Raw genomic sequence first — 128113 nt, forward strand, 5'->3', positions numbered from 1 at the left:
GCAGTTGAAGAGTTTGAGTGACATCATCTAGGAGTCAACATCCAAATGTTGAGATCTGCATGATGCCAGATATTACCAAACACGGTGGAGAGGCAATCTAGTGGCTGCTGAAGTAGAAGAGGAGAGTTCTGAGATGCAGCCATAAGGTTAAGGACCCGAATTTTCGCTTACATTTTGTATTTAATCTTATGTTTAAAGACTATTCCCAACCTTCAGTTTTATCACCAGAAAACATTAAAACATTTCCACTAACTATAATCCTTTGAGTAAAGCTTTTATTTCAGGAGAAAAGGCTTTCTCACAAGCTTGTTAATTAGAGGCTCACAGCTTCTCCTTGTAAACCAGAAGTCAACACCAATACCAGATGTGATGATGTTGGGGTGTGTGTGTGTGTGTGTGTGTGTGTGTGTGTGTGTGTGTGTGTAAATCAAAATGCTAACAAAGAAAGGTGTATAAGAGAATAATTTTATATTTAAAAGCCATGGTGCTTAAAGAGCCTAGAATAATATTTCTATCAAAATGGAAAACTGGGTACCTTGAATAATTCTGAAATAAAAAAAACTAACACAATGAATAAAACAATAAAAGACAAAAAATTTAAAACACTTTAAAAGCTGTGATGATTTAAAGAACAACATATAAAAGAAGCAGGAACCTTTATGTCTTAGTTTTATTTCCTGTTGATGTGATAAAAAAACAGCCTAACAGAAGCAACTTAAAGAATGAAGTGTTTATTGAGCTTACAGTTCTGGGGGACAGGCCATCACAACAGAGAAGCACCATGGGGAATTCCACTCTTACACAGTTCAGGATCCCCTGCCTAGGGAACTGTGCTGCTCACAGTGGACCCAGTCAACTAACAAGCAAGCCTGCCTGTCTCTTCGCAGTCAGGTCCAACACCCAAGACCATTCTGATTGATACCGTCTCACTGAGACGCCCTCCCAGGTGACTCTACATGATGTCACAATGCCACTAGACTAGCCATCTGTGGCTGGAAAAGTATGTAGAGAGCAGTTTTCACGTGGCATGTCTCTGCCAAGCCTGGAGACCAGGTGCTTCCTTTCAACGACTACACAGATGAGGAAGGCAAAACTCCCAGGGCCGCTAAAGTCAAACGCTTACGGGAGTCCAGTGTCAAGGGCAGCACCGAGGGCTGCACCTGGAGTGAGATGTAAACAAGCAGCTGGGGCCTCCAGAAGGCTTGAGGATGCCAACACAGGTCCTTTCTTGATGATGATTAGAATTGTAGATGGAAAATTTTTTAAATGAAATACAAGCGACCATAAAGGACGATCTTACAAAGTTCAGAGTCAATGTGACTTCCTGCAATGATGAACTGTCTTCTGGTACTGAGAGCCAAATAAACCCTTTGTTCCTTAAGTTGCCTTTGTTGGAGTATTTTCTCATAGTAACAGGAAGCGGAACCATGATACACACACACACACACACACACACACACACACACACACAATTAAATACCAGATTAGACACATATGAAGAGAAAATTAGTAATCTTGATGGTTGACAAAAGTAAATTAAATAAAAATACCACACAGAAATACAAAGTGATACAAAAAATTAAAGATGTATTTTCATTATTCTCCTCTCCCCCCCCTTCTCTCCGGCTCTCTCTCCCTCTCTCACTCTCTTTCTCTCTCTCATATGTGTGTATGCATGTGCCCATGGAAGTCAAAAGTCATTGGATCCCCTGTAGCTGGAATCACAGGCAGTCATAGCCCAGCAGATGTGAGTGCTGGGAGCCAAACCCTGGTCCTCTGAAAGGGCAGTACACACCATTAACCACTGATCCATCTCTCCAGCCCCAATGTAAAATTTTAAGAACAGTTAAGGAGCATGGGGGAGAAAATGTGAGAACATAAGAAAGCACAGCATTGAATGCATTGTGGTAGTCATGGAGAACATTCCAGAAGTGATAGGAAAGCATCACCTTACAAATCCAAGAAGCTCAATAAACCCTAAACAAAATGAACAGTTTAAGATATTAATACCAATGCACAAGAGCATGAAATTTCAGGACTTCAACAGCAAAGTCTGAAAGTCCCCTAGAGAAAAGACAGATCATGTCCCAATGAGTGGCAGTTTAACTGATGACTGCCATCTCAGTAGCAACAGCGGAATCCATAAAACAATAGGGCAAAATGCCTAATGTGCTGAGAACAAGCGAGAGACATTCAAAACTGTCACCCTGGAGTTCTATGCTGATAAAACCATCCTTTAAGAACAATAGTGAGATATAGACAATGTCAATCAAGAACTGAGAAAAGTTGAGTCACCAGAAGATCCCCACTAAAGAGAATAATCAAACAAATATTCAAGTGGAAGAAAAGCCGTCCTCCACGGTAAGTCTGAGAGACGGGGGATGGTGAGGAGAAACAGATTAACACATGGAAGTAGCCTAGCACACGCTGCTCACAACCCCAACAGCCACAGTAGTATCTGATTTGAGTCCAAGGAAGCAGGCAGAAGTACAATCCAGGATGACAAAAACAGGTTAGTTGCAAGAAGTTAATGGCATTGAAGCATTCTGAAAACCTTGTATTGTCTAATTAGGCAGGAGGATTAACATGCCGACTGACTGTAACATGCTAAAATAAGTTGCTAAAGAAATAGACAGAGATGGTATAGCTTTTTCCAAGCGTGTTGAGAGGGAAATCATAATAATAAGAGAAAAGATATTAGACATGGGGGTTGTTGGGCATTATACAAAGTGAAGTGAGCCATTAGCCCATCACAAAATGGCAAATACTAAGGTCTAGGAAAAGGACTCAGAGATTGAGTGAGTTTGCTCTGCAGTCCTAAGCACCCATTTGAGGCAGGCATGTCATGCAAGCCTGTCTGTAGCTCCAGACAGGAGAGGGGACAGAGACGGGAGGATCACAGAGGATTGCTGCCTTCCAGCCTAGCCAAGAAAACTTGAGGTCCAGGTTCAAGGGGAGACATATCTCTAAGGAATAGACAAAGATTGATACAGGAGGGTACTCGACGCCCTCTTCTGGCCTCTGAGTGTATGTGCAGGTGCATGTACCCACACATGCTTGTATACACTCAGAGAGAGAGAGAGAGAGAGAGAGAGAGAGAGAAAGAGAGAGAGAGAGAGAGATTGAGAGAGAGAGACTGTGGTTCTGTAGATAGAAAGTGGTGGAATGGTGGTGATTGGCAGAGGATGTGCAGAATTAAGAGTGGGAAGTTGTTTAGTGGTTACAAAGTTTCCATACTGGAAGATGCAAACATGGTAATTAGTCTCACAGCCATGTGTGTTCAGTTTACACTCAGATCTCATTCTTAAAAATGATTAAGATGATGTGGCTATGGACCTCCACTGCCAACTTGGTGGCATTTGGAATCACATGGGAAACACACCTCCAAGCTTGTCTGGGGTAGTGTTTCCAGAGACAAGCACCATATAATAAGAGAGCAGAAAATATGTAAGGGTAAATAGTTGAACAACCCAATTATAAACGACAGTATAAATTTTACTCAAAATTTAAATCCTTAGGTTGTAGATGTAGCTCCGAGGTAAAGAGATTGTCTGTCATGCACAGAGTCCTGGGTTTGAACCTCAGTGCCACAGACAAATAAATAATATTAAATAAAAATCCAGTTATGCACTTGTCCTACAATACAATTAAAATAGAAGAAAATAGAAATGTGGAGATCCACACAGTTTCTATGAGGGCTGTTCCTTGGGATTCACCCCATAAAATCTGCAAGTCATGTTTTATTTTAAAGATTTATTTACTCTGTGTGTGTATATACATGCATGTGTGCACACATGTTGAGAGGAGGAGATTCGCTTGCTTTCTAACGCTCAGATGCAGCCCCCCCCTCACTCTCTCAGTGGTGACTGAACAATTCTGCTCTTCTCTAACCCTCCGGAAGACGCCCACAGTGGCCAGCATCCTTTACCAGGAACTCAGTTTCCAAGACTACCGTTGATCTGACTTGATTCCTGGTTTTCTCTCTTGTCTTCCTAATGCAGGAAGTCCTAATGTGAGCCATTATGTATTTACAGGCCTCCTCTGAGGGGGGCCTCTCATCTGGTATGTTTTTCTTCAGGAATGTCACTTCCTGACCCATTGGGCAGATTCTGAAAGTAACTGTCCTCCTTTGACCTATAACTACATTTCTAGGAAATCCCTCAGAAAGCTGGATGTGGCCTGAAGCTGGCTCCAATGTGACCTTAGTTCTGGGAGCTGGGAGAGGCTGAGTGGCTGCCACAGTGGCCAGCACAGTAGCAGGAGGGGGTAGTCTAAAGAGATACTGGGCCCCACCTTTTAGCCATCAGACTATTGAAACAAATTGGAATTTCTCCTGGAATCCCATGCTGTGGGGAGGAAAAGGCTGAAGCTTTGTGCCAGGCAGAGGCGGGGCCTGTGCCCCAGGAAGAGATGGCATCCAGTTTTGACAATGTCAAGAGACAGACTGGAGCCCAGTGGTGATGAGTGGGGCCAGGGCTGCTCAGCTATGCCACCTCTTGCCTGATATCTAAACCTGAACCTCACACCAGGACCCCACGATGAACCTGAGGGTCACTGGTCTCTTGGTGCCTCTTCCCAATGTGCCCACATTGGGTATATCTCCTCATTCTGCTTTTCAGAGTCAGTTGTTTACTTAACTGGCTTATTGGGCCAAGAAGATGCTCAGTCAGTGAAATATCTTCTGTACAAGCATGAGGACCTGGGTTTGAATCCCCAAGACCCACATAAGAAGCTAGATGCAGGCTAGAGAGATGGCTCAGGGGTTAAGAGCACTGGCTGCTCTTCCAGAGGTCCTGAGTTCAATTCCCAGCAACCACATGGTGGCTCACAAACATCTGTAATGACATCTGGTGCCCTCATCTGGCCTACAGGGATACATGCAGGCAGAACACTGTATATGTAATAAATAAATCTTTAAATAAAAATTAAAAAAAGAAAGCTAGATGCAGTAACAGGGGTCTGTAACCCCAGCCCTGGGAAAGAGGGAGACAGACCCCTGGAGTTCACCGGCCAGCTAGTCTAGCTGAATCAATGAGGCCTGGGTTCAGTGAGAGATTCTGCTTCAAAACATGAAATGGAGAGCAATAAAGACACCTCTAGCCTCCACACAGAGACACAGGTGAACACTCACCTATCTGCACATGTACACACAAACACACACACACACACACACCACCACCACCACCACCACCACCACCACCACCACCACCACCACACCACACCATTCTGAGCCCTTCAAATCTGAGTGTTGTGAATGGAGTGGTGGCTACTCAGTGTCCCCACACCTGGACACCCCATGCCACAGAATTCCTGGAACTTTTAATGGGTGTGCAGTCTTTGTTTGCACAGAGTAAGGAAAATTGCCTTCCTCTCCAACAAAGTGCACATCTTCCTGGATCCTGAAGGCACCATTTCTTTTCTTAATGGTTTAATGGGCCCTGAGTAAACAGTAGGTGAACCCCTGACTTAAATGGGAAAGTCTGAGCTTGTATAATACAACCCTGCAGTGCTTAATAAGGTGGGGTGGGAGCTGCTGTAAAGCCTCTACTTCCACAGGAACCCAGAGGGATGAAAGCAACCTGCAGCCTTTCCATTGAAACAGGTTTACAGAAAGGTTTGTTTATTAAAGGGAGAAAATGTCTCTGAGAGCAGGGAATCAGCGCTAACGATGAACAGACACAGTGGCGAGGCAGTATGGAGTCACTTGAAATGTATGCTGCCACACAACAGTGAAGGGACAGTTGAGAAGCAGGATGAGATCTGGAGAAGGCACCCAGGGCGGAAGTGCCCACACCCAGGCCAGGACTCAGGCAGTCCTGTGGCCTTGACTATCAACATTTGGTCTGAGGGGAATCCATCCAGGCAGGATAGTCACCGGCACTTAGACAGAGCTGCCCCACATGCCACACACACTCCAAACACTTTTTTTCTCCTCTTCCTCCTTTTTTTTTCCTTCCTCTCCTCTGTCTCTGTCTGTGTCTATCTCTGAGCCAAGGATGACCTTCAACCCTGCCAGTTTATACAGTGCTGGAGGGATGGAACCGGGGGCCTGCGTGTTCTACTGAGCCACACACCCACCCACTCTAAGCACCATTGATGAGTTACTTCAATTAGTTGTCATGATAATCTCACAGAAATCTGGCTTCTCTTGGAACATGAGAAAATCTGTGTTGGACATCAATGAAACATGTCAGCCCTGGGGATGACCAGATGGAACAGACTCTAGAAGAACCCACGAGCTACATTACTCACTTTTATAGTTTATTTCATTTATGGTGCCTGAGTGTGTGGCTTTGAGGCCCTTACATCAGATGGCCTCAGTAATTTCTCCTCCACCCCAGTGAGCTGGCATTCTCTTTGTTTAATTCCACCTTTCCCAAAGTGGTTAAATCACCAAAGTTAAACCTTGGGCAAAGGTACCAGGCCTTAGGATCCCTCAGCCAAGGACTCAGAGGAAGCAGGGCACTGGGGGCTGAGACAGGGTGCTCAATGCACACCCTGTGGGGTGGAGTTGCCAAGGACACTGGGCCCTTGCAGCATGCTCTCCCAAACTGTGTCAGGCACTTGGGTCTCACAGAAGTGATTTATTTGACCTCTCCATCCCTGTTACCTCATCTAAATGTTTGTTAGGAGATAGGGTCTCAAAGCCCAGGTTGCCCTCCAACTTGCTAGGTAGCTATAACTTGACTTTAACTTGACCCTCCTGCCTCTACCTCCCAAGTGAGGGATTACAGACTGCACCACAGACCTCGTACTACCGATCTGAAATTTAAAATTGCTCCTGCCTTGTGGGGAGGTTGTGAAGGGCCGAGTAGAGATTTCTTTGGGTTGTTTATGACAGTCGAGTTTCTGGTCTTAAACTTTTGGCCCTGGTGACAGTTTTTCCCTCCCATGAAGAGAAGACAAAACCCATTCTGCCTGAGCTAGCCACTGTGGCGTTCTCCACAGGGAGTCCGAAGGAAGTTACTTGGTGACAAAGTCCTGCACCACAGGCCTCAGTTCTGTGCTTTCCCACATGTTCTGTTCTAAACCCGTCTCTGGGTATGGGAAGGATCAGTTCATCGATTTGTTCCCAAGAGAACCAGCTAAAGTGAAGTCCTGCTGATGGCGTCTCTAATTCTCTTCAGCCCATTGCTTTGGAAAGGTGTCCATGTCAGTCACCTTCCCCAACTCTCCATGCCCTCTCTCACACCCCACATCAACTACAGGTTCTCTGAGGAGGGGGCTAAAATGTCTTGGATGGAGATTCAAAAGGGATGTTTGTTGGGGCCATGGAGTTTCTCAGAAGAATTATTAGTGCCATAGACAGACAGACAACATGGCAGGGCCGTGAGGAGAGGAAATGAAGGCCCCTGTTGCAGAAGTAGGGTCTCTCTCTTCTTATGCTTTTCTGAGGATGGAGGAGGTCTGACAGCACAAGCCTGCAGCCAGGCAAGTGGCAGGGAAGGGGGTTGGGAGCTGGATGTGTGGCCACCAATTCCCCCTGACGTAAACTCACGTCCCCAGGCCCACAGGGAGGGTCTTGTGGGGGCCTGTGTCGTCTCTGAGAGGAAGGGGCTGTGTGAGTAGCAGCAGACAGGGGTCTCAGGGCAGTCTTGCCCCTGGCCAGCAGGGCCTTTTCAAGCTTTGTCCTTCAATGGCAAGCCCTCCAATGAAACGCCCCATCTGCCTGCAGAGCAGCATGCTGAGAACTGCCTGTCTGCTATCCCAGGGACCCCCTTCCCTAGCACATTCTTTCCCAAACTCATCCTTAAGGAGAAATCTTGTTCACCTGGGGCCAAGCCCCATACCTGTTTGACTTCACAAGCATCAGAACATCTCACCATCCCACCCTTTCCCTGCCTGCAGCCCACACCCAGGGAGCTGGTACACAATTCAGCCTTGCCATTTTATTTCCATGAGGGACTGGGTACCAAAATCTCAAAAGAATAAGAGCACAGTGTTAAACCAAGCACAGGTCCCTTCCAAGTGTGTGTCCTGTGTGACTCACAACATACGCACATACCCTTACCCTGCCTGCCTGTGACTTCCCTTGAGTCCATAGCCTTATATTAGCTAATACTCTTCCAGTTAGTTCCAGCCATGTATCCCTCCAGCCCTCGTCTGGACCACACAAGTCTGTGAAAGAGAAACACTCTGTTGTCTTCATTCAGTCCCTCGCTCACTCTCTAGGCCTGCTTTTGCCCATCTTCCCACTTCCTGGGCCAAGTGCATAGCCTGTGGTCTCATCTACATCTCCAGTTGTCCCATGCCTCCACTCTCTGGCAACAGTGGCATCTTACAGCTCACATCAGCTCCCCTGAAGTCCGACTTTCTTCTAGTTTCTGGCGGTCTTCACAAACACCTCTTCCCTCTGTCCCTTACTCCACCTCCTCACCTTCAAAGCCCCCCTCCATTGCTCCCTCCATTACCTCAAGCCCCTGTTCAGCAGAGTCAGCCTGAAGCTCGGGAGTCCTCCCCTCTGACCCGCAGCACAGTCCTGTTCAGAGGTTTATGGGGTGACTGCATTCTAAAGCCCATTGGTATGTGGTGTAAGGTATTTAAACGTTTATTTTTATTGCAACTGTGATTTTATAAAATGAGAAAATACAGATTTGGATGGACTAAGTGGCAGGCCCAAGGCCACATAGTTACTTAGTGGCAAAGCCAAGGTGGGATTCCAACTTTTACTAACCCATATTATAATTGTGTGTGTGTGTGTGTGTGTGTGTGTGTGTGTGTGTGTGTGTGTGTGTAATATGTATAAGGTAATTATAGACTGATGAAGTCATGGGGACAATAAGAACAGGCATAAAGGAATAAGACAATATAGCAGCTTTTTAAGAAAACATCACAAAAAAACAAAAAAAAATATCATTGAGGACTGGATGCAGCTCAGTCCATAGGGTTCTTGCCTGGCATGCACAAAGCCATAGGTTCAAGCCTCAACACCATACAAACTGTGTGTGATGGCACATGCCTGTAATCTAACACTAAGGAGGTAGAGGAAAGAGGGTCAGAAACTCAATGTCATCCTTGCCTACATAGTGAGTTCCAGGGCAGCCTGAGGATATATGAGACCACGTCCCCTTCCACCCCACTAACCTCACCCCCCAAATAAAAATTTGCCTGCATGTTCTTTGGCACCACTGAGAGGAGGAGGCCTGTGTCCCCTCCCTGAGCTGTGTCTGGTCCTCTCAGGATGCTCACCAGGCAGAAGAGCTGACAGTGTACCCTTGAGCCTGTCATGCTGCTGAGAGCACGTCCTAGTGCACTGGTCAGCAGGCTGAAGATCCAGCTGAGACTATGAGCTACGGAGAGCAAGCAGCCAGGTGGGTTTTAACTTAGCCCTTTGCCTATACACTTTTCCCAACTCCAGCTCCCAGAAGCAGCCCTGGAGGAGAGTTCAGTCATCTCCACCCCAGTTCTGCTTGAAAATCTGCCCCACACACAGAGTCTGTGAGTGTAATAAAATGGTTCCTTAAAGACAATGAGTTAAGGGTGATTTGTTATACAGCGACAGTAACTTGTGACTTCCTCATGCGGTCAGTTGCTGGGATTCCCTCAGCAGGTGATGAAAAGGTGCTGTTTGGGGAGGACCATGCTCAGAGAAAAGAGACATGAGGCCAAGCCCTCTTCATCCATCCTCTCCATCCAGAGCTGGTTTCTGCATGTGGGTATGCCAGAACTGAACTCTACTGAATTTAACTTCTCAACTTCTGCCCCTCCTCTCTAAAGGAAGAGTTAGGGGGTGATTTCTACTCGCTGGATCTTTGGGAGATTTCAGGAAAGCAAAGGTGCGAATGTGTTCAGGATGGTTGTGAAGCGCTTACTGCTCCCCGCCTGCCTTGCCTTGGCAGATCCACCCCAGCTCTGTCAAAAACATCCTCCCAGCCCAAGCCATTAGCTCCCAGCCTCCCCTGCTGCCTCCGCAGTTCGCACCTTTCCAATAAAAGCATCGCCTCTTGATTACAGAAGAATGCTCCACCCTAATTGACTTCCAGGCATTAAAGTTTTACCGAGATGATCTCAGAGGCACCCCTGGGGAGCAGGGGAGAGTGCCAAGCAGCACTGCTGCCCGTGGGGCCCTGGTGCTGCCAGAGTGCGTCCAAAACCATGGACCTACATTTTGGAAGAGCACTTTCTAGGGAGCCAACAGAAAACTCATAGGAAGGCAAGTGTTCTCTCTCCTGCCCTAAGTACTGGAGTGGAGGACCTCCGAGGTCTTGGATCCCTCTTGTATCTCACTGACCTGTGCTGTTGGGGCAGAGCCCAACCGAGACAGAATGGCTGATTTGCTGACCACAATGGACATGGATACAGTGGAGTGAAGGCACAGTATCTGACCCCAAAAAGGCAGCAAATACAAAATACGAGTCCTCTAAGACAAGCAGGTGCTCAGCGGGATGAACCGGCCAGAGCCAGGCCTTGGGCTCAGATGTGTACAGGGTGTGTGAGCTCTGTGTTGTTCCATACAGAAGGAGCTGGGGGTCCTGCTGTACTAAATCAAAGGACCATGCTCCAGACTTGAAAGATCAGATTCATCCCTCCCCTCCTCCTCCTCCCTCCTCTCAGAGCTTCCACCTCACACCTCACAAAAAGAGCTGAAGATAATTTTTGGTATCATGTTATTTGCAGTTTTTTGTATGTGTACACCCCCTCATCACTCTCTCCGTCCAGCCCCTAACCCCCACCAGAGATTAAACCCAGGACCTCACTCATACTAACCATATGGTCTACACCACTAAGCTACATGCCCAGCTACAACCTGATAACCTGATTCCTTTTAAATTTTAAAGAGCAAAATTATCCTCATGGCTGCCATATCCTGTCAAAGTGTTTCTGTACCTTTAATTTCAATCCCTTTTTATTGCATTTCTTTAGTATGTGTTTGTGCATATACATACGTGCACTCACATATGTGCCTGTGGAGGTCAGAGGACAACTTGTGGGAGTCGGTTCTCTCCTTCCACCATGTAGTACTGAGGTTTGGACTCAGGTCATCAGGCTTTGCCCACCAAACCACCTCACCAGCCCAACTTCAACCCTTTGAAACATTTTATTGTACTGATTCATTTATTTGTGTGTGTATGTTGTGTTTGTGTGTGGGCATGCATAACACACCATGGGTGTGGAGATCACAGGACAACTTGCAGGAACTGGTTCTCTCCTTCCACCTCATGGGTCCCAGGAATCTAACTTAGGTCTTCAGTCATGGTACAAAACACCTTTACACATGAGCCATCTCCCTGGCCCCTTAATCCTTTTGTTATTTTGTTTGGTTTGGGGATTGCTTTTGTTCATTTGTTTGTTGAGACAGGGTCTCATGTACCCCAGACTGGACTCCATTCTCTACATAGCTGAGAATGACTTTGAACTCCTGATCCTCCTACCTTTACCTCCCAAGTGCTGGGATTATGGGCATATACTACCGTCCGCAGTCAAATCTCAAACCTTACAGCATATCCCTGGGAGTAGCATGGTTGCTCTGTTCCCTATTGGGAATCAATGCACAGACTGGGTGGGTAACTTACCAAACACCCCATCTCCCAGCTGGGCCTTTTCTCTCAGTACTTGAGGACAAGCAGGGTCTCACTGGCAGCTTTCCTGCTCCCACCCTGCCCTGTCCACAGTCAGCCTCTGGCTGGGTCACTCTGGGGCCTTCCTGAGCCCTCCTCTGTCCCTGCCACTCACACTCACCAGCTCTGTAACTGAGTCAGCTCCATCCCTGAGTCTCAGGAGCTGTGGCCCCAGTGTGGACTCAGCAAGCCCTGGGACACTGGTCTCTCTGTGTCCCAGGGAGAAGAGGGAAGGGAAATTTTATCCCTCTATGCTCTGCTCTGTTTCACAAAGGTGTGGGGTTAGGGATTTTGAAGCCAAATTTATAATCTCCACCATACACACAACATGCCCAGGGCACTTCCACGCCTCGTGGGCCCTAAAAGCCCAATGGAGAAGATTTAAGGCTTAAAGGAAGTCTATTTGATGATAAAATGGGTCCTGGAGAAAAGTTCACTTAAAGCAAATCTACTTAAATGGAATTGACATTTTATAATAAGCAGTGAGAATGAGGGGTCGGATGGAGACTTAATCTTAAAAAAACTGAAACTTATGATCCTTGATTTATTTTACATTTAACTGTATTTTTATTTTAATTACATCTGGGGACAGTTTTTTAAGAATAGAAAGATAAATCGAGACTTGTTTGGGGTTTACTTTTTTGAGAAAAAGACAAACATAACATGGCTGACCATAGGGCCGGAGGGACGGTACAACCGTTAAAAGACCGCCCTGCTCTTGCAGAACCTGGAGTTTGATCCCCAATGCCCATGTCAGGTAACTCACAACCACCTGTAACTCCAGCTCTAAGGGATCTGATAGCCCCTTCCAGCCTATACTGATGCCTGCATTCACATGCGCATACCCACATAGAGGCATACACATACACACATAATTAAAAATAAAATAATTTTAAAAGATAGCGAACTATGACACGCTTATTTGATCTTCACAGCCAGATGTTTTTAAGATTTATTTTTATTATATGTGTATGGATATTTGAGTGTGTGTATATATATGTGTGTGTTCCACATGCATGCAGTGCCTATAGGAGCCAGAGGGCACTGGCTCCCCTGGAACTGGAGTTACTGAAGGTTGTGAGCTGCCATGTGGGTGTTGGGACCATCCTGAGCAGCTTCCCCAGCTTCCCTCAGCTTTTAAAGAATTTTAAAGAAGGCAAATTCTGCAAAATGGTCCAGGGCTTCTCCAGGACCCCTCCCCTTCTGAAGCGTCCTTTACGTCGCCTGCTGCCTGACTTTCTTCAGTTGTAAGCAGACATTTTGCCAGCCCCTCGTTTCCTTGGGGACTTTCTAATAATTACCGCATCATCCCTGAGCCATCATTCTCATGTCCCTTGGGGAAGCCTGCATCTGTTGTCACACGGCGATTTCACTTTGCAGTTGGTTGGCATAGTGACCACAGTGCTGGGCGAGAACAGCCATGAGAAGCCACAGAGAGCTGTGAGTGAAGTCAGCTGTGCAAAGATCTGTGCAAAGAGGGTGAAGATTTCACGTGGGCTGACCCCTGCTTCCTGACTTGTAATTATGGGTAGTCTGATAATAAATGTCCAATACTGAGGTTTCCCTGGACTCGGAAACAGGAATTAGCATTGCAAGTTCTAGGTGAAAGGGCTCCGCGAGGAGACGTTTGAAGATGGGCTTGCTACAGGAAGGCCTTCTGCTCTGGACCCTGTGATGCTGCCCTTCAGGCAGAGCCTGGGGGGGAAGCCCTGGAGCCGTGTCCCCCACGCAGAGCTAGAACACAGAGAACGTAAAGCAATGCCACACTTTGCTTTGTGCTGCTGCCATCTCTGAACAGAACACTCTTTACCAACTTGGTGTTACCGTGACTCACTCTAGAGAGCGACAGCTCTGCTACCTGGCCATCGATAGGGTGTAGGCTTTGTAAGAGCTAAGAAAGCTTCAAATCCCTTCCTCACACTGACCTTGAACTCCCTGTGTAGCTGAAGATAAACTTAAATTTATCCTTCCTTTACCTCCTCAAGTAATGAGATTACAGATGTGGGCCCTCAAGCCTGGTTTATGCAGGGCTGGGATCAAATCTAGGGCTTCATGCATGCTAGGCAAACACTCTACCAACTGAGCTGCACCCTCAGCCCCACTTCCTACTGCTTTATTTCATGAATACGGGTGTTTTGCCTGCATGTATGTTGTGAACCATGTGTGTGCCTGACCCCTGTGGGAAGCCAGGAGAGAATATAAGGTCCCCTGGAACTGGAATTAGATGATTCTGCCAGGTAGCTGCCATGTAGGTCCTGGGAACTGAACCCATTTTAGAGCAGCAAGTGCTCCTAACACTTGGCCAACTCACTCTTCCCTCACAATTCAAATAAAACTCTTCTTCAAAATCAAAGTCAAGCTGGACATGACTTACATGTGCCTTTAATCCCAGCACTCAGGAGGCAGAGTTGGGAAGATCTCTGCCAGCCTGGTCTACATAGTTCCAAGCCAGCCAAGGCTACACAGTGAAACCCTGTCTCAAAAAGAAAAAAAAAAAAATCAAGATCAAATGTCCTATCTAGAAGGACATCTTCAGCACCCTCAAAGCTGTCCTCAATTTTTGTGTGTCCCTCTGAGTCAAATGTTATCGATTATGTCCCAACACTACACCTTTAAACATCCAATGGTCCATTTTCCCTCTAGACAACAGAGTCCAGGTCTGACTATCAGGACTTATTCTTAGCATATGTCCTTACTGCCTACTTCACTGAGGGTGCTGACTTAACACTCACAGGATGGACAGGTGCAGGGCTGCACACAGGTGCAGGGGTGCACACAGGTGCTGGGTACACACAAGTGCAGGATGTACAAAGGTGCAGAGTGCACACAGGTGTAGAGGTGCACACAGGTGTAGGGGTGCACACACGTGCAGGGTGTACACAGGTGCAGGGTGTACACAGGTGCAGGGTGCACACAGGTGCAAGGTGCACACAGGTACAGGATGTACACAGGTGCAGGGTGCACACAGGTGCAGGGTGTACACAGGTACAGGATGTACATAGGTGCAGGGTGCACACAGGTGCAGGGTGTACACAGGTACAGCATGTACACAGGTGCAGGGTGCACATAGGTGTAAGGGTGCACACAGGTGTAAGGGTGCACACAGGTGCAGGGTACCCACAGGTATAGGATGCACATAGGTGCAGAAGAGTGCATACCTGTAACTCTGGCACTTAGGCTAAGACAGGAGGTTTACAAATTCAAAGCTAGCCTGGGCTACATATCAAGATCCTGTTTCTAAAATAATGAACAAGCACCATGACATGCCAAAGGGTCCTTGATTTATTAAAGTTATGTCAGCCTTCTGAACTCAATTTTTTAATGAGGTAAAAGCCACACAACATAAAATTTAGCATTTTAATCACTTTAAAATATACAATTCTCTATATTGTATTTAATGGCTTTTAATGTTTTTAAAGTGTCACACAGCATTATCACTCCATTAGTCCAAAACGTTTTTCACTTGAAAAGGAAACAGTATACTTATACAGTCAACCTTTGTCTCCTCAACTCCCAGCTCTTGGCAGCAATGAAATTTGTTTGTCTCTATGGATTCTCTCTCTTTTAAAGTGGTAGCATTTTTAAATTGTTTAATGTTTCTTTGTTTATTGAGTGTGTATGCATGTGCACATGTGTGCATCATAGTGCACAGCACTTGGGAGTTGGTTCTCTGCTTCCATCACATGGGGCCTGTGGCTCACACTCAAGTGTCAGGCTTGATAGCCAGTGCCTTAACCCACTGAGCAACCTCATCAGCCCTTTGATGTTCTCATTCTAGATATCTCTCATAAATTAGACCACACATTACATAGCCTTTTACATCTGACTGCGTACATCTGCTGTGTCCATTCACTAACTACTTGATGGCCATCTGAGTTGTTTCTTCCCTTTAGTAGAGTAGGTAATACTGAACTCTAGTGGACAAGTTTTCGTGAACACATGCTTGTTTTCTTTAGATAATATGTCTAGAAATGAAATAGTTGTGGTATTTGATAATCCTAGTGTCTTAGTTAGGATTTCTACTGCTGAGATGAAACACCATGACCAAAAAGCAAGTTGGGGAGGAAAGGGTTTATTTGGCTTATACTTCCATATTGCTCACTGTTCATCATGAAAGGATGTCAGGATAAGAACTGATGTGGTGATATATCATGTATCAAATAAAGCTTGCCTGGGGATCAGAGGACAGAACCAGCCACTAGATTAAACATAGAGGCCGGGCAGTGGTGGCACACACCTTTCATCCTAGCACTCTGGGGGTGGGGGGAGTGGTGCACGCCTTTAATCCCAGCTCTCGGGAGGCAGAGGCAGGTGGATCTCTGTGAATTCAAGGACAGCCTGGGATACAGAGTGAGTTCCAGGAAAGGTGCCAAAGCTACACGGAGAAAGCCTGCCTCGAAAAACAAAAAAACAAACAAACAAACAAACAAACAAAACTAAGTCTCCCACGTGGTCTCCGTTTTCTTTTTGTTATGAGAAATTTCTATATGGTGTGTGTGTGTGTGTGTGTGTGTGTGTGTGTGTGTGTGTGTATACATGCACATTTGTGCCATGATATGCATGTGGAGACGACAGGACAACTTGGAGGAGTCAGTTCTCTCCTTCTATCGTGTGATACCCCAGTATCAAACTCAGCTTGTCAGGCCTGGCATCAGGTGTCTGCACCTGCTGAGCCATTTGCTGGTACCGCTTTTGTGTATGAGTGTTTTGCCTATGGGTATGTATATGTACCACGTGTATGTGTGGTACCTGCAGAGGTCAGAAGAGGGCATTGGATCTCCTAGAAATTTGTTTAGGATTGTCAAAAACAAGCTATTTATTTAGCACATCTATTACTTCCCCTGTAGAAATAAGAACAGAATCCGGAGGATGGATTAGAATAAAGTAGGCTGGGAATGTAGCCTGGTGACAGAACACCAGTCTCACTTGTACAGTCCTGGTTTCTAACCCCAACACTACACAAAAAAAGTGATGGTAAGAGATCCCACTATGGGAGGCTTGGGGGTGGCTCAGCGGACACACAACACTGGAGGGGCGTGGCTCAGCGGACACACAACACTGGAGGGGCGTGGCTCAGCGGACACACAACACTGGAGGGGCGTGGCTCGGTGGACACACAACACTGGAGGGGCGTGGCTCGGTGGACACACAACACTGGAGGGGCGTGGCTCGGTGGACACACAACACTGGAGGGGCGTGGCTCGGTGGACACACAACACTGGAGGGGCGTGGCTCAGCAGACACAATACTGGAGGGGCGTGGCTCGGTGGACACACAACACTGGAGGGGTGTGGCTCGGTGGGCACTTGGGGCTGGTGGGTGTGGCTCAGTGGTTATATGGGGATGAGAGGGGGTGGCTCAGTGGACACGGGGCTGGGGAGGTGGCTCAGTAGTTAAGACCACTTGCTACTTTTGCAGAAGACCAAGTTCAGTTCCCAGCACCCATTTCAGATGGTTCACAACCACCTTAACTCCAGCTCCAAGGGATTCCATGCACTGTTCTGGGCCTCTGAGAACACTCACATCAGCATATATCCCTTCCCATATGTACATATATAATTAAAACTTTGTGGGGGGTGAGACAACATTTTTTAGGAGAGCCATAGCACCTTAATTTTTCATGCAGACTGCCATCACAGGGAAGCTGAGATTTCCGATTTTGTTTGACAGATGGGAGGTGGTAATGCATGTCTTTCATGCGGTGAGAGAGCGCGCATGAGCGCTGAAGAACAGAGGTGGGATGCTTGGGCGGGTGTGTGGTTCAGAGTGAAAAACGAAAAGGCTGCTTGCTGCTCATGTGAGAACTCGCATCCCACAGGAAGCGGGACAGCAGAGCTGGCAGAGTGACCAGCCCTCCCAGCTCTGGCTCTTGTCCCCTGACTAAGCATGGCCCTCGGTCTCAGCTTCCTGTGGGACAGGAGAACTATACTTGCCATCACTAAGATTATCACTAGGTCCAAAATTTACTTCGAATTCAACCAATCATACTCTAGACAGCAAAGGCAGGTTAAGCCGATCCACACAGAGAAACATTTTCACCTTTAAAATATAAATGAATGCATTTGGGGAAAGGAGAACATGCCTAACTGGGGCTTTGAGACATAGGAATTAAATAAAACAGCATCCCATTGCTGAATAAAATCAGTGTGCCGAGTAGGTTTCTGCACACTGTGGCGTCCCTCGTCCGAGCTCCTTCCCTGCCTTCTGCGTCCCACTTGATGCTGTGTTCCTTGCCCATCTCTGTGTGGGTCACTGTGCTTAAGTAATGAGCTACGGCGCTCCTCACTTACTTTCTCTTTGGCTCATTTCTATAGTTCCTCCTGCAATTATGTTGCTTTACGGAGGATGGCTAAAAATGTACCTGCAGCGAGAACTTGTAAATGCAAGATAAATGCTTGATGAGCTGCAATTAGGAGTTCCCGAAAATAAATACCAGGTGAAGGTTGGCACTGCACATCAGAGAGCACGAGAAGAGGTGAGGGGCACTCTCCTTCTTTTTTAACAAAGGACCAAAATGAAGGAAATTCATCAGTAATATCGCCACTTAGAGATAACTGCCTTTAATAGATGACATCATTAACAGAGGCTACTGGCCCTCTACCTTGGCAGACAGATCAACTGAAGTGTCCCAGAAAGCATTTCAAAGGTGCAGGGCACACAAATCTTCCGGTGTATAGGATTTGTGTTTCAACACTACAGTGGTCTTACACACACATACACACACACACACACACACACACACACACAATGTGATTCTGATTAAGTAAATCTTCATTTGATCTTACAGGAACTCCAATAGGTAGTTTGTAACATATAACTCACCTTGAGACAAGGAAAGGGCTTTTCCTCCATTTCAGCCAGTCATTGGTCATGGGCTGCCAAGGTCAGGAAGGCAAACAATACTTTCCAGGTCTTAGTGGTCAGGGCATCTTCAGCTGTTCAAGGGCAAACCCCAGATCAAGATGAAGTATGGGGTGCAGCCGGGAGCACCTGCTTCAGCCTGGAGCACCTGCCTTAGCTCAGGGTCTGGACACTAAGGCATTAGAAAGTACCTGGCCCCTGTACTCTTTGTTGTAGTAGGTAGCCATTCCAGCCTTGGCATGGAAGTTCCAAGCCCCACTGAGGCTTCAGTAATGGTCATGCCTACAAGGTGGGGCTGAGAGAGGACGCTGAAGACCCAGGATCCAAAGGAGAGGGATCTCTTGGCGCCCAGACCCTGGACGATGAAAGCAGACCGAGCAGAGTTCTCCAGAGAACACCGCCGGACTGCGCCATAACTTTGCCAGACCCTGCAACCTACCTATCTCTTTATTTGTAAGTTACTTAACGTGAGACACAATTGCTCCTGGAGGCACCAATTTGATCCTGAGAGAATGTTGGACTTCTAAGACATTTCCATTTGGAAATTTGTCTTCTTGGCACAAAATGGCCTACTGGGCAAAGAACTGCCCTTGCCTCAACTGCTGACAGTACGAATGCTGTCCTTTCTGGACAAGCGGGACACAAGGAAAGCGACCACTGTACTCTGCCAAGACAGGGTCAGATGGTCTTTCAGAATTCCTGCTTCTGAAAATGATCTGTCAGATACTCCAGGCCTGTAGCCAATTTGAATGCACCAACGATGCTGAGAAACATTAGGTGACTGTCCAGGCTGCCAGCGGTCTCTGTCTACTCTTGCAAGACTCCAGAAAGTTGCTTGCATCTCAGGTATTATTATATTCCTTCTCAGGTCTTTGATGAGGTTGAAGACTAGCAGTTATAGTTACAACTTAATATATATGTAATATCTTAGATAGAATATAATAAGTATTAGACTCAGGTTCTTTAGGATAGGACACCTTTTGGAATGATCTTTGTAACATGCCACCTACCCACGCTCTAGACTTCCCTGGATTTTAGTATGTGTTTCTTGCTTGATATTGTTTGCATTGATTGTAGTTCCATCTTATCTAGGTCATTATCCCTCATTACTCCTGGACAATATTTGATAACCATTTCTTTGTATATAGTCTTGTATTAGGTTAGAACCTTCTTATTTAGACAAAAGGGGGAGATGTAGTGGATAGCCATTCCAGCCTTGGCCTGGAAATTCCAACCCCCATTGAGGCTTTGGTAATAGTCACACCTACAAGGTGGGGCTGAGAGAGGATGCTGAAGACTCAGGATCCAAAGGAGGGATCTCTTGGTGCCCAGACTCTGGACGATGGAGGTAGACCAAGCAGAGTTCTTCAGAGAACACCACCAGACTGCGCCATACCTTTGCCAGACCCTACAACCTACGTATCCCTTCGTTTGTAAGTTACGCCACAAAATAAACCTCCCTTTCAACTATGTGTGATGACCTTAATAATTTCACCAATACTTTGCTCCTTGTATAAATCCAAATCCAGACCTGCCTTCTGCTGCAGGATCCATCCATATTCTGCCCACTCTGTGGGGTAATGGAGCTAACTCATTCCAGCCTTTGTTATGTCTGAAATAGGTTTCTGAATGCAAAGCAAGAGCTCTACCCCTGAGCCACATCCACCGGGCTGAAGTTTTTGCACCCCCCACCTCCACTTAAATGTTGCATTCATACATCAACATGAGGGCTTTGGAGAAGCAATTAGGAAATGAGGGAGAAGTCATTATGAATGGGATTAGTGTCCTTAAAAACACAGTGGAGGGGCTGGAGAGAGGATTCGGCTGTTAAGAATGGGTACTGTTCTCTTAGGGAACCTGAGTTCAGGTACCAGAACCCACATCAATGGATCACAACCACCTGTAACTCCAACTCCAGGGGGTCTTTGGAAGGAACTACAACCTATGCATGTGTTAAAGTAATTAAATAGAAGCACACGAGAGCTTGCTTCTTCTCTCCCTGCCATCCTCCTTGAGTGATGACACAGTGAGATCTGAAAACTTGGAAGCAGGTGTTCCTCAGACTCCAGATCTGAGGAGGAATTCCGTTTGAGTCTTGCTTTATTCAGAAGGCCGCCATCTGAGAAGGAGCTGTGCCAACTGCTCTTCTCCTCGCTGGGAGGAAACACCTGGCTAAAGTGACCTAAGAAAAGGCGCTTATTTGGGCTCACGGTTTGGGGGTACAGTCCATTGAGGCTGGGAAGGCACAGCAGGGCGCTAGTCACCATGCAAATGCGGTCAGGAAGCGGAGAGGTGAGTGCTGGTACTTGTTCATCCTTTCATTTTTGTTCACTCTGCACACATTTAGGGTGGCTCTTTCTACCTCAGGAAACCCAGTCTAGAAACTTCCTTGAAGACATACACCAAGACGTGTCTCCTGGGTGAGACCAGATCCCACCACAGGAACAATCAGAACTAACGACCACAGCGCAGACGACCAAGCGAGAAGTCTGCCGTCTGTCTCATCTCCAGGCAGCAGATCGCACAGGGAGCAGAAACGAAGGCGCTGGTCATCCCCAAGGTTAGCCCTGCCCCTCTGGTCAGGAGGTCAGCCTTGATTTTCATCTTGGCAGCGTTCAGAAGTCTAGTGAATGCTGAGTCATCCCATGTGCGATACTTTTATGCCATCCCAAGGCAACTATCTTGTCATTTGAATTATTTCAAATAAGGTATTTGAAAGCTGGGGGCCATAGCAGGCACCTGTACTCCTACAGTAAGATGGGGGGCTGAGATTGTGGTGGGATTGTGTTCCCCAAAATATTGTGCACCCTAATAAATTTATCTGGGGTCAGAGAACAGACAGCCACTAGATACAGAGCCAAAAATGGTGGCTAGAAAATGGGTCAGAGCAAGCCATAGCAGAAGCTGGGCAGTGGTGGTGCACGCCTGTAATCCTAGCACTTGGGAGGCAGAGCTAGGCGGAGCTCTGGGTGTTCAAGGACACAGCCAGCATGGAGACACAAGCCTTTAATCCCAGAAATCGAACCTTTAATCCCAGGGAGTGACAGCAGAAAGAGAAAAATTATATAAGGCGTGAAGACCAGAAACTAGCAGCATTTGGCGGGTTAAGCATTCAGCCTTTGGAGCAGCACAGTTCAGCTGAGACCCATTCGGATGAGGACCCAGAGGTTTCCAGTCTGAGGAAACAGGATCAGCTGAGGAACTGTCAAGGTGAGAAAGCTGCGGCTTGTTCTGCTTCTCTGATCTTCCAGCATTCACCCCAATACCTGGCTCAGGTTTGTTTTATTAATAAGACCATTTAAGAGTCCTGCTACATCTGGTGCCCAATGTTCGTGGTACGAATTCATAAAAAAGCCTCTTGCCTGTGGCCTTGTGGGCCCCAGCTTAGACCCAAGCTACACTCAGCCAGTTGTGGTAGCACCCACTGGTAGAATTTATTGAAGGAGGCAGAAGCAGGAGGATCCCGAGTTTGAGGCCCCTCCTAGGAGGCTTGCTAAGGAGAAGCTTCAGCTGGAGCCCAGACACAAATGGTGGCAGTGGTACCATGGAGGCAGCGGCTGCTGCTCCAAGTTGCAGGCTGCTTCTCATCGTGTTGGTGACTGTGGTAATGCTGCTACCTGGGACAAAGGGTTTACTGCTGCTTGTTCAGAGAAGAATTGCCAGGACCATTGTGTTACAAGAAAACATTGGCAAAGGTCAGTTTGGAAAAGTTTGGCAAGACAAATGGTGGGGAGAAATTGCTGTGAAGATTTTCTCTTCTAGGGAAGAATACTCATGGTTCTGAGAGACAGACATTTATCAGACTGTGATTGCTCCAAACCACAGAGGAGACAAAAAAAAAGTCTTCAGGGGACCATGACCATGCCTAACAGCGACTTTGAAATCTTCAAAATAGTGTTTTGATCGTTCAATGGCTTATGGATAATTGTTATTGTTTATGATGGTTGGTTAAAAGTTGTTAATTGTTAATGATCAGGACAAAAGCTGAACAAGATTATATTCAGAAGTTTTGTTTAAAAAAAAGAAAAAGAAAGAATATAGATATGAGGTAGATATGAATCTACTCTGAGAAAAAAGATAAAAATAGAATGGGTAGATCACTAAATCTACTGTAAAAAGAAAAAGGGGAGATACAAAAATGACAAAAGGCTGGAGAGATGGCTCAGCGGTTAAGAGCACTGGCTGTTCTTCCAGAGGTCCTGAGTTCAATTCCCAGCAACCACATGGTGGCTCACAGCCATCTGTAATGAGATCTGGCACCCTCTTCTAGCATGTAGACAGAACACTGTATATGTAATAAATAAATAAATCTTCAAAAAAATGACAAAAGGTAGACTACTGAATCTATTATGAAAAGAAAAAAATAGAATATAGATATGATAAGATAAAAAGGTCAATTATTGAATCTACATTTTAAAAGGAACTAATTGTTTTAAATAAGATAAGTAATGAAAATTTTTTGTCTGAGTTTATCAGATGTTACTGGACTGGACATTGTTAATATATATAATGGAGTTTTTATCTGAATTTGTCAAATGTTAATGGACTAGACATTGTTAATGTAATTCTTGACTGTATATATTGTATATACTTATTGGATATAGTTTTTCTTGTATTAGTTATAAGCTTTAATTTTAGACAAAAAAGGGGGGAATGTGGTGGTATTGTGTTCCCCAAAATATTGTGCACCCAAATAAACTTATCTGGGGTCAGAGACAGAACAGCCACAATATTAAATGTAGAAGATAGGCAGTGGTAGCACACTCCTTTAATCCTAGCATTCCAAGGGCAGAAATCCATCTGTTCAAGGATACAGCCAAGCAAGGTGACTCACGCCTTTAACCCCAGGGAGTGAGGGCAGAAAGTAGAAAGATATATAAGGCGTGAAGGTCAGAAACTAGAAGCTTTTGGCTGGTTAAGCATTCAGGCTTTTGAGCAACAGTTCAGCTGAGAGCCATCCAGTCTGAGGGAACAGGACCATATGAGGAACTGTTGAGGTGAGAAAGCTGTGGCTTACTCTGCTTCTCTGATCTTCCAGTGTTCACCCCAATACCTGGCTCAGGTTTGTTTTATTAATAAGACCATTTAAGATTCCTGCTACATTTATCACTGTTTTTTGGTTTGGTTTGGTTTTTCGAGACAAGGTTTCTCTGTGTAGCCCTGGCTGTCCTGGAACTCAGTTTGTAGACCAGGATGGCCTGGAACTCACAGAGATCCTATTGCCTCCACATCCCGTGTGTTGGGATCAAAGGTGTGCACCACCACACTGCACGGCTTTTTCACTTGTTTTAAGAAATTATGGTATGCCTCCATATGGTTGTGTGTGTGTGTGTGTGTGTGTGTGTGTGTGTGCGCGCGCGCGCACACTTGGCTCTTTCTGGAGGATCTTGAATGTGCAAAGTACTAGTTTCTACCAAATGTGTGAAGTGTTCATCATTATTTCTTCAGCTTTCTCACATAGGGTCTTGCTACATACCCCAGGCCGACCTGGAACTTGCCATCCTCCTGCCTCAGCACTGCATCTTCAACTTTGTTTGTTTGTTTGGTTGGTTGGTTTTTCGAGACAAGGTTTCTCTGTGTAGCTTTGTGCCTTTCCTGGATCTCTCTGTAGACCAGCCTGGCCTCGAACTCACAGAGATCCACCTGGCTCTGCCTCTCAAGTGCTGGGATTAAAGGCATGTGCCACCACCTCCCGGCATCTTCAACTTTTTTTAAAGATTAATTTATTTTTAATTATGTATATGTTCAGGGGAGGTGTGGGTATGTTCCTGTGAGTATACTGTCTGTGGAGGCTGGAAGAGGGTCTTGGATCCTCTGAGTTACAGGTGATTGTGGACCACCCTAAGTGGATACTGGGAACTGAATTTGGGTCCTCTGCAAGAGCAGCCAAGTGTTCTAACCGCTGGGCCATCTCTCCAGCCCCTTCAAATGTTTTCTTATGTCTCTTCCACTCTTCCCTTCCCTTGGGAGCTCCTGCTGTGCTGTCCTCTTATGGAATATTTGTTTAGCCAGACAAAGATGTGTTACATTTGTTTATGCTGCATTTGTTTAATGCATAAGAATGAATGTTTAACTATGTAAAGATGTGTTACATTTGTTTGTTTATGCTGCATTTGTTTAACTACATAAGAATGAATGTTTAACTATGTAAAGATGTGTTACATTTGTTTATGCTGCATTTGTTTAACTACATAAGAATGAATGTTTAACTATGTAAAGATGTGTTACATTTGTTTCACCTTGCCTAAGGCACCTGATTGGTTTAATAAGAGCTGAACAGCCAATGGCTAGGCAGGAGAGGGATAAGTGAGGCTGGTTGCTGTGTTGGCTGGCTCACTTCTCACCCTCTAGAATTGAAATCCACACAACTGTTCACTTACCAAGCTTAAGATGGTCTTGCCAAAGACCTACCTTATTATATTTGGAGTCAGAGGTCATGGATTCCTGGGGGAGAAGAGATAGAAGAGCACAGATTATTTTTTAAGAAATCCTTTGTCTTTTCCCCCATACTCTGACATTATTGAGCCTACCAAATGATCTAGAATCAGTTCTCAGGAGAATTTTCTTCCTTAATCTGCACATGGGATCTGTTTTATACTGACTTGAGATTGCATCTCAAGCTGAGCATGACACTGTCAATCTGACAGGGTCTAGACTCATTAAAAGATGGATGTCTAGGCATGTCTGTGAAGGACAGTCCAACTTTGGTTAACTTGGATGGAAAGACCCCCCCACCCCCCGAATGTGGGCTTGCTCGGGTCCTAAACAAGAGAGAAGAGAAAGCCAGCTGTGTTCTGATTGCAGAGCCAGTGTGGTGAACTATGCCCTCAGGCTTCTGCACCGACTTATCTGCCAGGATGGACTGTATCCCTCAAACTGAGAACCATCCTTCCATCCTCCAGTTGCTTTTCTCAGATTTGGGGGCTTTGGTTTTGAGACAGGGTCTCTCCATGTAGCCCTGGCTGTCCCAGAACTCTGTATGTAGACAATGCTGGCCTCAAACTCACAGACCTCTGCCTGATTCCTCCCAACTGCTGAGATCAAAGGCATATACCACCACTCCCAGGTCCGGTCAGGTATTTAACTAGGAGAAAAACAGCCAATCCTACTTCTGCCTCTGGTTAAAGTGAGAGAGAAGACAGCCCATCCATCCATTCCCTCAGCTGCACTAACGATGCATGTGACAGGAGCACCAGCTCTCTGCATCCTTATGGTCCCATCAGTCATCCCTTTAATCTGTCCCCATCATTTTTCCCAACAATGCTTTCCCTGTATTAACTGTACATACAGCAGGTGGATGAATTGCTAGAAAAATTGCTAAGTCACGTTCCTGGGTGATTATATTGATTTACCCTCACACTCTGAGTGTATAAACGATGGCTTCCCCATATCACCTAAACACAGCATCTCATTAAACTTTCAGATCTCTTCTGAGCTGTAGGAGGAAAGTGGTGTTCCCTTAAATACCTATTTTCTTCACTATGAATGAGATTAAGGACATTGCCATACAAATTCAACCATTTCTTTTCCTGTAAGGCTCCTTCCTATTCGTGCCCTTTGCTTTTTTTCCCCCTATTGTGTTTTGGTATATCCTGTGTTAGTTCATAATCATTCTTTGTATTAAAGAAACTGGTTCTTTGTCGTGTGTGTTGAAAATGTATTTTACCAGAGTGGTCTAGGGCAACCAAAGGAGGCTAAAGCATGGCTCAGTAGGTTCAGGACATAGCTCCAGGAGCTTAGAACTTGACCTCTTACAACCCCTCCTCCTTGCACAAGGACCCAGACCTCACCTTCTCATTCACAGCAGTTTAGCAATGAAGACCTAATTGGCTAGCAGGAGAAAAAAGGATGCATTGGATTGTTGCCATGGAAACTGCCCCTCCCACTGCATTTACCATTCAAAGGCTTCTCTGGGCATTCATGTACAACAAATTAGTGATGAGAGATTTCCAGGCTTGTGGGCCTGATTTTGAATGCAGTTTGAAGGTGCTTAGAGGCATAAAGAATGCCTGTGGTTTGTGCTGGGAGATTACTAGGAACAGAACAGTGTTCGACTCCGGCTTCAGCAGAAGGATGATTTGTTGAGAAATTAGAATGTCTCAGCTCTGCTTGTAATTTTCCTTCCTTCCTCCCTCAGCTTCCACTGATGGTTGTCAATCCACAGAGCTTGCTGGTCTCAGGGACAGTTTACGTTGGCTCTCCCAAGGATCAGTTCTCGTCTGGACATTAGTGAAAGCCAAGACCACTCAACTCCCTTTAGAGGCCAGGGGAGGAGTTAGAGAGGTTCTGCAGGAAATGAAAACCATGAGCATCACAGAAAGTATCCAGGCTGATGATGATGCTCTTAGGGCTAGCTTAGGGGCTCTAGATTCCCAGTGCTGATAATGGCCCACTCCAGAAGTAAGAAAAAAACACTCGTCTGTCACTTCCAAGGGACCATATTTCTGAGACACTGGGTTCTAAACACTGTGATTTCAGGATTTTTGGTGCCCCCTCCCCAGTATGATCCTGAGATTGGCATGTGACCTTATGATAATTGCCATAGCCACAGGTATATTGACTGAGGAGGAATTCCCCATCGTTTTGATCACATGGGAGCCCAAAAGTATACTTAGTTTGATTTTTTAAAATGCATCTGGATGTTTGGGGCTGATGCAGCACATGTGTGGAGGTCAGAGGACAACTTGAAGGAATTACTTCTCTCCTTCCACTATGTGGGTTCCAGAGATTGAGCTCAGGCCATCAGCCTTGACAACAATCACCGTTACCTGCTAAGCCATCTTGACGGCCCAGAATTAACCTGATATGGCATCTACTTGGACACATTCAAGTCTGTGGGTAGAATTTGCACCCACTACATGTTCAAGAGCCTCAGCCCATTCAAGTCCTTTGTAAAAACCACACGCCAAAAAGACATTTGTGGCACAGTTATTACATTGTTTTCCTTTTGTTCACGTGGTAAATTATCAAGTCACCCCTCGTAGGCATGGTGACTAGTTGCAAGGCTCCCCTGGGGACCAAAATTCTGGGATGCTCAAGGCTCTTATATAAAACAGTGTGGAATCTCCATGGAATATCTGCACAAGCTCCCACATACTCTAAACCATCTCCAGGAGTAAAATGTAAATGCTACGTAAAACTGATTGAAAGAATAATGGTAAAAGAGAAACTGTATGTTTGGCAAAGGTGCAATCTTTTTCAAACACAGTTACTCTGAGGGGATTAAATCCATACATATGGGACCCACTGACCTTACAAACACCCAAATTGTGCTTTATTTTCATTTAGCTTGTCTTCATAATAAATTATTCCATTTTTATGGAAGAAAATCCATTTCTTGCAGAGGTACTTTGATTGTGACTTTTCATCTAGGGGGAATCAATCATTCCAAAGTCTGTCACAGCCAGTGACTTCCAAATCAGGGGCAGCATGAGCGGCTCTCTACTGCCCTCCAGTGGGAGAGCTGACTGAGCAGTTCTAGACTAGGAAATGGTTTTTTCTATTAATACTGCCACATAGAGTGATACCAACCCCAAGGTCGGGGAGGCTGTGTTCTTCTTGGCATGTTCAGAAATAAACTAACTACTGAACACTGTGGCTCCTTTTCACTTGGAAGGGAAATTTCAAGACAGCATTTAAAGCAGGTCTCTCTGACAAGATGAAAACATCATACAATTTTTACCATCAACATCTCCAGAATCTCCTTAGACTTTCTGTGGGAGAACACAGAGATTGCAGGGAATGGGGCACTGTATTTACCAAGTGTGTAAAATAAAAACAATCTAAAAGATGTATCATAAAATGTGGTATTGTGTTCCCAAAAATCTTGTGCAGGCTAATAAACTTATCTGGGGTCAAAGAACAGGACAGCCACAATATTAAACATGAGGATAGGCAGTGGTAGCACACGCCTTTAATCCTAGCATTTCAGAGACAGAAATCCCTCTGGATCTCTGAGTTCAAGGCCACATTAGAAACAGCCAAGCACAGTGACACACGCCTTTAATCCCAGGGAGTGATAGCAGAAAGTAGAAAGATTATATAAGGCGTGAAGATCAGAAACTAAGCATTTAGTTGGTTAAGTATTTTGGCTGGTTAAGCTTTAAGGCTTTGGAGCAGCACAGTTCAGCTGAGACCCTTTCTGGATGAGGACTCAGAGGCTTCCAGTCTGAGGAAACAAGACCAGCTGAGGAACTGGCGAGGTGAGGAAGCTGTGGCTTGTTCTGTTTCTCTGATCTTCCAGCGTTCACCCCAATAACTGGCCTCAGGTTTGATCTTATTAATAAGACTCTTTAAGATTCCTGCTACATCAGAAGGATGGAGAGGTGGCTCAGTGATTAATAGCTTTTGCTGTTCTTGCAGAGAACCAGAGTTCAGTTCCCAGCACCCATGCCAGGCAGCTCACAATTGCCTGTAACTCCACCTCCAGGGGATCAGGCACTGTGATGGTTTAAATAAGAATGGCCTCATAGACCATATATTTGAATACTTAGTTATGAACGACACTATTTGGGAAGAATTAGGAGGCGTGGCCTTGTCAGAGGAAGTGTGTCACTGGGGGTGGGCTTTGGAGTTTCAAATGCTCAAGCCGGGTCCAGTGGCTGTCTCTTCCTGCTGCCTGCAGACCTAGATATGGAACTCTCAGCTCCTTCTCCAGCATCATGTCTGCCTGTGCGCCTCCATGTCTCCCCCACCCCACGGATTAAACCTCTGAAACTTTAAGCAAGCCCAATAAAATACTTCCTCTCATAAGAATTGCCTTGGTCACGGTGTCTCTTCACAATGATAAAACACTTGAGTAGGACAGGTGTCTTCTACTGGCATTCTTGGACACCCACACACACGTGCATTCACTAAATAAGTTAAATTAAGACAGTATCACAGCTGGGCAGTGGTGGCGCACGCCTTTAATCCCAGCACTCGGGAGGCAGAGCCAGGCGGATCTCTGTGAGTTCGAGGCCAGCCTGGGCTACCAAGTGAGTTCCAGGAAAGGTGCAAAGCTGCACAGAGAAACCCTGCCTCAGAAAAAAAAAAAAAAGACAGTCTCACAAATGTGTCCTTTATGTTGTGTTAAGTTTTTGAACAGAAGTTGAACTGCTGAAGCTTCCAAAAACGCAAGTCAATAAAAATTGCAGTGGGTGTGAATTTTATTTCACAAACTCTGATGTCTCAAGTTTGGGTTGATACTACACTACTGAAATTGCTTATATCATCTTGCTTGGCCTGTATGTTGCTCTTTAGTGGAAATCTTACAGCCTATCATACATCACTGTACCTTACTTCTTACTGGAAGATCATGTTATAAGGAGCTCAGCTTTTTGGTTTCTCTATGAATCTGATACATAGCCAGGATGGGCCTCTAGTAAACAATTTGACTAAAAATCCATCAGTATTAGTCACTTTTCTGTTGTGATGAAACAGTATGACCAAAAGCAACTTAGGGAATTTACTTTGGTGTATGGTTCCAGAGGAGCAAGACGGCATCATGGCGGGGAGGGCATGGTAACAAGTGACAGGTCTGGGAGCAAGAGCAATCACATCAGGGAGCAGAGAGCAACTAGAAATGGGGCGAGACTAGGAACTGTGAAAGCCCACCCCCAGTGATGTACAGCCTTCGTCAAGGCCACCTCACCTCCACTAACAGTACCATCAACTCCAATACCTGAGGCTATGGAGGACATTTCTCATTCCAACCACCACAGCATTTTTAATTTTTTTGCCTTTTGTATGTGTATAGATATTTTGCCTGCCTGTATGCTTTGTCTGTGAACCACATATGTGCAGTGGCTGAGAAGGCCAGAAGAGGGTGTTGGATCCCCTATGACTGGAGTTACAGACAGTTGTGAGCCATCATGTGGGTGCTAGGAACTAAACCCAGGTCCTCTGGAAAAGCAGCCCGTGCTCTTAACCTCTGAGCCATCTCTCCAGCTCCACACCACACCATTTTTAAATACCCAAATAATATATAAACCACCAATAGAAAGTGGTTGCTATAAAACAAGGTTCTGCATAATTTTGGTTTTTTATCTTATTATGTATTTATTTATTATGATACTAGGGTTGGAACCTGGGCCTCATGCATACTCAAGCATTTTACCACTGAGCTACATCACCAGCCCAATTTCATTTTAAGAGGTGGTAATTTTTATTGCACACTTACTACATGTCAAGCTTATGCTAAACACTATATGACTATTTTAATAGAATATCTTTTATTTACCCTTAGACAATTTCATATGTGTAAACAATACACCTTGATCATATGCACCACCAACTCACCTCTTCCATTCCCCCAAGGAACCCCATCTCCTCCCTCCCACTGCCCCCAGGAACCTCAATGTCCTTCCCCAATTCCTCTAGGTACCCTCAGTACCTTGTCTCACCTCCATGTCCTCTCCTTTGTGTGTTAGTAGCCGGCGAGTTCATTTAGTGCTGCCTGTTGGGATGTTGACCGATCTTGTGCAGATAACTGTATCTACAGTAAGTTCATGGTGCAGTGGCCATGTCATATCCAAAAGACAGCATTTCAAAGTCTCTACCCTGTTCTCCAACTCTTTAGTTCTTTCCACCCTTTTTCAGAGCTGTTCCCTGAGCCTTGGAGTGTGTGGTGGTGGTGGTAGGGTGATGTAGATATCTCTTTAGGGCTGAGCACTTAACAATCACTTATGCTCAGCACTTTGAGTCTGTATTAACTGCTGTTCACTACAAAAAGAGGCGCCTCTGGCCATGGCTGAGGACAGTACTAATTTATCGCCATAAACATAAACATCTAGAAAGAAGTCTAACATGTAGTTTAGGAAAACAACAATAGCAGGTTCCTCCCTAGGGCCATGACCTCCTGAGCCATGGGATTTACAGGACCAGGCCTGAATCCCAAAGTAGTTGGTTACCTTCATACCTGTCATGCCACGACTATGCCAGTAGACACATCTTGCCTGGTAGGGTTGTCTGCAGGGTCCATTTATACCATGGATTCTTTTTCTTCCCTAGCAGCCTGCATAGCACCTTCCGCCACTATGAACGGTAGTCATCAGGAGGAGGTTTTCAGGTCAGTTCCCCTTTGATGTCTCTATGTCCAGCTACCAAAGTGTACAGTGTCTTCAGCAATAGTGTCTTACTGCTTACTTTTGGTGGGCAACCAAGAACAACAGCTGTAGGTAGAAGGTTCTGCCCTGGAAGCCGCTCCCAAGTAACCACACAGAGGTTTAATAGTAATTACAAATGCCCAGCCAATAGTTCAGGCTTGTTACTATCTAACTCTTACATTAAAATTAACCCATATTTCTTATCTATGCTTTGCCACATAGCTCATTGCTTGTTATCTCATTTTCTACACATCCTGCTTTCTCTGTATCTGCTGACATCTCCCTGACTCAACCCTTCTTCTTCCCAGCATTCTCTGTTTAGCTCCCTCCTAACCTTATCCTGTCCATCTATTGGCCAGACAGCTTCTTTATTAAACCAATCAAAGCCACACAGTGTAAAAGAATATTCCACAAACAGCAACAACCTGTATTGTTTAGAAACGGGGCCTCTAGGGCTTTCCCAACAATAAGTCATAGGAAGCTATCCCATGCCTGGCATTGAAATTTGCATTTAATAACCCATGTCTTCTGGAAGAATAGCTGTCCATCCATGCAGGGTATATATATTCAAAATTCTATTTTATATATGTATTTTCTTTTTAAGACTTACTTCTCTTTTATGTGTATGAGTTTTTGCCTGCATGTGGGGATATGCCACTTGGATGCAGTACCTGTGAAGGCCAGAAGACAGCCTTTGAAATTGGAGTTATGGCCACTCATGAGCTCCTATGTGGATGCTCTAAATCAAACTCAGGTCCTCTGCAAGAACAGCAGTTGCTCTTAATTTCTCAGCCCTCTCTCCAGACTCTTTGTATTTTTTAAATTAGCTTACAAAGGTAGTGGGTTTCCATAGGGGTTATAATACTTTGGTCATGTTTCCTGACCAAGGTGATCATTTAAAATGATTGTCAATACCAGGGTCAATGCTAACATTTTCTTGCTTAACTTCCTAAGATCCATATTACAGCCATAGTGGCCCAAGTCTGTAATTCTAGCATTTGAGAGTCTGGGGCAAAATCCTGAGGGGTAGCTGGTAAGATAGCTCACTGGGTAAAGATGCCTGCTGCCAAGCCTGAGTTAGACCCTCAAGATCCACATTGCGTAAGGAGAGAACTGACTCCCCCAAATTGTCTTCTGACCTCCGAATGAGTTTGAGGTTAACCTGGTCCACATAGCACATTCTAGGCCAGCAAGGGTTACACAGCAAGAAAAAAATAAATAACAGCAACAACAACAGAAAAGTTTGTTTATTTTTTATTTTTTTAAGCTACAAATATGGAGTTGGAGACATGTCTCAGAGGTTAAGTGCACTGGCTGCTCTTGCAGTGGACTTGAGTTCGACTCCCAGAACCCACAAGATGGCTTACTAACAACTGTAACTCCGGGTCCTGGGATCTGACGCCCTCTTCTGACCTCCGCGGGTACTGCACACACATAGTGTACATACATTCAGGCAAAACACAAATACACAATCAAATTTAAATTTAAAAATCTATACATAATAAAGCTGGGGTAGGCCTCTCTTCTTCATGCTGGCGTCTGGGGTGGCTCTGCCTCCATTAGCCTTACGGTCCGCACTTGACTTTTTCTCATTTGGCGCTTTCCCTCGCAACCGGCAGGGAAAGCCTACGCCCTACCTACCTTCTGCCCAACCAGGGCAACAGGGCGGGACATCCGCCGGCGCCCAGACTCTCCCGGAAGTGACGTCGGAGTGTCAACATGCAAGATGGCGGCCCATCACCGGCAGAACACAGCCGGGCGGAGGAAAGTGCAGGTATGGCGGCCCGGCTCTGCAGCCCTGGCGACGCTGCCGTCAGGTCGGGTTCCCCCGCGGGCGGGTGGATGCCTCGGGCCTTGACCGGCGGGGTTCGACAGCCGGAGGATGGCGGGGCGGGGCGCAGCAGCGCGAGGGGTGGGGCCGCGGCGCCAACGGCCTGAGGCGGTGGCAGGCGGACTGGGCGCGCGGGCCTCACGAGCGGTCGCGGGGAACCGCCGTCCAGGGGAACCGCCGTCCCGGGGCACCGGGCTGCTGCGGCGCCATGGGTCTACTGCCCGCTCACCTGCCTCTGCTCTCGGCCTCTTTCCTCCGGAGCGGCCGAGACCGGGCGGCGGAGGCCACGCGGCGCCCGCGGGTGGGTGAGCCCCGGGAGCGAGGGGCCTTGCGGGGGCGTGGCGGGGCCGGGCCGCACGTGGGAACCCTGCGCTGGAGGAAATGACAGTTTCCCCCTCCTTTGCCGCAGGCTTTGCCTTCCCCTCCACCATCCTCACTGTGCGTCTTCCAGTCTTACTCCTTAGTCCTTGTCTCGTAGAGTCGGAATAGCGGGTGATGAGTTAGTTAACCCACACCGTGGGTGCTTTGGGTTCCCCTAAATCACTTTGGTTTGATGTACGTTTGAGTTCTGCTTGCTGCCTTTTGGGTTGGGGATGGAGCTCATTTTGGCAGTGCTTCCTGCCCTGAGCAAGGTCACCCCCCTGCACGGCATAGAACCAGGTCTGGTGGTACCTGCCTGTACTCCTAGGACCTAGCACAAGTATGGGCGAGGGTGGGGAAGGTTGAGCGAAAGAGGATCTGAAATGCAAGGTCATTCTCCAGTACCTAACAAGTTTGTGGTCAGTCTGAGCTACAGGAGACCCTGGCTCAAAAAAATGTTATCTGCTACTTTTTATCTTAAAGGATGGGAGGATTTCTTTTAAAGCCCTGTTATAGGTGTTTGCCTGCAGGTATATTGTATTCAGCTTGGAAAGGTGCATTGAGTCATTCATTAGACATGTACTGAGTGGCCCCAAAGAGAGGAAGAGATTGAAAGGGTTTAGCAGTCACTGACACTCCACAGATTGACCTTTGTGTTCAAAAGTGAAGACCAGAGGACAGTAACCCCAGCATAATGTTACAAAGCTGTGAAATTATCTGAATAAGTGTCCTCTTTATATTACTGATCTCACTGATCAGTGTTCCTGTGTACTCTCTAGATAAGTGTTTAATGTTAAATGTTTAATGTTAAACTTATTAAAATTGGACTGGGGAGATGGCTCGGGCTGGTAAAGGGCCTGGAGCACAAACATGATCTAAATTATGTCCCCACTTAAAATTTTCTATTCCTTCACTTAAAAATGTTGGTTGGCACTTGTAATCTCAACTCCAGGGAGGTTGAAACTGGAGAATCCCTGAAGATGATGGCTAGCTAGTCTTCCTGATCAGGAAGCTGCAGGTTCGGTGAAGAGAGAGGTGGAGAGTGAGCAATCAAGGAAGACATCCAAGTCAAGCTCCAACCTCCACACTCATATACATACATGTGTCTGTATGTGTGTGTACACATGTGTGCGCACACACACACACACAAATTTAGCCGGGCGGTGGTGGCCTGTAATCCCAGCACTGGGGAGGCAGAGGCAGGCGGACCTCTGTGAGTTCAAGGCTAGCCTGGTCTACAGAGCTAGTCTAGGACAGGCTCCAAAGCTACAGAGAAACCCAGTCTCGAAAAACAAACAAAAAAATTTAAAGAATAAGTGAGATTACAAGAATCTACAGTCCCTTAGCTTTCCCTGAATAGGTGTTGTTTTTCTTTTAAAGGGCATTCGTGATGGGATTGAAGTAACCCCAGCTTCCAGGCCAGGCGGTGAGAATGCCGTTTCCAACTAAGTTGTAACTTAGTCATGCTCTGCACACTAGGATGGTGGCTCTTAATAGAGTAAGGATTAGCAGTTCTCTCAGTGGGGGCAAAGGGTTAAAAGACAAGGGCTGTTGAGATGGCTTGGAGGGTAAGACTTGAATTTGATTCCTAGGACCCAAATGGTAGAATGTGAGATCTAACTCCATGCAATCCTTTGACCTCCAAAGGTGCTTTGTGGCACCACCATCTTACATATATACAAGGCAAAGTGTAGAGCACTCACCTACCTTGCACAAGGCCCTTGAGTTCAGTCCCTAGAATCTTAAAAAAACAAAAAAGTTAAGACAATATAGGGTGATAGTGGTGGAGGGGAGTGGAGGGGAGAATGACCCACGGCAGATTCAAAAACAGTTTAGATGGGCTGGATGGAGGCTGATGCACATAGGGAGGAGGTAATTCCACTCTTAACGGTCAGAGAGTAAAGCTAGAGTTGGTGTTCAGCAGCAAGCAAAGTGTACCTAGACACTGTTTCCTATCAAGAGTGACATTAGCCTGCTGAAGAGAAAGTGGATATTGTCCGGTAGGAACAGAAGCAGTGCTAGAAGTGGCAGAGTCTGATTTCACCTCATTGTGCAGAGAAGTGGGTGCATGCATGCTCTGTGCAAGAAGAACCCACAAATAGTACAAAACTATAAAAAATTTTCTGGTTGTCCTTTACTATCTCAAGACAGCAACTGTAAGAGTTGTCCTGTGTCACTGTACTAGGGCTTCTCATCCTGCTCACTCTTCACACTTTGGGTAGCTCAGTCCTCCCTAAAGGAGGTAAGGATCCTGTTCTTTACGTTGTTCAGGCTCCCCTGACTTCCACCCACTAGACAGAATTGTACCTCTCCAGTTGTGACAACTGGAGTCTCCAGTTTCCTTTAAGGGCATAACTGACACTGGTTGAAAGCCATGCATGTGCTTTCCCAGTTTGCTGCCTGACATGTGACTTTTGACTTCCAGCAGAGCCATAGCATTTACTGCTTTGTGTCTGGCTTTGCCAAAACCTAAAAGCAGCTCCTTTAGTCCACAGTGCCTTACTTTAAAAAATGTGTTCTGCCCTTTCCTAGTAGTACACTCTCTTAATCCCCAAGGAAGCAGAGGCAGGCCTGATCTACATACCGCATTCTAGGTCACCTAGGGCTATGTTGTGAGACATATATGTCTGTAATCTGTCTCTACTTATCTGAGTATTTGTTTTAGGAATATTGTTATTGTGGGAAACCATAAATATCCATCTTTGGAAATCTCAATGTATGTAGTTGTGAAACAGAATATGATATATTCATGTAGTGGGTTACTTTGCAATTATCAAAAAGTAAACTGGAGGCTGGGAAGATTGTGTAGTTGGTAAAATGCATGCTGCATGAGGATCAGTGTGCAGATCATCAGTACCCACCCACATAAAAAGCCAGTTGTGGTGGCATGTGCCAAAATCTTAAGATGGAGAAGGCAAGAACAGGAAGAGCACTGGAGCTTGCTGGCCATCTGGTCTTGAGGAATTAATAAATTCCAGCTTCTGTGAGAGACCATGCCTCTGTAGCTGGATGTTTCTCGGTCCCGCCTGGCCCCAAGGTCCCACAGCCATTTATAAAATAATCACCCAGAGGCTTATATTAATTTCAAACTGTATGGCCTATGGCTTCAGCTTCTAGCTAGCTAGCTCTTTCATCTTAAATTAACCCATTCCTATTCATCTGTGTGTTGCCATGTGGTCATGGCATTACTGGTCTGCTGGCATCTTGTTATTTCTTTGGCTGAGGCTGGCATCTCTCCCGACTCCACCCTTCTCTGTATCTCTGCTTAGATTTCCCATCTGACTGTAAGCTTTCTTGCCATAGGCCAAAACAGTTTTATTTATTATCCAATGGGAGCCACGCATATTCGCATACAGAAAGACATCCCACAGCATGCCTCAGATACAAATGAAATGAAGAGTTAACAAAACAGAAAGCGCTAACACTTGACCTCTCTCAGTCTTCCATGCACATTCACACGCATGCACGCACTCACATTCAATATGCTAGGTCCATATAATCAGAACAGAAGATATCCAGAAATAAGAGCAGCAAGTCAATATATGTTCCCATTTCCATAAAGGAAGATAGTGGCTTTATTGGAAGGTGTGTTGTACGTGGTGGTGCATGCCTTTGAATCCCACCACTCAGAAGACAGAAACAGGCAGATCTCCAGCCTGGTCTACAGAGTGAGTTCCAGGACAGCCAGGGCTACACAGAGAAACGTGGTCTGGGTAAAATAGGACATGGGGTACATTTACTGTAAAGATAGGCACCTCTGGGGCTGGACAGATGGCTCACCAGTTAAGAGCACTGGCATTCTTGTAGAGGATCTGGATTTAATTCCCAGCATCCACATGGTGGCTCACAACCATCTGTAGCTCCAGGTCCAGGGATCTGATACCCTGTCCTGGCCTCTTCAGCACACATGGTGCACATACGTACACTTGGACACATACACATAAAGTAATGTGAATCTTTTTTTTAATATGCCCCTGTATATACTTCTGTATATTTGTTGTTGCTACTGTGTTTTCAGAGGGTTTTTTTGGTTGGTCTTCTGGGTTTTGTTTCAGCTGAGGATCGAACCCAGGGCCTTACGCTTGCTAGGCAAGCGCTCTACCACTGAGGTAAATCCCCAGTCCCCCCCCTTTTTTTTTGAGGCAAGGTCCCAACCGTGTAGTCCTGCCTAGCCTCCAGCTGGTGATCTTCCTGTCTCAGCCTCCTGAGTGCTAAGATTACAGGCATTACCACTTGACTATTTTCAATCACTTTACATGCATTTTTATGTTTATGCTTATAAATTATAAAAAAATAAAACCTTCCATTTTGGGGGAAATGAATATATTTTGCTTTTTGACTGTGTCTTGGATGAGAAGATAGTAACCTAGAATTCCAAAGTCAAGTTACAGACAGGCTTTGGGATTATATTATTAAATAGCCAGTGGAGAAGGCCCACATACAGTGCTTAACAAGTTCAGATGTTATGTGAGTACAAGTGGGAATTGGTTTTGGATCTTGGGCTTTGCTGTGTTGTAACCATTTAGCTCTGCTCCATAACCATTGGCTCTGCCCTTCCATCTCAAAGCCAGCCCTGGAGAGTCTGTACATGAACAGGGATGACTGTACTCCAACCAGCCTAGTTCACAGGAATTAGCTTTAGGCTGGATTTGTCCTTGGTTTAAAAGAAGGCAGACTAGAATGTGTCCTGGGGTGGGAGGGGAGAATAAACATGTCTCTGTGTATGTGAATGTAGACACAGGTGTGCCATAGCACGTGTGTAAGATCAGAATAACCTCTGGTATCCTTACTCACTTTCCACCTTGTTTAAGACAGTTGTTCACCAGTGCATGTGCTGTCTAGCTGCCCATGAATGTCCTGGTCCTCTCCTGTCTCCACCTTCCATGGTACTATATAAGTACTGGAATTCTAGATGTGTGCTATTCAGCCTGATGTTCATGGTTTCTAGGCATTCCACCTCATTCTTACGCTTGTGTGGTGAGCAAAGCCACTTACTCACTGAGCCATTTTTCCAACCCTAAAATACTTTTTAAAAGTCAGCCAAAGCTGGGCGGTGGTGGTGCATGCCTTTAATCCCGGCTCTTGGGAGGCAGAGCAGGTGGATCTCTGAGTTTGAGGCCAGTCTGGGCTACAGAATGAGTTCCAGGAAAGGTATAAAGCTACACAGAGAAACCTTGTCTTGAAAAACAAAAATAAACAAAAATGTCAGCTGAGTTAGAGTTACAAACAGAAAGTCATAATTTATGGGACTAGACAGAGGAACAATTATGGGATAGTGGTTATACTCGGCCAGTTTTTCCTGGACTGCACTAAAGTAACCAGCTTTCTGAAAATTACTCAGGAGCTGTGTGCTCTTATTAACAGGTTATTGTGATGATAAAATAAGAGTTGTATTGTCTAAGGATGGAGTATGTAAATCAGGAACTTTGTAGGGTGTGATAATGTTCTCTTTGTAAGGGTTTATATTGCACAGGTGTATTGAAGTGTCAAATATCTATGGCATGGTTCACTGTAAATTTTATCTTAATAAGTTGTACATAAACAACTAAACAGTGACACACAGGCCTAAATATTTCAAGGAAAGTATCGTTGATGTGCTGCCTGTTTTGAAAGATGTGAGAGGATAAGATGAATCAGATGGATGGATGGACTCAATAAAGCAAATGGAGACAGTGTTAACTGAAGTGTATGTGTAGTGAGTATGTACTGTTTAATTGTAGAATTCTTTCAAATGGTAAATAGGCTCTAAAGATTAAAACCTGATCATGGAATAGCTGGGCGGTGGTGGTGCAGGCCTTTGAACGGGAGCAGAGGCAGGCAGATCTCTGTGAGTTCCAGGACAGGCACCAAAACTACACAGAGAAACCCTATCTCAAACAAACAAACAAACAAATAAACTGATCATGGTAAGCAGTAGAAGAAACAGAAGTTGTGATAGTGGTTTGAAATGGGGTCTCTGTTAGGATTCTGCCCCCACTCCAGCTGCCTGACCGCCCAGTTCAGGAGTTAAGCAAGGAGTCTTGCGTCATACATCATCAGTGCATGCTGATGATTACATGTGCCTATCGTGGTCACGCAATCAGCGCATGTGTGTTGTAGCTCTGTAAGCCTGCCTGCGCATGTTCACAGGAGTCTTTAAAAAGCTGAACACAGACTCCTGCCCTTCCCTTCTCTGTTCTATCTCTCTCACACACACACACACACACACACACACTCTCTCTCTCTCTCTCTCTCTCTCTCTCTCTCTCTCTTTCCCTCTCTCTGCACTTGCTTTTCTCCAGGCCTGGTTCTTTTGTCATCCTCTCCCCGCCCCCAAAGCTCTGATACTGGGTTTTGTAGTGGCTTGTGCCTCATGTGGAAACCAGCGCCACTTACCGTTTTTAAATTTCCCTATGTAGGCCTGGCTGGCCTGATTTGCAGAGAGCTGCCTGCCTCTGCCTCTGCCTCTGCCTCCATGTGCTGGGATTAAGGCTTTTTGTGCTGGTCAAAGAAGCTGTTTGAGAAGGTGACTTGAAAGGCTTTGGAGGAAAGGAAGTGACACAGCCACTAAGCTATCTGGACGGAGGACATTCCAAAGAGAATATCCAGTGGAAATGTCCTGAGGGAGGAATGAAGGCCTGTGGGTGGATCAGTAAAGAGGCCTGGGGTTAGGGACAGAGGAGTAGAAGACCAGTCAGAGAAGTGGTTGCAGGCAGATAGAGAGGCCCTTTAGTAAACTGTGAGTGAGGTGAGGAGCAGTAAGTGGTGGGTTCTGAACAAAGGAACAGCATGACAAACACACACAGCAGCCCCTTCATCCTCATTGGTGTCCCACTGTGTCTGTGCTTTGAGTCAGCCGCAGTTAGAAAAGAATAGTAAGTCGGAGTTTCAGAGATGAGTAATCCACAGACTGTAAACTCTTGAGGAGTAGAGCAGCCACCATCTCAGAAGAGAGGAGTCCAGGAAATGTAGAGCTTGTTTTGGGACCTGCTGTCATTTGGTGTCTTTCAGGTACCCAAGTAGAAATGAAGTAGTGCTCAGCCTTGAAGATTCAGAGGGAGTTGCCCAGGGAGTTCCCTTTGTGAGGCTAGAATGCTTTAGGGTGGGCAGCTTGGAGGAGTTGGTTCTTTCCTTCCACCATGTAGGTCCAGGGGATGGAACTCAGGTCATGAGATTTGGTTGGCACTGAGTGCCTCCACCCACTCAGCCATCTCACTAGTCCTCCACATCCCTCTTCTTTTGTTTGGGTTGTTTTTGTTTTCCTTTTTTGAAAAGGTCTCTGTATATACCCTGGCTGTCTTGGAATTCACTATGTAGACTAAGCTGGCTAAGAACTTACAGAGGATCCTCTGGCTTCTGCCTCCCAAGTGCTGGGATTAAAGACATGTGCCACCCTACCCAGTCCTCTCTTGTTTGTTTGGTTTTGTTTTCTGTAAGATGCCCATAGCCCTTTTTAATATGAAAATTGTTCTGTTGCTGTGGTAGGCAGAATGGGCTGCCCCCAGAAATGCTGGTGCTCTTATCCTTGGGACTGGTACATCTGTCCTGATGTAAGGGACTTTGTGGATGTGATTAGGTTACAAGTCTTAAAATGGGGGCATTACCAGTGAACCCTCAGAAGCAGAGGGCTCCATTGCAGGCAAAGACCCTGGAGAAAGCATGAGAGGAAGACAGGCAACTGTTAGCAGCCAAGCTGCCTGACCTGGCTGCCTGGCAGCTAATGAAACACAGACCACAGGCTGCAGTCACAAGGAACTGGATTGGCCTTGGTGACAGCTGCAGCAGGAATCTTAGCAGGTCCTATTAATAAAATCAAACCTGGAGCCAGGTATCGGGGTGAATGCTGGATGATCAGAGAAGCAGAACAAGCCACAGCCACCTCCCTCACCTTGCCAATTCCTCAGCTGATCCTGTTTCCTCAGACTGGAAGCTTCTGAGTCCTCATCCAAAATGGATCTCAGCTGAACTGCTTCTTGAAAGCCTGAATGCTTAACCAGCTAAAAGCTTCTAGTTTCTGGTTCTCACGCCTTATATACCTTTCTGCTTTCTGTCATCACTCCCTGGGATTAAAGGCATGAGTCACCATGCTTGGCTGATTCCTTGAACACACAGAGATCCAGGTAGATCTCTGCCTCTGGAATGCTAGGATTAAAGGCGTGTGCTACCACTGCCTATCCTCTATGTTTAATATTGTGGCCCAGAGAACACAATATTTCGGGGAACACAATACCACCACAGATAGCTTTAATGTAATTGGCCCCCATAATCTCATAGGGAGTGGCACTATTAGGAGGTGTGGCTTTGTTGGAGGAAGTGTGTCACTGGGTATGGGCTTTGAGGATTCCTATGCTCAGGACACCACTTAGTGGGTCACTTGACTTCCTGTTGCCCGCAAGATGGAGCACTCTCAGCTCCAGCTCCATGTCTGTCTGCACGCTGCCATGCTCCCCACCGTGATGATAATGGACTGAACCTCTGAACTGGAAGGGAGCTACCCCAATTAAATGTTTTCCTCTCCACGGTCATGGTGTCTCTTCACAGCAGTGGAAACCCTAACTAAGGCAGAAAGCAACATCAATGAGTTTGGAAACATGCTCCCTCCTAGTCTCTACTAAAGAGTGCAAACCTGAGAGACCCTTCGCAGGGGTGCTTTGAAGCCCAGCCCGGACTTTGACCTTTAGGAAGGGAAGAGTGTCATGTTTTAAGCCATTACATTTGTGTCATTTGTAAGTCGTAACGGAAACCCTGTCTGTTTCCTTGAAGTCAGAGATGGTGGTGATGGGAGGAAACTGGCTAAGGAAAGCCGTTATTTCATGTGGGGACAGAAACAACATTCTAGGTGGTCAGAAAGCGGCTTCTCTGGGGGTCTCTGCAGTAACTGTCAGTGATCCCAGGGATATTTAGGTTTTAGATGCTGAGGCAGATGATGGAAGGTCTCCCACGTAACTGCTGGAGTGATGAGTCAGGCAGTGCTCACTGTGTGGCATGGTGTTGGGGCTGCCCTGTTATTTTTCCCCTGTCCTAGTCCCTGTAATTGGCCCTTACTAAAGATCTGGCTTCCTGTTGCCTTGCAAAGCTCACCTGGTGCCCTGCCTCATTTTTCGGACAGTGAGAATGGTCAGGTGTGACTTCTCACTCTGCCTTCAGTATCACAGTGACGTCGTAGTGAAGGGACTGTTCACTCAGAGGCTGCTGGCTGCAGCGTGATCACTAACCTCTTGCCTGCTAAGGTTTGCCCAGGCCATGTCTCTCTTGGCCAGCTGTTACTTCCAGTTGAAAGACCCCCCGGAGAGGTCTCCCCTCAGGAGAGACCCCCGGCTCAAGGAGCACGCAGCGACCACGGATCAGATGCAACAGCACGAGGTTTATTTAAACACAGGTACCTGGGGCAACCAAGTCTCTCGGAAAACTTGCGCGCCTCTGGGTTGGTAAGATGGGTTTTTATAGCAAGAAGCGCGGGAAAGCATTAGTCAAAGGGTTCTGATTGGATAATTTAAACAAGGCGCGAATGGTTACAAAGCTCTGATTGGACAATTCAAGTGAGGCGCGAATAGTCAAAGGGTTCTAATTGGACAAAGCTCTGTCAAAGTGAGGCGCGAATAGTCAAAGGGTTCTAATTGGACAAAGCTCTGATTGGACAATTCAAAGTGAGGCGCGAATAGTCAAAGGGTTCTAATTGGACAAAGCTCTGATTGGACAATTCAAAGTGAGGCGCGAATAGTCAAAGGGTTCTAATTGGACAAAGCTCTGTCAAAGTGAGGCGCGAATATATGAGCATAAATCAAATGGGGCGTGAACTCAGGCTCAGGGCGGTTTGTGGGTTTTTCCCTTGGTAACCAGATATGTGTGTTGGCTCAACCCCTATCTAGAATTCCAGCTGCTCTGGCCCTCCCGCACTGACGCCAGGCAGTCTGCCCCTGACATCCTGCTTATCTATCGGCTATCTGGGCTGCGGTGGGGCCATTCTATTTCCTGGAACTGTCTTTTGTTCCCTTATAAGCCTTGCAAACATAGCATTACTATAGGGGTGCCGGGGGGTCTTTCACAGTTAAGCTCTTCTCCTAGAACCACCATACCAAGAGGACTTCTGTGCTGTCCCCAGAATCTTCCACGTTTAAATTGTACTGGCAGCTGGTGCTAATTACTTAATAGTTGTTTAGAGTATTAGATCTCAGGCCTGGGGAAGTGGCTCAGCAGTTAAGCACATACTGTTCTTGCAGAAGGCTCCATTTTGGTTCCTAGCACCAATGCCAGGCAGTTCACAACCACCTAGAATTCCAGCTTCCAGCACCCTCTTCTGACCTCCATGGGCAGTGCACTCACACATGCACAAATGCATATATATACCCATAGTTAAAATAAAAGTCATGAATTAAGTTCTGTTGTTTTTTTTTTTTTTTTCTGTCTTTCTGCATCTAGACATCATGTGTGGTAGTGGTGGGAGTGTCTTTTTTTTTTTTTTAGATTTATTTATTTATTATATATACAGTGTTCTGCCTGCATTTAAGCCTACAGGCCAGAAGAAGGCACCAGATCTCACTACAGATAGTTATGAGCCACCATATGGTTGCTGGGAATTGAACTCAGGACCTTTGGAAGAGCAGCCAGTGCTCTTAACTGCTGAGCCATCTCTCTAGCCCATGTGGTCTTTTTCTTACAATCACAGTGAATTTATTGGGATGGTTCCCACTGGTCTTGATTCGGGTGTTTTGTTGCTGCTTCCTCCTGAGGCCTTGCTTCTCCTCCTGAGGATGCTCCTGCTGAGGCCTTGCTTCCTTGGAAGTCAGTAATGGAGGCCAACACATAAGACTAGCATTTGTGCATGGCTAAAGCCTGTGGGGGTTTTCTGTTGTCCTGGACATCTCACGATAGGAATTAGGGCTCTGCTCCAGGCTCGTATTTTATTCTTCTCTTCTGGAGAGGGATAAGGGCACATTTTTGAAGGCAGGTTGTCGCTGCTGGACTTAAACAAAATTTTAATGTGAAATGTCTTAAGAACCTATAACTGGACCAGACTAGCCTCAAACTCACAGAGATCCGCCTGCCTCTGCCTCCCAAGAGCTGTTATTAAAGGCGTGCGCCGCCGCCGCCACCACTACCACTGCCCGGCTAGAGTAAATTTTTTTTTTTTTTTTTTTTTTTAATTTAAGCTGAGGATCAAACCCGGGGCCTTGTGCTTGCTAGGCAGGCGCTCTACCACTGAGCTAAATCCCCAACCCTAGAGTAAATTTTTTAAATACTTGTTATTAATACTGTGCTGGAGGAGATGGCATGCCTTGGCACATGTAGAGGTCAGAGGACAACTTTGTGGAGTCGGTTCTCTCCTTCCACCTTGACATAGATCTCAAGGATCAGATTCAGGTTGCCAGGTTTGTGACCAGCACCTTTACCTGATGAGCCATTTTGCCAGCCCAGTGTATGATAATGTAACCATTCATTATTAAAGATACTGTTTCTGTTTTTCATCATACTGTAGTTTATTGAAAAATACAAAGGTAGGAGCAGGGGGTGGTAGCACACACTTAGAGTACTAGCACTTGAGAAACTGAGGCAGGAGGATTGGGAGTTCAAGGCCATCTGAGCTATGTAGAAAGTTCCCTGAGCTTTGAAACTCTGTCTCGGCAAAACAAAATAAATAATAGTATTATAAAATAGTAAAGGAGGTCCTTTCAAAAGTAAACAGAAAGATGACACAGATTGCATAAAAGACAGGGATTAGTTAGAAAGTTCTATTGTCCACGATGGATAGTCAGGAAGGAACAGAGGAAGCAGACAGCAGTATCCACACAAGGTGTCTACAGGCAGGGATCACCACACTTTCTAGATTGAAAGGACTTTCTAAATATACAGCTAAGCCAGTGAGTGGTCAAAGGACAGAATCCAGAAATGTCACAATATGAGAAGGTCCTAAAAGCTTAGGGGATGGCCTGGAGTAAGGAAAGGTGTCCAGGAGAGAACACAAATGAGGCATCTTTAAAGAGACGGATGGCGTGGAGTTGGTGGTAACAGTGGGTGCTGGAGGCTTTGTACACAAACATCCACCTTTGTTTATCTTTATCATGCTTGAGACAGAATCCGGCGCCTTGCACATGCCAGGCAATTCTCAGCCCTCGTATCTAAACTTCTTCATCTGCTTCAGGTGTAAGGGCAGAGAAGAGACCTTCCCAGTCGTGCAAGGGCCTTGTCACCTGGTGTATCTGTTCACACTTCAGCCCCACTAAGGACTGAGGAGGAGGGCGGTGCCATTGGGGCTTGAAGCAATGAGAGCTCTGGCCCAGAACAGCAGGGAAGGCAGGCAGCAGGGGCGGAAGCTGTTCCATCTGCTCTGTAGGCTTTGGGGGAAGCCTGCTCTGGTGTTCTCTCACCCCGGGCTTTATGTGCACTGCACACACCATTGGAGAAGGACTTGCTGAGAGAGAGCATTCAGTGTACCAGCCAATTCACAGTCTTCTCAGAATGGGACTGCAGGTCTTCTCCTGGTGTCTGTCAGCCAGCAAGAGGCAAACCAGAAGGGGTGGGGGGAGCTTCCTCTTCCCATGTTTCCTCCATTTCCTGATGGACTGCCCTGCCTCAGGGGTACTGGCTATATTCCAGTGTACATGGCTGAAAGGTTGATGAGAATGGATTAGACAAATAGAGGCAGACCTGCTTATTCTGAGCTGGGTTGTCAGTGATGCCCTTTAGTCTCCATGGAGAAGATGAAAACAAACTGTTGGCTTAAAGGTAGTTTGGTATTGGAACTAGCCACTAGTAGGCTCCACCTCACCGTGGCCTGGCTTTTGTTGGCGTCCACCAGGTTTCCTATGTTATTCGAGATGAAGTGGAGAAGTACAATCGGAATGGAGTCAATGCCCTGCAGCTGGACCCAGCGCTCAACAGACTCTTCACAGCGGGGCGAGACTCCATCATAAGAATATGGAGTGTCAATCAGCACAAGGTGAGGCGGGAAGTCATCGCATTTGGGTTACCTCAGATCTTTGGACCAGTGGCTTTTTGTCTGATGGGCTCCTTTCTTCAGTTCTAACTTTTATCTCTGAGCACTGAGCTTCATAACATAAAGTCATAACATAAAGATGTTATCCCCAGAGTTCTGTGAGCCTGTGAGAAAATGCCTCCATTAATACAGGGGCTTCATAAGTTACTTTGCCTTAAGAGTCCCCTGCCACAAAGGAGCAAAAAGATTTGCCTGGTGGGGAATGAACACTTTCCACAGAATTTTGGTTTAATTGTGAGTCTGAAAAGACTCTTGATAATGATGCTGAAAATAGAACAACAAAATGTTGAATTATGTACTTTTACAAATACTTAATGTCTTTCTAAAAAGTGAGTAAGGTCCCTACAACATTCTAGGGTCTTAGTGGCCCACGTGGTGGGTGTGAGACTGAAGGCCGCTCTCTCCTTCCACTCTTTAGGGCTGCCAGAGGCTTCATTGTTTCTTATGCAGTGTTGAGCATCAAGTCGTGGGCCTTGTGCATGCTGGACAAGCACCCCACCACCTCTAAGTTACACCCCAGCTTCAAAAGCCTCTTTCTTAAGCAGTGAGGAGCACGTAAATGCATGCTTATCAAGAAACTGTCCATAATTAAACCAGAATCCTGTGGAAAGTGCTCATTTCCCACCAGCCAAATAAGGAAGATCTGCAGCCAGATGGGAGGGAGCTCTGGGATTTGTTTGAATGTTGCTTTGTGAATGACATAGGACATGATACTGGGGAGAAAAAGGAGCATTTATTGAGCTCTTAACTATGTGTCTTGGCCCATCATATTTACCAAAATCTTTAGCCCCCAAAATCCCTGTCAAGGCAGCTGTTAGCATGCGAGAACCCTGATGCCTAAGTGACTAGTTTGGCAGTAACCTGGGCCTCAGCCTGTCCTCAGACCCCTGGTGCCAGCACCTGTATTTTTTTTTTTAAGTTTGTGTCTTCTTAGCCGGTCCTACACACTGGTGTTCACTGCAGACAGAATAGTTGGCGCAGCGTCCAGATAAGGTTTCTTCCAGTGGACTCAGTCCAGCAGGCTTTGAATGCCTAAGCAGGTGAAGACAGTGTCAAAGGCAGGGAAATAAAAAGTGTGCTTGTGTTTACCTTTTTTACTGCCATTGGAACTCACGTTTGAATTAGAACATTGGCTTTTGAAGAGTTCACAGTATTTTGAACAAATTAAGGGGAAATGCATGAGAGCTTACCTAGAATCTGGCAGTCTGTCTGTCCTACCCTCAAGCATCTTTTCTCTGGTATTTATGACAAGACTGCATAGCTTCAGTTTTTAGACATGCAAAGAGCTATTCTCTTTGAAGTGTGTAAACTTGCCATGGGATATAACTGGACACTGTAAAAGGCTCTGGAAGTTAGTTGAGCCAGTGGGTAGGAGTCTAGCAACTGGATTGGGGTGCCCCTGCACCTTGACTACTTCTCTGAAGGAGAGGCAGTTTAGGGACTCACTGAATGGGATTACAAACAGCAATAGGAAGCTAACAGCCTGTGCTTGTCTTCTTTTGCCCTTAGGCCAGACTCCAGAACCACAGGCATGCTGTGTCAGATCTCCCTACCTCAGTTTCCCCAAGTCCTGCCCCACACCATGCCTAGCTCAGAGCTTATCCATTTTGCCACCACAAGGTGTTAACCTTGGGAACCGAGGCTTTCATTATGGTAACTGTCCTGAAACCAACTTGTTTATATCAGCTCTCTGGAAGCACCTAGAAGTGCCATTCTAGATTTAATTTATGGTAATGTGTCATATTAACTGAAGAATCTGAGCATGACTGCCTTTTGTCATGATTTTGCTCTCTTATAAACTCCATGGTTTTTCACTTCAGCAAGACCCATACATAGCATCTATGGAGCACCACACAGACTGGGTGAACGATGTCGTGCTCTGCTGCAATGGGAAAACGTGTAAGTGCTTCTCAGGTTTCTTCAGTTTTCAAGTCTGATAATTGTTCACTTTCTATGTGAGTCTGTGTGTGCAGGTTTGGATGCCCTTCTCCCATGATGCTCACCATAGTGTTTGAAACAGTCTCCGGCTGATCTAGAGTTCACTGCTTCCTAGGTTGACTAACTCCTGAGCCCCCGGGATCTGCTACCCCTCTCCAGCATTGACATTACAGTAGGGCTCCAGGTGTGTGCCTCTCACCCAGGTTTTTAGGTGGGTGCTGGAAATAACCTAATGCTGCCTACACAGGAGGCACTTAATTGATGAGCCAAGCCTCAGGCCCTGTGAGACTTTTTCACTGAGCACAGCAGACATGCAGAAAAGTGCACACACATTGAAACCAAAGGAATATAATAAGAGGTACCCGGTGCCTCCTTGTGCTCATTCAATATGATCACTGCAGTTAGTTTTACATAGTTTTGAACTGTAGATAAATAGAACCCTATACTGTATATAATGTTTTTAGCCTTAGCATGACGTTTTTCTTATTTTGGTAAGTTCCACTTCTTGGTTTTGCAATCTGAGTAATTATTCTCAATTAAACTAAGGACTTTCACCTGGGTGAATAGAGCAGTTGTTCCTGTGTAATTAAAGCCAATAATGGATATATACATTTACACATGTCTTTGAAGCATTGTTCCGTGAGTTCTGGAAAAAGCTTTTAAGCATGCACGTGTGAGCACTTGTTTGCAGTTCATCACTTTGCCATAAGAGAACAAAGTTCCAAGTCACTCTAGTAAGGCTTTGGCTGACTCTGTCTCTTCTAGTAATATCTGCTTCCTCTGACACAACGGTCAAAGTATGGAACGCACACAAAGGGTTCTGCATGTCCACACTCCGGACACACAAGGTAATGTCCACAGTTCAGTCTTCCTATCATGTTGGGAGCTCAGTTCTTTATGTGACTCATGTTCTTACAGCGTAGATCATAGTGTGTCTGTTCTGTTATAGGATTATGTAAAGGCCTTAGCATATGCCAAGGATAAAGAGCTGGTAGCATCGGCTGGGTTGGACAGACAAATATTCCTTTGGGATGTGAATACTCTAACAGCATTGACTGCCTCAAATAACACTGTCACAAGTAAGGTGTTTGAAAAAATTTTTTGAAAGTGATCTAAGTTGACATAAAGAATGGTTTATACAGCATCTTTGATACATTTGCATCGAGACAGTGGCTCATATTTTGAGAGTACTTCTGCATACAGTTTCTAGCCCCCAAGATTATGACTGAACTAGGAGCTCACTCATCACTGTGCTGTAGACTTAGTAGCTTCTCCAGATGGAACCTGGCTATTCCATGTGCATGTGCATGTCTTAGCTACCTAGCTATGGTGTGAGTCCCTGCAGGTAGAAGAATCTTATCATACTGTGTACCCCTCACAGCATTGCTACCCCAGACACACATAGCCAGTGTTCTTGAAGAAGGTGATAGTTGGCAATGCAGGCTCTTTTCTGACCTCAAAGTCTTAATGTATTTATGAGCTTTTGCCTTAATGGCCGAGATGAGAAATACCAAGGGAAAGAATGTTTCCAGGACCAGTTGAGAAGAGCTTTTCAGAGCAGCCTGAAAGAATCCAGCAGTTTTGGAAAAGTCCAGGAGTCTAGGGTACTTCTAGAGGGAATGTAGAGTTGTTCAGTGTGACTGTTTGATAAACTTCCGGGTCAGACTTGCACAGATCTAGACTTGAAGTTCAACACTGCACTAGCCCAGCCTACAGGAGCCTACAGGCTGAATGTCTGAGGATTTCTTGTTGGAGCAGAGTTTGGCCTAGCCTAGACCAGAGGAGGAATTCAAGACACAGGCTCGGACAGAGAGATTTCTACACTATACTTCTCCACTTTGTTGTGACTCCAGGAACTCCCATGGCATGGCTCAAATAGTTATGATTTGACTTAGTCTCTTCCAGGAAGGGCAAGTGGAGACTAGTTTTATAACTTGTTCAGTGTTATTTTGCCAAAAAGTAAGTGTATAACTAAAGAGGGTCTTCCCCTTGTTCCCCTTGGGTTTTTTGGTTTGGTTGGTTTGGTTGGTTTTGTTTTCAGGGATCCAGCAGATAGGCCCTGCCTGTCTATCCTGGACCTCTATTGGTCAGGCCTGCTTCTAAGATACGCAGGAGCAAAGACTTGGCCTTAGTGAACGTAGATCCTGCCCTAGCTGGGCTTGCTTAGATTATAAGGGAGGCTGACCCCCAGGATTATAAGTGTAGAAACCATATTAGTAATAGTTACCATTTGTGGAATGCTTACAGCAGGCATTTCTAAACACCTCATATGTGCTCACTCTTTGGGCCATGGTGGTATTTGTGTATTTGTGAACCAGTCACCATGGAAACACTTTCACTTTGGCTTCCAGATCAAAGGGTATGGACATGATTCTGACTAAAAGTGTTGCCTTGGATTTGGGGGATTTGGGTTGGTTTTTTTTTTGTTTGTTTTGTTTTTTTAATCTGATTTGTGTATGAAATGGTATTTTCATTTTGTATTTCTTTGAATAATAGTGACTTTGAAAGTGTTGAAGCCTGTCTTTGGAAATACACTGCTTATGTGGGTCAGTTTTAAATGGCAATACAGTTCAATTTAACAGATACTTATTGAGCACTTGATATACTCAAATCCAGAAATAACATATGTTTTGATGATGGTACTGTTATTTGAAATTATTTCTCTTGTAGATAGATTTCATGTCCTTAAAATATTTTTAAAGGTAAGATTTTCTAAGTCAAATGTGTAAGCTTGTGATTTTTGCTGAACACCTGGTCATTTTGTTAACATTGAACTCCCTTTATCCTCAATAGCTTCTTCTTTAAGTGGGAACAAAGATTCCATTTACAGCCTGGCCATGAACCAACTGGGAACAATCATTGTATCAGGGTCCACTGAGAAGGTAAGGGTAGCCTGGCTGGTATCTCTGAACCTAAGAGATTGGAATCATTGCATCTGTGTAGTCCTTAAATACATGCACAGAACTTTGTGAGGTAGCATGCTGGATTCCCAGTACTTGGGAGGCTGAGGCAGGAGGATTGCTTGAGTCCAGAGGTTCTTCACCAGCCTAGACAACATAGCCAAATTCCTGCCTCAAAAGAAGCTAAATAAAAATACTGAAGACCAGTAATTTTGTCTACTGGATGATAAGAGAAGTGTTGTTTGTATACATAAGGGTGTAACTATACAACTATTGTGCAGGTAGTGATGGAGGGACTGCCTGATTTGGGTATTTAAAAGGCGTTCTTAAGCTTAGCAGCGTGGACAGCATAAATTGGCTATAGAAGCGTTTCCTCTTCAGAATTTAATAGCTGGCATTGATATGAAAGTCAGGCGCTTTCAAAGCTGGTTGTGTCTGTATTTGGTTTGTATAATACTCTGTAAAATCGTCAGGTTCTAAGAGTGTGGGATCCAAGGACCTGTGCGAAACTCATGAAGCTGAAAGGGCACACGGACAACGTGAAGGCTCTGCTGCTGAACAGGGATGGCACACAGGTAGGATCTGTTTGCAGACCCAGCTGATGGCCTTAGCAGAAGTTGCCCCGCTTTATGCATGCCTGGAGAGGGTGGTCGGAACCATAAGCTCTGTGTGTAATTTCTGTCCTAATTTTCAGTCTGTAGACTATTCAGTTGTAGCTCAGTGGTTAGAGTACTAGTTGTTCTTACAGAGAACTGAAGTTCCATTTCCAACACACAGGTCCGGCCAGTCACAGTCTTCTGTCATTCCAGTTCCAAGGGGATCTGGTTCCCTCTTCTGGCCTCTGTGGGCACTACATACAGTTGACAAACACTCACACAGATATACATACATCTAAAAGTAAAGTAGTCTTTAAAAAATAAAAAACTAAATTGCCAGCTGGGTGTGGTATCTTAACACCTATAATCTAATTACTCGGGAGACAAAGGTAGGAAAATTACAATGAGTTTAAGACCAGCCTGTGTTAGATAGTAAATATAGGGGCCTAAGGTAAGACCCTATCTCAAAAACAAACAAACAGACAAAAAACCCAAATAAAAACACTAATTGCACTTACAGCACTCCACGTAAAGGACTTTGTTGTTTTAACTGAAGGCAGAACAAGAAAGCTACCTAGTATGGTCCTGATGCAGGTGTGCAGTTCTGCTGCAGAGGCCCAGACAGCTGAAATGCTGACTTTGTGAAGCAGAAGGAAGCTTTGCTGTCAAACCCTTGCTTGCCTGTTGGGTGGAGATTCTCACTGTTGTCTGGCTTGGGCAGTTGTGTTGTTGGCTGTGTTATCTATAGGTTTAAGTCGCTAGCAGGGCCTAAAGCTCTTCCTAGCCACTGCAGTCTGGGTCCTGTTTCCTCTTTGTAATTTACAATGTTCTTCTGTATGAGGTGATTTGTCTGTCAGATGGAGATAGATCACTTAAAGTCAGCTCTGTTTGCTATAAGCAGTAACATCAGTGGGGCTTGGTTCTAAAGCTACCTGTTGGAGCTTAGATGTGTAGTTGTGTCACCCACAGGGTTTCTCTGGTAATTCAAGTCCCAAACCTAACTTAGGAGTCTGGGATCACAGCATCAGGCAACTTTCCAAATGGTAGCCAGGTCTCTACACACAGGCACCTCCTACTGCTGTCGTTGGGAGACCAGGAATGTCTGCTTGGGGTTCAGGATCTGTCTGAGTAAATCTGATTTAGCATTGCGTTTGTCTGAAATAATCTGTTGGACATCTCACATTTCTAGCCAATGGAAGGAGAGACAGGTGAAGTTGGAGGTTGGGAACTGTTCTGTTAGTTCTCCTAACTCTTATAGGACAGTGAGTGTGACCTGGGACCTTGAGTAGGGAGGGTGCTTACAGTACAGGACGTTCGTGAGCACTGCCTCGTGCTGGGTGGTGGTGGTTCTTCCTATGGCTTGCTCTCCTTGCAGCCAGAAAATGCTGGCTGCTGTCGAGACTGTGCTGCTCGGTATTCACTGGATATGGCTCCACCTGTGCATCTGCATCTGGTCCCTTAACTGTTGCATGTCTTCAGCTGTGTGGACTTCCAGAGCACCGTCTTTGCCAGATCTTGCTGTCTATGGGCATATGTGCTAGGATCTGAGGCATCGGAGCTTTCCTGAGAGAATTGCCACCTCAGAGTAGCATCTTCTGGCATAGGGAGCCCCTCCTTGACCCTGTTCCAAACAATGTTTGATTTCTCCCACCCCCAGGTTGGATCAGTCATTCCCTTGTGAACTAGTTGAAAGAGGTGATGAAATCTCTGGTGCTCCTGGCAGTTTGTGAGGAACTCTTCTACTCTGTGCTCATTTCATTAAACTCACAGTTTCACAGGCTCCTGAAAATGAAGAGGCAGAGCAGTAAATCATTAACAGTCTTAACAGCCCATCTATTTAGGAACCATCCAAGTCTTGGCCCACAGCTGCTCTCCTCTGAGCCTCTGCTTAGTCTCATACTCTAGCACCAGCAATTGCTTTGTCCTGGGGACCATTCTTTTTCCCAAGGAAATGACGTTTTGATCCTTTCTACAAGTTGTCACAGCAACCAATCAGGAATACTGAGCATGCCTAGTATGAATGTGGGATGACTTATTCAGCCTGTTTCTGTCTAACTCAGTGCACTCAGCCCTAATTTGTGTGCCTCCAACTTGTTTGTAGTTGATTGTCCCGAACCTTGAGAACTGGTCAGAACTGCTAGTGTTAACTCAGCTCATGAGAATTGTTCAAGATCACCATGAGTGAGTAGAGCCCTTGGCTAGACCTGATTTCTGTCAGAACCAAAGACCTAAGCAATGAGAAATGCAGAGCCGTGAGCAAGAGGGTGAAACAGAACTGTGACAAAAGGCTTTCTGGCCTTGAAGCAGTGCCTTCAGCCATAGAACATGAGGAAACCTGCTGACTTTGTTGGTGACCCTGCTGTGGTCCTGCCTCCTTGGGTCTGGATGGGACCCAAGAGTTGACATTTTTAATAAGTTCCCAGGGATGGTGGTTGTACTGAGATCACTACCACCTCATCTTAGCTGCTTTCAGACTGCATCTACCTCACTAATTGAGCATCCAGACACAACTCACCGCTAGGGTTTATAGAGCCAGCAGGAGGCTGGGTAGAGAGGACCAGGGCAGGTTTGCGTGGGTGTCCCTGCTGGAGCATGCACGTTATCTGTGGTCATTTCAGACTGGCCTGCTCCTGGGAGCACCCTCCCCTTGTTTCCTCTGTTCACAGTGCCTCTCTGGGAGTTCCGATGGGACAATTCGCCTGTGGTCCCTTGGCCAGCAAAGATGTATAGCAACATACCGAGTCCACGATGAAGGTGTTTGGGCCCTACAAGTCAACGATGCCTTCACACATGTATATTCTGGAGGAAGAGACAGGAAGATTTATTGCACGGACCTAAGAAACCCTGACATTCGGGTGCTGATTTGTGAAGAAAAAGCACCAGTTCTCAAGGTGCGTTGAGTTTTTGAGTTTTCCAACTGAGGTTATGAGCTTGGTTTGGCATGTGCCTCAGAATCTACACTAAACATTAACCAGATGTGGTATTGGGAAGACCCTCCATCCTCGATAGGGTAGGAAAGAATCTCAATTATAGACCCTTGGGCCAGGGAGGAGACAAGTTGTGACTTCTGGGGACCATCACCATAGATAGCTTTCCCTCTGGTAAATCCTAGTAACACTGAGTCAGGCATGCTGCTGAGCTTGCACTCCTGCTGTCCTTAAGAGGAAGAACATGAGCAGTTAGGGGTGTGATAAGGCCCCAGCCTCTGCAGTGAGGAGCGAGCGGAAGAGCACACTACAGGAGGAAAGCCCCTGCTTCAAGCTGCACACACTGCCTCAGGCAGCCCTGCTGATGAGGCTCCACAGTGAGCAGGAGACACGACGTAGACGGCACCTTGATGGACCAGCAGACCATCTTATAAGGAAGCAAAGCGTTAAGGCTGTGGGGGTGGCAAGCATGGAAGAAACTGCCCTGTGAGCACTACAGGTGCTAGGAGCTCTTGGCTGTGGACAGCAGGCTGAAGAAAGTGGCACAGGGCACCCACACATTGAGAGGCTCCCTGAGAATTCCTGGTAGCTCAGAGTCTGGAAGTGTCTCCTACCACTGCTACTGCAGTCTCCTGGTATAGGAAGAAAAATGGTTCCACTTGAGGATAAATATACATGTTACATGTTCCACATTCTGAAAGGACCAGAGGGCATGTGGTGCTATGATCCTGGTCCTGGGTGAAGGCTAATCTCTCATTTGTTATGTTGTTAGGATTTTTTTTTCCTATAAATGTTCTCAAAAAAAAAAAAAAAAAAAAAAAAGAAAGGAAGAAAGTTATTTGCCCTTAAAAGAAGAATGTAAGCCAAGCATGGTGACCATCAAAGGTTAGCTTTGATAGCATAGCAAGAACCTATCCCAGAAAAGTGTGTGCGCATCACACACACACACACACACACACACACACACACACAGAGGATATAAAAACTGGAATAGAAGAAACAGTGTTGCTTTTGTTCCAGAAAGTCCTCATCCTTTTGACTATGTCCATATAAGTCCCAACAGTTAACATAAATTAAAATCTTGATTCTTTCTACAGTGGTGCCTGTCTGTAATCTAGCTGTTGCAGGAGAATCATGAGTTCAAAGCCAGCCTCGCTAACTTAGTGAGATTCTAAAAATATAACTACGTACATGTACAAGTGAGCTGCTATAAAGTAGCTCACTAGTGTGAGGGACACTTGCCTACCATGTTATAAGACTCCCCCCGTTACAAGACTGAACTGCTTTGGTAGAGACTCCTTTCCCTGTGCCTCTGAAGCTCACTGCTACAGTACTTGCAAGCAGTGTATACTTGTTGACAAAGGAGTTGATAGTCCCTGGTGTATCACCAGGCTGATAGCTCATCTCTGCACTAACAACCCAGAGGCATCAGCCCTTGGCAAAGATGACTTTGTGTTTGGTTTTCAGATGGAGCTTGACAGATCAGCAGATCCCCCTCCTGCAATCTGGGTTGCAACAACAAAGTCCACAGTAAATAAGTGGGTAAGTATGTGACCGCTCATGGCCAATCTATAGACATGTGGTTGGTTTGCTATCCTAGATACGCCAGTTGCCAGCATTGGAGACAAAGTGTGGCCTTGTCCACATGCCCTTGTGAACCCAGATGTGACCCTGAGAGTGAAAGGAACTCTGAAATTCATGGGTGAGATGAAGCTGCTGCTTCTCTTAGCCGCTAGGATATGTACTTAGAACACACTGTTGCCTGATGAAAGCTGTCAGAGTTAGCATCTAGCCTGGTAAAGCTGCACCTGAGAATAGGCATATGTGGGGTACATAGCTATAACCCAGCACTTGGGAGACTGACAAATGGGAGTGCTGCACATTTAAGGTCAGCCTGGGCTACATAGCAAGACACTGGTCCAGTTAAACAAACAAAAGGAGTGAAGTAGACTGGCCATACATATACCTGTTTTCCTAAAGGTAATGGAGCAGGAAGTTGGCTCTCTCTCTGGCATGGAGAGCAAGGGTAGAAGTAGAGTGAGCAGCCAGAGTGGGCAGCCAGATCCTCCATAGCACCAGCTCCTTAAGGAGTTAAGCTTTCTTGCTTATCTGACTCTGGGAGCTAGAGGAAAGGGTTTGTTTGCAGGTGAGCTACGAAGCTTGTGTGCCCACTCTCGTGCCCATCAGTGATAATCTTTGCTGGAATAGTGCCCTGCTTTGGGGCTTAGTTATTATACTATTGCTGTGATGAACACCAGGGCAACTTACAACAGAAAGCATTTAATTGGGGGCTCACTTGGTTTCAAGAGGTTAGTCCATGACCATTGTCTGAGTTAGGTTAGGGTTTCTGTTGCTGTGAAGAGACACCATGACCATGGCAACTCTTATAAGGGAAATATTTAATTGGGGAGGCTCACTTACAGTTTCAGAGGTTCAGCCCATTATCATCATGATGAGGAGCATGATGGCATGCAGGCAGAAATGGTGCTGGCTATATCTTGATCAGAAGGCAGTAGGATATGGACTGTCTCAGTGGGTGTGGCTTGAATATATATGCATCCTCAAGACCCACCTCCACAGTGACACACTACCTTCAACCAAGCCATAACAAAGCCACACCTCCTAGTACCACTCCTTATGAGCTTATGGGGGCCAGTTACATTCACACTGACACATTCCACTCCCTGGTCCCCATAAGCTTTAACAATATCATAATGGAAAATGCATTTAGTCCAGTTTCAAAAGTCTATCACAGTCTCAACAGTGTTTAAAAGTCCAAAGTTCAAAGCCTCTTCTGAGATTCATGCAATCTTTTAACTGTAATCATCTATAAAATCAAAAAACAGATCACATACTTCCAACATATAATGGCACAGCATATACATTACTATTCCAAAACGTAGGGAAGAGAACATAGTGAGGAAATACTGGGCCAAAGCAAGACCGAAAACCAGCTGGGCAAACTCCAACCTCTGCATCTCCATGTCTGATGTCAAAATGCTTTTCAGATCTTCAACTCCGTTCAGCTTTGTTGACTGCAACACACTTCTTTCTCTTCAACTAGTTCCACTTCCTGTTAGCAGCTTTCCTCGGCAGGTATCCTGACATCTTGGGTCTTCAAGGCAATCCAGGCTTCCAGCTTCACAACTTCACACAATGGCCTTTCTAGGCCTCCATTCGGGGACACACCTGACACATGCCTGGCCTCAGTGACTTTCTTTAGTCTCGGGCTAATTCTATAGCCCCTTTCTTCTGTGGCCAAAGCTACCGAGTTCTGCTGCTTGCTAGGGCTAAAACATGATCTCCTTGTTCAATTACATGTTCACCAGCTTTCTGTCTTTCACCGTCTAAGCCTAGCTGTCCTAAAACTGGATCTCTAGAACAGGCTGGCCTCAAACACAGAGATCCACCAGCCTCTGTTTCTGGAATGGTGGAATTAAAGGCATGCACCACCACACCTGGCTCTAAGCTTTTCTTTAATTCCTTTTCACAAGTTGGAAACTTAACTGGGTGGGATCTTGCCCTGATGTCACCACTCCCTATATTCCATTTCTTAATCCAATTATCTCCTTGAACACAGGATTTAGCTCCATTCCACTTCCTGGTGCTCTTTTTCTTAATCTTACATTTTGTATTTTTGTTCATCTTGCTCCTTTTTATTATAAATCTTCATTAGAGTTACCACCAATTACCACACAGCAGATTCTACACTAGGCTATTTGGAGATTTTGTCTACCAACAGAATTAATCCAAAAGTTTGCCTCAGGCAGACTCTTTGGACAAGGACAAAAAACAGCCACATTCTTCACCAAAATATCACAAGAATGATTTCTAGGCAACATACTAAAATTCTTCTCTGAAACTGAAACCTCTTGAGTCAGCCCCTAAGAGTTCAAATAACTTCACATCACTGTCTACCATGCTCCTACTAGTATAGCCCATTGAGCAGTGCTTAAAGCATCCCACTTCTTTCTTAGTCCAAAGTACCAAAGTCCAAATTCCAAATTCCAAATCAAAAATATGGTCTGGCCTATTACAGTAATAGCCCAGTCCCTGGTACCAACTTCTGTCTTAGTTAGGGTTTCTGTTGCTGTGAAGAGGCACCATGACCACCGGCAACTCTTACAAGGAAAGTATTTAATTGGTATGGCTCACTTAGAGTTTCAAAGGTTCTTTCCATTATCATATGGAGGGGAGCATGGTGGTGTGCAGGACGTGGACTGTTTGACTGGGTGTGGCTTGAATATATATGCACCCTCAAGACCCGCCTCCACAGTGACACACTTCATCCAACAAGGCCATACCTACTCCAACAAAGCCATACCTACTAATAGTGCCATACCCTATGAGTTTTTGAGGGCCAGTTACATTCAAACTACCACACCTATCGTGGTGGGGAACATACTGGCGGGCAGGTATGGCACGTGTAGCTGAGCGCTCACATCTGGTCTAAAAGTTGCCGGCAGAGAGTGAGTGGGCCTACATGAGCTTTGGAAACTTCCGGGCCCACCTGGAGTGACACTCCAACAAGACCACACTTCTAATCCTTCTTAAACAGTTCCACTAACTGGGGCTAAGCATTCAAATGTATGAGCCTATGGGGGCCGTTCTCATCCAAACCACCACAGGGGCCTTGGGTTTGTTTTGTTTTGTTTTGTCTTCATTAAAAGAAGACATTCCCTCATTAGTATTTGTTGGGGATTTCTTGCTGTTTGACCCTGTGGTTCCCTGCTGTGCCTGGGTGTATTCTGATAGAGCTGTTGATACCTGAGCATTTGCTTGTTCTGTGACTGTCATTCTCACCACCGGATTCACACCAACAGGCCTGGAGAGCATAAAATGATGAAATGATAATTTTGTTCCTTTAGACACTGAAAGGAATTCATAATTTCCGAGCCTCTGGTGATTATGACAATGACTGTACAAATCCCATAACACCCCTCTGCACACAGCCCGACCAGGTTATTAAAGGTAAGAAGGCTGTGCACAGGTAAGCACACACTGCTAACGAGGTTATAGTTACGAGAGGAGAAAGTGAAGTGCCGGCCTGTCCTTCAGTGCAGTGCGCAGCAGACAGGAGACCAGGGGCAGGCGCAGCAGGGGCAGGCGCAGCAGGGGCAGGCAGTTAAGGACAGTTTTGATGTTTTTCCTTTTTTTTTTTTTTTTTCCCTTTTCTGAGACAGGGTTTCTCTGTGTAGCTTTGGAGCCTGTCCTGGAACTCACTCTGTAGACCAGGCTGGCCTCAAACTCACAGAGATCCGCCTGGCTCTGCCTCCTGAGTGCTGGGATTAAAGGTGTGCGCCACCACTGCCCAGCTATATTTTTTATTTATTCTCTGACAGTTTCATACATGTGTACCATGCATCTTCATCCTGTCCACTTGCAGTCATCTCTCCTGCTCCTTGGATACTGCCTCAACACGCCCCCCCCCCCCTTCATGCATGATCCCATCAGTGCTGCCCATATGCACAGGGATGTGGTTTTGATTTTTTTTTTTTTTTTTTTTTTTTTTTTTTTTTTTTTTTTTTTTTTTGAAGAACGTCTATTATGATTACAGCTCATGGGTTTGTGCGGTGCTTCAGTACACCCGTATGCACCGAGGAGGTCCAGGCTCCTCTACCACCTTTCCCAGACTTCATGATGGCTTTGTGTGTTTAGATCTGTGTGAGCAAGAAGTGTGTTCTCTGTGTCTGCCTTGTATTTGCCGCAGGATCTTCCAGTTCCATTGGCTGCGAACAGGCCATGATGTGCTTTGCTTTCAGTATACCAAAGAGCTGCCTTGTACCATGTGTATTTTGACATTATTCTAAAGTTCATTTTTTACCCTATAACGCAATAGCCAGTAGAAAATATCTTTAATCTTGTCTTTTGGCACAAACCAGAGACGGTCAGATGTGAGCCTCAAATTCTGTGCTTTGGCTGGCTGAGAAAAAAAAAATGTGTATTTCATGTTAGCACTTGGGGTCAGCCTCCTGTAGCTCTTCCCTCAGAGTAGAGTGCTCATCTGGAGATGGGGAGGAGAGAAAGGTGGAAAGCACTTGGCACAGCGTGGGTTCTAGCCTCAGAGCCCTTGTAAAGGTGGAAGGGGAGACCCAACTCCAGAGTTGTCACCTGAGCGCATGTGCACTGTGGTGTTTACGCCTCCACCCACGGCCCCTTCAAATGATGACTAGAAAGGTGGGTTTTTTTGTCTCTTGCCAACTGTTCTTTTTTTCCTCCTTCAGGGGGCGCTAGTATCATTCAGTGCCACATCCTTAATGATAAGAGACATATATTAACCAAAGATACAAATAACAATGTGGCTTATTGGGACGTGTTGAAGGTAAGTGTCTTTGGGATTAAAGGTTGTGGGGTCATGCATTCCCCTTACTTTTCCTTCTTTGTACCTAGTAATCAAGATTTATTTGCAGTAATACTTTATTTGGGGGTGGATACTTTGAAGGATGATGTGGTAGTTTACCTTTGTAAGCACCCAAACCATTTCCCTGGTTACTATGTTATAATTGTATCAAAGACTGCCTTTCTTTAAAAGGATCCATCTGAGTTGTCCCCCTATGATACTGGCATTTTAGGCTGGATCATTCATTGAGTGCAGAGAGCTTTCTGTCCTTTCTTTCACAAAAGGGTCCATGGTAACTGAGCGGATCCAGAGAATCCTCAGTTGCTCACCAGCAGAACTGCTCGATTCTCCCCTGGCTACCCTGTCCTCACCCCAGTGTGGCCCTAGGCCATGCTGCCCTGCATGACTTTCCACAGGCCCAGGAGTCTTGTCAGACCAGCATCTCTAGGCTGAGCTAGCTGCATGGGTTCTGTCATGCACTCCTGGTCTGGATAGCTGCTCTCGTACCCTACTTGTCTGAATGGGACATAGTTCTGCTTGGTCCCTGGGGCTAGCCTTCGGCAGCAGCCAGTGGGTTCAGTGTCCCTGCAGTGAAGAAAGGACCATCTTCTTCACGTCTCTGGGCTGCAGGGGTAGGGCAAGGCGAGAAGGGGTAGTTGGGAAAGCATAGGAGCAAAACAGCCTAGGGAAGGCTGGTTTTACTTTTGCTGTGTTTTTTGTGTTCGGGTATGTTTAGGGTGGGAAAATTTTAGCCTGTTTTAACTACTCCTGAAGAGAATCCAATAGAGATAGGAAATGGTCAAAGATATACAAGTTTCCAGCCAGGCAGTGGTGTGCACACTTTTAATCCCAGCACTTAGGAGGCAGAGACAGGCAGATCTCGTGAGTTTGAGGCCAGCTTGGTCTACGGAGTAGTTCCAGGACAGCCAGGGCTGCACAGAGAAACCTTGTCAGGGGCGGGGACAGCACACAACAAACAAGCTACACACATGTCCAGGAAGGGAGGATCAGAACATGAGCAGAAGGTACCTTTTCTTGCACTGGGAGAAAGAGAGAAGGGGTTTCTGTCCAGGCTTGCTTATGCACTCAAATGCACTTCCAAATAGCATGAACAGTCTGTCCAGTTGTGGCTGGAGACTTTATGGTGGCAGATACAGTGCAGGTCTGAGGGGCAGCATGTCATTTATGCTTTCCATGTGGTTATTGATGGAGCTCAGATGAGGGTAAGAACTTGAGATGATAACTGCATTGGAATGGAGCCAGGGCTTGGGTTTCCAGAGAGCAAAAGAATGGTCTGGGGCCGGGGTACTGGCCAGCATCAAGGACTGTGTGTGCAGTGCAGTGGATGGCATAGGCTTCTGGGAAATAGGAGTTCCCTGTGGCTTGAGTGTGTTATGGTGGTGTGAGCTCACCTTGGGATATTGGGAGCAGTGGGATGTGGGAGAGTCTATGTCTGCCTACCTGTGCAGAGATGGCCATGTTGATGTTGAACTGAGAATTCAGGAGAAACACTTTGTATTGGGGTTCGGCACTGAAGAGTGCGGTAGCTGGAAACCACTCTAGCACCAGAGGGTGTTCAAGGCATAGTTTGAGGAAGTACATAAATTTTTAGGATGAGAAGTATTCAGAAGTCTTTTTTTTTTTTTTTTTTAAGATTTTTAAAATTTTATATATATGAGTGTTTTGCCTTCATAAATGTACCATGTGTGTGCCTGGTGCCCACAGAGGTCAGAAGAGGTAATCAGATATCCTGGAACTAGAGTTATGGATCTTTCTGAGCATCCATGTGTGTGCTAGGAATTGAACTTGGATCTTCTGCAAGAATAAGTGCTCTTAACCGCTGAGCCGTGTCTCCTAGAAGTCTTAAGATGGTCAGGGAAGCAAAGCTTAGCTGTTGTCTGAAAGAAACTTAACTCTCTTTAAGCAAGCACTCCTAACATGTTGTTTGGTGACTTTTCTTCCCTTTGCTTTGAATTTTACCTGATAGTGCTTCTAGGTGAATGTGAAGGCAGTTTAGCATTAGCAGAATTAAATTACAGGCGCACCCCCTAGAAAAGATTATTTTCAATTTTTTTTTTTTTTAATGTGTGAGCATTTGCTTGCATGTATGTCTGTGTACCATGTGTGTGTCTGGTGCCCGGGGAGATCAAAAGAAGGCATTAGATCCCTGGGGGAGATCAGGAGAAGGCATTAGATCCCTGGGGGAGATCAGGAGAAGGCATTAGATCCCTGGGGGAGATCAGGAGAAGGCATTAGATCCCTGGGGGAGATCAGGAGAAGGCATTAGATCCCTGGACCTGGAGTCATGGATGGTTGTGAGCCAAGTTGGTGCTGGCAACTGAACCCAGGATCTCTTCAAGAGCAACAGATGCTTTCACTGAGCCATCCCTCCAGCTCATTAATAAAATATACTAACAGGTAGCTATTGCAAGGCCTTAGGCTAAAACGTGAGGATTACTTAGCCAGTGTGAAATATGGAGGGTGAAGTGCCAGTCAGGGAGTCTGTGGCGTCATGCTGACAGTTGTGCTTCCTTGTGCAGGCATGCAAAGTGGAAGATCTGGGCAAAGTGGACTTTGAAGATGAAATTAAGAAAAGATTTAAAATGGTGTACGTTCCAAATTGGTTCTCAGTAGATCTCAAAACAGGGGTGAGTTATCAATATCTCTGTGATTTTGGATAACTGGAAATCCCTAGTATGCCCTAACTGTTCTTTTGGCGATTGATGTTTTTAAGTATGTACATGCAATTGCTTTTTCCCCTCATGTTAGTAAACTACCATTTAAGCCTTTGGCACTTGCGTAAAGTAAGCCATAGCTGCATTGATTCCCAGGAAGCATGGCTTAACGCCTTAGTCTGGTGTGCGACGCATGCCAGTTCAGCTGCTGTAGACAGAAGTGAGTACCACTGACACTGTTGCCTCCGACAGATGCTGACAATCACTCTGGATGAAAGTGACTGCTTTGCTGCCTGGGTGTCTGCAAAGGACGCCGGCTTCAGCAGCCCTGACGGGTCAGACCCAAAATGTGAGTTCAGTGCTTTCCATTGAAGGAGGTGGATCGGGGTGGGGATTTCTGGCTAGTCATCTTTGTAAGTGTCCCCCTTTTTTGTTGTGGTTTGGTTTGGGGTTTTTTGTTTGTTTGTTTGTTTGTTTTGTTGTTGTTGTTTTGTTTTTGTTTTGTTTTTTTGAGACAGGGTTTCTCTGTGTAGTCCTGGCTGTCCTAGAAACTCACTCTGTAGACCAGGCTGGCCTTGAACTTACAGAGATCCGCCTGCCTCTGCCTCCCGAGTGCTAGGATTAAAAGTGTGCACCACCACTGCCTGGCTCATCATAACACTTACTGTATCTTCACTCAGCATTCTTCTAAGAATTTGGTGTGTACAAATCAACACATGTGTACAAATGAAGTGTTGCTGGCTTCAGGAGAGTATCTCTGCAAATAGCATCTTGTTATTTTGTTTTTGAAGAATAGCTAAGCTAGGCATAGTGGCCCATGCTTGTAATCCCAGCACTCGGAATGCTGAGGCAGGAGAATTGCATGGGTTCCAGGGCAGCCTTAGTCTAGCTATAGTGTAAACCCTGTCTCTACAGAAAGAAAAGAAAAAAGTGACCGCCGAAGAACAATGTAGAGTTTCTTCTGCATCATCGTTTCAGATTCGAGATCAGATGCTGAGACTTGCCTGTCTCTAGTCCTGGGTTAGGAGCTTAAGCATGTGCACCCACCCCAGCATGATGGCACGTGCCCTGTCATCCCTGTACTTGGGAGTAGGAAGAAAGATGAGGAGTCAAAAGCCAGGCTGAACTCAACAAAGAAAAAAAAAAAGAATTTAATGTCAGCTTGGACAGTGCCACTTCAGAGCCACCAAGCTTGTGTATATAGCCCCAGGCACTCACATGCAGGTCCTTCCCCTGAGAACCTGCCTCTGCCTTTGGGTGTCTAGCTGCCCTCTTCATAGCCTGCCCTATACTATGGTTGTGCTTCTCCAGCCTCAGATGTAACATCCGAACATGGATCTTGCTCTGTCTTAGATAGTAAACTCTCCCTGTCTCTCCTGTTGACTTGCAGTGAACTTAGGAGGACTTCTACTGCAGGCACTTCTGGAGCACTGGCCAAGGACACACGTGACTCCCCTGGATGAAGAAGAGGGTGAAGCCAACCATGGTCAGTGTGTGTATGTTCAGAAAAGCAAGAGGTGACACAGTGTGCTGAAGTGTGACGTGTATCTGGAGTGCCCAGTTAATTGTCTCCTTGCTGCACCTAAGTGAGAATGTCCAGTGAATTCAGACAGCTTGCAGGAGATGAGACCACTGTAGGGTGTGGCTCTCAAAGGTGAAAGAAACCCGGTGTTTGATAGTCAAAATAGAAACTTGCCATGTGGTAGCAGTGCACACCTTTAATCCCTGCAAAATAACCAAAACCCACCCACCCACCCCCCAGAAAAGACAAAACAGAAACATAACCAGTTACCTCTGTACAGGGGTGGTTAAGATGCCTGTTGTTTAGGGAGATTTTTGTTGTTTGATTTGGTTTTTCAAGATAGGGTTTCTCTGTGTAGCTTTGGCTATCTGGAACTCACTCTGTAGACCAGGCTGGCCTCAAACACACAGAGAGATACATCTGCTTTTTGAGACAGACGTCTTGTAGTCCAAGCTGGCTCACAGTTGCCATAGCTCCTCCCACCTCTATCCCAAGTGTAAGGATGACAGAGGGTGCCACTGTGCTCCAGTTTACAGGGCGCTGGAGACAGGCAGGGTACGTGCATGCAGGGCGGGCGCTGGGTCAGCTACATTTATCTTGTTTTAAAACCCTCCTAAGGCGGGGCTCTATTTCACAGTGGGTAGCATGTTGGACTTCTGGTAAGAACCTCTGAAATACAGCCAATATAAAATAAGAATTCTTATTTTTAGGAATTTAATGGTGGTTTTTTTTTTTTTAACCTTTTATTACTTTTTAAAATATTTAAAAAATGTTATATGTGTATGCCACCTGCTGGGATGCATGTGAAAGCCAGGCAAGGGCATCAGACCCCCTGGAGCGGTGCAGGCGTCGTGTTTGCTGGGAACTGAGCTGGAAGAGCAGCCCGCTCTTATCTGTGAGCATCTTTCCACCACCTCTTTCTCTTTTTTGTTTGTTTGTTTTTTCAAGACAGGGTTTCTCTGTAGCTTTGCGCCTTTCCTGGAACTCGCTTTGTAGACCAGGCTGGCCTCAAACTCACAGAGATCCACCTGCCTCTGCCTCCTGAGTGCTGGGATTACAGGCGTGAGCCACCACCGCCCGGCCCACCTGTTTTTCTAACTCTGGCTGAGTAACAGGATTTTTATTTTAAATTTTTTTTAGATATATTTTTAATTTGATGTGTATCAGTGTTTTCCTGCTTTTATGTATGTGCAACATTTGTATACCTAGTGCCCATGGAGACCAGGAGTGTTGGGTCCCCTGGAACTGGAGTTACAGATAGTTGTGAACCACTGTGTGGTTGCTGGTGACTGAACAAACCCAGGTCCTCTGGAAGTCAGGGCTCTTAACCACTGAGCCATCTCTCCAGCCCCAAGATGTTTTAGTTTTAGAAGGTTGGAATGTTTCCAGCCTGTTGTGATCAGTGTTTATAAGCTGTGGTCTCAGCACTAATGGCCTGCCTGTCTTTCCTAGTGAGTGGAGAGCAGGAGAGCAGAGTCCAGAAGGGAAATGGGTATTTCCAAGTACCCCCCCACACTCCTGTGATCTTTGGTGAAGCTGGAGGTCGCACACTGTTCAGGTACGAATGAGAAGGACCAGAGGCCCTGCCTAAGAAAGGCCTTGCCTAACAGACCAACCCTCTTGCTAGGAAGTGCTGGCTCATGCATGAACAGTGTGTCACTAACTTCTAAAAGTATCTGGAATTAGCTTTTCCATCTCCTTGAGATAGTTAAATGCCTGGTGCAGTGAACTCTGATCCAGAAGGGCCAAGGCAAGATTCATGGTCCCTCCCTTTCCCTCAGATGCCTGCCTCTAAGCAGCATCTCTGCTGGTACTGTCGGGGGCACAGATCAGACAGCATTACAGCAGTCCCTGCCCATGGAATCAGACCAGGCAAGATAGGCTGGGCTGTTCCTAGGAACTGTTGTGGCTCCACCTGGGCTGCCAGGAAATCCTCTATGGACCCTCCAAGAAAGGAAAAGCTGGTGTAGCTCACCCCCAGCTTCCAGCACAGCTGTAGTGGAGCTGGGCAAGTGTTACCAGTATCCCATAGTTGTCAGGAGTGAGGAGGATGTTTGCCCTGCCCCTGAGTATAGACTTTGTTCTTTTGTGATGGTCCCTGAGTATAGGAACCAAACTAGAACCTCACTGCAGGCCAAGTCCTGCCATGCACCATGGCACTGGCTAGGCCCTCTGCCGAGTGCTCCCTGTGGTGACCCAGGACTCAGAAGCAACTTCCTCAGGGCCCAAGTCTCCCTGCCCTGCTGTCACCTCTGCCGTCCTGAGTGAGCGCTGTGAGGGCTCCTCCTCTGCTGTCCACTTGCTTGTCATGACACTGACTACCTGATGGATTGTGTCTAGGCTGCTCTGCCGGGATTCCGGGGGTGAGACTGAGGCGATGCTTCTCAATGAGACAGTACCACAATGGGTAATTGACATCACTGTGGATGTAAGTGTCCTCCACTCCCACTTTGCCCTTTTACTTTTCCCAGATCGTGACATTAAGGACTGTCTAAGACAGCACAGTCTTAAACTGTAACAAAAGTCGCCTGCCAGGTGGAAGCCCCTCTGCTTTCCTGAAGTTCCCAAGTTGCAGATGCATTTTAATAATTGTTTACATACCAATATTTGTCCGGTTTCAGCTGTAACGACAATATATGCTTATTGTATAAGATAACTGGTGTTTGGGGTGAAGTGCCCACCTCTACCATCCCTCCTCCCCACCCTTTCACCCCGCCCTCCTCCCAGAGGGAGCACCTGCTAGGTTGACGCAGCCTTTGCTCCTTTCTCCACCTACATGAGCATAGATTATTTGCATGCTTGTGTACGTGTATAGCTCATCTTATCTTGCACAAGATCTCTACAGTGTTCTGCAACGTTTTTATTTAACTATGTCTTGGACATGTGTTCATGCCTGTGCTTATGGACTATTCCCTTAAATGACTGCACCCTATTCTGCTGTGTTTGATCAGCCCCTTATTAATGGACTCGGGTTGTTTCCAATGTTTTCTATTGCAAACAGTGCTGCAGTGAACGTCCTTGTACATGTATCTTTGTGTACTTTTTAGGATAAATTCCTAGAAGTGGAATTGCTGGATCAAAGGGTATGCACATTTTAAATTTTGATAATGCCAAATTGCCCTTCACAAAGGCAATTTACTTCTGAACCAACAGTGTAAGAATGCCCAGTTCCCACAGCCACACCCACACCGGACACTTCACCTTCATGATAGGCAGATACTGTCTGATGACTTTGATGTGGGAATTTTCTTTACTCGTGGTGAGGTTAAGAGTCTTTTCATACTGGCCTTGGTCTCTGTCACCTGCTGGTGTGCTTACCGCTCCTCTAGCCGGCCCGTTCATCTCACTGACTTGTAGGTGGCCTCTCTTCCTATTAACCTGACTCCTCTGTGCCTCATTAAACGTTTACTTTGTGCAAGGTCCTTTCCCAGGTATAATCAGTTGCTCTTTTATGGTCTGAGTTCCATGTTTTGTTAGGTCTCCTAACCCAGAATGGGGGTGGGGCAGGCCTTCTCAGCTGAGCTTTTCCTACTTTGTCATTTTCTTGCCTAACCCTTTAATCTGTTATTTATTCTTCTTCTGTTTGGTGTGAGGTAAGACTCTAACTTTCTCCAGAGAACTAAGCAGTGTGCCAGTGCAGCATCTGGAGTCTGACCTGTCTCTACTAATCTGAAATGCTGTCTTTACTGTGCACTAAATTCCTATAGATACTTTATGTCCTCTTGACTAGTTTGTGTATTCCTAAAGCCATATGAAAAGGGATTTAATCTCTTAAAGCTTTAGAAAATTTGTTTCCCACCCCAGATACACCACCCCAAGAACTTAGAGCCAATGTGACACCTGGTGGATATTCTGTGTCCTTCCTTGTCCAAGCTTCCCATAAACCACCGCTTCCTTTGAGTGTAGAACTCTCCCGGATGCATTACTGACCCTACAGCATGGCTTATGCCCTGAGAAAGCTGACCAGATGATTTCCGTCGTCTTTGAGAATGGGGTTTTCTTCATAGTAGACCTCCCTCTGTCAGGGGGAGGTAGGAGGAGAGCCTAATGCCTCTCCGCTGGGTGATGGTCCACCCATGCAGCAGGTGAAGGCTCCAGACTCTCGAGACACTCAGGCTTCTAGTTAGGCCCTCAGTCCTCAGTGCCAGTGTTCTGGTTTATACAGCTTTCAAATGTTAGGTTTATTCTCTTGTAATGCCTTGTACAACAATTTCAGAAAAGCCATGCCACAAAGACTCTTTTTGGCACTTATATTACATATAATTTGTCTTCATCTATTCTTATTATAAACTAAACATCATACTTGCTGATAAGTATCTCTTAAGGCACACTTCAGTTGATAACTTACTATAAATTACATTAAGTCATTTGATTGTAAAAATAGTTATTTGCAAATCATGTTTTCCTGTTGACAGCATTTTAATTTTATCAGCTAATAGAAACTATTATACCTCTTAAACTTTTAATATTTCAGAAAAATATGCCCAAATTCAACAAAATTCCTTTCTACCTCCAACCTCATGCATCTTCAGGAGCAAAAACTCTAAAGAAGTAAGTAACCGCTGCGCTTGCTTACCCCAGTCACTGCCGCCGCCTCGTCCTTCTAGTCCTCTGTAATAAGGGGCGGGTGCTGGGTCAGAGAGGCTGCTCACTGTGGAGCCTGTCTCCAATCACAGGTTAGCCCAGCCAGCCCATAATTGCCGGCTTGTACCTTGGTAGTTCCGGGTAGTGCCTAGTGAGTTCCATAGCCAGACCTAGTAAGCTGTATGTAGTGGCACACACCTGTAATCCCAGTTCTTAGGAGGTGGACAGAGGAGGATCAGTTCAAGGCCATGTGAGCCCTGTCTCTAAAGCACACAGTTCATTCAGGACAACACTGTGTACAGTAGTTGCTTTTATGAATACTTAGGGACAATGAGAGTGGGAAAATAACCTGCTTCTGAGCAGAGCTTTCCAGGAGGTTTCTAGAAGGAATCACCTGAACACAGACGGATGGGTGGACTGCCCAGAGACAGTTCCCAAGCAGGAATAGGTCAAGATACCAGAGACGGGCATGGGGTGCATGTTCCCACACACAGAGTGGAGTAGGACGACAAGGTAGAAGCTTCATGACTGAATTTGAGTGCCAGGTTGCAGAGCCATGCCACGCCATGCCACAGCACCAGAAATTCCTGAGAGGTAGATGTGGCTCCAAGAGAGGCAGAGAAGTTGAGGTCTAGCAAGGAAGACTGAACTGTTATTGATATGTAGATGCTAGCGAGTGAAGCCAGACGGGCTCACACAGAGGGACCAGTGGCCAGCCAGACACTTACGGGGTGGCCACCATGAGGCTAAGTGTTCTGTTCCGCCCGTGCCTCCGCCTGCTCCAACACTCCCCTCCACATGCACACACTGGGTCACTTTATAGCAAGCTTTAGTTAGACATCGCTTCAAGTAGATTCAATGACAACCTCGGGGTCCTTGAAGAGTCTAGACCTTAGCTGTGAGGTTTGATGGTGGTTGACTGACTGATGGCAGAGATGAGGACATAGAAGAAAGGGACTTTAGTTATATAATTTAGGACAGGCCAGCTGCTGAGTTTGTGGTCTGGAGCAGGCTGTGGATTAATGTCTAGCCTGGGGTGTCATCGTCTGCTTGTGGTTGAAGGCACAGCAGTGGGAGTAACACTGAGCCCTAGGTAGTTAATTGGTGGGTCTGCCCTCCCTCCCTCCCTTCAGATGAGTACTTGAAGGAGTAAAATGCAGGTAGCTATTGCGTGTACATGAGCGCTAGAAGGCACCCTAGGACCTCTTCTCACAGCCCTCAAATGGATTAAGGCAGTGACTAAACACGGATTGATTTTCACTGTCTTTGTGACATTTATCTTTAGACGTTGACACGGTGAAAAATAGTAAGAGGTTTTTCGTGATGTCAAAACATGTCATTGTCTTTTCTAGAGACAGACTCTCTGCCAGTGACATGCTGCAGGTCCGGAAGGTGATGGAACATGTCTATGAGAAGATCATCAACCTGGATAATGAGTCTCAAACCACTAGTTCTTCTAATAACGAAAAGCCAGAGCAGGAGAAGGAGGAGGATATTGCCGTATTGGCAGAGGAGAAAATTGAACTTCTGTGCCAGGACCAGGTGAGTGGGCCTGAAGAGCATAGCTTTGTCTCCCTGCAGAGGTACTCAGAAAGTCACGTAACGTATGCTCAGATTCTCAAGTTGTTGGCCTCCAGGGGCATCGGCTTTCAGAGGCTCTGAAGAGCCCAGTGTCTTTTGGAAAGGTACTTCAGCACACCCAAAGCTACTCTCCACCTGAGGGAGATGCTCAGGAAGAGGACACAGATTTACAGATGCCCACAGTAGGGCTGTGCCTGCTCAGCAGGGGCAAGGTCATCTTGATTTGCAGGATGTTCTCTTTCATGTTTAAAGAATTTGGAGTGGAGGTGGGTGGAGAAGAGATGGAGTTAGGACTGATCACAGCGTGTCCTCAGGCAGGGCTAAGCCAGTACTGCTGGTGGAGCAGCAGCGGCACACATTTCAGACTCCACGTGTGGAAGCAAAAGCAGGCTCCTCGGCACAGAGGGGAGCAAGCTGGGCTGCCTGGGGGAGTCCCTGGTTAAGGATGCCTTTAGCTGTTAGTGACCTTGATGTTTTCAATGCACTTTGACTATTCAGGTTTTGGACCCAAATATGGACCTTCGAACAGTAAAGCACTTCATATGGAAGAGTGGTGGAGACCTCACACTCCATTACCGCCAGAAGTCCACGTGAAGGGTGGGCCCATGCTCCTGGCTTATTCCTCAGCCTTCCTCTGTGGCCCCGAGTAGTCCTAGGAAGCCACCAAGCCCTACCGGGAGCAAGACCTCCACCGGCCGATTTGGTGAAGTGACTAATGGAGGTGTAATATAGAACCAGGCTCCATGCATAGATTAAGGTGTCCCCGGGGTCAGTGCAGGGACAGAAGAGCCCCACAGGCCAGTGCAGACTTCGCTGACTCCTTTTGAAGGCCCACCTTTGTCTCTTAGCACTTGGTAGAGGACATCAGTGGGGCCTCATCTGTCACCGTGTTTGAGTTTCAAACCCACAGTTCTGCAGCTTTTCTTAAGTGCATTCCACTCATGCAGCACCTGTGAAGGCTTTTTCCAAATTACAAAAAAAAAAAAAAGTTGTTTTCATCATCATGTAAGAGTTCTTTTTAATGGGAATCATCACTGTTGCGCAATTCAATTAAGAAATGACCATCTTGGGCTACTTTTGAAATACCGAATCTCAGCTATGCTCTGTAGGAAGACCTTCTACAACTCCAGGGCCAGGGCGCAGTGCCAAGTACTGCCCCTCAGTAACCTGGCCGCACAAGAGCCCGAGCCACTGTGCACCTTGAGTGCCCGCCCTGTCTTCCTCACAGGCAGAGCCGGCGGGAACCACAGCTCTTGCCCTGGATGAGCAGCATGATGCTGTCAAAATGTGAGACCATGCTGAAGTTTCACTGTCATTCAATGCTCCCTAAAGTTTATGTTATTTAGAGTATAAAGATCTCACAGTGAGTTGATTTGATATTTATATCGTGGTCCGTGTTTGTTTTTCCAGTTTTATACGCAGGCTTTTGTTGTACCTGCATCCAGATCTTTCCTTGTCTTTCTAACAATCAGAAGCTTTCATAGACTCACTTGGATCTTGTACAGAATATTAAATTATTGGGGATAAACACTTCAACTTTGGCAGAAAATACTGTGGACTCTTCCCAAGGTCATTCCCAATCAGATAGATCAGCGGTTCCCCCGACACTCCAGAAAAAGAGCCTTGAACAAAGCCAGAAGCACAAGTGCCTTCAGGGGCAGTTTATTCCAGTCCAGTCGCCTCCTACCGAGTGTGGCCTGCCCCCCCAGGAGCAGGAACCGGCCGAGGGCTTTTTCTTTTCTACATCTTCACAGGTTCTGCTGGGGCAGCTGATGGGTCCAGATCCGTCCCTTACAAATTGAGGCATTGATACGCACAACTGCAGAACAGGGTCCCCTCACAGCTGACTGTGGAGCACAGACATGCCATGGCCTCCACACCTCAAGTGAGCAAAGACCACTCCCGGGTGTTAAGATACTCTCCCTTCCTCTGAGCAGCTGGCGGCTTTTTACATGGTCCTTTTTATCTGCTAGACACAACAGTGCACTTCTGGTGCGTATTTCTAGTGACACATGGTCTAAAAGCAAGGGGGTGGGGAGCCCTGCCCTCAGTAGTGTTGCAGGAGGGTCTCTGCACTAAGTGGGCCTCACTGGTCATGGCCCAGTGCTGAGCCGCAGGCAGTTAGCTGTGCCCCGTGGTGGATTTTACCCCCAGCATGGTTGTACTTTTTCCCCTCTAGACAAAATCAGTAATAAGTTTCCGGAAAATTGGACAGTCTGCAATGCCAAAAGGGTCAGAGTGTATTTCAAGTTGTATAGAATAAAGCTTTAGTTAAACTATTTCAGTGTGTCTTACACATTTATTTTTTCACTTGTCATTTGCCTTCACAGCAGATTACAGGGAAAGAAGTGTCTGGGGTTCATATTTGAAACATCAACATCCATCTTACCCCACTTAATGAGGTCTCAAGGAGCAGAACCTTCCAATTAGGGCAAAACCAAGGGTCAGAGCGCCTAGCTACAGAGCTAAGGTGAGCCGGCCCCAGAGTGACACTATTCCTGGCACTACCAGAGGCCCTGGGATGCCTCCTAGGCCTGGACAGAAATGTATTCCTAGTGCTTGGAGCTTAGTGTTTGCCCAGCTAGGGCCCAGCCCACTGTGTCGTATGGCCTGTGCTTCCTAGAATAGAGTCCTTGGCTTAACAGTTACACGTGGTCTACGGACATACAAAACTGGAGAACAAGACCAGAGGCAACTTAGAGTGATTAGCGAGGATGCAGGCGCCGGGAGCTGCACAGGACATGCCTGGTGCTGGCTGTGGAAATCCAGCAGAGCAGACAGCCTCTCCTAGCCTTGGCCTCTAAACTAAAGGTACCTAGAGTTGTAGGGACAGGTAGGAGGGGCCTGTGCCCACCACCATCCAGTCTCCCCTAGGGTGGAGCTAGAGCGAAGAGGTACAGAGGAGAGTGACTTTGATGGTGAGCATAAGTAAGTTTGTGCCTGTGCACCATCAGGCCTGGCTGAATACCTTGTGCACTCAGAGCCTGTGGTCTGTCTGTGGGGCCTGGGAGGAGGGGTCACGGACACTACAACTGGAGTGTGTGCCCCTCCACACCCGGGGGAGGGGGTGACTAGCACAGGTAGGTCCTGTGAAGGGCCTAGAATTTTCCAACTTGAGAACAAAGTGGCCAAGTACACTGCCTCTCTCCTCCAGCATAAGGATTAGAATGGGAGAGGCATTGGGACTTGGGGTCCTCCTCTTCCAAGGTCATTCTCGGTCAGATCGATCAGTGGTTCCCTCACAGCTGACTGGAGCTCACGTGCCATGGCTTACGCTAACTCCTACTCCCACCTGATCTTCCTTCCCTACCCAGGAGGCTTCAGTGCCTCAGTGAGGAGGCCTAGAGTCCATCCTCTGCCTAAACTCAGAAGCTGGGATGTTGCTCCCAGCTTCCCTGCCCCTCAGTCCAGAACTGGGGTGAAGGCTAGCCCCTAGGAGGAGACTAGCAAAGCCCATGACCCTAACCCTCACTAGGAGCTTCAGCCTAAAGGGCTACACAGACATAAGCTAAGCAACACCAAAGGCCGCCAGGAGCCTCCTCACAGCCCAGGCTGTGGTTCCGGGGTGACCGGAGTTTGGCTGCCTGGCCCCTCAGTCTCTGTGTCTGCTGGATCCTCAGTCTGTGCTTCCAGCAGCTCTGCAGATAGCCCATCTTCTGGTGAGGATGCAGAGGTGAGGCCATCAGGGAGAGTCAGCTGGGGCAGGTGGTCTGCCTGGGCACCCGGACTGTCAGGGAAGGAGACCTCAAATTCTGACCCTGACCACGTGGCTTCACCTGAAACAAAGTGCGGCTGACGAGGCCCAACCTCAGCGATTACTCCCCTGCAGCCAGGCTCTGGTGGAGGCTTGGAGGTCAAACGTGAATCCCTGGCTGCAGCCAACCCTAACCCACCTTAGGATCTCAGGGCAGCCCTCCCTAAACCCAGGGTTCTTGGGGGGCATCACTGAAGGTCACTCACCACCCCGCTCATGAGAACTGCTGCTGGAACCAATTTCCTCTGGTCCTGAGGCTGAGACTGCTGTGGAGGTGAGCACTGTGGAAGGTGGCAGGCTAGGGCACACACTGGTATTGCTGCTGTCCAGGACAGACATACTTGACACATCCAGGAAGCCTGAGGAGGGAGAGGAGCCCAGTTCTTTGCTCACAGAAAACTCCAACTACTGGAAATCTGGGAGCCTGGCTCCCCTGCCATGTTCCTGGAGCACCTAACTTGCCCTTGGCCCCACAAATGCCCTCCACCTAACCCCATGGAGGCTGCCACTGCCTGTCTTGGAGTTGAACACTATGGGGTAGCACCATGGCAGTGGGCCCTGACCCTGCTCTGCCTCTGTCAAGTGACCTAAAATAGGCCAGCTCTGTCCACTCTTGATTGGACTGACAGATCAGCAGGAGGAAAGCTGGGGCACTTACTATCCAAGTCTAACCCTGAGCCTGCAGCCCACTTCAGCACCAGGTGCCTCTGTCTCCTCCGGGGCCTGTCCCATACCTGGATCCATGACCCGCTGCACTGGAGGTGGAGGCTGAAGAGGGATCTCCACGGAACACGGGCATCCCTCACGGTCGGCAGCACCATGGCTAGGACACCCAGGCCCAGGGAGCTGTCCTTCCATGAAGCCACCAGACACCTGTGGCAGGGCCTGGAGATGCCAGGAAAGAAGGAACAGGGTCAGGACAGTGCCAGGAAAGATGCAGGTCTAGAAACGTGTTCAGTCCCACCTACCTGCAGCCCACCCTGGCACTGTAAACATCACCAGGAGTGATGGGTTCAGGCCAGATCCTCCCCGCAACAGACACACTGAGGGGGGATTTCCAGGTATCCACAAATACCATCCCCTAGTCCTTGAGCCTCCCTTGAACCCAGGTGCATATGGGGCCCATGCATCCTAACATGTCCAACACTGGCCAGCTGTCCCCTACCTCACTGTAGCTCAATGTTCTGCCCCTTTCTGGGTCTCAGTTTTCTACTCACCAAATGACCTCGCCTCCACTCCCAAGAGCAACAGAGCCAAAAGCCTGCTTTACTGTACCCAGGCAGGGCTCTGCTTCTACTGAGTACCCGAAGCAGGCACCAAAACCTCACAGGCCCAGCCTCCAGCTGGCAGACCCGCTGCCCCAGACACTCCTCTCCTCCCTGGCCTGACAGGTACTCCCCACATACCTCCATGACACTGTGCCTGTCACCCAACTCGGGGCCAGAAGAGTCCTGAAGGATGGGCCAAGGTGGTGGGGCCCCAAGAGGCAGTGCATTAAATTGTGGAGTATTAGCTGGTGGAGTGCCAGTTGGTGAGGCCCCAACTGGCTTCCTGTAGTGGCTGGAGGGCTGCGTTGGGATCCGATGTAGATACCCATAACCAATACCACACCCCAGACTGTGGAAAGCCAGAAACGTTCAATCAGGGTTGTCCACGACACAGCCCTCCCTACCTCTACCACCCCCCATCCACAACCATGACTGAGCAGGGATGCCAGGAGCCCAAGCCCAAGCCCACTGGGCCAGCCCACCCATCTAGCCCTGTAGCCCTCTGACCCCAGGAAGTACCTGCCCTCTCCACCCCAGGCTGCATTGGGAGTCACAGTCACCTCCCGGCAGGAGTCGGACTCAGAATTATACACCATCAGCTTCAGGGGCTTCCCCTCATGGGACTCAATGAGTGTAAAGAAGTCTTCAGACTAGGAGAAACACAGTGTCTGAGGATGCTCCCAGCGTTGGCCCGGAAGCCTCAGATGAGACCCCTGTGCACAACACATCTGTCCACACCTCTTCAGGAGGCCTGGAAACAGACACCATGGATTCCTTACCTCCTGGAGAATCTGGTCAGAGCCAACTACATAGTCTGTGTAGGGGCACAGGCCAGCCAAGGCAGCAGGCGAAGAGGGTTCCACGTCCTGAGGTAAGAATGATAGACTAATAAGACCCACTGCCGCACCGCGCCGAGACAAGAGGCAGGGCCTTGTCTCTCTAGGGAGAAGGACACTTGTTGCCAAGAAAGCTTCAAGCCAAAGTTCCTTCTTCACAGGGCCCAATTGTCTCCTCCCCGGGGTTTACAGCCTAACCAGCAGAGGGCAGCACCTGCATGCAGTCCAGCATCGGACTCTGGACAGTGTGCCTGGGCAAACATGTTTACTGAACCTCTAGGCTCGACACTCCCAGCACTCATGACCTACATGAAGAGTTCCAGGCCAGCCACAGCTACACAGTGAGGGCCCATTTCAAAAAAACTTATAGAAAACCAGGGGCAGGGGAGATAGTTTGTGGGTGGAGTGTAAGCATGAGATCCAGGGTTTGGATCCCCAGCAGCCATGAGAACAGCCAGGGCAGCAGCAGTCAGCAGGAGGTTAAGTAGGGACCCTGTCTCTAAAGGTGTAGAGAGAGAGGTTGCGGTGTTAACACCTTGTTATGTTAACATGTTAACATATGCTGCCACTCTTGCACACACACAGCAGGGAAGGTACTTGCCACAAGCCTGGCAACCTGAGCTGGCTGCCTTGTTGCCTGTGTCACAGATAGAGGCTGGAAACATGAGAAGGAAAACTAAGAAGACAGCTAGCTCCTTCCTTCTTTCCTGGGAGAGTTTTACGGAAGCACAGTGTCCAACCATGGCCTATGGCCACATGCAGCCCAGGACAGCTATTAGTAGAGTCCACCCCAAATCAGAAACTAGGAAACCATTATGGGGGAGAGGGGCTGGGGTTGCCTCCATCAGCGAAGTGCTCACCTTTACCTGAGTTCAAGCCCCACAGTCCAGGTGGTGTGCACCTCTAACTGGCTAGGGAGGTGGAGACAGGCACATCCCAGAGACTCACTGGCCAGAGTGTAGACTAGCTGCTGAGCTCAGGCCAATGAGAGACACTGCCTCAAAGGAGACAAACAAGATTTCCAAGGAAATCTTGATGATACCCAAGATTGTCTTTTTGCCTCCACATGCACCCACAAATGAGCATGTATCCACACGCACATACATCCTTTTTTTTTTTTTTTTTTAGGATCGAGCCAGTTTAGTGCAAAGAATGTCAGTCTGGACCTGAGTTCAGCCCCCAGGAGCCCACATGGTGGTGCACTCTGACCCTCTGGCCTCCACGTGTGCCCTGGCACACGTGTACCCACACAAAATAAATGTAATCATTTGAAAATGAAAACAAAGCATTAATTATATTAATCATGAGCTGTTTTGTAACTAGGCTGTGTGGTTCTATAGCTTCATAGATGACAACAGCATGCTCACTATAATACCACACAAAACAGAGACGTGCTCTCAAAACCCCCAGGTCAAGAGCTAGGTACTCTGGAACATGTGATCCAAAACCATCCAGCCAGAAGCTGGACAGCCCGGGGGCAGCCCCACTGCTCCTGAGGAGTGCTCTGGAGTCTGCCTCTTCAGCCCATTTCATGCACCGGCACACTGCAAGGACTCCCAGAGAACCCCAACCAGCAAACCTTCCAGCAGGGGCACTCTCCCTCCGCCAAACCAGGAGCATGGGAGAACTCAAGTACCACCAATACACACAGGTGCCCGGTGTGCACGTGTCTGTCCCCTAATGCTAACATCGGGGGCAGCTGTTAGGAAATTCGCTCATGTAGCTGCTACATAGCGACAGGTCACAGAAACTATCCACCTGGAGCAACACTAACATGGCAGTGGACCGCTGGTGGCTCAGGCTGGCCCACCCTTCAAAAGAGACCAAGACATGGAGCTAGCTGCACAGAGTAAGAACGCTGGCTGCTCCGGCTCGGGACCCAAGTTTGATTCCCATCACCTACATGGCAGCTCACAACCCTCTGTAAATCCAGTCTCAGGGGACCCACAGTCCTCTTCTGACCTCTAGGTGTGCACACACAAATGGTGTACATACAATGCATGCAGACAAAACGCCCATATACACAAAATAATAAAACTTTTTTTTTTTTTTTGGTTTTTCAAGACAGGGTTTCTCTGTGTAGTCCTGGCTGTTCTGGAACTCACTCTGTAGACCAGGCTGGCCTCAAACTCACTAAGATCCACCTGCCTCTGCCTCCCAAGTGCTAGGATTAAAGGTGTGCACCACCAATGCCTGGCCACAATGAAACAAAATTTAAAAGAAAGAAACTAAGGTATGCAGTTAAGAATGCCTAGAATGGCCAGATGTGGTAGTGTGCACTTAATCCCAGCACTTGGGAGATAGAGGCTGGTGGATCTTTGCAGGTTTGTGGCCAGCCTGGTCTACACATTGTAGGCCAGTGAGGGCTACATAGTGAGACCCTGTCCTAAAACAACAAAATGGAACAAGAATGCCCGAAGTCACACAGCTAGCAAATGCAATCATCAGCTGTCCTCTGAAGACACTGGGACAAAGCCAGATCCCACAGCGCTGCCCTCTGCTCCCGCACGCCCCAGACCTGCCCAGTCCACGAACCCTCCCGGGACTCACCAGTACATGCCACACGTGCTCACTGGCCCTGCGGAAGCTGCAGAAACGCACGCTGGCTCCCAGCAGGCCCTGGCCACCCCACATGTTGCTGGGCACCACCTCCACCTCTCGAACCTTCATGGTCTTCATGTTGAATACTTCCAGCTTCACTGGCTTCTCCACATTGGCCTTCAGCAGCGCCTTTAGCGTGTCATTCTCCTTGTTCTGCACAGGCCAGGAGGGGCCGGCTCAGTCTGAGGCCTCCCACCCCTGGCCCAGAACCCTCGGACTGGTCAGGGCCTGAGAGGCGTCGAGGGCCTGGCATGAGGACAAGCTGGGACAGTGACTGGGCCCAGCTTCATGGGCTAGGTTTGGGCCTGCAGCCACTATAGCCTTGACTGCCACTGCCTGCTCCAGGCACCCCAAGTCCTACCGAGCCTTGGTCCCTAAGCCTGCCAGAAAACATAACGAAGCAAGTAAGAGGCCTCTTAGGCCCATGTCCAAAGGCCTCATATGCCGTCTTAGGTCTAGTGGCCACCTCCAAAAGTCCCTCCAGCCTTGGTCCACCCAGGAAGAAAAGGGAGGCAGAAGCAGGCTGGGCATCCTGTGGGGATGGGAAGTGGGGAGCCTCACCAGCCTCGAGTGCCCGATGGTGATGATGAAGTCAAAGTAAGGCTCCAGGCCTGCCTGCTGGGCCGGCGAGTTCTCCTGCACCTGTCACGGGGCAGAGGCGAGCCGTGAACCAGACCTGACTCACGCAGATCCGAGAAGCCCTGCACCACTGGGAAGGACTCCCATCTGCACAACTGGCCACTACCTCATGTCCCACTCACTACCTTCTCAGACACAAGTTTCCTCTGGGGAAAATGACTTCCCCTGACACACAGATGCTTCCAGAAAGGACTCGCACAGTCCTGGGAGTAAGGGACACCGAGGAACACTGCCCCCAACCCCAAAACTGGGTTGCGGCTGGCCGGGAAGCCAGAGGGATTGGCCAGGAAAGACCAGACATGCAGGAGAAGTGCAGCCAGCCCTTGCGGAGAGGCCAGATCCTAAAGAGCCTAGAGCCTGAGTATCTGGCCTAGCCCCACTCAAGCGGGCAACAATAGCCCGATGGCGAAGGAAAGCAGATCCCAGGCTCAGGACTGATCTTTGCATGAGTTCGGCTACACTCAGCTGCACAGTTCTGCTTCCAGTGACCCCCACCCCTTTGGGTGCTCCCTGCCCCTCTCAACTACCAGCTCACTGCTGTCTCCAAAGTAGAGCCAGCTCCCCATTTCAAGCTCCCCATCACAAGGTCCCCATTACAAGCTGTACTCGGAACACATCGAAAACTGTACCCAGGACACATCTCAAGCTCCTCATCTCAAGCTGTACCCAGGACACATCACAAGCTGTTCCTGGGATACATCACAAGCTCCCCATTACAAGCTGTATCTGGGACACATCGCAAGCCTCATCTACAGTGCCTTCCTCAAACAATGCAGTCTTTGTCCCCAAGTCCTGAACCTTAAAGATGCACCTAGGCCTTTGGCTCAAGCCTTTTGCTAGGAACACTTGATTACTTCCTGGCCAGGTATCAGCCAGGCCCCAAGGTAACAATCCAGGTGACAGAGCACAGGACTCATGTCGGCAGCCTGAAGAGAACAAAGTGCTGAGGTGTCTCTAGTTCAAGGTCAGTTTGTCGCTGACATGACAACTCCCTCCTAACGGCAGCACCAACTGAGTCCCTGAGTGCCGCCTCCTGGAGCTGCCACTGCCACCAGGGGAGTGGCCCCATCCCCAAGGGCCAGCTGTTCCTGGCCTGTCTGGGGGCTTCAAGCCCTGCTCCACCCCTCTGGGGCCTATGTCAGGGACTCTGTGTCCTGCCTTCTGTCCCTATTAGACCAGGGCTCTCAACCTTCCTAACGCTGCGACCCTTTAATACAGTTCCTCATGTTGTTTGACCCCCAACCATAAAATCATTGTCATTGCTACTTCATAACTGTAATTTTGTTACTATTATGAATCATAATGTAAATCTCTGTTTTCTGGTGGTCTTAGCGACCCCTGTGAAACGGTCGTTCCACCCCTGGAGGGGACATGACCCACAGGTTGTGAACCACTGCTCTAGAGGTTTTTGAAGACCACAGGACTAGGATATGTTAGAGGGTGGGGGTCTCCAAAGCAGGACCTCTTCCAAACCACCCAACCCTCGTTACCCAAGGCCCCTTTGCTCCTAAGAGGCGAGTGTCACCTCCTTTGCCTGGTGTCAGCAACCCACCATCGTTAATGAGGTCTGGAAGCCCTGGTCCCCCTGGCCATCTACGACCTCCACCCATTCAGGCCTGTGGATCTGTCCTCTACACTGTCTACACTGCCCATTAGAACTCCAACAGCTAAGATGAGCTAGGCTGTTGCCCAATGTACCTTGTTCCTGCAAAACCCACTGCCCTTCCACCCAGCTCTCCCAACACCTCCCAATGCACCCCACCCTGCAGCCTAGAGCACGCTCAGCTTTCCCTAACCCCACACCTTACCTCCAGCCAAGGACCCTATGGAATGAACTGGGACAGACTCTAGACAGGGGCTGGGTGCCAAGCACCCAGATGCTAATGCCTCCTATGCTTTAAGCAATCTATAGGCCGTTTCACTGTTCCAATTTCTACATGAGAAAAGAAGCTCCGTAACTTAGCCATCTGATCCAAGGAAATGCAACCCGGTTACAACAGCAATTTCTCTGTGTGTGTGAGACTCCTCCACTACTGCACATTCCCTGAGTGCCGAGGGCAAGGGCATGACCCATGTGCCTGAGAAGATTGGGAACAACTAAATTCAGACGATTTAGCTCCCTTGTTCTTTAGCTCTTAAAAATATAAGTAAATGGCAGCCAAGCAGTGGTGGCGCACCCCCTTAATCCCAGCACTCGTGCGGCCGAGGCAGGTGGATCTCTGTGAGCTCAAGGCCAGCCTGAGTTTCAGGACAAAAAAACTTTGTTTCAAAAAAACAAAACACACAAACACATATATATGTGTACACACACACACACACATAAACACACACATACACACACACATAAACACACACACACATACACACACATATACACACACACATAAACACACACACACACACACACACACACACACACACACACACACACACGGCAATAGGGACTGGTAAGATGGCTCAGCAGGTGAAGACACTTGATGCCAAACCTGGAACCCAAATGGTGGACAGAGAGAACCAATTCCACTGACCTCCTCATATACCTGCCATTTCACACATGCATATGGACACACTCAAATGTAAGTGTATAAAGCCCTTTAAAAATGTATGTGTGTGTGTGTGTGTGCACATGCACAAGCAGTGTTTGCAGATGCCAGGTGTGTGTGTGTGCTTGTGGGAGCCAGAAAACTTTGGATACCTTAGAGCTGGAGTTACAGACAGATGTGAACAACTCAGTGTTGTAGTTACTTTTGCTTGTGCATACACACACAGACACACAACTCCAGGAGCTGAACCTGGGCTGTCCAGAAGGCAAGTGTTCTTAGCTCCTGAGTCATCTCTTCAGCCCACAGGGTATGTTTCTGAACTACGAGTTTTGATGTATAACACAGACTATCCTCGAACTTGGAGTCTTCCTGCCTTTACTTCTGCACACCAGTAGATGTGAGCCATCACACCCATTACACACAGCTCTTTGGCCTTTCTGCTTCCATGTGTTCTCTAGGGCCTGAAGCTCCGCCTGCCATAGAGCTTATGTTCAAAAACATGTCTATAGCTAGGTACACCAGTGCTCAGGAGCTAGAGGCAGGAGGATCCAGAGTTCAAGGCCATCCTGGCTACAAGAGATCCTATATCAAAAAACAAAACAGGGTTGGGGATTTAGCTCAGTGGTAGAGAGCTTGCCTAGCAAGGGCAAGGCCCTGGGTTCGATCCTCAGCTCAAGAGAGAGAGAGAGACTGGAGAGACAGGTCAGGAGTTAAAAGAGCATACTGCTCTTTCAGAGGACCTGGGTTCAGTTCCCAGCATGCATATGGGGCAGCTCCCAAATGCCTGAAACTCCAACTTGAAGAGATCTGAAGCCTTTGACTTCTGCAGGCACCCTCACTCGTGTGTGGGGGGGGTGGGGGTGGGGGTCTTTGACATAGACCATAATGGCTCAGGAGGCAAAGGCAGGTGGATCTTTCTGTAGGTCCCATCCATGCAGCAAGTTCCAGGCCAGTCAGGGCTACATAGTAAGACCATCTCAAAAAATAAAATTTAAAAGAGGCTAAGAAAGGAGAGCAACTGAGAGTTTGAGACCAGCTTGAGCTACATGCTAAAATCCTGCCTGACGGCAGGAAGGCAGGCAGCAGGCAGGCTGACCTGTAAACAGCCAGGCACCAACCTGATAAACCTGCCTGCCTCCACACAACTCTGCATCCACCCACTCTGCAAGGAGGAATAGTCAGGGAGCCCTTCCTAACCCCAATCCCATTTATCAACCAGGCTATAAACAACTTTGTCTCTACTTCCCAGAAGCCTGTTCGCTTGCTCATACCTCCCTGCAAGTGACACGTAAGGCCTCACCCAAATCTCGGGGTGTTTCACTCTGGGGTCCCAGTGCCCACCCTGGCTCCACTCATTCTGGCCACCTCACCCCGCTGCAGCCTTCCAAAGCCTTCGAGCTCCTCCAGCCCCTTGCACTACGCCTCACAGAAGGGACTTCGGGTCTTGGGCGCGCTGAGCCTACTCAAGCTGGCAAGGAGGTCACCGCGGGCCCCCAGAGCCGTGCAACCTTCCCGGATGCCCGCCCGCAGCCCCGGTTCAGCGGCTCACCCCGTGCAGGTGGAAGCCCTCGCCGCCCGCCGGCTGCTGGGTGCTCGCCCCCAGCCCCATGGCCGCCCTCTCCCTCCGCTGCGTGGCTTAGTCACGTGGGGCCAGGCCACGCCCTCCCGGATGTCACAGCTCTTAGCAACAGGCCGGCTGCCAGGTTGCTAAGGACGCGCGCGCCTCGGACTTCCGGCAGTGAGCCGGGCGGCGAGTTGGGCAGCCAGAGCCAGCCGGGCATCACCTAGGCCGGGCTGCAGCGATGAGCAGCGATGACTCCTCCCTCATGGTGCGTGAGCGCTGGGGCGCCTGTGCCCGGGCTACTTCTGTTGCCAGGACAGCTCCGTCCTGGGCTCTCTGCTCTCTGGCCATTTCTTCTCTGGGGCCAACTCTGTATCCTCTGGCCATTTCTGCTCTGGGGCCACCTCTACCTGACTACCCACCCTGCTACCTTCAGGCCACCTCCACTCCTGGGACACTTTCACCCCTAACCACCTCTACCTCTTGTCCACTACTCTAGCAGCATCAAGAAGTCCTTCCATCTTCCCCAACTCCTTAGCCAATGCATCGCTTCCTGTGTCCTCTGCACCCCAACCTCAAATTAGCTCCCTGACCTGCTCCTATCCCCCTGTGCTCTCTCAGACTAAACTCATATCCATCACTGTGTCTTATCTTCCTCTTAGCCTCCCACCCAAGCCTCTTCTGCATCCCCATCTCAGTAGATGCTATGAGCTGTAACTCTTCTATGCCCACCTCCCAACCCTAGCCCCAACCCAACAAGCTTCCAAATGTCTCCAAGGTTCGCCTACTTGGTTTATTTCCGAAGCCAGAGCCACCGTGTCCCCACGGTTTCCCTGTGTTGGCTCTTCTCACCAGCACTGACTGTCACCACATACCACCTGAAACTGAATACAACGGCCAGAGTCATTTCTACAAATATATGCATTTGAGGTGCCTGGGGATGTAGTTCAGTTCCTAGAATATGCGCCAAGCCTGGATTTTATCCTTGGTGCCATATAAAACAGATCTGATGGTACTTGCTTGTAAAACCAGCACCTGAGAGGGGAGGAAGGGGAATCAGGAGTTCAAGATCATCCACAGCTATGTAGTTGAGTCTGACTCCAGTCTGTCAAAATGAGACTCTGTCAGAACAGTTTTAAAAACCATCCCAAGTGCTTCCTGTTTGTTACCCTGAGATGATGTCTAGGCTTTTTCAAATGGCCCATGAGGCTTTTACGACCCAACCACATCTATCCCCAATTCAACACCCACAAACCTTAGAGGAAGTGAGACTTGGTTTTGAAATCTTAGCCCCAATTATTGTGTGATCTCTGTGGAGCTCTATCTCCCTGGGCTTCAGCCTCTTTGACTGAAAGACACAAAGAGAATCATGTGTCTGATGATGGACATGGAGCCCATGATAACGGTCGCTAGCCTGTCATACAACTGTTGCTCTAATTGTTCCAAACATTGCTCCATACTCCTCTTCCTTCTCCTCCCATGACAAGCCTGAGTTGAAGTTTACATCACATCTTTACCAGAATCTATTGCCATCCCCCAATCACATAAAAACTCTGTCCCAGGAAAACTTCCTGGAGCTACTCCTGGGCTGCTAAAGAAGAAGGCAAGGTATGAAGGTTGTCTTTCCCTTCCTGAGTGTGGAACTGAGAAGGGACATGGCACCAACCGGAGCACGTCTCACTCTGCCTGGGTCAGAACAGAGACGGAGGGACTGGGGCATTACAACCACATCTTCCTCACACAGGCTTCGATCATTTACTACAGCCAGGAAAAGTACTTCCACCATGTGCAGCAGGCTGCGAGTGTGGGCTTAGAGCGGTACAGCAATGCCCCTGTGCTGCAGTTCTTCAAAGCTTATGGAGCCCTTGGGGAAGGTAAGGCATCATTCTGACGCCAGGTACCACCCTCGGTCCTTATCCTCCGGCAGCATCCCAATGTCTGCGTCTAGCTAGGTTCCTATGGAAATAGCCTCATACTGACTGCAGACTCTTGTTGATAAACAGAAACTGTGAAGTCTATAATCAGGTTGAATTTTGAGATCTTGGCTCACTATACCTGCCATGAGCCTCAGTTTCCCTATCTGCAAAATGAGTTGTGAAAGAGGGCTGTGTGACTGTTGAACTCTCCTCAGGCTTGGAAGCAGAGAGCTGGATCTTTGGGAAAGGAGAAGTGAGAAGTATGAGCGTAGGAAAGTGGGACTCACAGAGCCAGGTACTGAGAACTGTCTGAGCAGCCTGTGGCCAGTGTTGGGGACATTCAGGATAAATGTAATTGGTGGGTCTTGAGCAACTGGCTGAGAATGCCCTGTGCCTCCTCAGAACTGACTCCAGCCCCTCCAGAGTTCCCAGGCTCATTCTGGGCACACCTCTAAGATTCTTAGCCCATGGGCTGGGTGCAATGGTGCACCTTGGTTGTCCTAGCACTTCTGAGGTAGAAGCAGGAGGGTCGGGAAGTTCACTGTCTGTTATTTTAGACTACATTACATATCAAGTCCCAAGCCACCAGACAAACCTGAGAGCCTTTCTCAAAACAAATACAAAAGTGGGGGCTGGAGAAATGCCTCACCAGTTAAGAGCACTGACGAGGCCAGTGGTGGTGGCGCACGCCTTTGATCCTAGCACTTGGGAGGCAGAGGCAGGCAGATCTCTGTGAGTTCAAGGCCAACTTGGTCTACAGAGAGAGTTCTGGGACAGCCAGGGCTACACAGAGAAACTTTGTCTCGAAAAACAAAACAAACAAACAAACAACAGAAAACCACCTAAGGCCATCCTCTGACCTTCATACACAGGCACACACAGACCTCCCCTTGCCAGCCTAGACACAGAGCCAACAGCCTTCAGAGAACTTCACCCTCCAGGAAATACAGGCTTTTGGGGACCTTTCAAATCAGTTTGTTCCTAGATTCTGTGAGTGAAAGCTGGTGGTGCCTAACAGGGGTCCCATGTTGTCGTCTGGGACCCCAGAGCAGAACTATGTATATTCTTTCTACAGATCATATCCATGATGCCATCAGTGAGCTGGAGAGCATCCAAAGCCACCCAGATATGGCCCTATGCTCTGTCATCGCTCTGCTTTATGCTCACAAATGCTGTGACATCATTGGTGAGTGCAGCTATGCTTGATGGACTGGGCCCCTGGGGGAGAAAAAGCCACTGCAGAGACGTAGCCCCTTGAGAGCCATTGAAGAAGGGCATGCACAGGCAACTTGAATCTGCTGTTAGCCGACCAAGACAGGTTATCCCTCATCCTCACCCCACAGGCCTCAGAGAAGACCTGATGCCTGAAACCACCTGAAAGGAAGCAGGCAGAAAGCATGATCAAAGGGGTCACCCTCCAGACCAAGCGTTTGAAAGCAAAAACTCCACCATTCTAAATAATTGTGTGCCTAATCTCAGTCTCTAGGGAGTCAGAGAGAGGTGCCAATGTAGACTCCCATCTCTCACTCAGGATGGGCCATGGGCCTCAGTTAGGGACTCAGGTTCAGTCCATCTGCTCAGCACACTGATGAACATGGGATGGGGGGAGTGCCTCCCAGATAGTAAACTGAGCCCATGTATACACAGCTCCCGTGGGGCGTAGGGCAGGCATTGCTGGTACAAAGAATGATACACTGCATCAGACATGAACCACCTGGTCCTCACTCAGCCTCTTCCTCTTGTGGATTTAGATGGAGAAGCAGTTCAAGAGTTGGAGAGTAGCTTGAAGGAGATCCGCAAGACGGCCAGTGATACTGCCCTGTACTATGCCAGCCTCTTCCTCTGGCTCGTAGACCGCCATGACAAGGCCAGAGAATATGTTGACCACATGCTGAAGGTCTGCAGTAGCTCCAAAGAGGTACAGGAGCATCTCAGGGCCACAGCCCAGCAAAGCGGCCACCAAGTGCATCACAGTGGGGTCACTCCCAGAGAGCTCTGGGACTAGGGCCACATCCAGGAACGCGGTCTCACACTTACACCTTGTCTAAAACCACAGTCCATTTGTGCATGGTGTCCACAGTCCTCTAGACTGCTTTTGTATGGCCTACCTCTTTCTTTCTTTGGACAGGGTCTATTGCATAAACTTTCCTGAGAGACACAAACAAGCACATGCTCACCCCAAAGAGCATCAAGGACAGACGAAAGTGCAATTCCTCTAAAGTCCAAATTTGTAGAACAATGAGTCTATTGGGCTTGGCCCCAAAGCAACCACACAAACCAAAACAACCTCCCTTCAGCTTGAATGACCATTTCCCCATAGCTGCACAGAGGAGTCTCCCCCCAAAAGACCACCCCTCCCCCACGTGTACCTTAGCACCTCCGAGGCAACCTGCAATCAGGGCAAAATTACATATACCTAGCAGTGAGGTGCTGGCTGGGCTACATGATCCTGCCAGCTCCTCCTGTGAGGGAACAACAGCAGCCTGCTCTTGAGAGGGCTTGTGAGTGCCCACAGCTGCTTCTGATGATGGTGATAACAGCTGTTGTACTCAAAGCCTGGGTTCTGCAGCTTGACAAGGTTGCATGTAGTTCACCCTGCAGCCAAGGATGGCCTTGAACTTCTTCTGTTCCTCCTGCCTCTGCCTCCAGAGTACTGAAATCACAGGAGTGCACTTATTCAATGCTGGGGGTGGAACCCAGGGCAGGCACTCTACCATGCATACCGAACTAGAGTTACAGATGGCTGTGAGCTGCCATGTGGGTGCTGGGACTCAAACCAGGGTCCTCTAGAAAAGCAGGCCAATGCTCTTAACCGCCGAGCCACCTCTCAAGCATCCTCCGCCATGGTATTCTCTAAACATCTTGAATTTGTTGCTGACATGTAACAAATCAGATGCTTTGGCAGGCAAGATGGCTCAATAGGTAAAGGCATTTACCGTCAAGCCTATGACCTAAGTTTGATCTCTGGAGCACACATGCACACACACATACACACACTACATACATACAGATATACATACATAAATGTAATAAAACATTTTAAAGAAATCATAAGATTTAACTAGACAAACAGGCATGGTGTGGTGGTAGAACATGCCTGTCATTCTAGCACCTGGGAGGCTGAGGCAGGAGGATCAGGAGCAAGAGGCCAGTCTAGACTCTGTCTCAAAAGGAAAGAAATCAGAAGGGTCTGCCTGAAAGTTCAGGTTCCCTGGTTCTTTTGAAAACCCAAGTGAGCTGTCAGTCACACTGAGCCCTGCCCTCCCTACACCGTCCTGATGGATCTGAGTGGTCAGTACCTCATGTTGGTGCTGATGCTGGGATTGGAAGCCCATTTGGGCTGTGCATTCTCAGAAAGCTTCATGGCAATGTTCAAGAGCGTAAACATTTGTCCATGGGAAGGGGTAAAAATTGACGCGTCTAAAACAGATGTGTACTGTACACATATCTAGAGGGAGGCATTGTCTCCTCGGGAGAGCGGTCAGGGAAGAAAAGAGAAACACTGGGCTGGACTATGAAGGGGTGCCCAAGGCAGCACCCCTCTCCTTCAGAGCTACTTCCCAGGCCTGGCCCTCACTGTAACTGTAAGAGGCCGAGAGCAGCCCTGCCCGAGCCCCAGGACTTTAACCTGACTGCAATGACTAGTCCCCGGTGATACAGGGAAGAGGCCTGAGAGGAGTGATGGAGAGCGGTGGGGATGTGGGGAGCAAGAAAGGGAGGCCCTGGGCTGGAGGAGAGATGGCTCAGCGGTTAAGAGCACTGGCTGCTCTTCCAGAGGACCTAGGTTCAATTCCCAGCAACCACATGGTGGCTCCCAACCATCTCTAATGAGATCTGGCACCCTCTTCTGGTATGCAGGCAGAACACTGTATACATAATAAATACATCTTGAGAGAGAGAGAGAGAGAGAGAGAGAGAGAGAGAGAGAGAGAGAGAAAGAAAGAAAGAAAAGAAAGAAAGAAAGAAAAGGAAAAGAAAGGGAAGCCCCTGTGGGGGAGCTGCCAGACTAAGCTGTAACCAAGTCCTTGTGAGATGTATGAGGCCTGATTTGGAAGGTGAGGCCCGCTGGGATCTGCACGAGGTGATGCCCACCGGCGATGTGGAGATGGCAGAGGGCAGGACATGAGCTAGCTTAGTTGAGCCTGACCCAGGCCTTTTACCTTTCTTCTTGTTCTCGTCCCAGGGCTACGTGCTCAGAGGCTGGGTGGACCTCACTTCCAATAAGCCCCATGTCGTGAAGAAATCCATCAAGTACCTGGAACAAGGAACTCAGGACACCAAAGATATGCTGGGGCTGATGGGCAAGGTGGGCAGAGGGAAGTCGGGGAGTTGGGTTGCGTCACTGGAGCCAGGGATCTGCCAGGGGAACTCAGGCCAGATCTGAGATGCAGCCCACAGTCACACCAGTCCAGAGCCCACTCCTCCCTGCTTTGTGTGAACATCCTTCTCACTCGGTTCTGTATTGTTTTGAATGCTAGGGAATTGGGCCCAGGGCTTTGCACGCTAGGCAAGCACTCCGCCACTGAGCTGCATCTCTAGTCCCTGTTTGGTGTTTGAGATAGGCTTTCATGTATCCAAGGCTGGCCTTGGACTCATCGCATAGCTCAGGCTAGCCTTCAGTTCCCGGTCTGAGGAGCCGTGGGAGTGGCCGGGCAGCACTTCCTGGTTCTGCCGAGCTGGGTTGGGTCACCTCCCTCTTTGCCTCTCCCACCTCTGACCTTTACTCCTCCCACTCTCCCCAACCCCCCCCCCCTCGTTAAAGTCACTTAATGGCGACAGGAAAAGGGAGGCATACACTTTGCATGTTCTGCATTTCCTGATCTTAATTTGAATGAAATTCTTTTTTTTTTTTTTTTTTTTTTTTTTTTGTGATCCTTGTTGATTCCATCTTTGAGAGAAGAAAACTGCTCTCTTACTATCTTTCTGGGTGTATGTCTGTCCTTACAAAATGACTACATAATCCTTACATCACAGAAGGAAAAGTGGGGGCATGATGGGACACATCACCATGCCTAGATAGAACCCAGGAGCTCATGCATGCTAAGCAAGCATTCTACCAATTGAGCTACACCCCAGCCCTCAAGCTTTTTTGGAAGTCCTGCTCTGGCCCTCAAAGCTGCTAGTGGGACACCCCAGGAGAACAGCGACCAACACAGGGCTGCAGAGACCATAATCCCCAGTCACATAGAGTAAACAGCTCCCCTGGCAGGTAGGCCCCACAGTTAAACTCTGGGCCTTTGGCCTATAGGCCCAGCCAAAAGGATCTGGGCTGCCCATCCTGACCCCCAGCCCCTGATGTTGAACCTGCCCCTTCGTCACTGGTGGGGGCTCTTTTCTCTGGCTCCCCACAGGCAACATACTTCATGACCCAGCAGAACTTCTCCAGGGCCCTGGAGGTGGTGAACCAGGTCACTACGGCCTCAGGGAACTTCCTGCCCGCCTTAGTCCTGAAGATGAGACTGTTCCTGGCCCGGCAAGATTGGGACCAGACCATAGAGACCGCACTCAGGTGAGGGAAGTGGTGCCTGCCAGGCCGCCTCCCTTTCGGGTATTCTGGGGTGCTGGGGATGGAACCAGGGCCTTGCTGAAGCTACAGACACACTCCACCACAGAACTACAGTCTCAGCTCTCACAAAATCTTACTTGACCTCATTCTGAAGCCTAGGCAAATTCTCCTGTGATCTGTGATCTTCCTGCCTCAGCCTCCCAAGTAGCTATGGTTATAGGCCTAAGCCACCACGACTGACCTGTTTTTCAGGGAGGTTTGGTTTGGTTTGGGTCTGAGAAAGAATCTCATTCTGTGGTCTAGGTTGTTCTGAAATTCCCATGTAGCACAGGCTGGCCTCAAACCTATGGTAATCCTCCTGCCTCAGCCTCCCAAGTGCTGGAATTACACTGGTGAGCCTTCACACTTGCCTTGGTTTTTCTTTTTCTTTTAATCTTTATTTGCTTATTTATTATCATCATCATCACAAATGTGTGTGGAGGTCAGAGGAGAACTTCCAGGAGCCGGTTCTCCCTTCCACCATGTGGGTCCAGGGGTCAAACTCAGGTCCTCAGGCTTGCCCTGCTGAGCCTTCTCTCTAAATTCAGGTTTTCTGGTTTCTGAGACAAGTATCACAATGAAGCTCAGACTGTGCTTGAACTCAATGTCGTCCTGCTTCTCCCTCGAAAGTAGATCCATTTCCCTGGAGTGGGCAAGGAAGAGACGGAGGAGCCGTGAACAGTGACAGGGTCGGCTTGGGGACAGAGGGATGAGGGCGGCAGATGGTTGCATCTTCCTGGGTCCTGACTGGAGTGTGTTGTGGAATATTTTAACTAGACAAAGAAATGTTCCATTTGTTTATGCTGCAGAATATTACTTTAACTGTATAAAGGTGTGTTATATTTGTGTATGCTGCACTTGTTTAATTATGAAAAGATGTCTTGCTGCCTAAGGCACCTGATTGGTCTAATAAAAAGTTGAAAGGCCAAAAGCTAGGCAGGGCTGGCGGGACAGGAGGATAGGTGGGGGAAAACCTTAGAAAGGTGAGAAGGAGAGAAAAGACCAAGGGAGAAAAGAGGGGGACACACCTGAGGCCAGAAGCCAGACAGCTGCCAGCCAGACATGAGGTGTAAGATAGACAGAAAGGAAGGAAGGGAGGGAGGGAGGGAGGGAGGGAGGGAGGGAGGGAGGAAGGAAGGAAGGAAGGAAGGAAGGAAGGAAGGAAGGAAGGAAGGAAGGAAGGAAGGTAAAAAGCCCCAGGCAAACCTTAGGTAAAGAGAAACAGGTTAAAATAAGTGCTAGATAAGGCCGAGCACTCATAACTAATAAGAAGCCTGCATGTCTTGACTGGGGAGCTGGTTGGTGGCCCCAAAAGAAAGCCTGATACAGGAGTGAGGAAGGGACAGAGCTGTGGACCATGTGCAGACAGAGCCACAGAATGAGCCAGGGACAGCGTGGGGGCAGCTGCCGTGCGGAGCAGTAGGCAGGTGCACCAGGGTAGCTGCTCCCGGTTACTTTCTTTTCTGTGTACAGGTGTTTTGTCTGTCCACTCCCCGCATGCCTGGTGCCTGAGGTCAAAAGTGCACATCAGATTCCCTGGAACTAGAGTTACAGATGGCTGTGAGCCACTGTGTGGGTGCTGGGAATCAAATTTAGGTCCTCTGCAAAAGCAGTCAGTGCCCCAAACCACCAAGCCATCTCTCCAGCCCTCCAATCCTTCAATTTCATTTTTTTAAAACTGTGAGATGAAGGGCAGGAGGACTAACTTGGAATTTAAGAACACTGTTGCTCTTGAAGCAATCTCAGACTCTGTCTCTTTGTCTCTCTCTCTCTCTCTGTGTGTGTGTGTGTGTGTGTGTACTCACATGTTCCATGGCAAGTGTGGAGGTCAGAGGACAGTAATATGGGGTTGACTCTCTCCTTCCACCCTCTATGTGGGTCCTGGGAACAAAGGATAAAACCCCTAAATCCCTCTTTCATGGCAACTGCCTTTATCCCCTGAGCCAACTAAAAGTTGTTTTGTTTTGCTTTGTGGCTTCCCAATAGAAAAACAGCAAGAGCTCCTGCCTTGGGGTCCCCAGTGCTTTCCGAATCATTAGCCCTGGCTAGACCTCTTTCACACTGTAATTCTGTCTGTTAATTTGAGTAACCCTGAGCTAAGTGTGGTGGCACATACCTGTAATCCCAGCTCTCTGAGGGTGGAAGCAGAAGGATTTTGAAGCCTGAGTTGCATAACAAGTTCAAGGCCAGCCTGGAGAACATGAAACCTGGTCTCAAAAGAAGGAGGAGGGCTAGGCGGTGGAGGCGCACGCCTTTAATCCCAGCACTCGGGAGGCAGAGGCCGGTGGCTCTCTGTGAGTTCAAGGCCAGCCTGGTCTACAAAGTGAGTTCCAGGAAAGACACCAAAACTACACAGAGAAACTCTGTCTCGAAAAACCAAAACAAAACAAAAAAAAAAAAAAGAAAGAAAGAAAGAAAGAAAAAGAAAAGGGGGGAGCAGCAAGAACTCATGGGACAGAGAACCTGGAGAGATGGCTCAGCAGTTAAAAACTCTTGCTGCTCTCCCAGAGGACCCAAGTTCAGTTCCCAGCACCTACACCTGGTGGTTCACAACTGCAAGCCCAGCTTCAGAGGACCAAACCGGCATGCACAAATACATAAAATTACAAAATAATTAAAAACCAAGAGGAATGCCGTTAGAAGGTAATTAGGTGCTTCTGATAGCCCATCCTAGCTGAGCTGTGAACGCTGTTGGTTCATGTCGCTTCTCTTGCTGTTCCAGAATCCTTGAGAAAGATGAAAGCAATATTGATGCCTGGCAAATTCTAACTGTGCATGAGCTTGTGAGGGAAGGAAGCACAGCCACAGTAAGTCACCTCAAGACTCAGAAGCTGAGCCAGGGACACGTCTTAGAACTAGGAGGCTGAGGCAGGCTGATCAGATACAAGGTCAAGACCCCATCCCCACAAAAGCCAGCATGGGGGGAAGAGAGCCAGAGCCAGAGGGAGGGGACACCGACTTAGAAGTTAGGCATTGAACAGGTAGGTACAAAGAGGGACCCACTGTAGCCCAAGCCCCAGCCTCAGCCCTGGCTTTGCCTTTTGAGTAGCTAGAAATACGCCATGCTTTGATGAGCCCAGCAAAGCAGAATCTAAGAGGGTCACAGCAGGAGGAAGGAAGTTCTGGTTCCTCCCAACAGCAGAACTCCTGCGATGGTGGGTTTCTGGGTTGGGGTAACATAGAGGAACAGTCCATACCAAGGGAAAACCCTTGAAAAGGGTGCTGGCACTGTCTCTTGGGGAAGGAAGACAGATCTGTTACTACTCCAGGACAGGCCTTCATCAGGCCTGACATCAGCAGGCTCACCATACAGGCAAGGTCAGCATCTTGTGCCCTGTCTTCACCCCTACCTCAAGCTCTGGGGCCTCCCGAAACGTGCCGTGGCTGCCTACTTCTAAATTGTCTTACTGAGGAGAGCAGACCCAGCTGGGCTTTCCTACCCCCCTTTTCTCCCTCTCTTGATCCATGTTGGGGATGGCGAATCAAATGTATAGAGGTCAGAGGACAGCCTGCAGGATGTTCAACCTTCTCCTCCACCATGTGGGTCCCAGGGATAGAACTCAGAATGTCAGGCTTTCCTGCTGAGCCCTCTCTCTGGCCCCTAGGCTTCTCTTCTGACAAAGCTTTGCAGCTGAGAACCCCAGCTTCCCTGCTCCTAGCTGGGGTGTGGGCAGGAGAGTCAAGCACATAAGGGAATCAGTTGCCTGGGTGGCTAGGTGACCTCAGACCTTTTAACCCTCCCTCTGCTGTGCTGGGGAGTCTGGATGGCAACATTCACTTACAGCACTATAGGAGGTCCACTGGGGACGGAGGTGCCCATGTGACACACGTGTCAGAATGGAGCTGAGGACTTGGCTGATGCAAGCTGCATGCAGGGACTTAAAGGGTAACAGTGTGGTCACATGGCCTCTGCCTTGGTGAGGCCAGCAGGGCAGCTTCCTCACACACTCAGGGCAGGGGCCAGGGTCATCCCTGGAGGGAATAATGTTGCTTCAGGCTCCAGTTGTGGGATTTTGAAACAATTTTGATGGCTAGGTCATCTGGGACAAGCAAGGCCGAATCTCAGAGGGTGGCCTCAAAAGTGAGCAAGGAGTGCCCAAAATCTCCCAACTAATGTGCAGTGGGACTGAAAAGTCCCACCAACTCCGGCTTTGTGTTTTGGGGTTTGGTTTTGCTTTGTTCCATTTATCGACAGGATCTGGAACTTCCTGTTTAGTAAGGATGTCCTTGACCCCCTGCCTCTACCTCCTGAGTGCTGGGGTTACAGGCATGCACTACCAGGCTTGGTTTTGTGCTGTGGACCTCAGGGCTTCATGCATGCTAGGCAAGCACTCAGCCACCCAAGCTATGACCCAAACTCCCACATTGTCTCTTTTGTCCCTGCAGGCTACAGATCGTGTTAGAAGTCTAATCAAGGCGCTAGAGACTCGAGAACCCCAGAATCCCAGCCTCCACCTTAAGAAGATTCTTGTGGTCAGTAGACTGGTAAGTAGGCAGCACCCAGTTCCTGACCATGCCCCCCATGAGAAGACCTTGGCTTCTCTCTATGCTCTGAGCACCCAACCCCTCTCCAGTTCAAACCTGGACCTTCTGCCTGGGTAGCCCATCCCTGTGGCCTCTGCCCTTCTCTGGCTGATAACAGTGACATGATGTGGCCACATGTCCTTCCCCCAAGGTGCCCCATGGAGGTGCTGCAGTGACCAGGGAGATGGGGTCTGGAGGGCTTTTAGAGTGGTGGTCCAACCAAGGAGAGGAGGTACCCCAGCCTTGCCATGCAGAACCACACCAGCCCTGACCCAGCACCCATATTCTCCTCATGGTAATGACCTGACAGACAGTCCAACTGGGACTCAGGCATCAAATGTCCAAACAGACCAAGTTGCCAAATAATTTTCACTCCATGGAAAGTTTACAGGAAAAACTAAGAATGAGACCAACCCTGGGCTGCAGAGACCAGAAGGGGTTGCTAAGTACTGCTGCTGGGTGACTGTCCCCCTTCATGTGTATGTCTGAATTTCTCAGCTTTGTCCTCATATGGCATGGGACATGGCTCATCACAGCCACTTCCCATAACCAAACTCAAATAGCTTTTCAACAAGTTTTAGATTAAAAAAAAACAAAAGCAAAAACAACAACAACAAACAAACAAACAAAAAACAGAACCATGCATATCTGGGATCCCAGCAATCAGGGTAGAGGCAAGAGGATCAGGAGTTCAAGGCCAGCCTCGGCTACGTAGCAAGTTAAAGGCCACCTGGGCTACATGAGACTTTGTCACAAAAACAAAGCAACCTGTTGGTAACTACGAAGATCAGTTACTGCTGAGCAGTGGTGGCACACACCTTTAATCCCGGCACTCAGGAAGCAGAGGCAGGATGGTCTTTGTGAGTTCAAGGCCAGTCTTGTCAATAGAGAGAGTTCTAGAACAGCCAGGATACAGAGAAACTCTGTCTTGAAGAAAAAAAAAATCAATTACTGTGGCCAGCCAAGGATGTGTCAGGAGGACCCTGTGGCTGGAGGCAGTTTCCTCAGGAGATGGATAGCTAGCTACATGCACCCAGCTTCCTAGATGGAGCTCCCAGGTACCTCTTGGGCTCTTGGGGCCTTCCCAGCTCTGCTGAAATGCCCCCACTCCTAATGTATCTGCACCCAGCCGGCTTGGGCTGACTAGACTCTCTGTTTCCATGTGTCCACTCTTGGCAGTGTGGGAAGCACCAGGAGGTCCTGCGGCTTGTGAGCGGCTTCCTGGAGCGAATCTTCATGGCCACACCCTCCTGTGCCCTTGTGGCCACAGAGCTGGGCTACCTCTTCATCCTACAGCAGCAAGTGAAGGAAGCATGTCTGTGGTACAAGGAGGCCATGAAACTGGAGGAGAACAGGCTGGATGCCTTGGCAGGTCTCTGCGGGCCAGGCAGGGCAGTGTGGTGTATCCTCCCCGGGCCTGGGAACATTCTCTCCAGACTTGTGTGAGTTTAGGGGGTACTGTACTATTGGGGTCTTCCGGTGAAGCCACCAGTTTAGATGGAAGGCCCAGGACTGATCCACATCATGACTGCAGCACCCACGTCCTACATCAACGAAAATGGGTAGGTCAGTGCATAGTCTGGTGGCCCCGCCCCTTCTCAGTCCCCACAGGCCAGAAGTGGAGATGTCCTAACCACCACCACCCCGACACCCACACACAGAGCCTTTGTATGCACATCCTGACTCCCTGTGTGGATCTGGAGCTGGAAAGCCACCAGGGAGGGCTCTCTGAGGTGTTACTTTCCTGTCTGTCCCAGTATCTTCCTTTGTGTACGTGTCACATGACTTTCCAGAAGCCCTACTTTGTCTTTCTACATTAACACATTTAACCATTCCGAACAGGGAGGCTTTCATGGCTCGTTCACAGCAGAGGCCCCACTCTTTAGCTGATGGTTTTTGTTTTTTCTTTCATTTGTTTGTTTGCTTTGGAGACAAGGTCTCACTATGTTACCCAGACTAGTTTTGAAATTGCAGTCCTTCAGCCTTCTAATTGCTAGGGTTACAGGCGTGGACCAATGTGCCCCAGGTTCTTGCATTTGTTTATTTTGGTTTTTAAGACAGTCTCCTGCAGCCCAGGCTGTTCTCCAGTTCACTGCATAGTCAAGGATGACAGCTGCTGACCCTCCCGCCTCTCTCTACCTCCGGAGTGCTGGGGTTACAAATGTGGCCACCGTGCCCTGTTTATTATGGTGCTGTGTTATTATGTTTTTTGTTTGGTTGTTTGGTTGGTTTGGTTTGGTTTTTGAGACAGGGTCTCTCTGTGTAGCCCTGACTGTCCTGGAACAAACACACTCTGTAGACCAGGCTAGCTCAGAACCCAATGATCTGCCTGCCTCTGCCTTTCCAATGTGGGGATTACAGGCACTCACCACATGGCTGACCAGCGCTAGATTTTGAACCCAGGGTTTTGTACATAGTAACGAGCACTCTATAGACTAAGCAGCGCCCCCAGCCCCTTTCTCTTCTCAACGGGCACCCCCAGCCCCTTTCTCTTCTCAATGGGCACCCTGCCTTTTCAGACATTTTCAAACAACCCCAACACTGTAATCTGCATGCGTTCTGAAGTGCAGAGTTTGCTTGGGGTTGAGGAGGCTGGCACAGTGCTCAGAACAACTGTTCTTGGCTAGCTCTGGGGGAATGAGTGTTTGTGGTCCCTTGTTCTAAACTCCAGCCTCTCTGAGGTAGTGTAATTATCAGAGTAGTTTTAACTTCCTGTTCAGCACATTAGGCTGGCCCTCACACCAACACCTCTCCTCCATCTCAAATCCCATGAAAATTACTTTTTTTTTAAGAGAGAAGTTTTGTTTGTTTTTGTTTTTGTTTTTTGTTTTTTGTTTTTTGTTTTTTGTTTTGGTTTTGGTTTTGGTTCTTTGTGCCTTTCCTGGAACTCGCTTTGGAGACCAGGCTGGCCTCAAACTCACAGAGATCCACCCGCCTCTGCCTCCCGAGTGCTGGGATTAAAGGCGTGCACCACCATGCCTGGTGAAGAGAGATCTTATGTAGTACAGGCTGGCCTCAAATTTGATACATCTGCAAACGGCTTTGAACTGACTCACCTGCCTCTGCCTCCGAGTGTTGGGATTATAGGTATATACCATGAAGGCTTTTATTTATTAGTGTGTGGTTTGCCTGTGTGCAAACCATGGCACACTTATGGAGGTCAGAGGACAGCTTGGATTCTCTTCTTCCACCTTTCCGTGAGTCCCAGGGAATCAAACTCAGATCACCAAGCCTTCGCAGCAAGCACTTTTACCTGCTGACCAATCTTGCCAGCCCTGACGACATTCTTAAAAGATGAGTCCAAGCCAGGTGTGGTGGCCCATGACTTTAATCCCAGCACTCAGGAGGCAGAGACAGGTGGATTGCTGTGGTTTAAGGCCAGCCTGGGCTACATGGAGAGCTCTGGAACAGCCAAGGCTACCATAGATAGAAAGAAGAGATTTCTCCATTGCAACCATGGGAAAGGTTTGGAAAGGTGCCTTTAGCAGACCAGAAGTGTCAAGAACCTCAGAGGCGAATGCTACAAATGCATGGAAATTCTAAGCGTGTCTAGAAACCTGTGAGCCAACATAGGCAGAAAGGAGGCAGCTAAAGACCGAAGCTGGACATGGTAGCCCATGCCTATTATCCTAGCACTCAGAAGACTGAGGCAGAAGGATTCCAAGTCCATGGCTATCCTCCCCACAGAAGCCCCGTCTCCGAGACAAAATGACTAGAGCAGCTTTCTCCAGAGACCCTAGAAATACAAGCCCGAGGTTGAGAGCGGGGGCAAAAGCTGTCAGTGGGGCGGTCAGCCAGGAAGTGCAGCGCTAGAACATTCCTTGTGGAAGCCAAAATGGAGGAGAGAACTGGAGGGAGGAGAGTTGCCCCTGAGGAGCCGGCACCACCACTAGGGCTGTAGAATACAGAAGGAAGGCTCCCCCACCATGTTGAACCTTTACTTCCTAAGTTCCTCATTTCAGGGAAAGCCCCAGCAGGCAGCCAGAGGGTGCAAACTAGTCACAAGTCTGCCTCACACAGACCTTACTGCTCACCAGGCCCAGCCCTTCACTCACATGCTGGAGTCCCCATCTCAGCTGACCTGAAGCGGGAGGTGGGGGATGCGCTGGCCTTGGCTTAGAAGACCCGCCATTGTTACAAGCTGACTCTGTGCTTTTAGGTCTGCCAGCAGTGTGCGTGCGTGCATGGGGAGGGTGTCCAATGGGTCATGCAAATCAGCGGACCTCTGAGGAACAAATGTAAGGTCCCAGAGAGCCTGGGACTTCTTCTGTGTCTGAATACTCTACTATGTCCCATGAATAAAGGGCACCATCAGCTGGGATGTAGATGTACATCTGTCATCCCAGCAGTGGGAGGCAGAAGCCGGAAGAACAAGGGTTCAAGGTCATCCCCAGCTACGTAGATATTGGAGGCCAGCCTAGGCTACATGAGACACTGTCTCGAAAATACTAATGATTAAAAACAAGTTAATAGCCGGGCGGTGGTGGCACTTGGGAGGCAGAGCCAGGTGGATCTCTGTGAGTTCGAGGCCAGCCTGGTCTACAGAGCGAGATCCAGGACAGGCACCAAAACTACACAGAGAAACCCTGTCTCGAATTCCCCCTAATAATCAAGAGCATATGGATTTGAACTCATTCCTTTGTTCCTTTGACATTGTGTGTGTACTGGTGTGGGGTGCGTGCGTGTGCATGTGCCCACAGAGGTCAGAAGAGGGTGTTGGGTGCCCTGGAGTTGGAGTCGCAGGCAGTTGTGAGCCCTCTGTTGTGAGGGCTGGGAACTAACTGGGTCCTCTGAGGGACCTCCAAACCCCCTGGCCCCCAGGGTCTCATGTAGCCCATGACAGCCTCGAATTCCCTATTCTCTCTCTCCAGCCCTCCTTACATTTTAGATTGGGAAAGACTGAAGCAGGGATGTCTGAGTGTGTAAAGTGGTCTCCTGCAAGCCTGATGGCCTGAGTTCAGTCTCCAGCACCTACATAGGAGAGCGCTGACTCCCACACTTGTCTTCTGTCTTCCACATGTGCAATGTGGCACACATGTTCTTCCATGTGCACAAATATACACCATTTTATTTGTCACCATGCTAGGAGTTGAGCCCAGGGCTTCATGCATGCTATACCATGAACCCCTAAATGTAGATCTTTGAGTTGCATATTGCTGTGTGTACATTAATAGCAAATACTTAGAAAAATGTTTGAAGGGTTAAACCCCAAGTTGTTAATGGTGGTTATCAATGGAGCCGTTCTTAAAGTGAACACAGGGGTAATGGGCTTTGTTGCCTTTCTGCTTCAGTTCTGTGCCACACATGCCTCACTCCTTCAGTTTATGCAGATGTGAGCAGACCGCCTGCCTGTTCTCCTCCTTTCCCTGTCTCAGTCCACCCCTGGAGCTGCCAGGCTGCTGTCTCTGCTGCCTGCTCAGCTTCGTTCTTGTCCCATCCACAGGGAACATCTGGTGCCAGATCTTACGAGGCCAGCTGGAAGAGGCTGCGAACCAGCTGGAGTTCCTCAAGGAGGTGCAGCAGTCCCTTGGGAAGTCTGAGGTCAGAGCTAATGGGCAAGATGGCTCCTGGGTGGCATCTCCAGCAGAGGGCCATCAAAATGGCCCACCTTGCGGCTCGGCGCTCACTCGGGCCGGTCCCCACAGCCAGCCTCGGCTCTGAGCCCCAAGCCTCTCTTGCACAGGTGCTGGTTTTCCTGCAAGCCCTTGTGGCGTCGAAGAAGCAGAAGCTGGAGCATGAGGCCACAGCGCTGTTGAAGGAGGCAGTGGAGCTGCATTTCTCCAGCATGCAGGGCCTGGCCCTGAGCCCTGAGTACTTTGAAAAGCTGGACCCCCTCTTTCTGGTCTGCATCGCCAAGGAGTATCTGCATTTCTGCCCCAAGCAGGTTAGGGGAAGACCCATCTTCATGGCAGGGGCCTAAAGTACAGGTGTGGTTGGTGGCCACGCAAAGGACGGAGGCCAGGGCTTTACCTGGCCAGCCACCAAGCAAGATGGAGCTGTGAGCAAGCCCTCAGGGATCTAGTGATTTTTTTTTGTTGTCTTCACTTTTTTTGAGACAGGGTCTCCTGTAGCCCAGGTTAGTCTCTAACCTGCTGTGTAGCCAAAGATGACCTTTGAACTCCTGATCCTCAGGCCCTCACATCCTGAGAGCTGGGATTGCAGGTGTGTGCCACCACACCCAGTTCATGGGGTGCTGTGGATGGTACTGGGTGCTTCTGCAGAGCAAGTGCTCTATCCCCTGAGTGACAGCCCCAGCCCCAGGTCCTGTCAAACTGGAACACACTGAAACCAGATCACCTCAGAGTCTGCTCTGGTACGGAGTTGGATGTCCCAGGTGAGGCGCAAAGCGTCACACCTCTTACAAGCTCCCAGGCCTTTCCGAAGCTGTGGTATAGGCACCGTATTTGGGTGGGGCAGCACACTGGCCATGCACCTGTCCATATCCTGACATGAGCTATAGTCCCAGCACTTAGGAGGTAGAGAAAGGAGGATTAGAAGTTCACGATCATCCTTGGCGCGTAGGGAATTCCAGGCTGTCATAGGCTACATGAGACCCTGGGGGCCAGGGGGTTTGGAAAGAGAAGGTGGTTGGAGAAGAAATAAGACAAACCACACATTTAGCCCCTGATGTTCCCACAGCCTCGGTCACCTGGCCAGCTCGTGTCTCCACTTCTTAAACAAGTCGCTATGATCTTGAGCCCTGTGGTGAAAGTAGCCCCGGCCATGATGGAGCCATTGTATGTGATGGCTCAGGTCAAGTTTCTCTCAGGTGAGCAGCGAATCCTAGCAGACAGAATCCTGGTGGAGCTTCTGCCCTAGGTTGTATCCACAGGCTCCTTGCCTGGGATTCTTTTCCTGTCTGCACGCATGACGCACATACACACCCGCATACATATGTACATACATGTGTGCACAGAACGCTCTGTGGGGAACTAGGAAGGGTGTGTGGGATAGAAAGAGTATTCCCACGAGGCCCTGGATTGTAAGGTTTTCCCTGAGGCCACAGCCAGGTCTGCCAGCTTCTCCCGGCTCACAGTTGAGGCACCAGAGAGAGGGAAGGGAAGAACATCTCATGGATGCCCAGTTGTTCTCTCTGACGCACAGTCCTCCCCTGAAGCACTTCACTCATGGCCTGCACCCATCTTCTTACCTGCAAAGCAGACTGTTCCCATTCTCCAGTTGGCTCTACATTGAGGGTTTCACTCATCTGAGGCTCCTAAGTCCTCATCCCCAAGGCTCTCTGTGCCAGGTTCACTCCTACCTTGAAAGTCTCCTGGGCTCAAGGCCAGGGAAGGACTGTCCCAGAGGCGTTGGCAGCTACCAGGAGGTTTGGGACCAAAGCTAGGTCTCCAAGTGATTAGGTTGCCATGGTGACTTCTTCCTTTCCACAGCACACAGGGCAAGATGAGGGAGTTTGGGACCCAAAAGAAGTGTTTCCCCCACCCCTTCAAGTGACGGACTAGGGGCAGCAGCTGTGGAGAGGCCTGGCTACAGAAGGAGGAAGCGCCCTCTTAGCCCCCTGCACCCTAGCATCAAGGTGCCACTCTCAAACCAGGACTGCCTGCCTGGCTTCGGAGAGGCCCCGAGTCTCTAGTGTCAGGAGTTCAGACTCCCATGAGCTTCAGTGAAGACTTTGTCCCTTGGGCTGAATGGCTTACAGGACTTCATCCTGAGTCACACATCCAAAAGACAGTATGTCAAGGCCCAAGCAGATGTAGTGCCTGCTTAGTATGCCTGAGGTCCTGGGTTCAATTCCTAGCACCACCAAAAATAAAGATAAAAGACAAGGATTAGATAGCAACTTTATGGAGTCAAGCAGACATTAAGTTTACTGAGACTTTCTAACAGGCCTTTCAGGTCAGAGCAAAGAGCTCAGTCATTAAAGCGACTCCCTTGCAAGCACAAGGACCTGAGTTTGACCCCATGCTTGGAATACTAGTGCAGGAGAGGCAGAGATGGGCAGGTGGAACCCCAGGGCTGGCTGGCTGGCTGGCTAGCCTAGCCTACGAGGTGAGCTCCAGGCCAGAGACCGACCCTGTCTCAACACAAGGCAAATGGCTCCTAAGGAATGACACTGGATGTTGTCCTTTGTTGTGCACGTACACATAAACACACACACACACACATAAACACACACTCATACACACACACAAACACACACTCATAAACACACATACACACACATAAACATACACATACACACAAACACACACACATACACATAAACACACACACACACACTTTAAAACTAGGTAAAATGCCAACATTTTAGAGATTTCTGTAAATGCCAGGTTTCTGTAGACCAGGCTGGCCTTGAACTCACAGAGATCCACCTGCCTCTGCCTCCTGAGCGCTGGGGTTAAAATCGTGCACCACCACTGCCCGGCTGCAGGCCAGATTTCTGAATGACTGCGTGTGTGAAATCCATTCTCCCTCTGCTTATTGGGCCTCAGGGGCTCCTGAAGATCCCTGGATGCAGACTTTGGTTTCGTGTTCCTAGGGGAGCTGGAGAATGCCCAGAGCACCCTGCAGCGCTGCCTGGAGCTGGATCCCACCTTAGTGGATGCCCACCTCCTCATGTCCCAGATCTACCTGGCTCAGGGCAACTTTGCCATGTGTTCCCATTGTTTAGAGCTGGGTGTCAGCCACAACTTCCAGGTGAGAGATCTCTACACTCTGTGGCCTACTGCTGGGGCAGGGGAGCGCATACAGACATAAGACTCCCCCAGACCCTCTGCTAACCCACAGGCACGGCAGGCTCATTGGCCCCCCTGGAGAAGTTCCTCAAGCTGCTATGTGAGACAGAGGTGAGCTAGACCCAGCTCTGCTCTTCCTCTCTTAGGTCCGAGATCATCCCCTCTACCACTTCATCAAAGCCAGGGCCCTCAACAAGACTGGTGACTATGCTGAGGCCATAAAGACCTTGAAAATGATCGTCAAGTTGCCCACCGCAAAGGCGGAAGAGAACAAGAAGCTTCGAGGCCCCTCCGTCCAGCCCAGCGAGCGGGCATCCATCCTGCTGGAGCTAGTAGAGGCCCTCCGACTGAACGGGGAGCTGGTGAGACATGCCCTGCTTGGGGCTGGGGTTAGACTCAGTAAATAAAGAGCTTGTGTTGAAAGCATTAGGACCAGAGTTCCAATTGCCAGGACCCACAATATGTGTAAGAGTTTTAGGTTCAATGAGAGAGACCTGCCCAAAGTGGAGAACAACTGAGGAAGACACCTGATGTCAGCCTCTTCCCTCGTGCAAACACACGAGTGTGCACCTGTACACACATGCCTCCACCCCACAATGGGAGCATGCATACACACATGCATGCACACCGAACATATAGACACACAACAAAGAAAGAAATGCTTTGCTCCCATCCCCTAGGCTTGGAGGCCCCAGGAGATCGGCCTGGGAGCCAAGCTCTGATTTTGCCTGATGTTCACTTGGGCTATGATTTGAGCCCTTTTGTTTGTTAGTTTGGCTTGGTTGAGAGAGGGTCTCTTATGTAGCTCTGGCTGTCCTAGAACTCACTATATAGACCAGGCTAGCCTTGAACTCACCGAGATCCCCCTGTCTCTGCAAGAGACAAGAGCAAGACCTGGAGGAGCTGATGTCTGTATGATACCCTGGTCTCACTAGTCTTGCCAGCTTGCAGGATGCAGTGTGTCCTGGACCATCTCTGTGAGCAAGGTCCATAGCCTTCCCGTGCAATGAGCCTGATGGAGACAGGAAACTAGCCTGAAAGGTTTTTTCTCTTTCGGGATACAGGGATCGTGAAGATGGCTCAGTTGGTCAAGTGCTTGTCATGCAAGTGCGAGGACCTGAGTTCAGGCCTTGAGGAAAGGGGAGGCAGCATGGTGGCATATGCCTTTAATCCCAGCTCTGGTGGTTTGAAAGAAAATGGACCCCCAGAGGGAGTGGCACTAATGGGAGGTGTGGCCTTGTTGGAGGAAGTGTGTCACTGTGGAGGAGGGCTTTGAGGTCTCTTGTATACTCAAGCCACATCCAGTGAGACAGTTCACTTCCTGTGGCCTTTGTATCAAGATGTAAGAACTCTCAGCTACCTCTCTAGCACCATGTCTGCCTGCTGGATGCCTTGCTTTCCTCCATGCAATAATGGACTAAATGTAAGCAAGCCATCAAAAATTAAATGTTTTTCTTTATAAGAGTTGCTGTGGTCATGGGGTCTCTTCACAGCAACAGAACCCCCAGACACCACCAGTACTGGAGAAGCTGAGGCAGGCAGAGCTCTCTGCGTTCAAGGCCAGCCTGGTTATAAAGCAAGTTCCGGGACAGCCAGAGCTGTTACACAGAGAAACTTTATGTTTAGAAACAAAAACAAAAAAAGCCATGCTTGGGGACACATGGCTGTAATTCCAGAGCAGGGGAGGTGACGCCAGGAGGCTCTGGGGCTCAATAGCCTGTCAGCCCACTGAAATGACCAAGTTCCAGGGCACTGAGAGACTCTGTTTCAAAAAGTCAGATGAATGGCTATAGGGAACGACGCCTAGACTGACCTCCAGCACACATGTGCTGGTATACCTGCTCATGCTCCAGCATGTAGCTGCAACAGAAAGAGAGAGAGAGAGAAGGAAGGAAGGAAGGAAGGAAGGAAGGAAGGAAGGAAGGAGGAAGGAAGGAAGGAAGGAAGGAAAAGAAAGAAACAAAGAAAGGAAGGAAGGAAGGAAAAGGAAGGAAGGAAGGAAGGAAGCAAGAAAGGAAAAGAAAGAAACAAAGAAAGGAAGGAAGGAAGGAAAAGGAAGGAAGGAAGGAAGGAAGGAAAAGAAAGGAAGGAAGGAAGGAAAAGAAAGAAACAAAGAAAGGAAGGAAGGAAGAAAGGAAGGAAGAAAGGAAAAGAAAGAAACAAAGAAAGGAAGGAAGGAAGGAAAAGAAAGAAACAAAGAAAGGAAGGAAGGAAGGAAAAGAAAGAAAGGAAGGAAGGAAGGAAGAAAAGAAAGAAAGAAAGAAAGAAAGAAAGAAAGAAAGGGGGCTCTCTGGGTAAATATGTGAACTTGGAAGCAACAGGTAGAGATGGATGCTCTATCTGTGCAGAACTAGGACCGCCCCATCCGAAGTTAACTGATAGCACAGTCATTGCTAAAGCTAAGGGTTGGTGTGTCAGGCACCAGCAAGGGAACTGGGTGAAGGACAAGTCCAGATGTTCCCACTGGGGACAGAGGATAAAAGATGGGGCTGTGAAGCCGGGTGGTGATGGCACACGCCTGTAATCCCAGCACTCGAGGGAGGAGGCAGAGCCAGGCGGATCTCTGTGAGTTCGAGGCCAGCCTGGTCTACAGAGCTAGTCCAGGAAAGGCACAAAGCTACAGAGAAACCCTGTCTCAAAACAAAACAAAAACAAAAAACAAAAAACAAAAAACAAAACAAAAAAAACTGAACTGGTAAAAAAAAAACAAAGATGGGGCTGTGAATGGAGTGAGACAGTCCTCCACCCCCAGCAGCACAGGGACATCCCTAGGGTGGCCAGCTCTGACCCACAGAACTGCAGACGGAGGTTCTCAATGCAGCGCCTCTCTGCTTCTGTCCATCCTGGGCTGAGGAGAATAAGCAGGGGATCAATTGAAAGTCATGTCTACAGCCAGACAAAGATGGGGGCCGTGCGCTGTGAGCCAGGGCTCCAGCCAACTTCCTGCAAAGGTTCTCCCAGACGAGGCGCTGCCGGCAGCCCAGGACAGGTTACACTCTGGAGAGTGTGCTCACTCCAGCCTAGTACTTTGAGGGTTTAGGTTTGGGGATCTAGGGTATTTAGTTGTTTGATTTGTTTGTTTGTTTTTGCTTTTTTAACTTCTAAAATTGTACTTACTTATTTTTATGTGTATGCATACATGACCATGTAGGTGTATAGGTTAGAGGACAAATTATGGGAGTTGGCTCCCTCCTTCCACCATATGCATCCTGGGGGTTGAACTTAGCAGCAAGCACTTTGACCTGCTGAGCCATCTCATCACCCCTTCATTAGTTTTTTATTTTTATTTTTATTTTTATTTTTCAAGACAGGGTTTCTCTGTGTAGCTTTGCGCCTTTCCTGGAACTCACTTGGTAGCCCAGGCTGGCCTCGAACTCGCAGAGATCCGCCTGGCTCTGCTTTTCGAGTGCTGGGATTAAAGGCATGCGCCACCACCACCCGGCAGGTTTTGTTTTAGTTTTGTTTTTAACTGTATGTAGTCCAGATTGTCATGAAACTCATGACCCTCCTATCTCCACCCCTCAAGTGATAGAATTGCAGGTGCTCTGACAGTGGGAAGGGTGTGGTTGGATGAGCTGTCCCCATCAGGAGAGGCACAAAGGTGATAGCGGTATCTGTGTTCTAATGACTGGCCCTTGCCTCCACAGCCGCTCTACAGGCAGCTGGGCACCCCCGGGCTGGGATGGAAAAGATGGTATAAATATCCTTGGGTCACCTGTAGTAGATAATTCCAACGAGAGGGGTCTGTTTCGTCTCCACGTTATAGCATGAGGCCACCAAGATCATGCAGGATGCCATCAACGAGTTCAGCGGCACGCCAGAGGAGATGCGGATCACAGTTGCCAATGTGGACTTGGCTCTGAGCAAAGGCAACGTGGACTTGGCACTGAGCATGCTGAGAGGCATCTCACCCAAGCAGCCCTGCTACACAGAAGCCAAGGAGAAGATGGCCAGCATCTACCTGAACACTCGCAAGGACGTGCGCCTCTACATCGGATGCTACATGTAAGGGCCCCACGGCTGCAGCAGACAGCACCTTTGCTGCTGGCTGCAGGGAGGGTCTCTTCATACAGTATGTCTTCAATTTGATCTCCAGAGTGTATGCCCAGGGTGCATTAGACCAAGGTATGAACACCTCGTAGGTCTCCCTGCCCATGGTTGAGTTCTGAGGACCCTCAGCCCTGCTGCCTGCCCTTCCCCTGGCCTCTGCCCTGCATGTTTTACATTATGGTGGGAGCACATAGGCCTGGATCCCAGCACTGATGTCAAAAGAATCATGAGAACACATTCACACCCTGGCCCTCCTTTCTCCCTTTCCTTGAAGAACCATGGTGCAGGGCCTCAGGGTTGACCCATGTGGGATGGGTAAGGAAAGAGAGTGGAAGCTGGAAGCCCAATCCCTCTGTCTCCCAGGATTTGGTGCTGGAACCTCAAGAGGCCCTTCCCAGCCCCTTTCTCTGTGAAAAACCAGGCAGTTTGGGGTTGGGGAGCTGGCAGGGTAGAAACTGATCAACAGGGTAGCATGTCTAGATTGGGCTGAGGTGGGGCTCAGTGGCCGTGTGCCAACCCAGCATCTCAGGAAAAGGAGGTGTAGCTAGAGATGTAGCCCGGTTATGGACTGCTTGCTTAGCATTCCGTTAGCCCTGTGTTCAGTCTTCAGTGTGCCATAAACCCAGGTGGGTCGCCACAATTGTAATCCCTGTACTTGGGAGGTAGAAACTAAAGGATCAAGAGTTGATCATCAGCCTAAGGACATGGACCCTGGCTCAAAAACAACCACACCCAAACAAAGAAACATGCACAATAGTATGACTGCTCATGGGGAAGATCGGAGGGTTGGGGTGGCCTGGATGGCTCAGATGGCTATCAGTGCTCCCCAGGATCTTGGGACTCAAGAATGATAAATAGATGGACACTAGCCAGGCCCAGGCCTGAGAGAGGCAGTTGATTTCTCCTGTAGGGAGCTCTGTGAACATCTGCCCGGTCCCCACAGCAGCCTGCTACTGGGTGATGCTTTCATGAACATTCAGGAGGTAAGTGAGGGAGCTTCTGGGCCTTGCTAACTAGCTCCCCGGATCACTTCTCCAGTGAGAGAAGAGAGACACCCCTTCCATACTTTCCCCACTAGCCTGAGAAGGCCCTGGAGGTGTATGATGAAGCCTATAGAAAGAACCCTCATGATGCCTCCTTGGTCAGCAGGATCGGACAAGCCTACATGAAGACCCACCAGTACACCAAGGTGAGGCTGCCTTGGGGAAGGCCAGCCATGCAGGGACAGAAGTAGAAAGCCCAGGAGTTGGGGGTTTAGATGGGAAGGGACCGAGTATTTCACTACAGCTTCCTGCTGAGAGTGTGACCAGTGGTGAGCTCTGCAGTCTGCACTGTGGCCCTGCCTGCTTCATCTGAGGCCTGAACCCTGTTGGGAGGTGGGGGTGGGGCATTCACCTTGGCCATCTGTGTGCTGAGGGGCAATCTGATGAAGTGGCTGCTGAAGGGGCATGGTGCCAGCCACTCCCATGCAGAGCCAAACTGAAGCCAATATTTCCTATTTGCACTAAGGCCATTAATTACTATGAGGCTGCCCAGAAGATCAGCGGGCAGGACTTCCTGTGCTGTGAACTGGCCGAGCTGCTCCTGAAGCTGAAGAAATACCACAAGGCAGAGAAGGTGCTGAAGCAGGCCTTGGAACGAGATTCGGGTGAGGTGGTGTTCGAACTCATCCTGCCTCTGTCCTCCTTGGCCCTCCCACATTAGCTGGGGACGTGAACCCAGCCCTCCCCATCAACCCAAGGGCCAGACTACTCTGACTGGCATTTCTCTCTAGGGGTCAAGGATATTCCATCCATGATGAATGAGGTGAAGTGCTTGCTTTTGCTGGCAAAGGTTTACAAGAGCCATAAAAAAGAGGATGTGGTTGAAACGCTGAACCAGGTAACTGACCCAAGTTCTTTATCTGTAGCTCCTGATGTCGGGAGGAAGGAAGGCTCGGCCCATGGGTCTGCCCTGCTCACTCACTCTACAGCCCTGCTCCTCAGTGATAGCACACCTGAGAATGCTGGGCTGGGCTGGGAGGGGCCAGGAGATGGTGACTTGGTCCTAAGGATGATGTGGTAGCAGATGACATTGGCAGCAGTTCCCTGCATTAAAAGCTCTGGCCTGGCCTTGCTTTTCCCCCTCTCCTTGCCTCCCTCTGTTCCTTCCTCCTGCCCTCCCTTCCTTCCTTTTGAGACAGGGTCTTACTGTGTTTACTAGGCTAGCCTAGAACTCACTATGTAGCCCAGGCTGGCCTTATGGTAGTCGTCCTGCCTCAGCCTGCTGAGTGCTGGTACCCAGGTAAGTGTTACTATGTCTGGCTTCTCTGCTCTCTCTTTAAGTTTTCTTGGTGGTGCTTCAAGCTAAACATTGTGACATTTCTATCTAATAGATAAAGCCCAAAGACATGAAGACATAAACCCAAAGCTAAGTAGAGATGTTTACAACTTAAGGTCATTTGCTCTAGAGTTCTAGAACTTTTTTCAGTAGTGTGAAAGCTGTATACATGCATTCACTAGGAACTGTACTTCAAGTCCTGAACTTTTACTTTTCCTGCGCTGGAGATAGGTGGCGCTGTTCCGCCTTGGAAATGCTAGCAGTGGCAGTGGGCACAGTGGCAGGAGCAACAGCTTCCAGCTGGCCACTCTCTCTCACCCAGCGCTCTACAGTGCTCTTGTTGCTAAGCTTTGATGCTCAGTAGGTTAGGTACAGTCAATGCAATTTTTTTTTTCAAGACAGGGTTTCGCAGTGTAGTCTGGCTGTCCTGGAACTCTCTTTATAGACCAGGCTTGCCTCAAACTCAGAGATTCCCTCTGCCTGCTTCCCAAGTACTGGAGTTAAAGGAGTGTGCCACCACTGCCCAGCTCTAGTCAATGCAAAAAAAGTTTTTATATAATTTATTTAACTTTATTTTATGTACACTGGTGTGAAGGTGTCAGAACTCTTGGAACTAGAGTTACAAGACAGTTGTTAGCTGCCATGTGGGTGCTGGGAACTGAACCCAGGTCCTCTGGAAGAACAACCAGTGTTCCTAACCCCCTGAGCCATCTCTCCAGCCCCCGTCAATGCAATTTTTAAAAGATTTACTTTTATTTTATCCATATGAGTGTTTACCTACACATATGCATGTGTAACACATGCGTGTCTTGTGCCTGTGGAGACCCAAACAGGGCATTAGATTCCTTAGAACTGGAGTTCTAGGTGGTTGTGAGCTGTCTGATGTGGGTGCTGAGAACCAAACTTGGATTCTTTTTGTTGTTGTTGTTTCAAGATTTATTTATTTATTATTTATACAGCATGTATTACTGCAGGCCAGAAGAGGGCACCAGATCTCATTACAGATGGTTGTGAGCCACCATGTGGTTGCTGGGAACTGAACTCAGGACCTCTGGAAGAACAGACATTGCTCTTAACCTCTGAGCCATCTCTCCAGCTCCAAACTCGGCTTCTGTATGACAGCAGTGTGTGCTCTAAACTGCTGAGCCATCTCTCCAACCCAAGAATTTTGAATTATTATTATTATTATTATTATTATTATTATTATTATTATTGAAACAGTATCTCACTCTATAGCCCTAGCTGGCCTAATACTTCTATGTAGACCAATGTTCTCAAGCTGTGGGTCACGCAACCCCTACGGGGGTGGGGGAGGGGAGACAAGCTACTTTCACAGATGCCGCCTATCAGAAAACACAGATAATTACATTGCAGTTCATTACAGTAGCCAAATTACAGTTAGGAAGTAGCAACGAAAATAATTTTATAGCTGGAGGTCACCACAACATGAGGAACTGAATTAAAGGGTCGCAGCATTAGGAAGATTGAGAACCACTGATATAGAATAAGCCAGCCTTGAGCTCAAAGATCCCCCTGTCTTGGCCTCCCAAGTCCTAGGATTAAAGGAGTGTATCTTTTACTTGCAAGGTGTTTGCCTTCTAATGGGTTTATCGTAAGTGACGGAGATGGAGCTAAGACTGAAGTCTGGCCTGTACCAACACATCTTTCCATACTGGGCTGCCTCGATCCAAGTGCCTGTGGCATTCCTATCATGCCTCCCTCACTTGCCTCCCACTTGTTCCTGGGATACCTGTGTAGTTCTAGAGGGAGAGAGGGAGAGCCCCTCACCACTGGCCACCGAGGAGCCTTCTCTTTTTTGTTGTTCTTCTTCTTGTTGTTTTTAGAGACATGGTTGCTCTGTGTAACAGCCCTGGCTGCCCTGGAACTCGCTCTGTAGACCAGACTGGCTTTGAACTCACAGAGATCTGCCTGCCTCTGCCTTCCAAGTGCTGGGATTAAAGGCATGCGACACCATGCCCAGCCAAGGTGACTTCTCTTAATTACCATCCAATCCGAACTTATCTCTTTGTTCTTGAGGAGCCCAGCACTAGTTTGTACCCACTTCCTGCAACTTGGCTGTCTTTCCTGTTCCACACCTCATCTGTTCACATCTTGGATATGTGAGAACTCCCTCAAATTCCAGAGGGGACATAGATGCAGAGCAAATGTACCCATCAAAGCACAGACCTGGGATGTAGCTTAGTTGCTAACATACACAGAGGTCTTGGCTCTGTCTTCCGTACTACACAAACCAGGCATGGTCACGCAGGATCAGAGGTTCAAAGTCATCCTTGGTTATATAATGAGTTCCAGGCAAGCCTGGAATGTGTAAGACCCTGTCTCAAACAACAACAAAAACCCAGCCTGAGCTGGGTTTGGTGGCACACGACTTTAATCCCAGCTCTCTGGAGGCAGAAGCAGGACAGGTCTACACAGCAAGTTCCATATATCAGCCAGGGCTACATGGTGAGGCCCTGTCTCAAACCAAGGCCATAAACACAACTAGTAACAATTCCCCAGCCTGCTCTGGGCAAGTATCCTGCAGGATAGCCAAAGCAACTCAGACAACCAGCCTCTCGGTGTGATGGAGGCAGCAAGTACAGGAGAGTTTACAATCCTTCCCTCTGCCCCTCCCTGGGGGGGAGGGGGGCAGTGCAGGCCGACCTCCTGTGTGCTGAGGGAGTGGCCCAGATTGCCTCCAGACACCCTTTCTGACAGTGCCAGCTATGGAACACACTGGGAAACCCTGTGGCCTGGAGCCTGAGCACAGGTTCTGACCCTGGCCTTGCTGGTTCCCCCAAGGCCTTGGACGTCCAGTCCCGGATACTGAAGAGAGCCCCTCTGGAACAGCCAGAACTGATCCCCTTCCAGAAGCAGCTGGCGGCCTCCATCTGCATCCAGATTGGGGAGCACCATCTGGCAGAGAAGGACTTCGACAGCGCTGTGAAGTCCTATAAGGATGCCCTCTCCTACTCACCGACGGACAATAAGGTGTGTGGCCCTCGAAATGGCACCCCGGGGCTGGGGGTGGCTCAGAGGGTACAGTACTTGCCTAGCATTCACAAGTAGCTGCAGGTGTGAAGGCAAAAAGGCTAGCTCGCTGAGGCCTCTGGGGCAACAAGCAGCTCTGACTGACCCTGGGCCCTCACCTGCGACAGCCAGCTTTGAACTGTTTCCGAAGGCTGGAATGGGAAAGACAGCTCTGAAAGTCAATGCTGGCCTGTGGTGGGGTGATTCATGGTTGCCAGGCTGCTGCATGGGGATTGGGCCAAGGCTGTTCAAGCCAGTTGAGAGTTGTGGGAGCGGCGTGGTACCAGATGAGGAAACGGTTCACACTAAATTCACACTCAATAAGGAGTCCATCCATTGGAAGAGTGATTGCTCAGTCCCCGCACCACATAAAACCTGTCATCTCAGCACTTAGGGGTGGAGGCAGGAGGTCATCCTTGACTACATGCAATGAGTTGGAGGCTAGCCTACAATACATGAGACATGTCTCAAAAAAAATAGTTAAATATGTTGTATGAAAAAAGTAATACAAAAATTAGCTTGGGGATTGGGGGTTTAGCTCAGTGGTAGAGCACTTGCTTAGCAAGTGCAAGGCTCTGGGTTCGATCCTCAGCTCAAAAAAAAAAAAATTAGCTTAGTAACTGTTCACTTAGTGACAGGCCTTGGAGACAGTGGGTCAGGGCATGACCCTCACTTAAGACTGCCCTCAGGCAAGAGGAAAAGAGTAGCCTGTAGGAGATTCTAACAGGTTGCCATCTGTCCCGGAATCCAGGATGCAGAGAAGTCCCCAGAGGATAGAGCAGAGGCCAAAGGATGAGATTAGTGGGTCAGCCAGTGGATGAAACCAGCAGAGTGGCAGGGAACCTGGGTGAGGGAGGGAGCGCGGGAGCTATCATCTGTCTGAAGCACAGAGGCCTGTTTTAAAAGCGAGCTGACAGACACGGCCCAGAGGGAGTCAAAGGTGATTGCCAGGTTTTCCCAGGACGAGCGGCGCTGGCTTGTTTCCTCTGTCTGTCTGTCTGTCTGTCTGTCTGTCACAGGTGGCGCTGGAGCTGGCGCAACTCTACCTGCTCCAGGGGCAGCTGGACTTATGTGAACAGCGCTGTGGCCCCCTCTTACAGATAGAGCAGACCCACGAGAGAGCTGCCGTGGTAGGAGATGCCATGTCCGTCCGTCCCCCCCACCCCCCCTCCTCCCCGGGGTCCTGTGACAGATTTGGGCTGCTTCCTAATTATTTAACCTCAGACGCCACACCACACTGGCCCACCCTAAGAGCTTTGGGGCCCTGTCCCAGCCACTTGCTCTGCCCTTCTTGGGGGAGGGATGGGAAGACCAGCAGGGGGCAGCAGCAACCTCTAGGCCAGGCGGGGAGGCGCGCAGCGGGAGCGGGTATGGTTGGACCAACTTCAGGGGAAAACACACCCACTGTTAAGTGAAGGTGAAGGTCAGGTGATTGGAGGCCTGTGAAATAACCCTCCCTGGTCAGCCTTCAGGCTTGTCTGTCAACCGCACCTCTCCAGGGTCACCCCAGACAGACCCACACCTAGCAGGGTCGGAGAGTTACCCCGCAGTCTTCACCTTCTGGTAGGGTCTCTGGAGCTCACAGGCTCTCCGGGTCAGGGAGGCTACCTGGGGAGTCTTGGGCTTTCTTTTCATGCCAGACCCCAGGAAACCGCCGTCAGGAGTATGCAGGTTGTGTGTCTTCTGATAGATGCTGGCAGACCTGATGTTCAGGAAACAAAACTGTGAAACGGCCATCAGTCTCTACCGCCAAGTGCTGGAGAAAGCTCCAGGTAACTGGGACCAGAAGGCTGCTCCCACCCAGCCAGGGCGGCTATCCCAGAGAAGGGTGGGCCTTCTCCCTCCTTCCTGACTGGGCAGAGGAAGCCCCTTCCTTCCCAATTGTTCCCAGAGAGGCAGGAAACTGATAAAGACCCAGAACGTGGCAGCCCTTCCTGAGTCCAAGGGGCCAGTTCCTGGACCTGGTCGCTTGGCACTGGGACCAGGACAGTCTGTCTGTCCCCCATATTACAGCTACTGGGACTCAATACAGTCCCTTCTATGGTCACGCCCACTTGGAAGTCGCTAGATGTTCTCTCTAGATTGATAACCACACCCCTAGCTGCTACTGAATGAAACAGCTGCTTTGAGGGTCAGACCTGGAGCTCAAGCCAGAGGCCCGGTAAGCCCACAGTGCTTGCCACACAGGCCTAGCAGCTGTGGATAGGAGCAGTCTGAGTCAGGCTGCCTGGGTCGGAGTCCTGGCATCACTCATCAGCCATGCAGCCTTTGAAAAACATCACTCCTCCATGGTCAGTGTCCTCATCTGTCAAATGGGGACAGAAAGAGTACTCAGTTAGTTAGATCACAGGTGGAACACACAGAGCCAGTACAAGGTGAGTGCTAGATAGTTAGGGCTGCTGTCACTGTGTGTGGAGGAGAGTGCCTAGCGGTCAGGGGGCAACATGGGTGCCCTGCTCTGTCACCTTCATCTTGTTCCCTTGAGACAAGATCTCTCACTGATCTTGAACTTGTCTGATAAACAGCAAACCCCAGAAATCCTCCAAAGTCAGGATTACAGAGACGTGTGGCCACAGCTTGCTTATTAGATGGGTGCTGGGGATTTGAACTCAAGTCTTCGTGTTTGTACACCAAGTGCTCTACTGACCAAAACATGTCCCCAGACCTGCCTGTCGATATTTTAAGCACTGTATAATTTTCTCACTCTTGCGTATAGAATGTCTCTGCTCAGCCTAAACAAATAGTGTCTCCTGGGACCTCTTCAAGGTCCAGCACTCACTCCTCCCTCATCAGACCTTAGAACACCAGCCTGGTGCAGTTACTGTCCACTGCACGCCACAGACTTCTGCTCTCATTTTTAGACAATTTTTTGGTATTGAATAAGTTGATCGATCTGCTGCGACGGAGTGGCAAGCTTGAAGAGGCTCCTGCTTTCTTAGAACTGGCCCAGAAGGTGTCTAGCCGGGTGCCTTTGGAGCCAGGGTTTAACTACTGCCAAGGCATTTACTACTGGTGAGTTAGGTTTGTGTATACTAAGGGTCAGTGGTGGGATAAGAGGCCTTCCTTGCAGATAGCTAGGGTCTTGCTCCATGGAGGGGAAGCAGAGAGCAGCCTCCAGGAAACCTTCAGACCAGATATCCAGCAGAGCAGCTTTGAGCAAGTGCCCTCTATGTGCCCTGGTGTCCATGTACCCTGGTGTCCATGTGCCCTGGTGTCCATGTACCCTGGTGTCCATGTGCCCTGGTGTCCATGTGCCCTGGTGTCCATGTACCCTGGCCTTCTACAGTTCCTCTTACTGGCTCCTGGCATTTCCTTCATTCTTTGAAGGCACATTGGACAGCCCAACGAAGCTCTGAGGTTTCTGAACAAAGCCCGAAAGGACAGCACGTGGGGCCAGACTGCCACCTGCTACATGGTACAGATCTGTCTGAACCCCGATAACGAGGTTGTCGGTGGAGACGTTTTTGAGAGCCTGGTGGCTGACAGCAAGTAAGAGGGATGGGGGATGGGAGGGAGGCCAGGTGAGGGCCACAGGAGCAGGCTGTCAGCGTAAGTCCCATGCCTGCAGCTCTGCCAGTCGGAAAGAGTCCCAGCAGCACGGGGTGCGCACTGCAGAGAGGCTCCTACGGGAATTTTACCCACACTCTGACTCCGGGCAGACCCAGCTGCGGCTGCTGCAGAGCCTCTGCCTGCTGGCCACCAGGGAGAAGGCGAATGTCGAGGTGGCTCTGGGTGCCTTTATCGAGATGGCCCAGGCTGAGGTGCGGGAGCTAGGGATGGGTTTTGGCGGGCGGGCAGGGGTCAAGATGGGGGTGGCAGCCAGAGTGCTCCAATGTCTGCTCCCGTGGGTGTGCAGAAGGACAGTGTCCCTGCCTTGCTGGCCATGGCACAGGCCTACATGCTACTGAAGCAAGTCCCCAAGGCCCGTACACAGCTGAAGCGTCTGGCCAAGGTCCCATGGACACTGGATGAGGCCGAAGACCTGGAAAAGAGTTGGCTTCTGCTGGCAGACATCTACTGCCAAGGCGGCAAGTTTGACCTGGCCTTGGAGCTGCTCCGCCGTTGCCTCCAATACAACAAGGCAGGGCTCTTTGGGATGGGCAGGGTAAAGGAGGTGTGAGCATGGTGGGAGGAGGTGGAGTCAGAGAGACAAGTCGGCAAACCTGGGCTGGAACCAGGAGCCAGGGCCAAGGAAGAAGGCAAGCTTACAGGGGTCAGGCGTAGCCAGGAGAAGGGAACAGAATGCCTGAGAGGCATGAGGGAGGTCAGTGGGCTTGAGGGACGTACAAGGATTAGCTTCTGACAGGTGGGATGTTGGTAGAGGGGGTTGTGCCAGCTTTTGAGTAAGGAGTGGGTACACAGTTAACCCCTGAAAATGTTGAGGGTGTTCTTGGGGGTCCCTGTGTACTTTGGGGTTAATACTGCCATCCAGTTGCCCTCCTGGTCCCACCCTGAGGATCATGGTGGCTGCTTTGGGGCAGATGTGCTAACTGGCTTCCCCTGCAGTCTTGCTGCAAGGCCTATGAATACATGGGTTTCATCATGGAGAAAGAGCAGTCCTACAAGGATGCAGCCACCAACTATGAGCTGGCCTGGAAGTACAGTCACCAGGCCAGCCCTGCCATCGGTAAGGCAGCAGGCCAAGGCACCCAGAGGCTAGTGCCCTCATCCTAGTGCCCAATCCTGTGTCCTGGCAGTTGAGGGGGCCAGAGGGCTCCCCAGTTACCGGGTGTCTCCCTACCTCTGGACAGGTTTCAAACTGGCCTTCAACTACCTGAAAGACAAGAAGTTTGTAGATGCCATCGACGTCTGTCACAGTGTAAGTCACCGGCAGGAGTGGGATGGTGCAGGGCCCCCTGCCTGGTTCTGCACATCTGATCTGTCTCTCTCTGTACCAGGTCCTGACAGAGCACCCCAACTACCCCAAGATCAGAGAGGAAATTCTGGAGAAAGCCCAAGGGTCCCTGAGGCTCTAGCTGTGGCTGGAAAGGTCTTGAAGAAGCCATCCATCTACAGACGCTTCATGGGGAGAGTAGGAAGTGCATCGGTGGAGAAAGAATTGGGAAAATGACATATTCTCGCCATTTCTGTATTGTCTGTGGCTTATTGCCTCAAGTCATGCTTCATGTGTCTTGAGGGTATCTGGAAGCTTTATGTTTTCAAGGCCTAAGAAGCAGCTTTTCCTGGGGAAGGAAGACAGCGGCTTAGCTTACCCCAGGGCTTGCTGGTCCTTCCTCACAGACCCCACTTTTTGTTCCAGACTCTTGAAGAAGCAGAACAAAGAAAGAGATCTCCCAGTGGAATGATGGCTAGGGAAAAAATCACCCTATAGCCAATTCAAGTGTCCCATGCCCCAATCTTGTCCCCAGTATCTCGGAACTAGAGAAGCAGCTGCACCCCCCCATGTCCACTGAGTCTGCCCTGGCAGTAGGCTCAGTCCGGGGGAATCACCTGCAGAAGGACCCCAAGCTAAGGCCCTGTGTAAGAGGGTCAACAGATTGTCAAGGCCCATCATCCTCTCTGAGGACATTGTGTCCCCACCCTCCTCCCCCAAGCTGGACTTCACCCGGTTGAGACAAGCATATTACCTCTGAGCCCCATCTTGTCCCTACAATCACCACGCTTTGGATTTTGTAAAAGATATTGGCCAGCCAGCTCACCTTCCAGGATCCCACTTAATGCCTAAAGGGGCAGGTGCATTGCAGTGTCCCTGTTCAGGTAGCTAAAGGTCATTGTGCCTGGTGAGAGAACTCACCTTTGCTGGGTTCCCAGTACAACTCTCCGTTTCCCCGGATGGAATTGTAGGCCAGTCCAGCCTCAGGGGAAGGAACTCGGAACTGGGTGTCTGGAGGCCTAAGGTGTTGCCCCTCTCAAGTGCTCACTCTCTCTGGGTGTCAGCGCTCCACTCTTAGATCTGGGTAGTATGTGACTTTGTTGGTGGAACACTTGCCCAGCATGCATGAACTCCTGAGTTTGACCCCCCAGCACCACATAAACCAGCATGGTGTTCACACCTGGAACCCCAGCACTTTGGAGGTGTGGGCAGGAAAATCAGAAGGTCGGTCAAGGTTATCAGAACATCATCTGAGGTTATCTTAAACTATGTAAGACCCGTCTCAAAAGAGAAAAAGATTCCATTTCCCAAATCTTGAGTCATGCTTTGCCAGTAATAGCTAGAAAATATTTATGGTAATGGATGGAAGTGAGAGTCTCGTGTTCCCTAGGTACACAGTACTCCTGAACTACACCTTTTGCCTTAAACTGAATGACGATGTGCTTATCCATGTTTACATCGTAGCTAGTACAACAGATTTAGGAAATCTTGGGAGCTGTTGAAAAGGGTAGATTTCAGCTGGTGGGGCACACCTTTAATCCCAGCACTTGGGAGGCAGAGGCAGGTGGAGCTCTGAATTCAAGGCCAACCCTGGTGGACAGAGTGAGTTCTGGGACAGCCAGGGCTACACAGCCAGCTGCAGTTTCAAGAAAAAAGACTGAGATAGCTCAGGAGGGAAAGGTTCCCAACTCTGATGATCTGAGTTGGATCCCTGGGTCCCACACGGTGGAAAGAGAGAATCAACTCCCAGAAGTTGTCCTCTGACCTCCACACAAGAATTGTGGTGTGTGTAAACTCATGTTTATACACAAAATAAAAATATGACTAAATTAATGAATATAGTAGTCTCAAAATAAAGGCCTTAGTGTGGGTAGGATGTAGATGTGTGGTGGCAAAGCATGGCCTACCAAACAGTGCAGCTTGGGCTCCATGACACCATGTCTCAAAGCAGGAGGCTGTGTGTGTGTGTGTGTGTATGTGTGTGTGTGTGTGTGTGTGTGTGTGTGTGTGTACCTGTGTGTTGGGACAACTTCTATAATCCCAGCATTTGAGAGGGAGGTAGAGGAAGGAGGATCAGGAGTTCAAGATCACCCTCAGCTACTGAACAAGAGAGTTTTAGAAAGAACTTTAGTTGCCTGGATGACTGCTAAGTCTTTTCTTTCTTCTGGTGCTGGGGCTAGAACCCAGGGCCTTGAGGATGCCGGGCTAATAATTCAGCCCCAGCCCTGTCCTCTCTGTAACACACTGTTGATCACATGCATGGATCTAGAATGTTCCCCCCTCTCTCCTATTGGGACACTTAAGTTCCTTTTTCTATTGATGTTTTACAAGTTTTTGTTGGGACAGGTTTATTAGGAAACAGGCCTGTTTTGGAAGTGGTGCTGTAGATAGATGTAATCATGTTTTATCTGTCTCCGTTTATCTTAACAAAACTCGGCAGAACTGACTGTGGCCCTAGATGGGAGTTAGAAAAGCATCAGTCTGACCAAGGACTGAGTCCTTGGAGGAGCCTTAGGGGCAGTGGGCTGTCACCAAGTGTCCTGAATTATCAGAGAAGGCTCTCAGAACCCTCGAAGAGACACAGATGTGGCATACTGGAGCGATCTCTGCACAAGGGTCTCCAGGCCCTGGTGAAAGGGACGAGGAGATAGGACAATAGAATGTACCGGGGCATTCTACTCTGAAAGTCAAGTAAGCTAAGCCAGCCACAGGGACATGTGGCCCCTCTACAGGCAGTGATCTAAGCCCTCAGTCCTCTGGTGGTCATTGATGTTGCCATGAGGTCATGTCCATGAATAAAAGAAAGCTACCCAAACGGTGACATGGCTGTTAAAAGGCAAAGGTCAGAGACAAACATGGAAACAGAATGGGCATCAAAGTGTGTTCACAGGCTTATACACACATGACCCCGGCATTCAAGGTGTTACACACACATGAATCAAGCAGGCCAGATAAGAGGTCATTTGCACAGGATTGGAGAAAGCCTTGGCTCTAGGCGAGTAATCTGCAGTCCCCTCACTAGGTAGTGAGAGCTCAGATTGAATCATCCTTCTGGGTAGAGCACAGGCAGGGGTGTGTGTGGTCATTCCTTGGGGGACCTGTGCAAGTCACTATCGTTCAGGCTCAGGACTGGAGTTCCCCAGAGCAGGCTGTTGCCTGGTTTGCACTGCTGGCCTAAGGCCTATTCTGGCTGCCTTGGGACAGGTCTGACAGGTCTGGCTAGTAGACACTTCCGGAACTCAGGTCCCCAGGGACTACAGCTGTGGGGGCCTGTCACCAGGCCAGGCCTCCACTAGCCACATCTCATTGCCCTGCTCTTTCTGGACCCAGAAGTGACTATAGCTTCTGGGCCAGGGCCCAGACCAGTGTGTATGTATGCAAAGGAGGTGTCCTCGCCCAGCCCAAGCTGACAGCTCAGCCTCCTTGTAACTCCCCACTGCAGCCCAGATGGCATTGTCGAGGAATGAGTTAATCCAGAGGGAGAACTGTTCTATTTCCCAGTCAACCTCTCAGCTGGCTTTCTGCCCACAAGCTGACTGGCCTGCCTGGAAGGAAGCCCATCGTGCTGTCCCCCTGCCTCTCAGCACAGCCAGTGGCTGTCCATGCAACCCTGCAGTGCCCCACCCCACCCCACCCCACCCCACCGAGGAGACCACACTTAAAAATAGAGCGTCTTTATTGGTACCTGACAGCTCAGGTACAATGTGTTCCCACAAGGACACAGGCTGGCAAGGCCTCCTGGGCAAGGAGGCAGGCCCAGAGCCTGTGTTCTTGGCGCGCGCGCACACACACACACACACACACCAAGAAGTGAATAAATTATAGTTCTGACACGTAGAGACCATATAAAAATGCACACAAAACCCAACATCAGCTAATGAAGGGCATAAAAGCCCTCAAGAGTCACCCCTTGACAACTGGCCGGGGCATATGGTGGGCCAGGATGGAGTTCAGTGCCCAGAAAGCCCTGAGACAGTGATCTGGGGTGCACTATGGGGTGTACTTCATGTCCTGAGGCAAGCCTGTTGCCCCTCTTGGGACCTCTGGCTTCCCATCCTACGGGAGGGGTGTTATAACCCATGGCCTCGGGAAAAGGGAACCGGGCAAAGGGCACGCAGAGTGGCCAGGCAGGGGCAAAAGGGGTTTTGGTCAAGGCTGGAGAAGCATACCCTCAGCTCAGGAGCCAGGTGGCTGACATAGATCACAGGCACAAATCCACACAGTCCACACCAAAGCCCAGACAGGCAGGAGACACTGAAGGGAATCTGCCCCAACACTGCCCACCTGCCAGAGAGGCTCAGCCACCAATGCCACAGTCCCCAAATAAATTACAGAAATAAATTACATCTTCACAGTCCAGAAGATCTAGCTCCCATGGTTCACAGGAAGCCATAAGCCCTGCCTTCAGCCCTGTCACTGTCTTGGACCAAGGAGCATACCTATTAAGGGCAGAAAGGGCGTCTGTGGGGCAGCAGGAGAGCCCTGCAGCTCTTCCTCCTCCTGGCGCACACTGGGAGTGGAAGACCTCTGCTTGGATATGAGAGACCAGGCATTGGGAGAGGGACCCCCTCCCCACCTTCTCTCTAGTACAGAATAAAAAAATAAAAAAATAAATAAACTCGGAGTGTTAATGTAAAAATAAGAGGGTGCGTTTAGCACCCGAGGCCAGGACCAGCCCACAGGAGACCGTTACATACACAGACCTTGGGGAACCCCAAAATCACACAAAAAGCAACAGGGCTCTGGGGGCAGGGTTGGCAGGCACCTCAGTCCTTACACTGGCAGGGGCTCCAGCAGAGGCGCCAAAGCAGTGTCCTCGAACTGGCTCTCGAGAAGGGGTGTCAGGGGTGTCAGGACATCAGTAACCGGCTCTGACAGGCCCAGGAGAGACTCCAGGAAGCAAGTGCTGGCATCCCTTGGTGGAGAGAAGCTGGGCAAAGGGTGGAGGGCCTCAAGGCTGTCCAGGCTGCCAGATATCCTGCGGGAAGTGTAGTGAGGACCCAGACTGTAATCTGGCAGAGCCTGGAGCAGCTCAAAGGAGTCGCAAGAGGATAAACTGAGGTCCACAGAGCCACTCTGCATGGCTTCCACCACAGGGGATCCAGAACTGCCAGGGAGACTGCCTTCTCTCAACCCTTCAAGTCCGCTGTTTAGGAAGCAGCTGGCATCCAGGTTGGCATTCTCATCTAGGATGCCTGATGCAAGGCTAGAGCCAGACTGGCTGTGAGTCCAGCTGGCCGGGCTGCTGGGGTCACCAGTACCAAAGATGTCAGCCAGATGGAAGCAGCTGAGGGTATCCAAGTTGCCCACACCCCTTTCCTCCTCCTCTTCTTCCTCCTCCACACCAAGGTCAGAGTCACTGAAATTCAGAATCTGCACCAAGCTATCTTCATCCATGCCAGACTGGAAGCTGGGACCTGGCAGGCTGGGTTGGACAAGGTGGTCCGGAGCCTCGCTATTGCCGGAGGACGAGGATGTGGAAGACTCGGTCATGTCACTGCTGCAGCTGTTGCCTCCCAGCTCACTGCTCACAGGGGGCGTGGCCAGTGGAAAAGGGGAAACCAGGGTTTGTTCACTGGGACTGTCCTGGATGGGAGACTCCAGGTCCCCCAGGCTCTCAGCACCCTGCTCCATCTGCAGGCGGGTGAGCGTATGGATGAAGTGTGTTTGAACTCTTGCCTGATTGAATTCCACACGGCCATTGGGGTTCTCACAGCCCTCACTGCAGCAGCCACAGGGGAATGATGTGTGATCCATCTACAGAGAAAGACAACACACAAGTAAGGACTTTGCAGTGCAAGAAGCCTGCGGGCCCGGCTCCCCACCCCACCAAATCCGGTAGGTTTTGCTTTTTGTTTTGTTTGTTTTCAGAACAGGGTTTCTCTGTGTAGTTTTGGTGCCTGTCCTGGAATTCATCCTGCAGACCAGGCTGGCCTCGAACTCACAGAGATCCGCCTGAATCTGCCTCCCCATGTGTCATCAATGCCTGGCTTGGTTTGCTTTCTTGAGACAGGGTTTCACTATGTAGCCTTGACTGGTCTAGAATTAGACCTGCCTGCCTCCACCTCCCAGAGTGCTGGGATTAAAAGCGTGTGTGCCACCACATCTGGAGGATTTTTTTTTTGGGTGTGATGGTTTTGTTCTGGTGGTGGGCTAGGGATTTAACACAGAGACCTTGAACCTAACAGCCACACACCTGGCACTTGATGCCCGCCAGGCTGCAGCTGCAGGTCTCAGGGTCACAGACACCATCACAGCGACAGCCACAGTCCTCCCGAGATCGGCGCAGCGCCTGCAGCTCCCGCTTCTCCTCCCGGTCAATCCTTCGAACACCCGAAGCACGAAGTAGGGCCCGTCGCTGCCGAGGTGGATGGGGCTGTAGGAAATTCACTTCCTCCAGGCGGCCACCAGCCACAGCCACTGCCAAGTCATGCTCTACAGAGGCGTCATCGATGGCGTCTACTGTGAGGGGCAGGCCTGCCCCTGTCTCTGGAACTCCAGCCACTGAAAGCTACATGTACAGGCAGGGGATGAGAGTGAAATATTGAACAGATCTCTTATACACGTCATCCTACATCAGACACAAAACCCTTTTTTAACTAGATACATATACCGGCAATGTCAGATCCGTCTCCAAACCTCGTAAGTCTAGAAAGAGTCAAGCCTTATGCCCCAGGCCTGACCCTTGTCTAAAACTGCCTACTTTTCTCTTGAGACAGGGCCTTGGCCTGTGTAGCTGAGGATGACCTTGAGCTTCTGATACCTCTGCTCTCACCTCATCTGGGATGGCAGGTGTGCACCAAGATGCCTGGTTTATGCGGTGCTGCTAATGGATGCCAGAACCTCCTATACACTAGGCAAGCATTCTATTAGCCTGAGCTAGAGCCCCAGCCCTTGAACCTTGTCTGTATGCCCCCCACCCCCCACCAACCACAGGCCTGTTTCTCTTCACAAGTAATGTGCAAGCTGACTCCAGGAGCTGCATGGGTCTCCGTACCTTCCACCTCAGCATCTCCAGTTTCTCCTCCTTCAAGCGCTGACGGAGCTTCTCACGTCGAGCCTTGACCTGCTCCTCTGTAAACTCAGCTAAGGAGAAAAGGCGGCAGGTGCTGTGGCGAGAAGCCATACCCAAGGTGCAGCCACCTCGGCTGGGCACACTGGTGAATCCCTGGCACCGTGGGAAATAGTAGACAGTGATGCCATCAAAGGTTACACGACCTGGACGTTCCCTGGGAGCCCGCTTCAGGATGGATGGGGCTGAAAGGGACAAGAAAGGGTCAAAGAATGAGTTCTCTGAAGTGTGGTGTAATTTCTAGGAAGACGCCTACCCACCCACCCACCAGCCTGGCTGGATCTGGGGCTGGTGAAACCGAATGCTACACCCAAGTCAACATTGGCTTATTGTCATTTATCAGTCCAAAGGGCTGCATTCAAAGACGAAGCACCTTGCTTTGCCATCATTATCAAGTATTAACAGTTTTCTGTAATTTTTGCTCTTTTGCTAAGCATTTTTTACATATAATAAAGACAATTAATTCTGTGTTTAACTATATCAAGCAACTGGAGAAAACGGCTCAACAGTTAAGAACACCGCCACCCACATGGTCGCTCACAACCCACATAACTCTAGTTCAGGGATCCACGCCCTCTTCTGGCCTCCTCAGGCATGGCATGCACGTGGTGCACACAGGCAAAATACACACGTAAATTTAAACACTTATTTATAAGTTATTGATTACATATCAAGAATAAGTTGTAGGAGCAGGTTTTCCCACCATGTGGTCCAGGGATTGAACTCCAGTTAACAGGCTTGATGACAAGCCCTTTCTTTACCTGCAGAGACACCTCACTCGTACTAATGTTTTTTGTTTTGTTTTGGTTTGGTTTGGTTTTTCGAGACAGGGTTTCTCTGTGTAGCTTTGGGCCTTTCCTGGATCTCGCTCCGTAGACCAGGCTGGCCTCGAACTCACAGAGATCCACCTGCCTCTGCCTCCTGAGTGCTGGGATTACAGGCGTGTGCCACCACCACCTGGCTAATGTTTTTTTGTTTTTTTTTTTTTTAAACTTATTTACTTTTAACAAGTGCGTGTGTGAGAGTATAGCAGGCCTGCTGAGCATGTGCCCTTGAAGTTCAGAAGGTGTCGGGTCCTTAATGCAAGATACAGGTGGCTGTGAACCATCCAATGCAGGTGCCTAACTCAGGTCCTCTGGAAGAACAACAAATGCTCTTAACCATCTTTCCAGCCGTGTTTATGTTTCCTTGATA

The 128113-nt window shown here is 48.5% G+C and overlaps 4 protein-coding genes across 8 annotated transcripts in view; 2 read left to right on the forward strand and 2 right to left on the reverse strand.

The window, feature by feature from the left end:
- Positions 1-33212: 33212 nt before the first annotated feature.
- Wdr48 (WD repeat domain 48) lies at positions 33213-74010 on the forward strand. 3 transcript variants are annotated; one of them, XM_036194235.1, is made up of 19 exons: positions 33213-33278; positions 46471-46611; positions 48489-48567; positions 49372-49454; positions 49556-49685; positions 51400-51488; positions 51980-52081; positions 54769-54993; positions 56497-56571; positions 59898-60000; positions 61254-61351; positions 63910-64017; positions 64297-64393; positions 65435-65530; positions 67019-67124; positions 67907-67994; positions 70041-70117; positions 71503-71692; positions 72230-74010. In XM_036194235.1, exons 1-19 carry the CDS (start codon positions 33231-33233, stop codon positions 72323-72325), a joined length of 2031 nt encoding a protein of 676 aa, XP_036050128.1. In that variant the 5' UTR covers positions 33213-33230; the 3' UTR covers positions 72326-74010. The 3 variants fall into 3 exon arrangements, with proteins under 3 accessions (XP_036050128.1, XP_036050129.1, XP_036050131.1); XM_036194236.1 differs by lacking the exon at positions 33213-33278 and adding an exon at positions 35105-35121; XM_036194238.1 differs by lacking the exons at positions 33213-33278; positions 46471-46611; positions 48489-48567 and adding an exon at positions 48653-48790.
- On the reverse strand, positions 73366-85026 carry Gorasp1 (golgi reassembly stacking protein 1). Of its 2 annotated transcripts, none has more exons than XM_036194239.1 (9): positions 84922-85026; positions 80752-80832; positions 80140-80343; positions 77533-77619; positions 77273-77403; positions 76892-77102; positions 76220-76370; positions 75692-75844; positions 73366-75507 (listed from the first exon to the last, which is right to left on the reverse strand). In XM_036194239.1, the coding sequence occupies exons 1-9, from the start codon at positions 84979-84981 to the stop codon at positions 75272-75274; spliced, it is 1314 nt and encodes a 437-aa protein (XP_036050132.1). In that variant the 5' UTR covers positions 84982-85026; the 3' UTR covers positions 73366-75271. The 2 variants fall into 2 exon arrangements, with proteins under 2 accessions (XP_036050132.1, XP_036050133.1); XM_036194240.1 differs by having other exon boundaries at positions 75357-75458.
- Positions 85027-85070: 44 nt separating this feature from the next.
- On the forward strand, positions 85071-120994 carry Ttc21a (tetratricopeptide repeat domain 21A). Its single transcript, XM_036193238.1, has 29 exons — positions 85071-85201; positions 86678-86807; positions 87925-88035; positions 88601-88767; positions 91033-91155; positions 92201-92358; positions 95117-95201; positions 96781-96879; positions 98098-98290; positions 102362-102459; positions 102602-102802; positions 103558-103687; positions 105419-105576; positions 105761-105976; positions 109381-109619; positions 110575-110647; positions 110743-110853; positions 111174-111312; positions 111439-111545; positions 114786-114974; positions 116033-116143; positions 116704-116785; positions 117875-118025; positions 118341-118502; positions 118582-118774; positions 118870-119094; positions 119520-119640; positions 119765-119832; positions 119912-120994. Exons 1-29 carry the CDS (start codon positions 85175-85177, stop codon positions 119987-119989), a joined length of 3945 nt encoding a protein of 1314 aa, XP_036049131.1. The 5' UTR covers positions 85071-85174; the 3' UTR covers positions 119990-120994.
- A 2511-nt stretch (positions 120995-123505) lies between these two features.
- Csrnp1 (cysteine and serine rich nuclear protein 1) overlaps positions 123506-128113 on the reverse strand; it is a 13008-nt gene continuing 8400 nt past the window's right edge. For both annotated transcript variants that reach the window (XM_036192953.1, XM_036192952.1), the window contains exons 3-5: positions 126845-127104; positions 126044-126358; positions 123506-125604 (exon numbers count right to left, since the gene is read on the reverse strand). In XM_036192953.1, the coding sequence (XP_036048846.1) occupies positions 124621-125604; positions 126044-126358; positions 126845-127104 (1559 nt within the window). In that variant the 3' untranslated portion in view covers positions 123506-124620. The remainder of the gene's footprint in view (positions 125605-126043; positions 126359-126844; positions 127105-128113) is intronic.

The sequence above is a fragment of the Onychomys torridus genome, chromosome 7 (genome assembly GCF_903995425.1).
Source record: "Onychomys torridus chromosome 7, mOncTor1.1, whole genome shotgun sequence".
NCBI lineage: Eukaryota > Metazoa > Chordata > Mammalia > Rodentia > Cricetidae > Onychomys > Onychomys torridus.

Excerpts from the sequence above, each read along its gene's own strand:
- Wdr48 (XM_036194235.1), top strand. The coding sequence starts at position 33,231 with ATGGCGGCCCATCACCGGCAGAACACAGCCGGGCGGAGGAAAGTGCAG. Across the intron at positions 51,489-51,979 it reads TATCAGGGTCCACTGAGAAG|GTTCTAAGAGTGTGGGATCC; the intron begins GTAAGGGTAGCC and ends TAAAATCGTCAG. Across the intron at positions 67,125-67,906 it reads GGAGGTCGCACACTGTTCAG|GCTGCTCTGCCGGGATTCCG; the intron begins GTACGAATGAGA and ends GATTGTGTCTAG.
- Gorasp1 (XM_036194239.1), bottom strand. The coding sequence starts at position 84,981 with ATGGGGCTGGGGGCGAGCACCCAGCAGCCGGCGGGCGGCGAGGGCTTC. Across the intron at positions 77,404-77,532 it reads CTGACCAGATTCTCCAGGAG|TCTGAAGACTTCTTTACACT; the intron begins GTAAGGAATCCA and ends TGTTTCTCCTAG. Across the intron at positions 77,103-77,272 it reads GCCTGGGGTGGAGAGGGCAG|TCTGGGGTGTGGTATTGGTT; the intron begins GTACTTCCTGGG and ends GGCTTTCCACAG.
- Ttc21a (XM_036193238.1), top strand. The coding sequence starts at position 85,175 with ATGAGCAGCGATGACTCCTCCCTCATG. Across the intron at positions 88,768-91,032 it reads TCTGCAGTAGCTCCAAAGAG|GGCTACGTGCTCAGAGGCTG; the intron begins GTACAGGAGCAT and ends TTCTCGTCCCAG. Across the intron at positions 111,546-114,785 it reads TGGTTGAAACGCTGAACCAG|GCCTTGGACGTCCAGTCCCG; the intron begins GTAACTGACCCA and ends GGTTCCCCCAAG.